This window comes from Staurois parvus, unplaced genomic scaffold (assembly GCF_062004578.1).
Source record: "Staurois parvus isolate SC_StPar_1 unplaced genomic scaffold, SC_StPar_1.0 ptg000175l, whole genome shotgun sequence".
NCBI lineage: Eukaryota > Metazoa > Chordata > Amphibia > Anura > Ranidae > Staurois > Staurois parvus.
In genome coordinates this window covers 5,155,868-5,300,046 of record NW_028317971.1, presented here as the reverse complement: position 1 = coordinate 5,300,046, position 144,179 = coordinate 5,155,868, and positions in this window count along the sequence as shown.

The window sequence follows — 144,179 nt, the reverse complement described above, 5'->3', positions numbered from 1 at the left end:
GCAGTGATTTTAATATTGCTTAAAGTGAAACAATAAAAATGCAACATTTATTTAAATACCATGCTTGGGAGATATCCTTAGCCTGCCTATTGATTGGCACATCTGTATAATGTATACCACCTACTACCACAAAACACTTAACATTTACATAGGAAAATGCTATTTAAATGTCCTGTAACTGACAACTTTGGCTGACTACTTCTCTTTGTTTAGGATTTGGTATGAATGTCAAGGGGGATACCACAAAAAAAAACATTGTGGGGGTCCCCCTCAATTTCCATACCAGATCCTCATCTGAGCATGCAGTGAGTTAATGTGTGCAGTGGTTTAAAGAAGATAGCCATACCTTATTGGTGGAGGGTAGGGTGTGGCAGGGTGGGGTTAAATTAGGGCGGAGGTGGTTTGGTAGGAGGTGGTCTTCCTTACAAAACCAATTGAATCAGGGTCAGTGTTGGATGAGCTTCTACTGCCCCCCCCCTCCCCCCATTGATTTCGGCAATCATTCCCGACTTGCTATTGTTGCCAACTTTCTGTTGGCCCTGAGTGTTAATACATTCTAGTTCTGTTCATGTTGGGTATGAATTGGGCATTTTCGGATGGTTTTGTAATGTCATAGCAGCGGGCAGAGGTCTCAAGGTTTTTGAAGGCGGGGATGGTAAAAGGTTTGGGAGAAAAAGGGTTGGGCCAATCTCAGGTATGGGTGTACCTTCCCTACTAAGTGCGGCAGTAATGGAATGGGGATGTATCGGACGGTAACTTAGTAGGGAGTTGTCCCCGAGTCGGTGTATGTGCGGCTGGGGGCCTTAATATGGAAGCTGCTGGCAGATACAGCCAGTTATTAGTTTGCATGTGCCTTCAAAATCCTAAGATCTATTAGAAGGTGAGCCAGTTATGTTATTTTGTTATGGTTTACATATAATGCTATATAAAAGGTGTACTTTTGTTATGGAAGTTATTAAATTGGCTGCTACAGCCATTTAAATCCAAACAAAGATGTTGGTGTTTATTATTCTAATGGTGGTCTGCAGGGGTACTAAAATTGTGTTGGGTCACGGCAGCCAGGACATACGGCAATACTCCCAGTCATGCACTAGTTCATTGCATTCATTATTTTTTTTATTTTTTTTATGTTTTGGGTTGTTGCAGGGGTCTTCAGGCTCTCTCATGCACATTCATCCAAATTCAGCACCAGTCTGAGTTGCCCAAAAGGTCTGTTACTACCTTGAACTTTCTCATTTGTGTCACCCATTTCCAGACAACAGAATTTCCTGTCTTACCAGTATTTGTCTCCACATTTTTGGTGTTCATCTCTGTATCATATATTTCTAAAATAAAGCCAGATGTCCATTTGATAGTTTTGTGCTATTTCCAACATTCACAATCTTAATATTATACTGTTTCCTAGCAAATCAAAGCAAATTTTATGACTGACCTTGTAGTGTAAGTTGTTGGTTAAAAATAACAGTGTGGAAGATTACGGTCACTGCTGCCTTTTTACTGCTTTTTTGTGGCTTCATTCCAGAGTTTTCACATGACTTCCTGGTTATTTGCCATTATAGCTACACCAGGAGCAGTAACACAGATCACAAGATGGTAAATTTCTGCTTTTGTGGACCCATACGTATAAGGAATGCTTGTTTTTCTGACACACAGGAGTTACAATCTTTTACAAGAACTGAATTTGCCATTTTCCTGAAAGTAGAACCAAAGGAAATATTTTATTGGTTGCATTGATTATAGAAGGCTTGGAATCCATGTCAGATTTTTATCGCTGCCTGTATCTCTGTTAGTCACTTTCTCTATTGTCTTGGTGACCATTCTCACTTAGAGTGAAAGTGCAAGAAAATAACCAAATTAGAGTTGGCACCACAATAGAAATAGAAGGGACATTTTTCAATGGGGACACAAGTTCTGATGATTCTTCTGGAAACCACTGAATTCCCTACCTTTGGAGGGATTTTACCACACTTCCTGTTGTGACTAAGGTACAGAATGTGGAGGTGAATCTCCCCAACAGGACACAGATCCCCCCCAAAAATGCAAAACATGACAGGGTTTCTAAGCCACCCTTACCCTAGCCAAAGTGCCTAAAAATGTCTTTAGTTTTAGTTTTAAGTTCTGTTACTAACCATCAAGCAAAATGCAACCATGTCCAGTCATCATTGCATAGCAAAGTGAGAATTCAGAGCCCTGATCCCAACATCATCGAATTTGTCTGTGATTACATGGAGAGACAAGGATTTGAGGCAGACTACATCCACAAAATATATGTGGCTAGTTCTCCAAGATGTTTGTGTAGCGCTACCCCTTTAGGGCCGCTGAGTATTTTCGGATTCCCTGTCTATCCTGAGCTCAGTTTGGAAACTCAACCCTTTCTGACACTACCTAAACCTTTGACCAGGAGGCCCCCCTCCCTGGCTCGAAACCATAAAAATAGGCTCACGCACAGTTTAGAGTAAACTGATGTTCTGTTTATTTGAAATCAGAATGTGAAGAGTGCAAGCACAACAAATGACATTACTATACGTGCGTAGGATAAAAGTTGAACATGCGAATCAAGTGTTGCAACACAGTACCACTTTGATAAATTTATAAATGTCCTGAAAATCAGAATTTAAACAGCAGTCCCAGCTCTGAGATATTTCTATCCAAGTGAGCTTGAAGGAACTATCAACTCTCAGACTAACTCACACTTGGATTTTCAGTCACTGGGGACTGGGTTTAACTCTGCAAATGGATTCTTTGCTTAGATGTGTCAATGTCCCTTTTGTTTGTTTTCTTTACTTAACACAGAGGTGTCCAATCTTCTGCGCTCTCGATGGGGCCCTAGTTGGTGCAGATAAAGGTTCAGATTTTTCCTGGTGTAAAAGCATGATTTACGCAAGGTAGTGTAGACCTGGAGAAAAAGGAACTTCTCCTTTAAGTGAAGTTGGGTTGTGATGATATCTCTTCAACACAAAGAACAAAGTTTAAGGATTAAACTAAGATTGTAGAAATGTAGTTTTGTCTGCAGGATCCATACAGTATATTGTAGCCAAGTCCTGTGATTAAAATGTTGATAATGCAATTATCATTAGGACACGGCTAGATAGGCTGGACGATCTAGGCCTTAGTGTGAGTAACTTAGAAAAAAAGTGTGCTGAACTGAAAAGAAGGCAACTGAAATTAACAATGTCACTTGCAACTGGTAATGATTTGAGTATGGGGCTCTCTCACCTCGTCTTTAGCCTTAGTAATATGGCAGATAGTCTCTCAGCAGGGGGCTGCATGTTCTCTTGGTTCCTTTGATAGAAAAGCAATGCAGATGACAGTACTTCAATTTTCCTGCCTACAGGATGGTCTGTTCTGCTTATCAGTGATGCCAGCAGTCTGAGATTCCTCCTCAATTCTTCACTCTCAGTGGTCTCTCTCTCTAACAGGTTAGGGTTTCTGGAGCCATCCCACCTCTCCAGAAACGTGAGAGCTTTCTGGAGGAGGGGAGGAGGCCAAGATCTGCATGTTTGATGGACCCTGGCCAAAGCCCTGCCAAGAGGCTGGGCATGGTGACCAGGGTAACCCTCAAATATGACTGAGCCTGGGAGGAGGGGAAGTGTCGAGTGGAAGATGGAGTGAGGAAGGCTGGAGTATGGCATCTGGGAGGGTACCCCCGGGTGCCTACCTAGAGGCCACTGCAGAAAAAAAGAAGACTTCTAATGTGCCACCATCTCCTGGGTAGAACATCCTGAGCAGAAGGGAAGGAGCCAGCCCAGCAAAGGCCTGAAAGCAGCCACCATCCCACTAAGCTGACAGGAAAGGACAGTGTGAGTACTCTTACACGCCCTGGGCTGGATAAGGGGAGAGGGCAGTCAGGTGAATGAACCAACTAGCTTCTCATCCAGGACTGCTTGTGTTAAATTGCAGCTTCTGGGCCCAGGGAATACCCTCAGTGCAGCTGGGTGAAAAGGAGTAATCATCCAGGGTCTGAGGAAGTACACTAGGAAGAGTCTTTGGAGCTCTTCAAGGAAAGAGACTGTTGCTATCCACATTTTTGTACATAGTTACTAACGAGTTTGTCCATAGGTTCTGCAATACCTCAGGACTCCCATGTATCCCTAGACCCCATCCAACTTCCTAACCCCTTAATAAAATCACAAAACCAAGCTCAAGGACTGTTCTTTGACTCCAGTGTGCAAGGTGGCAAATGTGTGTTGCCTGGGCGTGCAGAATTTACGGGGACCCAAAACTCAGCAACTCCTAAGGGGGTAGTGCTATATGTATATATATATATATATATATATATATATATATATGTATATACATTCATTCAGTATGTATATTATATGTGTATATTTATGTTTAAGATTTCCACATAGTGTAAAAATGGCCTTACCTGCAGACTGCAAATAAGTCTTTGGAAGGGAAGTTGTAGCTTCTGCTCCCTCCTCTGCTTCTGAGGATACATCCTCTCTTAGAGGTGTCAAGGAACTAGGTATTTCTAGAAAGAAAGTAAACAAAGAAAACAAAGGAATACATTAAAACCTAACAGCTATTTCAGATAAATATGGATAAAAAAACAAACATAAAAAAAGTACATACTATAGCTAAAAGGTGGAAATAATTTTCAAATTTATCTCCAAACACTACAACCAATTTTGGCCTCTAATACCTGTACATTTGGCTGACTATGCAGGATCCTTTAATAAAGGAGTGAGTTATGTAAAGTTTGGAAGCTAAAGTTCATTTTTCCAGCCACTCTTTCACTGATCTTAGTGGATAGAGTGCTTAAACATTATCAAACAATACAGAATCATCTTGAGAGATGAAGACAGCTCCGAAAATTCACTGAGACAAGTGTACATACTCTTCAGTTTTCTACGTGTTCAAATGTTAAATGTAATCTGCAGCCCTACGTACATTGTTATGGAATTTAAGGATTGAATAGAGGAAGTTAATAACACCTGTTATTTATTCCTGCCGTATGGCCTTCACTTAGAGATTTTTCCTATGTCTTTATGGTCTTGTGGTAAGATTAAACCAAACAGATTCTGCTGTTGATACTTCCACAGGGAACTAGAGCAAAATAAAACTTAAAAAAAATAAACTTTTTTTCTATCTGCATTTGTGTGGCACAGTAATTTGAATTTCGTGTCTGTTAGAAAAATTGGACACAGAAAAGTGATGCAGGGGAATGATGTGTAAAGGAATAAGTGACACAATAAAGGCTCTCACTTTGATGTTCAAAATATGGTTAAGGGTTAGACCCCCATCTAACCCCTAACAATATTTTGAACATCAAAGTGAGAGATCTGAATACACTTTCAATAAAGCCAAACATGGCAGAGGAACATATCTAAATTTGGCTTACACTCACTGTCTTCCTCCTCCTCCCCCTCTTGGGTCAATCGGCTGGACAGTGGCTCTGCCTTTTCTTCAGCCTCTGCTTCCTACTCAGCCTCTTCTTCCTCTGAGGAGCTGGCACCTTCCTGCAGTGAGGTTGAGGGCTATAAGGGACTGTTTCCTCCTTTTTCTCTAAGGAAGAACTGGTGTCTACCTTGGTGGAGCTGCTGGACCCCTACTGCAGCTACTTTTCCTCTGAAGAACAGAGTGGACTCCAGAAGCATGATCATCCTCCACTGCTACCTAAACATCTAGTTTTGGAGATGTTTATGACTGGGTGAAGCTAGGAAGAAACAATTCTTTAAATGTACATTACTAGGTATGCTAGAAGTTTGAAAGCTAAATACATAGGTGGGTTTTCAAGGTATGAAACAGAAATTCAACAAACATTAAAAAATATAATTCAAACAACCACCCTAAAAAAACAGATTTATTTACATGGCAGCTACCTCTGCTGAATATAGCACAGACAAAAAACTAGAGAGAGAGAGAAAGAGATAGAAAGAGAGTGACTGCTGCAGGGGAATGGAAGGAACAATGACAATGGCTGCAGCATGGGAGCCTATGGGTGGCATCACAGTTCCAGAAATTCACAGCCAGTAATGAGCACTCCCTTACATGGGGAAGCTGGATCTGCTGGAACATGTGAAGAGACTGGATAAAAAAAAGGTATACAGTATACACAGATCTTTTTATACATGCTATATAGGATAGCTAGGGAGAGGGGGATGTTTTTAAAAATTAGCCTTTACAACTTAGATAAACTCAGGATACACCACACTTACAATATGTAGGTTCCAGCTCTAATTAAACCTTGCTTTGGAGAATAAAAAAACACAGCTGTAGAGGGTCTAATAGTGTATCTTAAGTATAAGATTTTGTGGAGAATACCTTGTCCACTTAGAGAATTTAACAAGAAACATAGCAGCATAATTTTGAGCCAAAGAAAGAGACATATTCACTTGCAGTCCTGCATAGCTCAGCATAAGGAAGTAAGATATTAAAGCATTATGCACTCTCTTTTAGAATAGGTATTACAAGGATATACATTATTCATGTATATGAAATAGACCCAAACACTGTATAAGAATTTTATTTTTTACAACACACCAAAATATGAAAATGGCACAAATAAATTTAGGAAGTCACAAAAACATTCCAGGGAAACCATGTGAAGACCCATATAAAAACAAGCTTCAAACTATTAACAAGCTTCACACTATAAACTATGTAATAGAAGAACAAACTGGTAAGAAAACTATTACACTTTCATATTAGAAAGTGCTCTAAAAATGCAGGAATTAAAAACAAACAAATAATTAACATTGGTGTATTACCTATCTTGCAAAGAATTTTTGGGTAAAAATATTGCATGAAGTTTGAGATCAAAATATCAAAATATTGCGATTTTTTTTTTAAATGTACATTTTTTTGTCAGTTAATAATTGGTGTCATGCTTGCAAAGATGTATTATTGTAGACATCTACTGCACCTTGTAATGTAGCTTCATCCCTACATCAACATATACATAAAATACAATACATTTACCTTGGGACTTTATTTGAGGTGCATCACAAATAACTAACTATTGTACATGATTACCGATTTATTGATCAATAGATACAAATCTCATTACATATAAAACACAATTAAAATTGATATAGTAAGCTGATTTGTAGGTGTTTTTTTTCACATGTCAGTATGCATTATTCATAGTTAAAATTTTACTATACTTATACATTCCAGGTGTCATTACATAATTGGATTAAAAAATGCATCCGAAAACTCAAAGTGTTTCACGAAACTGTTCACTTCCTCAAGATATCTATAAAATAGAACATTGATTACTGAATATATAATAAACTTGATAATATCACATAGTAAATTAGGCTATTCCAACCCCAAGGGCCACCAAAGGGACCCAATACTTACAAATCAGCTAAAAATTAACCATGGCAACATTTTCGAATGGTGACCGCCAGGGATGTCTGCTCCGGGAGCTGTGAAAGTATGACTTGCAAAGTAAGACCAAAGGGACAAACAGAGGACAGATTCAATGTAGGTAGAATAAAGGCCCATGCAGTCCATGATATCACCCAAAGTAAGTACATTTCCATGAAAAAAACGTAGTGCTATTGCTTGCCTTACTGTCTTGATTCCTCACAGAGATACTGCTGGCCAGTAACTATCTTGATCCAGAGATTAGTTTCACTACAGAAAAGCCAAATGTTTAGTTAATTTTTGCATTGGCTTTTTGGCTGTTTTTTTAGTAAAAACGAATAAATGTATTTGAACCCTTTTATCCCTTGGTTTAGCGCTCCTTCCATTTGTGCATGTTTTTCTTATGGCTTAAATTATGGCAATAAAAACTAGAATAAGTAGACTTATAGAAAAGTGCACAAACCTAATCTAACAGTTTTATTCAGCCCTTGTGTTGGTTTACACCTGCTGTGGTGAAATAGTGGTATGATCGGCAGTTCCCACACTGCCATATATCCAGATCCTTCATGATTCCCAAATGGGTTACTTTAGGGCTTTTAAAATAAAGATTAATTTTGTAGACTTAGCTGAAACATATTATTCCAAAAAAAGCAGTTTTTGAAGGCCTCAAAATTTCTTTTAGGTACCCATGGGTATACAACATTGAGTACACAGATTCGTATTCCCCACATTCATTGACATCTTTCTGTTAAACAGAGATTTAATCTTGCATGATCCCTGGATAAGATTAGAAAAGAGGAGAATTCCTCAACACCCTCATTTCAGTCTCCCAGATGAGTGGAACTTGCATTTTCATAGAAACGTATAAAAGAAAAAAAATTCCCAGTGTGCACTTCCTCTTTTATGGGACTGAAGGGACCTGTACTGCCCTGTGCTACTGTAAAAAAAAAATCAGTAGCCCCTATTTCCGTACACATTTGAAAACTGTGCACATTTAAAAGGGACCACAACTGGCTATGTGTTGCCAAATCACTAGAGCCCCCGCTCTGCTTCTTCTTGGATAGGACAGTGACCCATTGCTGGTAGATAGACGTTTTCACCATATTGTGCCCAACTCTTGTCCTTAGGTCCACCCACAACATCCCTGGCCTTGAGCCTTTATATTCAATAGGAAAAGAATGTCCAAACAAGCAGTATATTTTCTGTGCTTTACTGTAGCTTGTAGACATTTAATATCACATTGACATACTGACAGAACTCTTTGACATATGTTGCCATACACAAGAGCAAACCTTCTGTAGTAGTCAGTCAGGTGAAGAATTCCAGTACATCATTATTAAGCTATCTTTCCTTGGGAGCACCACAGTGTAGCACTACCCCCTTATGAGTTGCTAAAGTTTTGGCTCCCCTTATAGTCTTGCACAACCAGGCCACATGTATTTTTACACTGACTTGCATGCAGGAGTCAGTAACCTGTCCTTGGGCTTATTTTTTGGATTTTTATTAGGGGGATTTCAACTTGGATGGGGTAAGGGGTGTATGGGACACCCAATGGAACTGAGAAACTGAACTTTGTACAAGTAGTCACAGTAAACAGTCTCTTCTTGAGGGCTAGCCAGCATCTTCTGTAGTACCACCCCAGACCCTAGATACTCCTTATCCAGCTGTTCTGGGTGAATCCCTGAGAAGGGGTTCTGGTGTCTGCACATGAATAGTAAAACCATCCTGGGTGGCAGGCTAATCCAGCTTCCCAACACAGTGCTCCCTTCCCCTTATTGGCCCAGGGGGGTGCAAGTCTACTCACTCAGTCCTTCTCCTGTGCTGCTGATGGGTTGGTGGCTGCTACCATGCCTTTTAGCTTGGCTGCTCCTTCCCTGATACACAGGTGGTCCTCACTGTGGGGGCTGGTGAAGGTCTGAGCTTTCCTCCTTCCAAGCTCCACTGCCTGTAGGTGAGCCCCTGTCAGGACCTGGTCTTGAACCCGGGATGCCTACGGTGTCTGGCAGTAACTGTTCTCACTGAGCTACCCGGAATGCTGGACAGCACTGTGCCCGATCCATTGGATAATCTTTCCTTGTTTTCTGCTGAACCTTGAACTCTTTGCTCTTCCCATGAACTTCCTGATTTAAGCCATATCTTTGCACTTCCTTTTTGCCAGATTATTGTGCCTTCTCCAGCCAACATCTTGCTCTTGTCCCTCCTGCTGCCATCAGTGCTTTTGCTAGCAGTCATTACCAACATTTGGCTTGTTCCTTGACCATACTTCTGCCTGATCTCAATCTGCAAATACTTGTCACCGACCTTTGTTTTTTTTACTGACTATGCTTCTGTTTGATCCCTATCTGTTATCTTCACTACTGGATCCTGGCTTGCTCACCTCCTGGTGTGGCAATCCTGAGGACCGTGACCTGGTACTAACACTCAGCAAAACCCATCTCCACCATCAGGAGCTCTGGTGAATACTGCTTAGTGCTTAGAACCCGCAACTCAGGTGAGCCTGCGTCATCTTCCAAGGTGACCTGCTTGTGTACCATCCTGTTGGTTGGTGGGAGCTTTTCCGCTGTTGTAGATACTGGCCCCTTGCCAAGCCTCCTGTTGAGGATTGGCCAAGATCCTTTAAAATTACAGATTAGCCACTTCTCAGATCCACCCACTGCTTCTAGACCTTTCTCCAAGGTTCTAGAGCAGGGGGAAATTCCAGAGGGCTGGTCTGCATAGCCTCTCAGCTCTCACCACAATTTGACCCCCGATAGCTATCACACCCAGGCTGATACTCAACCCTCCTTGCTAAAAATTGGAGTCTAGCTTCCCCTAGCTGACTAGGAGGGTACTACGACAGTGTTGGGCCCAACATCCATGTATACTAGACTCCACAGCATTCCACTTCCATCAAACCAAGATTAACAAGATGCTTTACTGTAACATACCAGTCTGTCTCTATGTCCCATACTTTAGTTCTGCCCAGCCAAGCATGATCCCCGATGTTACTCTCACTCCCAGGTGTACTAGTACTCACTCCACAGAAGAGTAATCCTGGCCTAAAATGCCATTTGAATTCCTGCTCACAGTCACAGTCAGTAGTAGTAGTTGACTACATCCACATGGCTGTGGGGTTTTTGCCATGCCCCATCTCAAAAGTCTCCTCCCCTCCTGGCATTTATATGGCACTAACTTCACCCATTACATCACTACAGAAAGGCTTTGTTTAAAAGAGAATCTAACACCTAGCTAACTGCAACTGCTCAAACACAGTTCCAAATTGGAAATTTACTCACAATATATATTACCCTATGTCACCCCCACATCTGTCTTATGTTCTGGGATTCTGAGTTGTTCACACGTGTAAAAACATAGTCTAGGCATACCTATCAAGCCTAATACAGATACTTTGACAGAAAGAAAAAGACTTGCAAGCTTTTTATGTCAGAAGAAGCATACTATGTCTCCGCTGCAAAAAAGGATTTGTATCTGTCTGCAATTTTTTGACACTCCTGGCATCTGCTGGGTGGCGGGATAAATGAGCTCCTGTGTGCATCATTCTAGTGCAGCCAATTAGGATGGCTGAAGATCCCAAATTCAGGGAGCTCATGGAAACCACATCACTAGAGAGGAAGTGATTATAGTTCTGTTATAAGAGGGCTTTGTGACTTTAGCATACTTGCAATGTATGCTGGATAGAGTTAGCTGTTTACGGATTGATTTACTTGTTACAACTATGCACAGAATCTGACAAGCACAAGGAGTTAGGCAGGTTTTCAGAAAAGAGCCACAAATATTGTAATTAAAACAAATAACCATAGAACGTGTTCATTTCATGCTCCACTGCATGTTGCATTACCCAATCTGTGATAAATTGTGTGTACAAATTTTCATTATGGGAAGCTTTAATTAAAACTAGTGGCTGCAGAATACTTTTACAACAGAAGACACATGAAAACAACGGAAACCTTCAAAACTACAGCAATAGCAGAGACACTGGTGACAACAACCAGTTCTAGAAAAAAAAGAAACTTTGTAGTGAATGTAATAGTTTTTCTAAAGAAACTGACAAATTAATTCCACCATTTATTTTAGAAACAATGCAAATCTTATATCTATCTAAACTGCTTCCCATTGGCCTTTATTTTAAGAATGCGCACTATCTAGGCCACTAAGTATAATGCATTATCCACATACCAAAGAAATATGAACACATTATATGGAGAAATTTTGATTTACAGCAGTGTGTTGCAGTCCATATATCTTTATGAGATTACTCGGAAGTATCCGTGCTTCAGCTACACACAGTCCATCAGTGAAAACTCATAGCACTCTGCCCAGCACTCAGCAGAAGATTAAATTACATCATTCACTGGTTGCTTCTGTTCAGTTTTTGGAATTATTTAATCAGGACTGCAGCCATAAATTACAAGGTAAAAATTAATAGCCAATTAAGGCTCCATGCACACTAGGAGCTTTAAAAAACACAGAAAAAAATGCTGGTTAAAAATGCTGATACTAGCGATTTTTTTGCTGGAGTTTTTCAGTTTTTGTGCCAGAGTTTTGCTGCCATTTAGCAGTGAACAGTGGTTACTAAGTAACGTGCGGCTGCCCGAATCCTTAACAACTGATGACTAATCAGCTGTAAGTGGGATTCCCAGCATGCCCTGTCGATGATGTGAGAAGAGGTGGGGTCACCAGGTGACATCATTGGGTAGTCCCACCCCCTTGGTTTATTTACGAAACAGAACAGTCAGACAGCGGGAGCCAGTGCTGGGTGTGGAGCTTTTTTTTTTCTTTTTTCGGGTCGACGGCAGCATGATTAACTTTGGACATGTTTTTGTTTTTTTAATACAGGACTTGTCAAAAACTGTTTTTGTGTTTTTTCTCTATTTTTGACAGACCCTCCACAACCACCGCCCAGGGCTGTGGGGAAGAGGCCCTTGTCCACAGCAACATGGGGACAACGCCCCCCCCATGTTGAGGGCATCTGGCTTGGTATGGCCAGGAATGGGGGCACTTCCTTGTTCCCCCCCCCCATTTCCTGGCCTGCCAGTCTGCATGTTTGGATAGGGGTCTGGCATGGATGTTGGGGAGACCTCATGCAGTTTTTTTAGACTGTGGTGTGGGGTCCCCTCCAAATCCATACCAGACCTCAGGGTCTGGTGTGGATTTTGGGATGGACCCCACTGAATTTTTTAAAACTTTTTAGCTTTAGATTCCTCTTAAAATCCTTACCTGACCCGAAGGCCTGGTAGATATTGGAGGGGAGCCCACATGCAGTTTTTTTTTTAATTTAATGCTTTCATGACAGCTGACGAGTCATCCTTAACTACCCGATGCTTACCACCTCTTAGCAGCGGTTAGAAGTACGTAGGAGTGATTATTTATTCAGACAGAAAATTGCTCTCAAAAACACAAACCAGAGTATTTTCTTCTGCTCCTAAATGCATGTTATGTGCAATTAAACCATGGCAACATCTAATGTTTGTGTAGTATTATGTTCAGCAGACTGTGTTCTTCTATTGTTGTGGCTTAGATGACATTCAGAGCACATTTTATGCCCAATTCATGCAAAACTCCACGTAATCCCAAAGGGTTCACATACTTTTTCTTGCAACTGTACATTCCAATGGATTTTATGTTTCCCATCAATTGGTACTACTCAGGGAAGCATCAAAAATGTTTGAAAAATACAAAAAAATCTAAAATGTAAAAGCTCAAATATTATGCAACTAATTACTGAGATTCAAAAAGTTGCCATGAATACCAGCAATCAATGCCCATGCCTTTTTCTCAACTCACCAATGATTACAAAAAAGTGGATTAGTGTCCCTCCAAGATGTCCAACAATGTGAAATAGTCATTCCAACAGGACCCAGAAGTGGTGTTTTACACGTTGCTTCCAAGTCATTAACAGGAAGGGGAGATCAGTGAATAGGTGTTTGCTGATCTCCCTCCCTTCTATTGGTGGCACCCATCATGCAGGTCTGCAGAGCCTTGGAAGCATGGCAGGGCACATGGGCGATGTTCAAGTGATCTGAAGACTGCTCAGCTATTGGGTCAGCTGCTCAGCTGTGGGAAGAAGTAGGGGATGAATTCTGGGAAAAGATACATTTTCCAAACTGTATCGATGCCTTAGATGGCAAACATCTTAACTTGCTCAAGCCTTCAAATTTGGGTTCAAGATTTTAGAACTATAAAAAGTTCTTTGCTACAGTACATATGATGCTGTGAAACTCAAATATGCGCTTCCTGGTTGTGGATTTGGAAGTACTTGGAAGTTCCTCTGAATCCCAGGTTTTCCAAAGCTTAAGCATGGGAAAAAGACTGTACAGTGGAGCTCTCAATGTCATGTCAGCAAGACCCCTACCTGGCACATCTGACCAGACCTACTCCTGGTTGCGGCCCTAATCTAGGCATGTACTGTACACCCGGAAAAGTGCATGATGTCACACATGCAACACATGTCGTTCTAGCATGCTGCATTTTTGACAATTTCTTGGGCAGCAAAGGAATGCACTGGCAAAAAAAATACATTAACATTTAGCACACAAGATTCTTTGAGTTTTGTAAACTTACTTCCAACTTGTCAACCTATGGGTGTACGCAGCCAGTGTGCAGATTTCTTTGAAAGTAATAAAGGTCAAGTGTATTGGCAAAATTAATATTTATAATCCATCTTTAATGTCTCATCCCTTATCTTGTTTGCTAATGTTATTAACCACTTGCCTACTGGGCATTTTTTTCTCCCTTCCTGCCCTGACCAATTTTCAGCTTTCAGTGCTCTCCTACTTTGAATGACAATTGCGTGGTCATGCAACGCTGTACCCATACTAAATTTTTATAATTTTTTTGAGACAGATAGAGCTTTCTTTTGGTGGTATTTGATCACCACTGGGGGGTTTTATTTTTTGCTAAACAAACTAAAAAAAGACCAAAAATTTTGAAAAAAAGTTTTTCTTAGTTTCTGTTATAAAGTTTTGTAAATAAGTCATTTTTCTCCTTCAATGATGAACACTGATATGCTGCACTGATGGCCACTGATGAGACTGCACACACTGATGGATGGCATAGATGGGCATGGTTAGGCGGCACTGATTGGCAGCACTAATGGGCACTGATAGGCAGCACTGATGGTCATTGTTTCAACTGATGGGCACTGATTGCCAGTACAGATGGGCACTGATAGGCATTATTGGCCACACTGATGGGGCTAGACTGATCACCAGGACACTGATGATCAGTGCCCTGATGATCAGTGTAGATGTCTCCCTGCAAAATGCTGCTTACTGGCTCTCCTCACGCGCTGTCAGCGTGAGGAGAGACCTGCCGATAACCGGCATTTGCTATTTACCCAGTGATCAGCTGTTATTGGACACAGCTGGTCACAAGGTAAAAGTGGCTGTGATTTTCCCGTTCCTTAGTCATGTGATCAGAAGGACACAGCGATTACAGATTGCTCACAGTGTGCACCCCAGGGGGGTGCGGTTCAGAGAGGACGTCCATGGACGCCCTCCCATAACTAGCCGACCGCACTGTAGCCATCTTTTGGCTATAGAGCGGTCGGAAACTAGTTAAAACTATTGTAATTTTTTGGAGATGTAGAAATACAAACCTACACAAATATGCCCAATATGCCTTCTTTGGAATTAAAACATTCTTATCTAAACACTGGCAATTTTGTTAGAAGTATTTAAATTTATGAATTTTTACTTTTTTTTTTACAAAAAGGTAACATTACAGTAAATTTAAACAAAAAGATTAATGACAAATTGTTACAAATCCTAGTAATAAGGCCTAAGCACACTGGGAATTAAAAGTGTGGTTGTTAGAGCCATTTGCCCTCTATGTTAGCCTATGGGGGGTTATTTACTAAGCCTGCATGATGCAAAATCTGGTGCAGCTCTGCATAGAAACCAATCAGTGTCCATATTTTATTGTCAAAACTTAATTAAACAAGCTGATGTTAGAAGCTGATTGGCTACCATGCACAGCTGCACTTGATTCTGGGTGCTCCAATTTAAGTAAATTCCTCCCTATGTGTCCTTACATACATAAACGTTTACAGATCTTTAGAGGCAGAAAAAAATTATCACTTTTTGTGTTCAGCAGAGGAGCATTTGGGCAGAAAAATTGCCTGACATGCCTAAACACACCTAAACAGGTGCGTTTAGCACTTGAGTGCTCATTCCCTTCAGTAATATAAATAAATAATATTCTGGCCAATTAAATAAATGAACACTAAAACACTCAATGCACCTGATCTTCTCTTTAGGCACATTTTTAATACTGATTTTCTCGTGCCAGGAGAAAGGCATTCAGAATAGCAAAGTAGGTTATGCTGGCTGGAACATTTGTGTTGGGACTGGAACTGTGCAAGCATTAGGGGTTGTATGGGCCAAGGTTGGCGTTTTAAGAACGGAAGTCCCTCCTGACAAGTGAACATGATGGAAGTGGCATGCATGTATGCCATGTAACCATCTGCTTTAATATATTAACGCATATGACATTAAGTGAAAGTTAACTCTAATATCAGATTTGTTAATATAATATAGTAGAACTACTTAAAAACCACACTCACAATGTTAGGCATAAGCAGGCTTAACAGTATATAGAGTGTGTTTGAATGCTGTGGCTCACCACTACCTGCATTGTCAGGCTCACAGTTCAGATGAGTCAGATGATGTCTGGTAAAAGAGCTCTGTCCTACACATTACATCAAAAGGCGACTTCTTCAAAGGGGCCTTTAAAGACATGGGGGATGAGTAGCTGGACTCCAAATAGTAACATATGCTCTTATTTAAAGTATACATCTATTGCTAACAGGCACTTTACAATAAATGCATATACATTTGTTTTTTACTCACCACGTGTTTCTTTGTCAGCCATTGAAAATGATTCCCAACAAAATCACAATATTACAGCATGGGTGTCCTGTATCTTGGCCCAGGCATGAATGATTGCAATAATGGCCTCATGGGTTTTATCTCAGGCAGTCATTGTGGGGATGCTGGGATACTATGTCTGTGTATGCAGCTCAAAGGTATACATCACGGGTGTCAAACTGGCGGCCCTCCAGCTGTTTCCAAACTACCATGAGGCATTGCAAAATTGACAGTTACAAGCATGACTCCCAAAGGCAGAGGCATGATGGGACTTGTAGTTTTGCAACAGCTAGAGGGCCACCAGTTTGACATCCCTGGTCTACATATTTTGTTCCCTATAAAATGTCTGGAAGAAAAACTTAACCAGGCCCTATGTGGAAGTGAATATGCATTTACTCCTTTGTTGCATCTACAGTTGTGTTCAAAATAATAGCGTGTTTAAAAAAAGCGAGTAAAGCTCAAAATCCTTAAAATAGCTTTTATTTTCATACATGCAAAAGCATTGGGAACACTGCACAGTCTATTCCAAATCAAACCATGAAGAAAAATGTTCCAAATGTGTTGTTACTTTACAGAAAGTGAAGAAAAAGGAATATAAGGCCGTTCAAAAAAGTAGCAGTGTCTGCATTTTTCTTTACAAACTCAAACATTTACTGTATAAACTGAAAAATGCTTGAAGATTTAGCTTTCCTGTGAATCACTGAGCTAATAGTTGTATAACTGCTTCACAGTTGTATGGGCCAAGGTTGGCGTTTTAAGAACGGAAGTCCCTCCTGACAAGTGAACATGATGGAAGTGGCATGCATGTATGCCATGTAACCATCTGCTTTAATATATTAACGCATATGACATTAAGTGAAAGTTAACTCTAATATCAGATTTGTTAATATAATATAGTAGAACTACTTAAAAACCACACTCACAATGTTAGGCATAAGCAGGCTTAACAGTATATAGAGTGTGTTTGAATGCTGTGGCTCACCACTACCTGCATTGTCAGGCTCACAGTTCAGATGAGTCAGATGATGTCTGGTAAAAGAGCTCTGTCCTACACATTACATCAAAAGGCGACTTCTTCAAAGGGGCCTTTAAAGACATGGGGGATGAGTAGCTGGACTCCAAATAGTAACATATGCTCTTATTTAAAGTATACATCTATTGCTAACAGGCACTTTACAATAAATGCATATACATTTGTTTTTTACTCACCACGTGTTTCTTTGTCAGCCATTGAAAATGATTCCCAACAAAATCACAATATTACAGCATGGGTGTCCTGTATCTTGGCCCAGGCATGAATGATTGCAATAATGGCCTCATGGGTTTTATCTCAGGCAGTCATTGTGGGGATGCTGGGATACTATGTCTGTGTATGCAGCTCAAAGGTATACATCACGGGTGTCAAACTGGCGGCCCTCCAGCTGTTTCCAAACTACCATGAGGCATTGCAAAATTGACAGTTACAAGCATGACTCCCAAAGGCAGAGGCATGATGGGACTTGTAGTTTTGCAACAGCTAGAGGGCCACCAGTTTGACATCCCTGGTCTACATATTTTGTTCCCTATAAAATGTCTGGAAGAAAAACTTAACCAGGCCCTATGTGGAAGTGAATATGCATTTACTCCTTTGTTGCATCTACAGTTGTGTTCAAAATAATAGCGTGTTTAAAAAAAGCGAGTAAAGCTCAAAATCCTTAAAATAGCTTTTATTTTCATACATGCAAAAGCATTGGGAACACTGCACAGTCTATTCCAAATCAAACCATGAAGAAAAATGTTCCAAATGTGTTGTTACTTTACAGAAAGTGAAGAAAAAGGAATATAAGGCCGTTCAAAAAAGTAGCAGTGTCTGCATTTTTCTTTACAAACTCAAACATTTACTGTATAAACTGAAAAATGCTTGAAGATTTAGCTTTCCTGTGAATCACTGAGCTAATAGTTGTATAACTGCTTCACATCTGTGTTGCATGGAGTTGACCAACTTCTGTTAGTTGTGATCAGGTTTTCCAGCCCAGGACTACATTCCACAATTCCTCTGCATTTCTTGGCTTTACCTAGAAACAGCATTTTTTATGTCACCTCACAAGTTTCCTATTGGATTAAGGTCCAGGGATTGGGCTTTCCACTCCATAATGTTAACCTTGTTGGTCTGAAACCAATATGGTGCTCGCTTTCTGGTGTGTTTGGGGTCGTTTTCTTGTTGAAACACTCATTTCAAGGGCATTTCCTCTTCGGCATAAGGCAACATGATTGATGTATTCAAACTGATCCATAATCCCTGGTATGCGATAAATAAGCCCAGCACCATAGTATGAGATCCCCATATGCTTGCGCCACCATACTTCACTGTCTTCACAATGTACAAAAGTTAACAGGTAACTTTAGACCTTCTTTGATCATCTTGGATCTGAGTCTTTGCCGATCCATTTGAATGGTAGTTTTCCATTTTCTTCCACATCTTTCTTGTTTTGGTTGCCATCTCAAAGCATTTGAGATAATTTTAGCTAAGCAGCCTACCAGTTTCTGCACTTCTTTATATGGTTTTCCCCTCTCCAATCAACTTTTTAATCAAAGTGTTGTGTTCTGAACAGTATCTGGAACAACCCATTTTACTCAGATTTTAAGAGAGAAATGCACTATGCCCAGCATGTACAACATTTGCTGCCTTCATCCTTAAATAGGGGCAAGCTGTTTGACACCTGTTTTTCACAGACTGAATGACCTCACTAATCAAACTCCACACTGCTGTTATTTTGAACGCACCCCTTTCAATTAATGATTCAATTACACAGAATCAGCAGCATTCATGTCATGACTGTTGGGTCTATTACGTTTCTATTACTCTACTACACCTACTAGTAAATTGTTTGCCATGTAGAAATAAATTTTACCAAAAACCGCGATTGATCTGGTTAGCGATGTTGAACTGCTATTATTTTGAACACAACTGTATTTGCAATGCATCTAATCACATTACCTGTGATTAGCTTTGGCCAGATGCTTAAAATCAAGCTTAGATGCAAACTTTTTGAATTACACTAATCACACCTGATCCATATTCAATTAATTACATGTATTTGGCTAAATTAAATTGAAAACTTTAAGCCTGGTAAAAAAAACAGATTAGAATAAAAAAAAAAAAATGCTTTTTTGCCTAGAAAATGGCTAACAGTGATCTCTAAGATTTGTTGTCTTTGGATTTAGTACCCAAGTTTCAGTACAGTTCAGTGAACCTGGCCTGAACCAAACCCAGGTACAATTGTCTCGTCGCTGTTTCAGAGTCTATCACTATACTGTGGACTAACTTCTCAGGCATAGGGTTTGAGATTTGTGGAATGATTTGGTAGAGGTGCATTCCAAGGCCTACCTCACAAATGTTGGTCCCATTTTGGTGCATTTATTTTAGTTTGGGCAAACTATGATGGTTGCCATATTGTTGAAGCAGTAAAGCAGGTATTGAAACCCAGTAGAAAAATGAGCAGTTTTTTGAATAATTATTAAAGTGGTTGTTAATGCAGACAGTTTTTTTTACCTTCTTGCATGAAGGTAAAAAAGCCTTCTGAGTGCACCCCCAGCCCCCCAATACTCCCCTGAGCTCAATCTCTATCCAGCGATGTGCATGAGAGCAGAGGCTCTCAACTGCCTCTCTTATTATTGGCTTATAGACAGCAGCAGGAGCCACTAAACATACAGAACCCATACGAGTGCCCCCATAGCTGTGGTGCTATGGTGGACACTCAGTTGGGGGAGGGGCCAGGATGGCCTGCGGGAGACCCTAGAAGGGGAAGATTGGGGCTACTCTGTGCAAAACCATTGTGAAAAGCAGGTAAGTATAACATGTCTTTATATATATATATATATATATATATATATATATATATATATATATATATACATACACCGTATTTTTCGCTCCATAAGATGCACTTTTTCCCCCCCAAAAAAGGGGGGAAAATGTCAGTGCATCTTATGGAGTGAATGTAAAGCGGCCAGTCCGGTATTTCTCCCGCCACCATGTTGGAATATCGGGCCGGCCGCTCAGCTCTTCTCTTCTGCAGGACCTTACCTGTTCCTCGCTCCAGCGCTGCAGTCTTCCCGCGGCGGCTTCTGTGACAGCCGGGTGCTCACTGCACATGCGCGAGAAGCGTTGCGCTTTGTGAATGGTCCGGCTGTCACGATCACAGGATCGCCACCCTCAACATGCGACAATCGCACGACAGCGACCAACAATACGTCATGCCCGCGGCGTCAGACCCCAGACCTTCTCACCAAACTCGTGACCAAAGGACCGGCCGATCTAAAACCGCGATGTGACGTGCGTAACAATGCCACACCCAGCTGCACCCTACACAGCAATTGTCCAGCTACTGGACTACACTCGGTGCCTGTAGTCTGAATGCGCTTGTTACTGGGTTGGGTTAATTACGCAACTAACCCTTTCACACTGCCACCACCTTCTTTTGTACAGAGAAAAAGGAAACTCTCTTTGTCAAATATACACTATAATGATTGAAATAATGGTCTATATGACGCGGTCCGAAGGCCCGTTATACAGAGATTAAAACAAACAGTAGCGTCTCTTCAAAGGCAAGAATTCGTAAATTGCAATTAAGCGCTTAGAAACAGTTTAACACTTTCAGAAAGAGAGATTTATTACTAAAAGAGTCAAACAGGTGCAATAAAATATTTACAGAAAAAGATATAACTAAGATATATATTTATATATACATAGAAAACAGCACAGCAAAGAGATAACAGGGAGAAGTTAAATGGTTAAGTTACTTGCCATGTTCAGCCTTAAGGTAAGCAGATCCAAGTTGCAGAGCGAAGGGTCTTTGATCTCCTACTGATACGATGTTAAAACTGGGAGATGTGTTTAGCTTACTTTAGGCCTACAGCGTGTGTTTTTTAAAGTCCCCCAGCAAGGGGGGTGGCTCTGAGTAACTGGCCAATTTCTGTTTAAGGAGGGATGTCGGGTGGACTCTGAATTAAAACCAACAGCTTCATAATCCATGATATGAAACATAGGTGACAGCTGACCTGAGGAATGTGCATTTAAATTCTGTCACCTGGCTTGTAGGGTTTATGAGGTTCCAATTTCTTGAGTCCTGGGAACAGCTGCCTTATCTTGGTTAGGAGGTGCGAGCTTACACGGGCTTTGGGACAGAGAGTCTGCTGTCTCTATGGGGGGCTTTGTAATTCTGGGCCCCCTGCTGTTCCAGCCTGCCAGTGACTCTTTTAACACACACATCTGTCCCTGTGCCTCTCAGGAAGGGAGGGGGTAGGGAATGAAGGATTGAGGGAGAAATGTATGCTCTTATCAAATTGGATGTGCCTTGACAAAATGGTGGCACTGCGTCCATATCTGAGCGCAAGATTGCTACACCGGCGTCTTCTGGGACACCTGACAGGTCCCAGAAGGCTCTGGGCCATTCACAAAGCGCAGCACTTCTCGCACATGCGCAGTGGGCACCCGGCTGTCACAGAAGCCGCCGTGGGAAGAAGGAAGGACAACTCCATGGAAGTGGGAGCGGGTACCTGTCAAATTCAGGTACCCGCGCCCCCTCCCCAAAGGTACGCAGTCTGTTAATCTCCTTTACTGTCTGCAGTCTCTGGTCATCCCCTGCACTGTCTGCAGATTGTTAATTTGCACACACTAAAAAGTATTTTTCCTAAGAAATTAATTCAAGATCATGTTGCAAAATGAATACACCCCAATGAAAGTCTTAGGAGCAAAGCTAAATTTTAGACAACAAAATCCTAATTAACAACAATTAAACTACAGGTGTCTAATTATTCATTATACAAGTGTCCAACAGACAGTTGATAATAAAAGGGCGTTACCTAACAAAAAAAACTCCTTCCCATTTCATACTGTCAGCAATGGCACCACATGGAAGAGAAAGTCACAAGGCCTGAGAAAGAAAAAATATTGTTTATACAACAAAGGTGAAGGCTACAAGAAGATCAGCAAAGCTTTACTTATCAGTCAGAATACTGTAGCAAAAGTGATACAAAAATTTAACAAAGATGGAACTGCAACCATCTCAGAGAGACGTCCAGGCCATCTACGGACATTAACACCTTGAAAGGAGCATTTTCTGATGATAAAGATTGAAGAAAATCACTATGCAAGTTCACTGTAGCTAGCTAAAAAAAGTAGAAAGCCAAACTGGGGTGATTGTTTTCTGTGACACAATATGGCGTGCACTGCAGAGGAATGGCATGCATGGGTGTTGTCCATGAAGTAAGTCTTTCCTAAAGCCCATGCACAAAAAAGTCCACCTAGAATTTGCCAAGGCAAATGCTGAAAAAGACTACTGGGACTCTGTACTCTGCAGTGATGAGACCAAGATAAATGCTTTTGGAACTGGTTTCAAAACTGTATGGCATCGCAATGGTGAGGAGTACAAAGAAATATGCATGGTGCCTACAGTGAAACTTGGTTGTGTCCTTCTGTGGGGCTGCATGAGTACTGCTGGTGTTGGGGAGCTGTATTTCATTGATGGTATCATGAATTCACAGATGTGTTGCTCTATATTGAAAGAGAAGACGCTACCATTACTCCATGCCCTTGGTCGTCGTGCACTTTTTCAACATGACAATGATCAAAAACACACTTCTAAGGCAACTGTTGCATGTCCGGAGAAGAACAGGGTGAAAGTGATTGTGTCCAAATATGTCTCCTGATCTGAACCCAATCGAACACCTATGGGGAATTCTGAAGAAACAAGTTGAGCATCTCTCCATCCAGCATCCAGGCCCTAATAGAGGTTGTTTTTGAAGAATGGAAAAAGAAAGATCGATAAGACTTGGTGCTGTCCTTACAAATCATGCAGGTCATACAAAATACTAAATGTAGTAGTTTTTGTTGTGGGAAGTATTCATTTTTGCAACTAATTTGAGAAAATCTTCTCTCCCTGGATCACATTCCGTTTCAGAGAGATACAAAGCAGATCCAAGTGAGTAAAAGCAGCACACGTCCAAAGTAAAAGCGCTGCTAGGTCACATTTTACACATTTAAGTACATAGACCCCTGGAGGACGAAGGGAGAAAATCCTATCCATCCATTACACACACAAGGATCAGCAAGTCCAAGAGACCCCCAGTGGGAGAAGTGTATTATTACAGTTTATCCATCATCATTTTTATACAGGATTACAGTATGAAAATTACTATCTTGTCCACATACGGACACAACAGCAATTTTAGCCTTACTTAACGATTTGGCTAAAAGTGAGGTGAGCACATAAATTATCTATACACATCAAGATCAGAATCACTGAGTGGACTATAATTTATAATTGCTAGAATTGCACGTTTGAATTTTATATTGTATATTGATTATTTATTATATTGGTGTATAAATATGAAGAGATATTTTGAGCACAACTACCTTTTTAGTACAGATTGAAATATTATTTTAAAGATTGGCAAAGGCATATTATTAATTTTGTAGATTGACACAGGTATTATATCACATATTTAATGGTGGTAAAAATAAATTTAGGTTTTATTATGATTAGTTAATATTGGTGGAGCGTGACACTTAATAAATTATATATTAATCACTCTTGCACAGTTTTATGGGTATGTGTATAAAGTGTTGGTGAACCACAACAATAGGAATTAGCACTTATTATTCATAATTAATTAATTTATTTTATTTAATACTACATAATAGCTCACAAGTATACACACATATTATTTATCATGGGAGGGGTGGACTTCAACGGCCAGATGATGAAGCCATACTTAGTTTCTGCTGGTACAAAAAAGTGTCTGTATATTTATTTCAATTGGCTCTGTACAACACTTTGTGCTTTATAAAGCAACTGGCCAAAGTGGATCCTTCCTAAAATTTCATTAAGAGATCATCACAGCCCTTTTGTATCCAGAAGGTGGTGTGGCCCAAACCCCCAAAACAGATGCAATGAGTTGGCCGTATGAGAGGCATTTTACTGATGCCTTTCCTGGTACCCCAACCCAAAAGTCACCCCCAAAAAAGATGTGGTGTTTGTAGCAGACATAGAATTAGGTGTGAGACCCGCCTTTTTGGTCCCTTCTGACCTGGTCTCTGCCTCAAGGATTTCTTCTGTTGCCACCACTGTAGCAATCGTGCACACAGAGGTGGACGTGGTCATCCATGTTGCTACAAACCCTCCATCTTGTATCTCTCTCCTACTCCAAATCCCCCCTCCCTTTCTGTTAAGTGACATGTGGTCTGGATGAGGCAGAGGTCACAGGCAGTCAAGGCTCAGTGGGAGAGCTCCAGGGCTATAAAACCACAACTGAGCTGGTGCCTAGATGTCTGTTAACTTCTCAGTCTGGGATATCATAAAGCCATAAACCAAGTCCTTCACTGAGCTCAAAGACATTCCAGATAAACAGTAAACCAGACATCACATTCAACATCCATTTTCCCCTAGGATTATGAAAGACGTACCTAAAAACCAGGCATATATTCAGACCGGTCACTTTAATACAAGTCGTCTGATATTATATCCCCTATCTGACCTCTACAGGAGAGCAGAAAATTATATCTCCTCAACCATCCCCCACAGGTATGTCACATTATTATACAGGATTTATATTTCATATCTAGACGTTCAGCAGATGCGTCTGCATATAAATCTACTAATGGCAAGGCTGCTAAATGCACCGAGGGTAAGTTATGGGACATGATATAAGCTGTGAGGGATTTTGGGTCTAGCTGGGGTCTCCACCTACACCTCCGTCCCAAAATGAGGCGATTGGTTCTCTGCTTCAAGGAGACACCCTGCTGAAAAGCTGTTATGCTGGGAGCAGAAAGCTAAGCTGAGTTGAGCTAAGTTGAAGATTCTCCTTTTTAACATCGGAACTAACTTTGGGAGATAAGGCACCCTTTTGGCTCAGGAAAATTGATCTGCTTAAACCAGGACTTTTGGCAAGTACTTTACCTCCCTAAATTCCTTTCTGTTATCTCTTTGCTGTGTTATTGCTCTCTGTATATTTATATATATATATATTGGCTACATCTTTTTTTTTCTGTAAATATTTTTATTGCACCCTTTTGACATTTTTAGTAATAAATCTTACTTTCTGAAAGTGTTGAACTGTTTCTAAAGCTCTTTAATGCAAACTAAGAACCCCTGTCTCTGAAGAGCGCTACTGTGTGCGTTTAAACCTCTGTATATCCTGCCTGTGGTGACATTGGTATACAGGCAATTATTCAGCATCATAGTGTTATTGCTGATATTGCAGAGTTTCCTCTTTCTCTGTACAAAAAGGAGGTGGTGGCAGTGTGAAGGGTTAATTGCTTAATTCACCTGACCCAGTAACAATCGCTCCCAGGCTGCAAGTACACAGATTGTGCTCCATTAGCTGGAAAATCTTTGTGCAGGGTGCAGCTGGGCGTGGCATTGTTACGCACGTGACAACACAGTTTTAGATTGGCTAGTCCTTCGGTCACGAGTTTGTGTGAAGGGCTGGGTCTGACGCTGCGTCCGTCTCAACCACAAACTAGTGGAGTATAGGGTACAGCACAGTCTAGGGCACATATTTACACAGGGTTTCGAAAGATGTTAGGTAGTCAGGAAACTGGCTATCACATTTTGAGAGACCCTAACATTCCGAAATGTGCACAGTTTAAAAAAAAAAGTTAAACGTTTAAAAAAAAATAGAAAGTAAAGAGTAAAAAAAAATTTAAAAAAACAAAAATAGTTGTCGTTTTATTGAGTTACTGTTTTATTGTTACTGTTTTACTGTTAACCATTGTTTTTTTCTTTGCCGGAATGCCATCCACCTGCAGCACCAATCTGATTATTCTGACAGCAACAGGGTGTGCCCTCAGAATATATGTCAGTGAGTGCAGGGCTGCTAGATGAGATTTATTATCTGCAGTTAAAACAAAGACCATATATATCCAAGCATGGGTGCCTGGGTGGTCAGTGGGTGGAACGCTCTTATGTTTCAGCATATATTTAAAAACAATTTTTTGACAGATTTCTTCATCCACATTGATCGATGTGAATAGAGGAATCTGAAAACATTTCATGTATGCCCATTAGAAGTGGGTGGACACAGGGCAGTATATTCTATGGTGGGCATACCACACACTTTTTCTGGCAGAGATTTCTTCTCTTTTTTTCATTCAGCCTACAGACATATATGCCCAGTGATGTACTGGTACATTGGTACATCACTGGACTTTGAGTGGTTATACATGGGTGATGTCTGCAGCTGTAGAAATCATCCTGGTATTTATTTTTTTCAGGTGGTGGTCTCTTTTATGTAAAATCAAATCTAGTGGCTAATTAGCTGCAGGATTGCTTTTACAAGCTGCATTCCACGGCTTTCTTTGACAACCCAGTCCCTTTGGGGAACCTGAGAATGCAGCCGGCATATTAGCCAGCTGACCATAGAGCTGATTGGAGAACAGAATGGCTCCAATCATCTCTATAGTCTAATAAACTGGAAGCTATGAGCATTTCAACATTTTGGGTTCACTAGATATAAACAGCATCATTTTTAAATTGGGAAAGCATCTGATCACACCAATCAGATGATTTAAGGGCAGCGGTGATATCTAGAGTCTAATAGACCCCAGATTTCTCAGAAAAGAATACCTGTCACTGCCTATTCCCATTACAGGGGATACTTAAATTCCCTGTGATAACAATAAAAGTGATTTTAAAAAAATTAAAGGAACAGTGTAAAAATATTGCTGCAAATGTCAGATAAAGGGCAGTATTTCTAGCACTAGACCTCCTGTGTAAATCTAAAGTGGTAGCCTAGCCTGTAAATGGTTTTAAAGCGCCATGTATGGATGTTAAAAATGTATGTAGTTTGTTGCCGTTACATGAGGCGTGCGCTGTTTTAAAGTATGTCATGTTTGGCATCTATTTACTTGGCATAACATCACCATTTATATTTTACCAAACAATTGGCTAATATATTGTGTTTTTGTGCATTAAAATTCAAAAAAGTGTATTTATTTTTAAATTTGGGTTTGAAATATCGCTGCACAGGTAGTGTGTGACATAAACTATTGAAACACTCATCATTTTACTCTCTATGGTGTCTGTTTTAAAAAATTATATAGTGTTTGGGGTTTCAAAGTAATTTGCAAGCAAAAACACAGATTTTTTTCATGGGAACAAAACGTGTCAGGAAAGGCTTGGTCTTCAAATGGTTAGAAGAGTGAGTGATGTGTGGCATAAGCTTCTAATGCTGGGCATAAAATGCAAAGATAATAACCCTCCCCAAATTACTATTTTTGAAAAGTAGACACCCCAAACTATTTGCTGGAAGGCATGTTAAGTCAATACAAAATTTTTACCACAAGTTTTTGGAAAATTAAAAAAAAATACCATACATGTAGTATCCCCAAACTCAGGAGAAGTAGCAAAATATATTTAGGGGTGTAATTCCAAATATACCCATGACATGTGTGAGCAATATAACATTTAAATGACAATTTTGTGTAAAAAAAAAAAATATGTCATTTTCCAAAAACTTGAAGCAAAAAAAATCTTCCATGGACTCAGCATGCCTTTCAGCAAATAACTTAGGGTGTCTATATTCTGAAAGGGGTCATATGGGGTTTTTTGTACTTGCATTTTAGCACCTCAAGAAATGTGATCGGCAGAAAGTAAAAGCTCTGTAATTTCCAGTATCTATATACCATAGTTTGTAGACACTATAACTTTCAAACAAACCAATTAATATACACTTATTGGGATTTTTTTTTACCAAAGACATGTAGCATTTTTACCTAAATTTATAATGAAATTTGAGTTTATTGGATATTTCGTATAACAGTAATTAGAAAATATAATTACTTTTAACATTTTTGATATTTTTTGATAATACAATCAAAAAGCTCTATTTGTGTGAAAAAAAATTACATAAATTTAATTTATGTACAGCGTTGCATGACTGTGAAATTGTCAGGTAAACCAGCGCAGTGCCATATAGCAAAAATGGTGTAAATTCCAGTATCTATACCATAGTTTGTAGACGCAATAGCTTTCACATAAACCAATTAATATACACTTATTGGGATTTTATTTTTACCAACGCCATGTAGCACAAAACATTGTGGCCTACATTTATGATAAAATTTGAGTTTATTGAATATTTTTTTATAATAGAAATGAGAAAAAAATTTTTCAAAATTGTGGTCTTTTTTTGTTTATTGCTCAAAAAATAAAAAACCCAGAGGGGATCAAATACCATCAAAAGAAAGCTCTATTTGTGTGAAAAAAGACATACATTTCATTTGGGTATAGCATTGTATGGCCGCAGGATCACCAGTTGAAATAGTGCAGTGTCAAATAGCAAAAAATGGGCTGGTCAGGTAGGGGCGTAAATCTTCCTGAGGGCAAGTGATTAGGATGAGTTGTGGGTGGTGAGGAGGCGGCTGAAGGTTACATTGATGCAGCTAGCATGCATGGATGCTCATAAAATACATTTTTAACATTTTATTGTGTTATCTTCCATGCTGCTGCTTGGTTTATACATAATGGTGATGGAATCTGCTTAATAGTCAAGCTTAACCTCAGAGAACATGATAAAAATCAAACACAATTATGGTGATATATGCCGTGACTTTAACCATCTCCCCTCATTATCAATGTTGTCCATGATTTATTTTATCACCCTATGTAATAATTCACAAGAAGCCTTCCTAACATGTATGCATATGGATTAAACTTTACATAAATATGCATTTTCCAAATTGCATTGTTCCCAAGGTGGAAATAAACATTCTGTATTTGCTTTGTGTAATGTATGATAACACTTTAGTGCTTCCAATCTTTTATCTTTTTAGTACACATTTGCTATACAAATACTACCACATAAAGTTGATGTATGAATTATGCCCTAAATGCACTTCTGCGTGCTTGAAACTGTGACTCATATTTTGTGCTTAATATTGATTTTATATTTTATGCATATGTCTGTATATCTGTTTTTAACCCGAGATGGTTTTTTTTTTTTTTTTTGCTGACTTGCCGAAAAAGAGATACCGCTGTTGCTTTGTTGGGTATTCAGCTACGAATCGAAATTTGGGCAAAATTTTTGTTATTCAGAAATTTAGATATATACAAATCTCCAAACCATAATAGTAACGAATTTCAATTAATCCAAAATAAAATTATAATGAAAACAACAAATTCATTCTTATTCATGTTTCATTCATTTGTCACTTCAGAGGGCTTTTTTTAAGTTTAATAATATGTGTCACATTCTGTATTATTATGATTGTTCAAAGCCAAAATCACAAAACATCAAGTCGCAAGCAAGTGGCAAGGTATCCAAGTTGCATCAAAATTGCAAGAAAGTTGCAAGGTATCCAAGTCGCTTCAAAGTCAAAAGCAAATCGCAATGCAATGCAAGCACAATAAAATAAGCATTTCCCAGTAAAGTATTTATTAACATTTTTAAACTATAACTAAAGGATTTTTTTTAGTTTTGAATAGAGTGGAGAGGGATTAGAACACCTGTCAGGCTTTTAATCCTGTCTGTGCCCCCTTTAGTGTGATTTACCCTCTCTGTTAGTCTTGTTTGTTATTTTCATTGAAAGTGAAAGTAAAAGAAAACTCCAAATGTTGGGTTGTCACCAAAACCAGAATAGAGTGGAAATCTTCTAATGGGAATAGTATTTCTGACGCCCCGGTGAAAGCCAGGGATTTCCCTCACTTTAGAAGGATTTCCTCTCAGTTCTTTTTTTTTTTTAAAAAAAGACAAATCTCCCTAGTGGGACACAGATGGCACAAAAAAATCTTATTTGTATTATAACTCTCCTTTACTGTCCAAAAATGAAAAAAAAAGGTTTGCCTTTAGTTCTACTTGGGCAAAAATAGACTGTGTACTTCACAAGTTGCTTCATTTTTTAAACTCTGGAGCAACTTCATTTTCAAAGTGCTCAGTCTGTGTGCCTTTAGTAAATCCACTCCAATACATTTAGTAAACCCACTTTAACAAAGCATTAGCAGTTTATACCTTTCAATGCAGCAGGCTTCTGCTCTCCCAGTATTGCTTCCCTGAACTTCCAGACTTCACGGAACATGAGAATAGCAATGCATAAACTGAGAGCAGGTTACCTATTTATATAGGTGGCCTATTTTTCCCTGAGGGTACAGCCACATACCAGAAGCTAGAGATGTGCATGATGAAAACATTTGTTTTGTTTTGGATTCAATTGTTAAGTCAATCATTTTGTTTTCAAATTCATATTCAGACTCAGATAATTTTTTTGTTATAATTTATTTTGGGCTCATTGAAATTCAGTACTACTGTGACTCAGAAATTCAGATATATCTAAATCTCAGAATAATGAAAGTGTCATCTGAATTTTGATTTGCAATTAAATGAATCGCAGATGTCTAATATATGTCCTGTTAGGTGGTTCCAGTGTGAACGTTCATAAAGTGTTCTTAAAGCGGAGTTCCACTCACTCTGTAAAAAAATAAAAGTCAGCAGCTACAAAAACTATAGCTGCTGATTTTTAAAAAAACAGCCACTCACCTGTCCCCTGATCCCGCGATGCCCCTGCTGAAGCCCGTTTCACCAGCCGTCCTTTTTTTTTTTTTTTTAAATTTAAATATTTATTACATTTTTCATATTAATACAAAAACCCAAAAAGGGAAATAATTCTCATACAAGTAGACATTTATAACATTTCTACCTTTCCCTTACTAAAAACTCTTTTCCTTCCCGTCCCACTACCCCCCCTTCCCGCCCCTCCTCCCCCCTCCTCCCCCTCTGCAGACTCTAGCCCTTTCTAATCTCTTGAGGCTTATTAATTTTTTGCTAACATCCTAGTTCATATTTTCCTATATTTCTCTTTCAATCCTGCTCTTTCCCACTTTTCCCATCTCCTGGAATAAACTCTCATCCTATCTTCTTGCATATGGTATGATCTTTCCATTCTACCTATCTGGTTTACTCTATTAATCCAGTCTACCTCCTTCGGTACCTCAGCTTTCCGCCAAAACTTGGGTATCAACCCTTTCGCCGCATTCAAGAAGTACCAAATACCTGAATCTTTATATTTATTTACAGATGTCTCCACATTGTGTAGGAGGCACGTCGTTGGGTCTAACCCTATGTCAATTTCAGTTATTTCTTCAATTAATTTGACTATTATCTTCCAAAAAGCCTGGATTTTCGGACATTCCCACCATATGTGAAACACTGTGCCTATCTCTCCACATCCTCTCCAACACATATTTGAGTTTTCCCCATTCATCTTGTGCTCTACACTCGGTGTAATGTGCCATTGTGTCACACACTTATAATTAACCTCAACCTCTCTCATACTAACTTTATCGTGTATCAATCTAAACATCTTTCTCTGTCTATCTTCATCAAACCCAACTCCCATATCTCTTTCCCATTTTGTCATAAAAATTAACTTTGTGTTTGTGTCTAATTCTGTGAGTATTCTATACACTTTTGAGATACCGTGCTTCCCATCCCTTCGTGTCTCTAACAACCTTTCAAACATATTCCACTCCTGTGTTATTCTCAGGGGTTTCGGTAGATTTCCAATAAAACTTTTCAATTGATGATATTTCCACTCATCTATTCTAATAAAAATATCTCCCTTCTCTATTAACTCTTTAAGTGATCTCAATTCTCCCTCCACCAAAACATCTCTCAATTGGGTATCCTCCTTTCTAAATCATCTCCCTGATATCTTATTCTTTCCCGGGGGGAAGTACTCAGTATTTGTGAGAGGCATTGATATAGAATTAAATTCCCATTTCATGTTTTTGTGTAAATTGTCCCATACCCTAAAGACATTTAAAGTGTAGATACTTGTGCTTTCTTTAATTCCCCTGTACTGTGGTGGAACCCATATCATTTGACTCAATCTATTGCCACTAAGATCATTTTCAATTGTTACCCAACTTTTCCCCTTATGGTTAAATGTCCAGTCATATATTCTTGCTAAAACCACTGCTTTATAGTATCTCTTGACATCTGGTAGGCCCAATCCCCCTTTCTCTTTAGTCCTACTCAATGTTTCATATGCTATTCTAGGTTTTTTATTCTTCCATATATATCTTGTTAACATTTTTTTCATTATCTTAAAGAAGGCTTCTGGAATTTTAATTGGTACCATTTGAAATCTATACAGTATTTTAGGCATAATTACCATTTTGACTAGGTTTATGCGTCCTATCCAGGATGGATTTCCTCCTTCTAGTCTTTTTAAATCTTCCCTGATCTCATTTATCAAAGAGATATAGTTTAATCTATACAAATGCTTAGATGAGGCAGTGAGTTTTATTCCTAGGTATTTTATCTCTTTTTCTCTCCATATAAAGGGGAATTCTTTTTGTAGTTTTTCTTTTTCATTCTTTGGTATATTAATATTCAGGATCTCTGTTTTCGTTGGATTAATTTTTTAAATGTGATAGTTCACCGTACTCCTTCAGAATCTTCATTATATTTGGGAGAGTTATTCGGGGATTCCCCACATAGAACAATAAGTCGTCCGCAAAGGCCGCTACTCTATGTTCTATGGATTCTATCTGGATTCCCTTTACCGATCCACTATTTCTTATTATTGACAACAGAGGTTCGAGTGACAATACATATAGCAGAGGGGACAGTGGACAGCCCTGTCTTGTACCATTAGACATTCCGATGGGTTCTGATCTCTCCCCATTTACCGTGATGATTGCAGTAGGCTCCCTATATAATTTACTTATCCACTCTCGCATTCTATCACCTATCCCCAGCACTTTTAAGTTGTCCATCATAAAGCCCCAGTCCACTCTATCAAATGCCTTCTCTGCATCAATTGACAAGAGCACCACCGGGGCTTTCCCTTTTCTACTTTTCTGAATAAGCATCAGGGTTCTCAAGCCGTTATCTCTACCTTCTCTCCCCGGTACAAAGCCCACCTGGTCTCCATGGATCCATTCAGGCATCAGATCCCTCAACCTGTTTGCTAACACCTTTGCATACAGTTTAGTGTCTGTGTTCAATAATGAGATAGGTCTATAGCTGGAGCACTGAGATGGATCTTTTCCCTCTTTGTGAATAAGTACTACATGGGCCTGTAGGGATTCTCTCCTCACTTCCATCCCACCTCCCAGAGCATTCATATATTTCTCCAGCTTGGGTAGCAGTACTTCACTAAATTTCTTATAGTACTTAACTGTATATCCATCCGGGCCTGGGCTTCCCCCCCCCGTGCTTCTTAATGCTATTTTAATTTCTTCCTGGGAGATTTCTGCATCTAGGGAGTTCAACTGTGCTTCACTTAGTTTTGGTAATCCCACATTTTTTAAGTATGTCATCTTTTTTTCATTAATTCCCTCTTGGGCTTCTTTTAGAGGGCCTTGGGGACTAATATTATATAACTTTTTGTAATACTCCGTAAACACTTTAATAATCTCTTTATTTGAGTGGACCAACTCCCCCTTTGAACTTTTTATCTTTTCTATATAGTTCCTATTTTTCTTTTTATTCAAAGCTCTCATTAGATATCTTCCTGGTCTGTCCCCCCATCTATATCTCTCGTTCAAAACCCTGTTGTATACTCTTCTCTTCTCCTCATCCATCAACCTCTCTAGCTCATCTTTTTTATCCAATAACCTCTGTCTCGTATCTTTTGTTATTTTCTTCTTATGGATCTGCTCCAAGTCCAATATTTCTTTTAAGAGCCCACTGACCCTCTCTCTTGTTTCCTTTTTCTTCCTTGCTCCTGCCGCAATCAAGATTCCTCTTATGAATACCTTGTGGCTTTCCCAGACTGTAGCTATCGATACTTCCTCTGTTTCGTTCTCCTTAAAGTATACCTTAATCTCTTTCTCGATTTTCTGAACTACATCCTCATCCAGAAGAAGAACCTCATTTAACCTCCACCCTAATCCTCCCGTCCACCTTCTTCCCCATCCCATTTTCATTACAACAGGAGCATGATCCGAGAACGTCCTTGTCTCTATGTCAATTTTAACCAGATGATCTATAAGTTGATGGTCTATTAAGATGTAATCTAATCTCGAGTATATCTCATGTGCATTAGAGAAGAAGGTATAGTCTCTGTCTTTCATATGCTTTATTCTCCAAGTGTCCACTAGTTGATATTCATGCATCACTTTTTTCAGAGCTCTCAGAGACCTACTCCCCTCTCTTTGCACGGAAGAGGTATTATCCTTTTGTGGGTCCATACAGAAATTTAGGTCTCCAGCTACTATCAAGCGCCCTTTTTTAAATTCCATTAATTTTTTCAGCAGACCCTTCATATACATCTCCGGGTTTTTATTAGGGCGGTATATATTGGCTAAAGTACACTCAATCCCCTGGAGTCTACCTTTTAAGAATAAAAACCTCCCCTCCGGGTCGGTTCTTCTATCCTCCAGCTCAAATCTCATATTCTTTGCCAAACCTATTGCAACCCCTTTTGCTCTTTTAATTGGAGAATCTGCATAGTACCATGTTGGGTAGTGTTTGGATTTCAATTTCCCGTTTGCCTCTATCTCAAAATGCGTCTCCTGTAAAAATACCACTGACGTAGCCCTATGATGTAACTCATTAAACAACCTAAATCTCTTCCCTGGACAACTCAACCCGTTCACATTATAGGTTATAAACTGTATTTCTTCCATCATTCCCAATTAACTCCATCTCTCTTCCAGATTGCCTCTTCCTCTTTATCCCTTCTGTCATGCAGAGTATTGACCCAATACCTCCTCCCCTCCCTCCCTCCCTCCCTCCCACCCAACTCTTGTCCCCTCCCTCCCCCCTTTCCCCCTACCCCTTTTTAGGCTTGTAAAGTGCCTACTAATCATTTGTGGGATCATTCCCACCCTTGATTTAAGACTTTGGGGTTGACCTCCGCCCATGGGCGGCTCACCTCTCCTCCATCCTCCCCAGTTTACCTCTCTCTAAAAATTTGACTCAGAAAAAAGAAGAAATCAGTCCGGAAGAAATACCCTATTTTCAGAAGGGGGTGAGTGGGAGATGAGGAGAATTGAAGGGAGAGAGAAAAAAAAAAAATATTTGAGTCTCTATTTCTCCCCTCCCTCTCTCCCCCGCCCCAAACCCCCCCCCCTCTTTCTCCCCTAACCCGCAGCCAGTCCTCTTTTCTTATGTCTTCTACTTCTCCTTTTTCTTCTTCCCATCCTTCTATTTCCATTCTTTGCAAGTCCAATCTCTCACAAAAGACTCTCAGTTCCTCTGGAAATCTCAGATAGGCTGTAACTCCGTTTCTCCATCCAATTAGGCATTCTGGGGTTCCCCATCTATACTGCACCTTCTGCTTTCTCATTTGTTCCAATAAAGGTCTCAAGGATCTTCTTCTCCATAGGGTCTCTGATGTTAAGTCCGCATAGATTTGGATATCTAAATCTCTATAATTCATTATTGATCTTCCTTTAATCTTCCTCCAAATCTTATCTTTGTCCCCAGATTTTTGAAATTGAACAACTGTGTCCCTCGGTCTCTCCTTCCCCATGATCTGTTTGAACTTTCCTGTTCTGAACACTCCATCCAGATTAATCCCTTCAGATTCCGCTCTATCCATTATGGAGTTTAGAATTTTACTAACTAGTTCATACAGTGATTCCCCTTTTACAGACTCTGGGATTCCTCGTACCCTAAGATTACTCCTTCTTTCTTTATTCTCTTGAACCTCCATCCTATAAAGAAGTTTTTTCTGAATAAAGTCCATATTTATTATCTTCCTTTCTAGTTTAACAATGGTTTGGGCCTGATTTTTAACTTTCTCCTCTGTTTCCTCCACTCTCAGCAACAGGTGCCCCAAATCATTCCGAATAGATGTCATTTCTTGCTTTATAATTTTCTCCAGACTTTTTCTATCATCTCTTTTTTATTTGGTACATGTAGTTCACCCTCAGGTTCGTTTTTCTCCAGCCTTTCCACCGTTTGTTGACTACAGCTGCTATTCATGTCCAGTGATAATCTAGGGTTACTACCCAAACTGATTTCCATTTCACCTTTTTCACTAGCATCTTGGGGCCTTTCTGGAGTACTATTTCCTTGAGTAGTATATTTCTTGATCGTTCCCGTTTGGGACCCTTTGAGCCCTGCTCCTTTAATTCCTTTATTCTTCATGTCCTCTATGGGTCTTGTTTTGTTCTATGACCCCTTATACAAATGTATGTCATATGTCTATGGCTTGTTAACCCAGCCTTGCCTTGCTATTTTTCCTTTTATTTTACTTTTCTGTGTCTCCTTATTCCTCTTCTCTTCTCCACCTCTTCTTGACCCTTGGGAATCCCCCCTCCTCTCCTTCACCTTTTTCCTCCCCTCTGCCACAGGAGATTATAGTACACACACAATATTCCAGTATGTAAAAAGCCCCAGCCGCTCTCACTCACCCTTCTCTTTACTTGTAAGAGGCTCTGGTCATCGGGTAGAGGGATTTTCTCAGTCCTAGGGGGATTCCCCTGGGTCTCCTTTGGCCTTTTGGTCACTTGGGGGTCATCACAAGGCAACAGGATGCTTCTCCTAATTTTCCAGGGTCCAGGGCCAGTCTGCTCGCCGGGGAGCGAGGCCAGGAGTAAGCCGGCACTTCTCTCTCTGCTCGGGATGCCGGCCAGTCTCACCTCCTCCCAGAGATCCTCCGCGGCTAGTCACATGGTCCCGCCGCGTCTCCTCGTCTCCCGGCTGACCAGGCTCCTGCCTCTCTTCACGGGCCACTCACCTCCCCTGCTCTCCGACCTCTCCTCCTCGGCCCACCTAACTCCGGTGAGTCTGCCCCTTCATTTTTTTAGCTTCAGAGGGTCCCTGGGAAGGATGGAAAGCGGAGCCTAGCAGAATGCTAGTACCTCATGCTCTGCTCGGCCGCCATGTTGGGGCTCCTCCCATTTCCCCGCTGATGTCACCAGCCGTCCTGTATTCCAGGCGCCGGCATCTTCAGTGTGGGCACCTGGCTGTGACAGCTTGCGGCTTCACAGCTGGGTGCCCACTGCGGATGCACGAGTAGTGCGGCGCTTCCTGAATGGCCCCATCGTCTCCAGGGACCCACGTGTCCCACAAGACTATGGGGAGGGAGGGTAGGAGGACAACGTCCACTTCCGAGCAGCTAGGCGATCGTAGCGAAAGTGGGAGCGGGTACCTGTCAAATTCACGTAGCCGCTCCACCCCCCCCCCCCACTTCCCAAAGGTGTCAAACCAATCTTTAAAGCAGAACTTCCCATTTTCGGTGGAACTCCGCTTTAATTCCAGATCCATTTTATAGCTATCTTTATCTGTGTAAGATAATTCCAGAACAAAAGAAATAGGTACAAAGTACACTGTTCTACATGCAATAAACACATTTGATAGAATCGATTGTAAATGGTTAGCATGTGGGGGATGAGCAATCAACAGATCATTAGTCCTCTCTTCCACCCCTGGATTACTAACAGACCAGGGGAAGAAGGATAATACACACCTACTCCTGTGCTGCACTATACCCCAGGGCTCTCCACAACTAATGACAAGAGCATGTCTTGCTGTTGTATGTGCCTTCTTCCTGTGTAATGTGTAATCCAGTGCTTTCTGATTGGCTTAAAGCATATCTAAACCAAAAATAATAAAAATGTATGCCATTGCAGCTTGCCAATCCTGAAATGTGGTGATTTGTGTTCACTTTTTTCTTTATTTTCACCTAGTGATCTAGCCAGAAAGTCTAGTATTTTCCAAATTTCTATAACAGACCATTCTGTCCAGAAGAAGTGGAAGTTGGAGTGTTGAGTCGAACCATTTACCACTGACAAGGGTGCATACACTGGTCAGCTCTTAACCTCCCTAGCGGTATGATTATTTCCGATTTTTGGTGCTGAAAGCGGTACCATTATTCTGCATGGAAATATGTAGTTTTTTTATTGTAGGCTGTAATATTTAGGAATAACTCACTGAAATCTGCCCGAACAAGAGTCTATTAAACATCCCGGGTATGATAAAATTTGAAACACAAAATCATAAATTATAATTTAACCTCCTTGGCGGTATTCCCGAGTGTAGCTCGGGGTAACATTTCAGTACCAAAAGCGGTAACCCCGAGCTACACTCGGGCTTACCCTGCGGCACTGCTCCGGCAAGTGTTCTTCACTTACCTTACCCTGCGCTCCCACGATGTGTCCCCTGCAGCGTCCCCGGCCATCTCCTTCGGCCGATGCCGGCATCCGGCTTCTGTGTCCTGTCCCTGTGACGTCGGGACGTACGGGCGCCGCCGCCGCCGCCGGCGGCGGGAAATTTAAAAATTTAAAAAAATGTCATTTTTTTTTTTTTACATTTTACATAGTAAAACATTGCTGTCTCAACCAATTTCACATACATATTGTCCCTAGTGCTTTGTCCTGCGCCCTGCCTGCATTTTGTCTGTTCTTTCTGCCTGGAAACTGAGAAATGTCCACGGCGTCCAAAAAGTGTCCCTTTAGGTCAAAAGCGGTTTAGATCAGCTAGAGAACAGCGATAGTAAATCAGAACCACTTGCAGAATTGAGTGATAATGATTCGTGGGGGAAATTTGTCATCAGACACTGAAAACGATTTTGCGACTGAGCTCAGCAATGTGCGAACTTGGCGTTCTATTTCACATTTCAGTGTTTTTGGTTTGATTATATTATTGAATTAAATTTTTTATTATTTTTATATTATTTTTATGATTATTTATTAAATTATAATTTATGATTTTGTGTTTCAAATTTTATCATACCCGGGATGCTTACTAGACTCTTGTTCGGACAGATTTCAGTGAGTTTTTCCTAAAAATTACAGCCTACAATAAAAAAAATACATATTTCCATGCAAAAAAATGGTACCGCTTTCAGCACCAAAAATCTGAAATAATCATACCGCCAGGGAGGTTAATAAATAATCATAAAAAATAATAATATAATAATATTACATTTAATTCAATAATATAATCAAACCAAAAACACTGAAATTTGAAATAGAGCGCCAAGTTCGCACATTGCTGAGCAAAGTCGCAAAATCGTTTTCAGTGTCTGATGACGAATTTCCCCACGAATCATTATCATTCAATTCTGCAAGTGGTTCTGATTTACTATCGCTGTTCTCTAGCTGGTCTAAAACCGATTTTGACCTAAAGGGACGCTTTTTGGACGCCGTGGACTCTTCTATCTAAATTTTTTTTAAATTCTCAAATTTCCCGCCGCCGGCGGCGCCCGTACCACCTGACATCACAGGGACCGGAACACAGGAGCCGGATGCCGGCATCAGCCAGAGGAGATGGCCGGGGATGCTGCAGGGGACACACCGCGGGAGCGAAGGACAAGGTAAGTGCTGCAGGGACTCCCTATGCAGCACTGCATGGTAAGCCCGAGTGTAGCTCGGGGTTACCACTTTTGGTATAGAAATTTTACCCCGAGCTACACTCGGGAATACCGTTAGGGAGGTTAATTATGAAAAATGTTAATCCCTACAGGAAAAAAAAATCTGTTGCCGTACCTGCTTAAAATGTGTTAGCTAGAGTTCAATTTGTTGGTCAACTCCAGCAAAAGTTGCCAGTGTTTCTAACACTACCCTCTCCACAGGTTGACATTGCTGCTTTCCAAAGGTGACCCATTGTTCCTCTGTAGATTGGAGCCACCCTAACCCAGGAAATATGTTACTGGCTGGATCATGAGGTGAAAATAAAGGAGCAGAGGGGTGGTGATATCAGAATCTCCACCTCATCCAATATGAAAATGTTTTTCATTCACTAAAAAGAAACACAAAGTGTTCTATGAATGGCGAAGCTACCGAGTGAGCAACATGCTGTGGTCAGTGTGTAAAGGGGAAACCACTCATGCAGAACCCAAAAGATCACAGCTCTCACTGTATGTAGTGATTTACACAATTTCCAGTGGCCTTCCAAATATCAGATATGCATGTTACATTGAGCTCAGTTGGCTCAAGTTTTCAAAAAATATAATTCCTGGATTTCAGCTCTAACCACTTCAATAACGGGCACTTTCACCCCATTCCTGCCCAGGCCAATTTTCAGCTTTCAGAGCTGTCAATTTAAAAAACAATTGCACAGTTATGCAACACTGTACCCAAATGACATTTTTATCATTTTTTTCACACAAATAGAGATTTCTTTTGGTGATATTTAATCACCACTGGGTTTTTATTTTTCGGTAAACAAAATGAAACTGAAAATTTGGGGGAAAAAAAGCATTTTTCTTTGTGTCTGTTAAAAAATGTTGTAAATAAATAATCGTTCTTCATAAATTTAGGCAAACATGTATTCTGCTACATTTCTTTGTGAAAATAACCCAAATCAGTGCTTATTATTAGTAAGTAGGAAAGTCACAAACTTTGGTATATATCTGAGAATTGATCAATCCTGGTGTACTGATGGCCTATCTCATTATTGGAGGCCCAAAAATGTTAGGACAGTACAAATACTCCCCAAATGACCCCTTTTTGGAAAGTAGACAGTTCAAGGTATTTAGTAAGAGGCATGGCAAGTTTTGTGAAGTTGTGATTTTTTTTGGAACACGAAATTAAAAAAAAAAGTTAAAAAATTTTTTTTCATACTATCACCAGTGCAGTACATCATATAACTGCTGTGGCAGTGATCAAGGACACTGATGGGTGACAGTATGAAAAAAAATGAAAAATAATAATAATTATAATTACTAATTAATATTTTTTTTTTTTGTTACATTTCTTTCTTTTTTTAACAAATTGTGACCAGAGAGTGGTCACGCTTTTTCTACATAATGTGTAGAAAAAAAATCCTGATCACTTTGAGAGTAGTACAATGTTACTATGGTAACATTGTACTACTCTCAAAGTGATCAGGATTTTTTTTCTACACATTATAATTGCTTGTAGCAGCGAATTTCAATGTTATAAGCAAGCATTTTAATGAAGGAAATTGATTCATTTAGTAAGTATTGTTGTTATTAGCTGTGATTGGCTACAGCTAATCACATGGAACAGATGGGTTGTGATTAGCCCTGTCTGTGCCATGTGATCCCTGTGGCCAATCGTGGCAAACAATACAATTGTACATAGTGAAAGGGATAAAAGGAAGCCATTCACTGTTTACTAGTGTCATGTGATCTGCTGTGATTGGTCACAGCAGTCACATGGTACCAGCAGTGGGCCAGTACAGTGATCTGTCATCAGCTATGTCAGGGGGACACAACAGGTGACAGATAGCACCCGCAGCGTGGCCACATGGCCATCAGCAGGGTGTGTTCTGAGAGGTTGTCATATGACATCTACCCGGAACAAGGAAAGCTGTCATATTACAAAAAGGCAAGCAGGAAATAGTTAAGGCAGCCCATTCATTTTGAATGAACTGTCAATGCATCAGAATGAAACAAACATGCAGCATTTTTTCTTACACAAGACACTACAACTCAGGGTTGTCAATTGTGGTGCACTACAATGCTTTATCGTTAGAGCTGCATTGCCTTGGTGAAATGTAGGGCCATTCATGAATGGTACTGCCGCACACTGATACCCATAGCATGCGTTAATGTTTGTTGTGGTTACCGCATCACATCTGGGGGCATTGTGAAGGTTCACAGAATAAACCCCATTCCCCTCCAAGCAGCATATATTTATTCAACAAACATGGCAAACTAGACTTGAGTGCATCAACCTTGGTCAATAAAAGATGTGAAATACCACCAACAGTGGTTTTTATATTCTATATGCACCCTGTTCTTAAATGTAGTTGCTACCTCCACAATGTACAGAAAGCTATAGGCTGCCTTTGCCATATATATAGTTAATAAGTAAATAACACAAATATTCCAGAATCACTTAACAGATGCCATAAGTGATTGAGTGTTTTTCATTTTAATCAAATTGCTTTTTAACTGAGTGCAGAGTGAATGCAAGCTATTATCTTTGGCCATGATCACTAATGCACTACCCTTCTTAGTTTATGCCCTTTTACTTGATATAAAGTATTCAAATCATATATAAATGCAAACATGCAGGAAAACTGATGTTCTACAAATTAAGCATCCTCATGAAAAGTTATCAAGAAAGTAATTTTATATATCATTTATGCAAGTATGTTGGCCATCATGTATTGAAACTTGCACTAAAATATATCATATTAAAAAAAAAACTTGTACAAAAAAAGCTTTTAATTTAAGAGCTTAAACTTAAATGTTAGTTCATCTTTATGAAAAATGTAAAGGTGAACCAACGATGGACACCCTCCCTTCCCCCTGGTCCCCGCTGTACCTACCTTTGGTGTCTCAGAGCTGTTAGCATACATTTCTTCTGTAAAGTGAACTAAAACTTTAAGTGTATAAACCATGATAAACTAATCAATGATCACCCGATTTTGACTGGTACCAGCTCCCACTTCTGCTGTGATTGCCTAGGCGATTGGATGCAGAAGTTCTCTTCCCCTTTCCCTCCCTGTAGGCTCCACTAGACGCAGTACTGCTAGGACATGCGCAGTGGGCACACGGCTGTGAAGCCGCAAGCTGTCATAGCCGGGTGTTCAGACTTAAGATGCTGGTGTGGGGGAGAGGATGGTCAGTGAAACCAGCTGCAGTGAGTACACCGCTGGATCGAGGGACAGGTGCTCGGCTGTTATTTTTAAAATCGGCAGCTACAGTTTTTGTACCTGATGACTTTTTTTTTACATTTTGATTGGAGTTCGGAGTTCTGTATTAAGTATCCATGCCAGTTCCAGAGGGTTTTACCCCCTTTATGACCAGGCCATTTTTTGCTATTTAGTGTTGCGCTGTTTTCACTAGTAATTGCGCAGTCATGCAATGCTCAACCCAAACAAATAATTTTTATCATTTTTTTCACACTAATAGAGCTTTCTTTTGGTGGTATTTAATAACCACTGGGTTTTAATTTTTTTATTATATAAAGGAAAAAAGACAAAACATTTTTGAAAAAAACTGTATTTTTTATTTTCTGCTATAAAACATAACCAATGAAAAAAATCTAAAAGTCAAATATCTTCATAAATTTAGGCCAAATGTATTCTGCTACATGTCTTTGGTAAAACAAAAAATTCTAATAAGTGTATATATATTGGTTTGCGTAGAAGTTATAATGTCTACAAACTATAGTATATATACTGGAATTTCTATTTATTTTTTTAAAACTATTAATGGCGGTGATCGGAGACTTATAGTGGTACTGTGATAATGCGGTGGCAATCTGACACTAACTGACACTGGGTGGGAACTAACTACTACTGACATCACCCGTGACACTAATAGTGGTCAGTGATAATACTGTACTATACACTGTGCTAATGACACTGATGGGAAGGGGTTAACATCTTGAGTAATCAAGGGGTTAACTGTGTGCCTAACAAGCATTAATGCGTGTATTATGTGCTGCTTTTTACTATATATCCTCCCTCTGTATAGCGCTCTGTGGCAACACATGGCTCTGGGCTGTGATTGGACATAGCCCATCATCAGGTCCCAGCCATGAGTCATTGGTTGGGACCTGCTGACGAACACCTGCTGTGTACAATCATAGCAGAAGTCGGCGAACAGGGACATGCATGCACCGGGTATTAAGAAGGGGCCAGCGATGCATAGGTATGTCACTGTGCCTGTAGGGGCCACCCACCCACAGTACATTGTGGGCAGGCAGTTAGCAAGTTGGTATAAAAACTCTTTATTGAATAGGACTAAAATGTTTAATTTTCTATAATGTAGAGTATAACCTGTAAAGCAGTATAAAATAAAATATGGATGCACCAATCCAAGATAAAATAACATGTGCAGTATGTATCTCAGCTTACTGTTATGATATGTATAACAAGTAAATAAAACATTCATTTTAAAGCTGAAAATCCAGGAATTATATTTTTTTCATATTTACATTGGACCAGTAGGCATGATGTAAATGTCCTTGCCTTACATCCAGAAAGCCACTGGGGATGCTGTAAATCACAGTGATATTCCATGCTACATACAGGGAGAGCTGTGATCATCCTGATTGGATGCAAGTGCCTTCCCCTCTGCACACTGAACACAGGGGTAGCTTGGTTAGCACCTCTGCTATCCATAGAATCCTTTTTTTTTTCCAGTGAATACAAGGCATTCTCTGATTGGACCAGGTGAAGAGGAGAGGCAGTGATGTAACAATCTCCACCCCATCCAATGAGAGAATGCCTTGTGTTCATTGAAAAAATACAAGGTGTTCTATGAATGACAGAAGTGCTGAGTGACTGACCTGCTGTGTTTAGTGTGCAGCGGGAAAGCTGCTCACACAGAACACAGAAGAGTATGGCTATCGATGTATGGAGCGCAAACTTCTACAGTGATTTACAGCATTCCTAGCACCCCTCCAGATATCAGTTTTGATACTTACTGTATGTATAGCAAAAGTATGCAAAAAAAAGAATTTCTGTGGATCAGCTTTAAGCTGCCTATACACACATCGATCTCCCAGCTTGCATGCTGAACTAAAAAAATGGAACAGTTTCCTCCATCCATGCTAAATAGCACAGACGGACAAATCTCTCCTGCCAGCTATTGTATTCTACACTGGCACCCATGGCTGTGGGAATATTTGAACAATGACTGAATCTGCTTGGGTGCAATCACTATTCAACCAACTATTTTCCACCTGGCTTCTTCAACAAAAAATGAATAAATGGTCAACTTTTGCTGAGATTTGTGATGCAGACAGGGGCTCCCATGAGTTAAATGTTGGCCAATTCAGGAAAATCGACCAAAACTGAAGCTGCGTATGGCACCCTTTAGTCTTTTATGAAAACAACACCAAGTAGCAAGTAAAATGGTTTGACAAACTGTTAGACAATCCAGAAAACAACACAGCTGTGCTAAAGTCATCAAATGTCCTACATTTACTTTAGGGTCCTTTCACAGGGGGGCTTCTATTTTTTTCAACAGTTCTGTCATGGTTTTTCCAAGAAAAAATGGATTAGTTCACATCAATTTTTCATCAGTTTACATCCGTTTTTCATCAGTTTACATCTGTTTTTTTACATCCTTTACCAATGCAAAAATTAACCATATGTCTGTTTACATCCGCTTTTTGTCCATTTACATCTGGTTACATCAGTTTTTCATCCGTTTCCATCTTTTTTTTTAACGGAAAAAACTAGGGTTTTCTTCCATTCAAAAAAACAGGTGTTAACTGATGTGAACATTAACCTCCCTAGCAGTCTGATTATGTCCATATTTCTGTGCTCAAAGCGGTACATTTTTTTGCATGGAAATATGTTTTTTTTATTGTTGGCCTGTAATTTTTAGGAATAACTCACTGAAATCTGTCCGAACAAGAGTAATAGTAAACATCCCGAGTAATTTGAAACACAAAATCATCAATTATAATTTAATTATCATAAAAAATAATATAATAATAATAAATTTAATTCAATAATATAATCAAACCAAAAACACTGAAATTTGAAATATAGCGCCAAGTTCACACATCACTGAGCAAAGTCGCAAAATCGTTTTCAGTGTCTGATGACGAATTTCCCCACGAATCATTATCACTCAATTCTGCAAGTTGTTCTGATTTACTATCGCTGTTCTCTAGCTGGTCTAAAACCACTTTTGACCTAAAGGGACGCTTTTTGGACGCCATGGATGTTTCTCAGTTTCCAGGCAGGAAGAACAGTAAAAATGCAGGCGGGGCACAGGACAAAGCACTCGGGACAAATTTTATGTGAAATGGTTTGATACAGTAATGTTTTACTAAGTGATTTTAGTGTATTTAGTGAATGTCACTTTTTGTCATTTTCAAATTTTCCGCCGCTCCATCCCCGGTACATCCCGACGCTCGCAGGGAACGGAACCCAGATGACAAATCCGCCGGAGGACATTGCTGGGGACACTGCAGGAGTGACATCACAGGAGCGCAGGATAAGGTAAGTGAAGAACAGATCCCAGAGCAACGCCGCATGGTAAGCCCGAGTGTAGCTCGGGGTTACCGCTTGTGGTACTGAAACTTTACCCCGAGCTACACTCGGGAATACCGCCAGGGGGGTTAATTAAATAATTAAACAGATGATCATTCATCTACATCCGCTAGTCCATAGACATACATTGGTGTCCGTTTTTCATCCATAAATGGACAGATAAAATACGGACATACTGAACTCCCATTTGTTAGGGACCTTACTCTGTGTTCTTTGTAAATCCCACATCATCCATTGCACACAAGAACTTTTAGTAGGTGCAATTGCAACCAGCTTCTAATCATTCTGTCTTTCCAAACTGTCCTCTGGAGAACTATGATTACTGTAAACTGCCATTGGACCAGCTTATCGCCTTATGGTGTTCATAATGACTTTTTTTCCAGAGATTGGAATTGAGAATCTGTGGACTGCAAAATGGCATACTTGACATTCAATGTTCTCAGAATACTAGGTTGCCAGCATCCAGAGGATTATAAATAGCAGGATGTGCTGGGGTGTGCAAGCACTGCCTGGAAAAAAACAAATACTATTGGCAGGTAGCTGTGTCCACAGCGTAAATTTCTGTTATAAATATTACAGTCTGACTGAAGTGTATCTGTTATCATGACTATGCTCTCGGGAAACCAAACTTTTTTTTTTAAACAAGTGTGCTACATAACAATTCTGTGTATAGTTTGTTGTGGTCCAGCAGGTCTCTCCTGAGTACATATTACATTTGTGGCCACTGATAACATTACAATACCATTTAAATCATTGGAACATTGAAACACTATTTAATAATAGCCCATTTGACTAGGCAAAAGCTGAGCCAGTGTTTTTAGTCTCCTGTCCCTTGCATATCTATTTTGTTAGCTTTCTCTCATTGGACCCTCTTGGCTTGCGAATAGCTTCATGAGTTTACAGTAAGTCACGGCACAAGCTGAGAATGTTGTTTATTATAGAAGTCACTTGATGAAACTTCGAGGATGCTGGTGACTTCAGGCATTCAGCACTTGCATATTGTATTCTTAAATAGGGAATGTAGAATGTAATGGTAGAAACGTATCCCTAAGGCAGTTTACAGTTTTTCAACAATTTGTAAAATGCAAACCTTTTTCACCCAATGTGTTTGTATACCAACTGGGTTTATTTACTGTGCTGTTTTTCAGCTTGCACCTTTTTCCTCTCTGCATTTACACAACTTTTGCTGGTGACAGCTTGATGCCTCTGTTTCACACCAAGCTGGAGATCAGCATTAAGGGCCAGTTTAGGTTAGTTTTACGACCATGAATTGGTGGACTTAACCTCGGTTTTAGGGTTAAAGCACAACTGTATGACTGTATTTAAATATACCCAGTTCCAATCCCACCTGCTTAGACCCCCCAAAACCTACATAAATCTGCTGTCATGTGATCCTCCACAGCACCTCTTCTATTAGCAGCAATTAGCAGTGATTACAAGCTGCTGCAAACAGTAATGGAAAGCTGATCTCTGCTCTCTGTGTTGCTCAGCTAAAAAATCTTGCATGTCTTGATGCCACTCTTGAAGACTTCAGGACCTGTGAGAACTCCAGTAGGGACTTAGCAATGGACTCTTTTGGCAAGCCAGGCAGGCAAATGCTAGGGGGGGGGGGTTAAAGCACCACTTAAGGGTACTTTAACACCCTTGGGTGAGGATGAGGATTGGGTGTTAGTCATATTAAACTAACCTGTAAACTAACCAATTTATTTTTAATCAACTTGTCCTGCATTGTGAGGCCAATCCCTCTGCTGGTCGTTCTACACTGAAAGATACTGGTGAAATGTCGTCAGCAGCAAAAGCTATTTATCCACTCCCAATGGAGGGTGGGGAGTTCATGGAGAGCAATAATATCTAACTAGTGCAAACTAGACCTTGCAAGCAATGTTCAGGGCAGGAGACACTTCTGAGCCTGGTATGTATATTGAGCTCAATACATGCTTTTGTCCACAAAGTCAGAGGAAAGATCAGAGGACAACAAATATATGTGGTTACAGTGCTCCTTCATTACCTGTTAGAAAACATACAGAGTGGACTGATAACTGATCATTAGACATGTGCAATTCGTTTAGTTACAAATAGAAATTTGGACACAATTTTCATTATTTGGAGATATGAATGTATCGGAATCTCTGAATCCCAATAGTAAGGAATTTCAACAAATCTGAAATAAATTATAACGAAAGCAATGTATTAATTTGCTTCATTTGGATGTCATGATGCGATTGTTTGGGCTCTTTGTTAATGTTTGAAGCATCCAAAATAAAGTAACGACATAACAAAGTATACAAATTGATTCGGATCCTTTAATTTTATTCAGATGAAAGCAGCGCAGTAGTCTTTGACTCCTGGATAATCAGCCAATTATTTTTGCATTAACATTTTATTATTATTATTATTATTATTATTATTATACAGGATTTAGATAGCGCCAACGGTTTGCTCAGTGCTTTACATTATATTGGGAGACAATACAGTTACAATACAGTTCAATACAAGAGAGAATTGAGGGCCCTGCTCCTTGGAGCTTACAATCTAGGAGGGAGGGGTGAATGGTACAATAGGTAATAACTGTGGGGGATGGAGTGGTTGGAAGAGTAGAGGATTCCATTATTAGCAGAGGGCGGGATAGGCTTCCCTGAAGAGATAGGTTTTCAGTGATCGCCTAAAAGTAAGTAGAGTAGGCGATAGTCTGATAGATTGGGGTAGGGAGTTCTAGAGGATGGGGGACACCCTTGAAAAGTCTTGGAAACGAGCATGGGAGGAGGAGATAAGGGAGCTAGAGAGTAGGAGGTCTTGCGAGGAGCAGAGAGTATGGTTTGGGTGATATTTAGAGATAAGATCGGTTATGTAAATTGGGGCAGTGTTGTGGATGGTTTTATATGTCATTTTTAGTGTTTTGAATTTTATCCGTTGGGCAACTGGGAGCCAGTGGAGGGATTGGCAGAGAGGGGTGGCAGATACAGAACGGTTAGTAAGGTGGATGAGTCTGGCAGCAGCGTTCATAATAGACTAGAGTGGGGATAACCTGCGATGAGGTAGGCCAATGAGGAGGGAGTTACAGTAGTCAAGGCGTGATATGATAAGGGAGTGAATAAGTAGCTTAGTGATTTCCGGGGTTAAGAATGGTCGTATCATGGAGATGTTGCGGAGGTGAAGTCTACATGATTTTGTCAGCGATTGGATCTGGGGCTAGAAGGACAGATGGGAGTCTAGGGTTACACCTAGTACCCTGGCATGAGGGGATGGACTGATGATTGTGTTACCGATATTTATGGTGAAGTCAATGGAGGTGGCACGGGCATGGGGGAATACTAAGAGCTCAGTTTTGGAAAGGTTGAGTTTGAGGAAGTGGAGTGACATCCAAGGCGATATGTCACTTAGTAGGCTAGCGATGCGAGTGGAGACTGAAGAACATTTTTCATTATAATAAAAAAAATGCATTAATGCACTAAATGGAAACATATTGCAATGAATACAGCAAGGTAAAAATGTGAAATGAGATGATTCCTACTTACTGTGTTTGGGTTGGATGGCGGTGGATCCATTAGAATCTCATAACAGTGAATGAATCCAAAATTAGCTTAGTTCCATTTGTTACTTTCGGATACACGTGACTCCAGTCAATATCATCCAATCAGCTCATTCTTTGTAGGTTGGACTAGCAGGGATGACTCAGAGTGCATACGTAATCTCCCAAAATAACGAATTAACATGTTAAAATGAATATAGTCAATCTTCCAAAATAACTTCAAAAAATACAAATCAATTTGGAACAATGAATATAAGTTAAGTCTGAAAATCAATCATTCTAACATAACGAATATGACAAAACAAAATTATTTACTTAACGGATTAATCTGAAATGAAACACATTTTTTCTTTGGGCACATCACTACTAATCATGGGCACCACATCCATATTGCATATTTATTGATACTTTGTAAAAACCTTACAAATTAAAAAAAACTCCATTGTATTAATTACACATATTTAGCCAAATTTAATCCCATATAATGAGGTCTAACATTATCTCTAGTAGCCTGCCTACAACCATGTAGTTAATAAATTACATAATCTTTTTTATAATAATTGCTGACATGGGTAGAAACCCTTTGGGATTTAGAGGAAGAACTTCCCACATGGATGCAATTTCATGTAATACAATATACTGTAGAAGTGACACATTTTGTTGTGAGCTTCTTCAGAAATAGAAATAATTTTAGACTTGTTTACATTTTAATCTTTTACTCACTAAAATGAGTAAATGTAAAATGTTACAGCTCTAAATTATGTGTAATACGTATAAATATAAGACATTAATTGGGTGCACTTGTATGTTATCATAGGTTATCCTTTTTTTTTTTGCTAAAGCTAATCATTGTATTGTATCACATAAAAGCTGCATTCATGTGAAATTAGGTTCTAGTTTTTGAACTTTAAATATATTATACCCATGCTAGCAATGAATGGAAATAAATATGTGATGTATTAAATGCAATATTTGGTAGTAGGCAGGGGTGGACTGACAACTCATGGGGCCCCCCGGGCAATAGGGGATCATGGGGCCCTTGTGCCCTTGCCCAAACTCAAAAAAGCCTATGAAAAAGGTACCAGGGGCATCTCATGGGGCCCCCTACTGACCCCGGGCCCTCAGGCAGTGCCCGAGTTTCTAAATGGTCAGTCCGCCCCTGGTAGTAGGAAGGCTACTAGGAATAATGTTAGATCTCATTATAAAGATCCTAATTTTGCTTAATATGTACTATATAAATTTGAAAATGTATTAATTAATGCCTGGCACAGAAAAAAAGTAAATATTGTGTGTCTTGTTCATTACCTGTTAGAATAAGTCCCCATTCACACCTGAGAGCTTTGTAGTTTGTAGCTCAAAACTAAAAAATGTTTAACAAGCAAAAACCCTTTGTATTCAATAGCCCATGTTCACATCTTAACATACTGCCACATGTTGCCGAATGTCTGCTGCTCCAAACAGCTACCTTTCAGGCAGAATTGAGCATTTTGGCTCCATAGATTTCAAAGAAAACACCTGAAAACACTGGATTTGAGTATTTTTTTCAGACATTTAGGATATATTAACTGATCTCCTCCCCTAGTGATTTCCATTGGCTAAAACAAAAGGTGTAAATGCAGCCTTAGGGTTAAAATTTGAGAAATGGTGGAGTTCAAGTTGGTATAATTGCACGCTGGACCACATTTTAACCAATTGCCCTCCAGAGGATTTACCCCCCTTCCTGACCAGGTCATTTTTTGTGATACAGTGCTGTGTTACTTTAACTGACAACTGCGTGGTCATGCAACGCTGCACCCAAATAAAAATAACATCCTTTTTTCCCACAAATAGAGATTTCTTTTGGTGATATTTGATTGTCTATTATTATTATTATATAGTATTTATATAGTGCCAAAAGGTTTGCTCAGCGCTGTACAAAATAGAGGGGGGCAGTACATGAGACAATACAGTAACAAAACAATATACGAGGGGTTCGAGGGCCCTGCTCTTTCGAGCTTACAATCTGTGCATTGTTTATTTTTTGTGCTATAAACAAAAAAAGGCCAACAATTTTGAGAAAAAAACAATATTTTTGATTTTTTGCTATTAAACATGTCCAGTAAAAAAAATTTAAAAATCAAATTTCGTCATAAATTTAGGCCAAAATGTATTCTGCTACATGTCTTTGCTAACAAAAAATCCCAATACGTGTAAATGAATTTGTATTTTAGCGGTATAGATACTGGATTTTTTTTTGTTGTTTTTACTAGTAATGGTGGCGATCAGCAACCTATAGCGGGACTGTAGAACTGCAGCGGGCATTCTGACACTGGTGGGAACTGATTGGTGTCACTGACATCCCCAGTGACACCAATACAGTGATCAGTGTTAATAAAAAGCACTGTCACTGTACTAATGGCACTGGGTAGGAAGTGGTTAACATCTGGGGCAATCAAAGGGTTAACTGAGTGCTGTTTTACTATGTTAGGTGTGTGTGTGTGTGTGTGTGTGTGTGTGTGTGTGTGTGTGTGTGTGTGTGTTTCACTGTAAGCACACTGCTGTGTATGGCTCTGCTGTTTTTGGGGTCTAAGTGCCCCCTTAATCAAGGCTAGAAAAAACAAAAGAAGATTTTTATATCAATCTGATATTGGTACAGCATGCCCTCCATGGGGTCATAATTAAAAAAAAATAGTCAATAGTAATAGCAGTGTCAAAATAATTACACAAAAATGAGAACATGATACAAAAATCTTCTTTTGTTCTTTCTAGCCCTGATGAAGGGGGCACTTAGACTCTAAAAACTCCTTGACTACCTTTTGAATTGTACCCCTGACCTTTCATGGAATAAAATTACATCTGGATCTCTTAGCAGTGGTGTGTTATGTCAATTTCAACTCTTGTCATATTTTAAACTAGACCTTTTTAGGGTCTTCTCCGTGCTATAACAAGGTTTTAGTTTTCTTTTGGTTGGTAGGATGATATGAAGATGGCCAAGTTTTAAGGTTTGTCATGCAGAAACAAGACTGGCTAGTCAAGACTGTAGTAAGCCATTTCTGAGTATACTGCTACAGGATAATAAGTTTTAATTTTTATTGTACGGTTAGAAAATAAGTTTTACTTGCATTGCTAGTACATCAGTTACTTGGAGATGTTACTTATAAACAGGTACTTTGTCACTGTAACCAGGTACAATTTTTCCTTTTATTTTCAACTCAGTTGAGTAGTATAAGTAAAAGTTTTTTAGTAATGTTCTTGTACAATGGCCATCAATCTCAGCACTTCTACCATCTGTTAATAGGTGCACTTGCCATTTAGCACAAGCCCTGAAGATAAGCATTAATCTAATCTATCCCTTGGGAATCAAGCAGCAGTAAGCATTAGGCTCATGTTCAATACTGCAAATGAATCTGACTGCATGCTAGTTTTCACTCCCTTCTAATACAGCTAAACAAAGCAGCAGTGTGATGTATACATACAAAATCATCCTTTTTACCCTCTTTTCATTTGCTTGGTAATTACAAAGCATTTTTATCCTTAAGAAGAATCTTTGTCCTGCTGTTGTCCACATTGTGTTAGAATACTAACAGTGCCCAGATGTATTCAATGTTGGACTGAGGCCTGACCTTTATCATTCACAGAACTGAAGAATCTGAACATCTGACATTGAACAACAATTTAGGATCATATGAGGAATAACAAAAGTGGTCATATGATAATAACTGCTTGCATGCATAGATATACAGTAGCTTTTTACAGCTTAATCTTTCATATAAGCCTCTGTTAAATTTTGCCTTCCAGTTTGTGCTTTTATCATGTATTGTTCTGCTGTGATTGTATTGCTTCATGCCTGCCAAAGTCACTCAAAAGCATCCCAAAATGATCCTAAACTCATTGGGAACTAGTGATGGGCCAAACACCTGTTCGGTTCGCGGTCAAACATTTGAACCTAATGAATGTTCGACTTTAAACTTAATGCAAGTCTATGGGAGTCAAATTTGTAAATTCAAAAGTTCCCATTTTGAAGGTTTATATGGAAGTTATTGGCCATAAAAGGGGTATGGGGGCTCGGGTACTGCTCTAAAGGAATTGAATCAGTGAAATTTGTTTTTAAAAAGTACTGTTTTAAAGGGGCAGTCATTTTTCATTGCCTAAAGTACAAGAAAAATTCCTTTAATTATCATGCCTTGGGGATCCCCTTAAACTACCTGCAAAGTTGTACAACTGTACAATGTATAGAACTTGCTGCAGCAGGACTGACATTTTTTTTTAAATTACATTTTTATTTTTATTTACCAGATCCAGGGTAATTTTTTGTAAAAGCCTGGTAGGACTTTTAAGGGGAACACCACCCCCAAAAAATGGGGGGGAAGCATGGGGTCCCCCTACATTTTTACCAGACCATTGATCCAAGCACAGGCATGGTGGGGAGTAATGAGCACCCCCCCCCCACTCAGCAGCTTACCAGGCCATGTGCCCTTGGTATTGGGACGGTGTCCCTATGCCGATGGGGACAAGGGCCTCTTCTTCACAACCCTGGCCCGGTGATTGTGGGGGTCTGCGAGTTGAGGAGCTCATTAGCATCAGGGTGATTCTGCCCTCCCTCGAGAATGAGTAAGGGGTACTCGTACCCCTACCCATTCTTTAACCATTAGCCGCCCAGCCTATAGCCGTTTGGCGGCCGCAAAAATGCTCTAGCTTTCCGGGTGCACGCCATTTGGCGTCCTCCCGCACATGCGCAGTTCACGCTGTTGCAGAGCCGCGCAGCGGCGTGATCTGTCACCAGCCGTGTACCTCGGACACGGCCGATGACAGATCTGAGTACCGGCCCCCGTTGCCGGTACCATGTGACCTGTTGTGACCAATCACAGCAGGTCACATGACAGTTGTATACAATGGATGGCTTCATTCATGCCATCCATTGTACACTAGTGCCTAGCTGGGAATGGTCACAGCAGGTCACATGCACGTGTCATGTGATTAGCTGTGGCCAAATCACAGCTAAGCACAAAAAAAAAAAAAAACCTGAATGAATCGATTTCATTCAGGTAAATGCTTGTGCAAATTGTGTAAAAAAAAAAAAAAATACTGATCACTTCCCCAAAGTAGAACAACGTTACTATGGTAACATTGTACTACATTGGTCATAGTAAAATATGAAAAAAAATCTTTAAAAAAAAATGTAATAAAAAATAAAACAAATAAAAAAATTTAAATTTTTTTTTCATGCTGTCACCAGTCAGTGTCCCTGATCACCGCCATGCCAGTTATATGATGACGCTGTACTGCACTGGTGACAGTATGTAAAAAAAAAATAGTGAAAATAATTTTTTACATTTTTTCATTTTCCGAAAAATTATGGCAAAAAAAATACAACTTCAAAAAACTCGCCATTCCTCTTATGAAGTACGTCGGACTGTCTACTCTGCAAAAAGGGGTAATTTGGGGATATCTGTACTATTCTGACATTCTTGGACCTCAAGAAATTACATTGGCTGTCAGTACTTCAGGATTGATCAATTTTCAGATCTATCCCATAGTTTGTGAACTCTATAACTTTCCTACAAACTAAATAATACATCCTAATTTGGGTTTTTTTTCACCAAAGACATGTAGCAGAATACATCTTGGCCTAAATTTATGAAGAACAATTATTTATTTGTAAACTTTTATAACAGAAACAAAGAAAAACGTGTTTTTTTGTTCAAAATTTTTGGTCTTTTTTTGTTAATTTAGCAAAAAATAAAAACCCCAGCGGTGATTAAATACCACCAAAAGAAAGCTCTAGTTGTGTGAAGAAAATGATAAAATTTTAGTTTGGGTACAGTGTTGTATGACCGCGCAATTGTCATTCAAAGTGTGAGAGCGCTGAAACGTGAAAAATGGCCTGGGCAGGAAGGTGTAAAATTGCCCGGTATTGAAATGGTTAATACTTAAAATGGTGTACATCAACACAATGGCGGTTATCTAGATCTTTTCTACATATATATGAAAATGTAGCTATACGGAAGTACTAAGTGCCTATCTAATTTCTTGAGGCCCAAAACATGTTTTTTTATACAAAGTCGTCAATTTATAAGATATTTCTAACACATAGCATTGACATACTAAGAAATACACCCCAAAATACATTTTGCAACTCCTCCTGAGTATGGCGATACCATGTGTGAGACTTTTTCACATGATGTGCAGTGGGAAACTTTTGCAGATGTTGTTGTGCACTGGGACACTGACAGATGTTGATGGTACACTGGGCTACTATTTCAGATGTTGTGCACTGGGACACTGTAACAGATGCTGATGTGCACTGGGACACTGATGGATGTTGACGGTCCACTGGGACACCAACAGATGTTGATGTTGCAATTGGACAGTGACAGATGTTGATGTTGAAATGGAACACTATTGCAGATGTTGATGGGACACTGGTATACTGTGACAGATGTTTTTGTGCACTGGTAATTTGACAGATGTTGATCGGACACTGGGACAGATGTTTTTGTGCATTGGTACACTGTGACAGATGTTGAAGTTCCACTAGGGACACCGTCTGATGTGAACGATCCACTAGGGACACCGACAGATGTTGATGTTGCAATGTGACACTATTGTAGATGTTGATGTGCACTGGTACACTGACAGATGTTTTTGTGCTCTGGTACACTCTGACAGATGTTGATGGTATAACGGTACACTGTGACAGATGGTTTTGTGCACTATTACACTGTGATAGATGTTCTTGTGCACTGTGGCAGATGTTGATGAGATGCTGAAAATCTGAGACAGATGTTTTTGTGCACTGGTACACTGTGAAAGATGCTGAGGGTACATGCATACGCTGTGACAGATGTTGAGGGTCCACGGGCACACTGACAGATGTTGACGGTAGATTGGCACACTGTGACAGATGTTTTTGTGCACTGGTATACTGTGACAGATGTTGATGGGACACTGAAACAGATGTTGATTTGCTCTTGGACACTAAAATATGGTGATTGGTGTACTGTTTACATATGGCTGAACTGTGTGGGATCTGTGTGTAGCTGCACAGTAAAATCAGCAGCTACACACAGATTCCTGACAGGCTAAAGCAATCCACTCTCCCCTTCCTCACTGAGCTCTCTGTGTGAGAAGGAGAGCCAATACAGAGGCACATTTCCCTGTTTACACTGTGTGATAGCCATGATTGGTCACAGACATCGCATGGTCGGGAGGCCAATCAGTGAGCCCATGTCCCAATCTGAGAGACAGAGCCATAACAGAATCGCACAAGTATGAGAAGTGGGAGGACATATCTATATATCCACTCAGAACTTTGCTTGTCCTACCCATTTATATGCAGTGGCCAGGCGGGAAGTGGTGAAAGGAGCTTCCATAATCCACAGGATCCAGTTAAAGCCTTATATACTCTAAACACCAAAAATTAATTTTATTTCACCTTCCCCTTTGACTGCAATACATTGTCCCAAAGTGACTAAATTTCATCCAAATTTACTGCTTTTCATCACAATTTTGAGGCAATGAAAACTCTTCATTTCATTCATCCCTAATAGAGGGTCTGCAGCTGGTGGTTAATTCGCAAATTTTTGTTTTATAATCTTAACTCACAATAAATAGCAAGCAACTAATGTTATCCACAATATATTTGCAGTAGTGATAATCTTGGAGTCTCAAACAAATGTATCATAGATTTCACTTAATCAAGAACTTTAACAGATCGTGTCAATGGAGCCTCTTGCTACAAGATTTTTCACTCTGACAGTGAGGAGACCAGCAACCATGGAAATATGGCCAACACAGCCAACAGCTGCTTAGAATGAATTTCTGTATTTGTAGCCCTTGGCTCCATTTAACTGAAGTCTCCCATTTAAAGTTCTTTTCTTAAATAGTTTCACATAAAAACTGAATAAAAACTTTAATGTTGTCTAGAAGAGGATTTGGATTCAGAGACACGCCATGCTTTTCAATTGCTTCTCTAAATGTCCTTTTTGAGGCATATTATAAACAAACTGTATGATGTGCCGAGGTGTTAGACTGTGAAAGGTATTGGAGCTTGTCTGGCATTTCTGTGTCTGCTTGTTTTGAAAAAGGAGATTGAATGTCACAAACAGACATAATGAATTCTTAGGAGGTCTCATTGCTAGATGTAAGTTAGCACAGAAATATAATATTTCAAGGTTGAAAGCCTCAAAAACTCATGCAAGAGCTGTTGTTATAATTGCTGATCATATTACTAATTAAAAGCATTATGTATTTTCTAAGCTGGAATCTGTAAGGAGTAATAGATAACTTGTTTGAGAAAAAGCAAAGCACTAATATAAAATATAAACCATTAGGATTAGGGAAACAAGTGCAATCTGGCATAGTTTTGGACAGTTTGTAGGTAATTCTATTAAAAAATGATTTAAAGTAATTCTGTAATAGTTTATAATATGTACAAATAGAGTTTGAAGTAGAGTCTAAGTGACTGTTTCTTCAAAGTATAAACTATGAGCACTGCACACACAGCCAGCAAGAGAGGTGCACAGAGCTGCTGTCAACCACCACTGTGGAGAATAAGAGGAGTGGCTTTTGTGTGTACTGCTCTCTTGCCCTTGTGTGCACCATTTGGAACATTGTATGTACAGTTATAGTAGAGGAATGCGCTCATAGAGGGGACTCCTATGGGACCACGAGATGGCAGCAGAACATGGCGGTGGCCCCTGACGATGTCCTTTGTGTGACGAAATGCGTAGGGTAGAGTTACGACATGTGATGTCATTGCGCAACTCCATGGACCACGGCCATCTTGTTGGTTGGAAACACTATACAAACTTGCAGATTTTTACCTCTGCTATTGTAAGTGCATTACTTGAATAAATTGCATTCTTCATTTAACTACTACACTATGAGCGGTTATACTTTTTCCCTATGTGGTGTTTACTGTGTGGAGAAGTATTTTCCATCCTAGGCCACATTGTTTAACCACCTCCCACCCATATAAGGAAATGATGGGTGCAAGGTGGTTCTCTCGTTCTGGGAGGACGTCATATGACGTATTCCCATTCTAACCATGCATGCACGGCTCTGGGAGCGTGCAGCGTGGTGATCGGCAGTGCACATGTGCATGGCATCCCTCGGATACAGCAGATCACCGATCAATGGAAAGAGCCGAAGATGTCGGCTCGGTCATGTGATCAGCTGTGTCCAATCACAGCTGATCTCATGTAAATAGGGAAATGCCAGTTATCGGCATTTCTCTCCTCACGAGCTGTCATGCTGACAGCTCGAGAGGAGAGGAGAGCCGGTAATCGGCATTCCTCGGAGGGGACATGTACACTGATCATCAGGGCACTGATTCCGTCTATCAGTGCCAGTTAGTGCCGCCTATCAGTGCCACCTATCAATGCCACCTATCAGTGCCATATATGAGTGCTGCCTTTCAGTGCCAACAGTGATGTCTGTCAATGCCCATCAGTGCCATCTACCAGTGCCTCCTCATCAGTGCCCATCAGTGCCACCTATCAGTGCCCATCACTGCAGCTTCTTTAGCGCATATCAGTGAAGGAGAAAAATCACTTATTTACAAAATCTTAAAACAAAAACTAAGAAAAAAACTAATTTTTTTCAAAATTTTCAGTTGTTTTTGGTTTGTTTAGCAAAAAATAAAAAACCCAGAGGTGATTAAATACCACCAAAGGAAAGCTCTATCTGTCTCAAAAAATGAGAAAATTTTCATATGGGTAGTGTTGCATGACCGCGCAATTGTCATTCAAAGTGCGACAGTACTGAAAGCTGAAAATTGGCCTGGGCAGGAAGGGGGTATAAGTGCCCAGTAGGCAAGTGGTTAAAGAGAAGTCCCTATATCATCTGGATTTCTTGGGACATCCATTTGGGAGTCTTGGATTCATCTGCTGGGCTTGATATCTGCTTTGTTTGACCAATCCTTCGGGTGGGCAAACCTTCCAGTAAGAGGCCAAATGATTGGGTGAAAGGTGATTCTCTCCTTCTGGTCTTTGGTTCACTTGGCTCATCACAACTGTAACATGTGGACTTTTATATAGACTTTATTCAATATATTATATTGTTTCACAATCATCCTACTTCTGTGGGGATCTGGACACTATATTTTTTTTGTTAATTATTATTTTAAGCGCTACACTAAGTTTTTTTTAAATTACCAGCACCATGATTACTGGAACTGTTGCTCTGAATTCTTGAAAGCCATTCAATTAAGCTGTTGATGGCCAATGAATGTTAGGTGTATTACCTAATGCAATGTAAAACACAGGAGATTTATTATAATATAACAAAGTAATTTATAAATTTCAATTTGTTTGAGCAAAAATTATATTAAGGCAAAGATACAATACATTGTACTATACATTGCAGGTGTAATACAGAGATTATGTTGGAAGCAGTACCGCTTCTGTTCATTCAAAGACAATGCAGGTCCAGGCTTAAGGATAAAACAATGAATGATATACTAGAGCCCTTCTCTATATCACATAAATATGTTTCTGAGAGCAGAGAGATAAGGGAAAAGTACCTCATGCATCAAAAGAGCGAAGGTCACAGAATGGCACGTATATATTGGTGTCTGTAATAAAGAGTTATGAAAAGAACGCTTCAAGTCTGATTGTATTCCCTGGTCTAAAGACTTTGCAAAGACCAGAAGGAAAAGGAGCAAAAAGAAGGGTATAGACAAGAGAGGGCAAAAAAGGGAAAGATAAGAAAATCTGATTTTAAAAAGGAATAAGGTAAGTCATAAGGGGATGGGTGAGAAGGGTGAGGGGGGAGCTGGAGAAAGGGATCAGCAAAACAGAGGAAAGGGAAAGATAAAAGGGGAGAAGCCCCTCCTAGGGGCTACCAAGAGGAAAGAAAAATTAGAAATCAGGGTTAAGGGTGATTGGAAGATTTCTGCATTCTGGACTCATCAATGGAAGAAAAGTGTAATATGATGTGGAGATGGGGAATAGTCAAGTCATGGCTACAAAACCCAGAGAAATTTGTCACGAGTGTCAAAAATTGCCATCAGCTTCTCATTTATAAGTGTTCCCTGAATTTTGCTTTTTACCTCAAAGAAATTAAATAAATCATTGACTCCCATGCATAAGAAGTTGTCTGCTTAGTAGTTGCAAACATATAGGATATTAGGGTCCTACTGTTACGGGAACCATTCTGTTATGATCCGCCAGGTGGTGCCTCAGGCTGCCAACTGACAGACCTACTCAGAGAGTGGGGTCTAAGCCCGGGCTGTGCTTTCACCAGGGCCCCTGATGGTGGGGATGGACTTGAAACAGTCCCGGGCCAGGTCACGACCTCCGAGTAGGCCCACCAGTGGCTGAGGGGACCTCCGGGGACAGGTACCGGGAGAGCCAGATGTGAAGAGGATGGCGGCCCCAGCAGGTTAGTAATGGATCGTGGGCCCGTGAGGGTAAGCGGGGTACAGAATCGGTGGGCAAAGAGTAGTCGGGTCACACGCAGGATCAGCAGGGTAAGTCAGTCCGTAGAATGGTCAGGGCAATCCGGGTCAATCACAGGAGCAGGCAGAGTAGTCAGGACAATCCGGGTCAATCACAGGAGCAGGCAGCTTAGTCAGGGCAATCCGGGTCAATCACAGGGACAGGCAGCGTAGTCAGCGTCAATCAGGGTCACTAGACGGGTGCAGGAACTCAGAATCACAGAAAGACCTTGCGGCAATCTGTGACAGTGCAGGACATCTTTACATAATGCGCCCTGCACTGTCATTGGCCGGCTAGGACGCGCACCCGGCTGTCATTGAACGCCTGAGGCGCGCCCGCGGCTCCTACTGCGCATGCGCGGCGTCCTGTCAGCCGCAGCTCGCCGGGACCTAGTGCCTGTGTCCCGGCGCGATCTGCCGCCAGTGCGCATGCGCAGGGGACGGCGCCGTGATCCGGGACTACGGGGCCGCGATCCCTGACACATTCACAGGTGGTTTATGTAGAAGTGCCTCCCTGTGATCCTTATGAAGGTTGATCAAAAATGAGGTAATGGTCATGATGTATACTCCATAAATTATGCTCGTAAGGGCAAATCCACCAAATGTGAGTCATAGTACCAGCATCTGGACTGCCCTTGAAGCAGGCTGGAAGATAAGAAGGAATAATTCTCACAAGACATGCAGGGGTACAGTACCAATGTGATAAGACCTAATAGGAACTGTCTACATGTTGTGAGAACTTCTGGAAATTGTGAACCAAATTACATTCCAGTCCTGAGGAGGGAGAAATTTAATAATTATAACTCCAGCAAGCACAGTACATAGAAGTTTGATAGGAAAGGTTACTTGCACTAGTAGAGTACAATAAGAAATCTACACCTTTCATGAAGAGGTTAGATCTACATAGATATTTGGACACTGTCAGTTCTAGTGGGTCTCCTTAATTTCGAATAAATAGAATGAAGCTGTTGTATTTATCAAAAAAGATCTGCTTTTGGGATTTTGTGTGAAGTTTTACGTTGTTGGAAAGTTCAAATCTCTTCAATTGTATTGGTGGGGTATATTCTGCCCAGGTGGAAAAAGAGGGAATCACACAAGATGGAACAGGGGAGGGGGTTTGAGGAAATAAGGCCAGTTGTCACGTTCCTGGTGGTAGACTGAATTGATGAGGTTGGTTCTCTTGTATTCAGGCCAAGCCCCACTGAAGGTGGAACAGATGGTGCTGAATGACAGGAGGAACACAAGTGTCGGCAAGTGTTGACAGCTGAACTTGCAGCAGAAGATGCAAGCTAGAGAGGTCAGGCAGGACATTAAGCAAGACGCAGAGGTGATGCAAGCTGGAACAGCCAAAGTAAAAGGGACAATCTGCATGTACTGCAGGTTCTGGATGTGTGTCGTGTCTAAGGTCTCAGCAGGCTTTAGGCAAGAACACACTGTGATGGCTGGAGCTAATATGAAGGACAACTGATGCAGGCACTGAGAAGTAGTATGAAGTCAGAGACAGGAGCAAGGTCATAGAGGCAGCCAAGGTCAGTGGCAGATGGTGTCAGGGCTCCCGGGTATGACCAGAGGTATGTGACTGACACAGGGAAACGCAGGCTTCAGATAAGTTATAAACAATATAATTTATTAAAGACTAACAATACAAACATAAACGCAGTGCAATACTAAAACATAACACAGTGCAAACGAACCAAACCAAACCACCCACAGATAACAAAACATACAATGCAAGCTTCGTCAGGCAGGCCAGATCATAAACAGGAGGTCAGAACGTATGGGGTAAAGCAGGAGAATGGTCAGACAAAGCCAGGGATCAGAGCAGGAGAATGGTCAGACCAAGCCAGGGATCAGAGCAGGAGAATGGTCAGACAAAGCCAGGGATCAGAGCAGGAGAATGGTCAGACAAAGCCAGGGATCAGAGCAGGAGAATGGTCAGACAAAGCCAGGGATCAGAGCAGGGTCAGCAACGAATCAGACAGGAACAGGGTTGCAGGAACAGGATACAGGGCCCAGGAGAAACACACACCAAGGCAGAGTCTGCAGGTCTGGCCATCCCTTAAATACACCAGAATAGGCAGTTTCAGGTGTTTGGCTGGCTGCAAGGTTGAGTCTCTGATTGCTGGGAGCACCCGCTGGCCAGCCCTGGTACTGCAGCCCATAAGGCAGGTGAGTCCCACCATTGCTGGCCAGTCCATTCCTGACAGATGGGCAACAAGGTACAGAAGCGTAAGCAGAAGCATGGTCAGAAACAGAGTCAAGGTCAGGAACAGATGGGTAGAGGTACAAGCAGAATCCCGGATCAGGTCAGTAATAAGCCAGGTCATTAGCGGAAATCAGATACAGGGTACACTCAGAACACAGGAGAAGCTGAAGACCTGTCATCCGCATTGACAGTGAGAAAGAGCATCCCTTAAATAGCCAGTTTGGCGCCAACAAGAACTGTGGACACGTTCCAACGTGCTCACACATGTGTGTGTGCTTATGCTTAATTATATGAGCGATGCCATGCACGTGTGCACATCTATACACCAGACACCTTACTGGAATTCCCTTACAAGCCAAGTATAACTATAAGTTTGTAAAGCTTTGCCAATCAGCTCTTCATAAATAAGAAATCAGGGTTCAAGCAAACGTCATTTTTATACTGACAAAAAAGGATAGGGGGCGTTGTATTCAGACTGTCTGCATGACGTAGAACAGCCATCGGGAGTATGTTCATTTTAATTAAAGCTTCCTGCTTAATTCACGAACAAGAGAAATATTTTGTGCAGTAAGAGGAAAAAGACTAGATGTATAATGTGATGTCTAGTATATTAACCACACAAGTAAAGTCCTTTAAGTCCAAAGGTGGTTAAAGGATAATCCAACAATGTTTGACTTAGTGGCAGCATATTTCAAAAGAGCTAGAAGAGACTGTGTGAACCATAAAAGAGAGAGAAGCAGCACAATAAAAGCAAATAATGTATTTCCACAAAATTGGCAACTCACAATAGTAGTAGTCAAATGAGCGCTTATCAATGTAGTGTCAACCGCTGTGCAACTCCTGGATGGTCCCGCTGCAGGCAGGTCTCCAAGGCATTGTCCTTGGCTGTGCTGGTGGTTCCCAGTACTTCTTGGTCGGTGTGGATCCACAGGGCAGGCAATAGATTGCTGGTGCCATGTAGGTCTCCTGCAGATCTTTCAGTATATCTGCATGCCTGTACAGGATGTACAAGCAAGCAGATATACTGACAGGAAGATTATATGAAGTACCAGGGCACTCCAGAGCACCATGGTAGTTCAATGAAAACTACAAGCCGACAGCTGGTAAGGCTGTCGAGACTTGTAGTGCATTCATTCACAGAACTCTGTGAATGAATGATGCAGCCGTGTGGGCGGAGCCCCACATGGGCATGCTGTTTTCAAATCTGGGGGAGCGTCTGCAGCATTAGGAACATGTTACATGTTCCACACTTAAATATGGGTGGAACATGTAACATGTTCCCAAAGGTGAACTTATCCTTTAATGGAATGTTGAAACCACTGCCTGAAATAATACACCAAATTGAAATGTTGACAAAAGTTCCCCCACCTTGTGGAAAAACTATATCTGTTTATCAATAGGCCAGTTAATGTTGATCAATGTGATTGGTCTCAATCCCAATAAACTTTTAAGGAAAAGAAAGCAACCATCTTGGTCAACCATCTTAGCAAGCATTTGAAACAGCATATGTCTGGATAATAAAATGAAAACTCCTCAGGTTTTGGAGATATTGTTTATAGCGTGATACACCGTTGTGAATGTCTTGTTGGTAAGTTTCGGGATGAAATCTGAACTATTCTATTAACTTTTTAACTGTCATTTTTTAAAAGTAGCACAGCTGTGTGGAGCTCTGCCTACACAGCCACGCCATTCATTCAGTTTCCTCTGAATGAATAAACTACAAGTACCATCATTCATTCAGCAGACCTACCTGTAGTTTGAATGAACTGTGGTCATGCTTTCTAGGCTTCTGTTTTAAAAAATCATCAATGCACTTTTTATTCCTACAATGTGCACTTATAATTTTTTTATGTGAAGGTGAATTTAGCCTTTAACATATAAATAGCTGCTCTAACAAAAGCTTCCTAAGCTATTTTCTAAGCTAAATTATATCAAGACTTTATCTTAGATGTACTAGTCACTGCAGCCGGCTGTGTAGTTTAAATGTAAAATTATATGATTGTTAGCATACGATACAAGGGTAACAGTACAGGCAAAAATTTGTAGACAATGGAAGATGTGAACCAAGATGGTTCTTTTGAATCCATTTAAATTATAGCCTTAAACAATTCTATTACAAGGGTCTTTTTAATGTAGTAATTAGCATTTTAAACCACTTATTAGCTATCACTCTTAATGAATTTATTTTCTTTTAGCTTGCTTGATAGCTCCTAATTGGATTAAAGGAAATATTGGTAACAAAGTCAAAATACCAGTAAATCCTGAACATTTGCATTCATTAAGTCCTTCAAGATATATAATTATAATTCCATGTGTTTAAAACCCTTGGAAGCCTTAGGCAAAATTAATGTCCTACAGTCCACTTACAATAATTTACAAAGACCTTTTTTTACTACATATGTAAAACGTAGACAGCCCAGGCACCTGTCAGTCAATCTTTTACAAAATCTGTATAAAACTATAACTATTCAGTGAGCTAGGTCAGCAGTAAGAACATGTGTGCGGCATAAGATGACACATCACTTTGAGGCAAAAGGCCTTTTATTCCCCAGTGCAGAGAAAAAAAAAGTACAATTTTGTTGGCCAATTTGCTGCAGTAGTCATTTTTTTAACTTCCTCTGCATTGCAGTAGAGATATTGAGTGTTTTCTCTTGAGTTAACATGACTGTTTATAAAATGAATCTACGTAGTATGGTGTAATGTGTGATTGATTAAGAGGTTCAAACACACTTATGCAGTGTTTAAGTGTTTTGCCCCTGCAGCTCTATCACTACACAATAAAGCATGTGCAAAACTTCCTAATTCTATACATGTACATTCAGTGGCGGACTGACAACTCATGGGGCCCCTGGGCAATAGGGGATCATGGGGCCCCTGTGTCCTTGCCCACACTCAAAAAAGCCTATAAAAAAGGTACCAGGGGCATTTCATGGGGCCCCCTACTGACCCGGGCCCTCGGGCAGTGTCTGAGTGCTCGAATGGTCAGTCCGCCCCTGTGTGCATTGCAATTTAAAAAAAATTAGTTGAACGCATCTAGGTAACAAAACACACAAAAGGGCTTCAATATCCCTTATTGGTAGAGCTTGTGTTCTTTGCCAGAAGTTCATATGCATCATGCATTTTGACAAACAGCTACATTGTTCTTGTATTGTATTTCTTATATGTGCATGATGCTCATGTTGATACATACTGTAATGTGCATGCTCATCTATGATAATATAACAGACATGCTGTCATTGAGCCATGCAAGGCATCCATAGATTGGCATGGTCTAGCCTGCAGACTTCTGTTTGTGAAACTCTTACCTGATTGCTACAGTGTTCTGCTGGATCTATGACTCCATTTCACATGTGGTGTTTGGCTGTTCACTTATGGGCATCACCTGCTATACTGTGGGTTTAAATCCTTTTCCTTTCTATTCTATCTGGGTCATCTCCCTGTTTGATTGCCTATTTATACACATGCTCAGTAGAGCACTCCTTGCCTGAGCAACTTCATAGTTCTCTGAGAGCCTTTCTGTGCAGGCAATAGGGGATCATAGAGCCCCTGTGTCCTCGCCCACACTCAAACCACACTCAAAAAAGCCTATGAAAGGTACCAGGGGCATCTCATGGGGCCCCCTACTGACCCCAGGCCCTTGGGCACTGCCCAAGTACGTGAAAGGTCAGTCCACCCCTGTTTCTGTGTACTAATGTGTATCCTGTCTGACTACCCATGTACTGATCTCGGCTTTGTCTATGGTCTATGCTTGCCTGCCACCTGCCGTGACCTCAGCTTGTTTGCTGGTTTTCCCTTCTGTCTCCTGCTGTTGTAGTCTACACTCACTTAGTGGTTTCTGCATTCTAGCTGGGCGTACCTTGGGGCCTGGTTCCAGCTTGCTGCAAGGCCATCTCCACCATCAGGGTCCCTAGTAAAGAAGCAGACTGGGGCTTAGACTCCACGCCCTGAGGAACCCCAAGTTGGCAAACTTAAAATATAAGAGTATTAGTTATGCAATGTCTCCTTTTTTGGCCACAAGATAGAGATATGGAGATGTTGACCTTTCATTCCTGAAAATTCAGAGACACAAAGGACACACTGGGAAGTAAAGTTTGTCAGCAGCATCAGGACACTGTATTTCTAACAGTTGGACTGCACTTCCCAGAAGTTTCGGAGCACAAGCATGGTTACAGGGGACAGGGTTTGGAGAGGAGGGTCCTGGGATTCGCCATCACAAAGAGAGCCATGCTACCCAACACCACCAAAGAGAGGATGTGCGGTGGGGAGAGATTACTGTCTGGCACTGCACTGCCAAGGGAAGCTGAAGGACAGAGTTGCTGTCAGTAAACATCCCTTACTGTGTCAGTTGGAGATGCAGGTGCCATGCGTTTCCTTCACCTATGGAGTGGTGGATGCACATCTCACGTTTTGCTCTGGTTTCTTTATTACAACTGTTTTTATACTTTTGTAATGTGATTTTTGATGTTTACTTTTATCTCGATTGTAAGAGATTGTTCAATCTATGAGTTTTGTGATTATTAATTGCTAATTACCTCACTCCAGCTTGCATACACCTGTGTCTGATATCTTCTATTTAAATTGTCTGCTGGGGGGTGGTAGTAAGTCATGAGCAAGGCCGTTATGGTAGAAATGTGTTGACTGTTTGTGCTGTATACACCAATGTCTTAATAATGCTGATGGCCTGCTGCACTTGACTGTGATGCCGGTGATCTTCCTTTTTTCAGTTCTTCAGCTTCACAATCCATGCCAGAGCACCAGCCATTCAGCCGTGGATGTTTAATATAGGAGGTAGAAGTGCTGCTTTTTGTTTCTAGGTGGAGATACAATGTTTATATTATCTTTTTTTTTCTTTTTTGCATATGTATGTATGTATGAATGCATGTATGTGTTTTTGCAAATGTTTTTAGAATATGTCACAATTGATGTCATGAAAGTTATATGTTTAGTTTTGCAGGAGAGTGTAGAGAAGACAATATCTGAGTTGCATAAAAAAAGATTTTAAGAGGGGTTAGACCAGGGGTGGGCAAACTTTTTGACTTGAGGGCCGCAATGGGTTCATATATTGGACCCGGGGGCCGGACCAAGAGTAGATGAATGATGTGTATGTGTCATCCATAGTAAGTATAGTAATATTCCCCCATAGTAAGCAAAGTAATTAATCCCCCATATAGTAATTCATCCCCCATATAGTAATTCATCCCCCATAGTAATTCATCCCCCAAGTAATTCATCCCCCATAGTAATTCATCCCCCATATAGTAATTCATCCCCCATAGTAATTCATCCCCCATAGTAATTAATCCCCCATATAGTAATTCTTCCCCCATAGTAATTCATCCCCCATAGAAATTCATCCCCCATAGTAATTCATCCCCCATATAGTAATTCATCCCCCATAGTAATTCATCCCCCATAGTAATTCATCCCCCATATAGTAATTCATCCCCCATAGTAATTCATCCCCCATAGTAATTCATCCCCCATATAGTAATTCATCCCCCATAGTAATTCATCCCCCATATAGTAATTCACCCCCCCTATAGTAATTCATCCCCCCTATAGTAATTCATTTCCCATATTAATTCATCCCCCATATTAAGTCCCCAAGTCCCCCCTGTGTCAATTCACTTACCTTTGCCCCGCGCGTTCCTCTCGTCGTGTTCCCGCGCCGTTCCGGTCTTCAGGGCGGACTGTGAGAGGAGCCTAGCTCCCCTCACGTTCGTCACGCTGCCCCGCCTACATACATCCTGACAGCCATCCTGACAGTATCACGCTCTGCGGGCCGGATTAAAAGGTCCGCCGGGCCGGATTAAAAGGTCCGCCGGGCCGTATACGGCCCGCGGGCCGTAGTTTGCCCATTGCTGGGTTAGACCCTCTGCTGAGTTCTGTTTTGAACTAGTTACCATTGATGCTGAGACAGAAATTGAAGATACATTCACATTTTTTATACTTTTAATCAGTACAAGAAGTGTAAATATTTAAATAAGAACACCTGTTCCCAGGAATACTGGGAGGGGAATTCCTATCTTCTTGAAAGAGAACTTGTCCCAGTGGTACCCAAGTGTAAAAAACAAATTTGACAGGTATTTTAACCTTGTTCTAGCCAAAACTAAATGTTTTGACTACATTGAAGATTTGATGCTGGCTTTTAAACCATCAAGTGTTTTTAGTGCTTTATAGAAACATAGAAGAGTGACAGCAGAAAAATACCAAATGCTCTATGGAGTCTGCTTCTCTTTGTTTTTATTTATTTATTTTTAACTTTTTTGAGTATAGATCCGTGTTTATTCTAAGAATAAAATGAGGGCCAGTTCACACCAGACCACTGTGCAAAAAAAAACATATTCTGTATGTGTTTCCTGCACCGCATTCAAAATGCATTGCACTTGTGATCTGCAGCATGTGTCAGTGTTAACTTATAGATACCCCAAATGCAGCTCACAGTAGTACTATGTGATCTGGTTGCTGTGTGTTTTTTTAAAGTAGCACATACACTACTTTTGGTGCAATCCAGAGTGTTTTCAGCCCTTACAAATACCTGGGCTGAAATCACACTGCACCCAGATTACATGTGGATCGCATAGGAACACACAGAGCATTCCTGTGTGATTCATAATATGGACCAGTCATCATTAGTTCATGCTTTATGTTGTTTTATGTACTGTATGTATTAATGCTCCTCCCAGGGTGTAGGAGGGGAGCTATGCTTTGGGTTGCAACTTGCAATCTTGGCTCATAATGGTTTGCTTGTTGCTTTGCAAAATCAAAGAACTTGATTGAAGTTACTGCTACAGCTTGTACTGTATCCATTTAAAGAACCCTATCGCAACCCCCAAATCTTTTTCCCCTCTGTAGTTTTGTTCAACATTGTACCCCCAGTATTGTACTCTTATCATAGAATTCATTTTCCCTAAATGCATTATTTTGCATTTAGAAAGGTTGAACTGCAGACCAATCTTCCAGCAATGCCAGATCATGTTCCATCTTACAAACACCTCCAGGAATACCAACCGTATTGCATACCTTTGTATCATAGGTAAAAAATGGTGGTATATATACTGGAATTTTTTTTTTGTTATAATAGTAATGGCAGCGATCAGCGACTTATAGCGGGACTACGGTGGTTATTCTGACACTGGGTGGGAACTGACTAACTGCCACTGACATCCCCAGTGACATTAATACAGTGATCAGAGCTAATAAAAAGCACTGACACTGTACTAATGACACTGGGCAGGAAGGGGTTAACATCTGGGGCTCTCAAAGGGTTAACTGTGTGCTGTTTAACATTATGTGCTGTGTGTGTTTTACTAGGGAGACATGCTGCTTTGTATATATCTGCTGTGAAATACAAAGCAGCATGTCCTTGCTGGCAGGAGAGAGACCTGTTATTTGCAAACAGGTCTCTCCCCTGTCAGCTCTCCCTAACATTTGCTGGGTGCTGACGGGGAATCTCTGGCCGGGACCCGGTAATTGACATCCCTAGCCGCCAATGGCAGTGCGGGTAAGGCGGTGAATGTGCACGCGTGCCCCCTACCCAATAATGCAAATCATGTGTGTATATATACGTGATTTTGCACAACCCTGCCGTCCTGTAGCAGCACTTCTACTATGGTGCGGCAAGCAAGTGGTTAAAACAACATAAATACCACAGTGCTTCTTCAGTGTACTTTGCCTCATCCAATGTTGTAAAATGCCTGGTTGATCCTGCCTGCTCCTGTGTCCCCCTGTGTGTACTGACCATAGTAATCAGGGCTGCTGATCCATCTGTGTTCTTAGAGTCTCTCCCCGTCCATCCCTGCCTGTTACTTCTGTATGCGAGAGATGATCTCCCCTCCCCCCTCCCTCCTCTCCTCTCCCTCTCCCTCTCCCTCTCTTCTCCCTCTCCTCTCCCTCTCTTCTCCCTCTCCTCTCCTCTCCCTCTCTTCTCCCTCTCCTCTCCTCTCCCTCTCCTCTCCCTCTCCCTTTCCCTCTCCCAAAAGCCAAAAACAGCAGCTGTAAGAACGTCAAGTGTGCATGAGGGCAAAATCTGACTTTACGACCACTCTAAGCCTTCATGCACACTTGACATTTTTGCAGTTGCTGTTTTTGGCGTTTGACGTTTTTTCTACAGCTAGTAAGCCCCCCAGCATGTTATCCTATGTGTCCATGCACACATAGACTGTAATCAAAGTTTTTTGGCTGGAAAAAACCCCCCAGAACTAGTGGGTTTCTAGAGGAGTTTTTTAGCAGTATAAATGCTGAAATGCTGAAAAACGTGGACAAATGCCACAAACCAGTGTTTTTGGATGTTTTTTTAACAAAAAAAAATTTTTGGTACCAAAAATATATTTTTTTGGTCTAAATAATGCAAACGTGGGAACGCGCGGCTAGACGCTAATGCAAGAATGCTAAAAAATCTGGAAAACTCATGTTTTTAATGTGACTTTACACAGCTAATGTTACCAGCATTATCAAAATGTCATGTTTGCATGAGAGCTAAAGCTTGCATTGCCAAATAGATGGGCTAGATGTATGTATTTCAATCAGAATGGTTTTTACTTAACCAGTTGGTCACATAAGACCAATGATTGCGATAACAATGAGTTCAGTATAGGTGGTCTATTTTTAGCTGGTATCCATAGTATTGAGTTCATCTTTATTGGGTGACAGGATGTTGTCTCAATAGATATTCATAGGAGCAGTTTCTTTTTAAGGTGCAAAAAGTTAATTGTGCAGAATAATAGTATGCCATTATGTTGGGCATTTCTGCTTCATTTGTTTTGCTGTATAGACTGTTTGTCTATGGATTATATGCCACCTTCCTTCCTACATACTTTTCAAATAGACACTTTGAATATACCGAATGTATCTTGTGTTAATCATCACTGATAAGCAATGTGGTAAAGTCCTGCATAAGTAAAATAATTCTTATAGCATATTCATTTTAATAGAATTCATTCTTTTGAATCAGGAAAGTGGGGAGCCAGGCGATCTCTGTTGAAAGCTTCTAATTATGGAAGTGTAGTTTGCTTTGTATACATTTGAAAGGTGAGATTGATGCCTAAATAAAGCATTGTAGTTGTAGACCATTTGAATTCAGAGGTAGATTTTATGGAAGTAATAACATTTTATTGAATGTTGATATTAAGGGTTTGACATCTGGCTTTATTTAATGCTAATGTTCTCAAATTGCAGCTTTTGAATATGGTACCTGTTTTTTAAAGCATATTTGCCATCATTTATTTTCCACTACATCCACCCTTTCAAAAAAAAGAGTTGCCAGCATCTGACTTTGTTCTTGTTTCTGTTATTTTAACTGCATCAATAAAACAGAAAATGTCATATTATCCACAAATATTTACTCATTAACATTAACAATCTAAAGCTGATCATACAGTGTTAGGTTTTTTTTGCTTTCTTATTCATTCAGCCTGTGGGCTTAATAAAAAAAGAATTAAAAAAAAAAAAAGATTCTTCCATCTACACAAACAAGGTGGATGGAGGAATTCCACTCTCCAGAACATTGTTTTCTAACAGCTACATCTGCCATTGTCGAAATATACAGACCAGCGGCTACAGCCACTAATTGAGAAAAATTTCCCTACATATCTCTTTGACAGAAGTCAATCAAACGATCAACTTCTGGCAAGCAGGGTCAGCCACACACTAAATTTCGATCAGTGTATGGCCAGCTTTAGATGCCAAATAATTTCCTGTATAGACTCGCCCTGCTCTTTTTCCACTTTGTCCACTAAATTGCTGCCTACTTACCACACAGTCAAAAATGATTCCCCTGATAACTTAAAATGTCTAGGAGAATGTGCCTGGATTATTTAACCACTTGGAAGATTTACCCCCCTTCAGGACCAGTCCATTTTTTACTATTCGGCACTGCGCTATTTCAGCTGGTAATTGCACAGTCATGCAATGCTGTACCCAAAAAAAATTGATGTCCTTTTTTCACACAAATAGAGCTTTCTTTTGGTGGTATTTAACCACTTCAAGTCCAGACACTTTTACCCCCTTCCTGTCCAGGCCAATTTTCAGCTTTCAGTGCTATCACACTTTGAATGACAATTGCGCGGCCATGAAACACTGTATCCATATGAATTTTTTAGCATTTTTTTGAGACAGATAAAGCTTTATTTTGGTGGTATTTATTCACCGCTGGGATTTTTATTTCTTTTGCTATATAAATGAAAAAGTCCAAAAATTTTGAAAAAAGTGTTTCTTAGAAAATTTAGCACATAAATAATATTTCATCATAAATCTTGGCCAAAATTTATTCAGTTATCTTTTTAGTAAAAAAAAATAAATAACCCAAATTAGTTTATAACCAAAAATGATAATTTAAAAAAAAAATTTTTTAAATTTTTATTACATTTTTTTAGAATATTATTTATTTTTTTACATACTGTCACCCTAGCAGTACAGTGTCATGGTGAAACTGTACTACTTGTGGGGGGTGATGAAGATTTTTTTTTTTTACACTGATTGCTTTTACGCCCATAAAGGCTGTAAAAGCAATAATTTCTCCTTCTCTTTGGCTGCGTTCTTGCAGCCATTGAGAAATACTGTGTGATCTGTGATTGGTCACATCTTGTCACATGGTACAAGGCTTTTGTGAATAGCCTTGTGCCATGTGACATCTGTGATCATTCACAGATTTCACACGTAGTACAGGAAGTGACATCTTGCTTACTACTCTGCATGTGATCACTGATTGGCCAATCAGTGATCACATGATCGGGACCTCGCACAGAGGTCCCGTATGACGATCAGTGTCCGGAGGACAGAGCGCATACCAGATCGCGCTCCCAGGGAGCACGCACAAGCAGGGGGCGGGGAGGCCATTTATAAACGGCCACCCGCCCCTGCACTGCCACCATCCGGCTGTTTATATACAACGGCCTGACGGGAGGTGGTAAATCACCAATTTTTTTTTATTTTTTGTGATATAAACTAAAAAAGACCAACACTTTTGAAAAACTATATTTTTTTAATTTCAGTTATAAAAAATGTATACTAAACTCAAAGTTAGTAATTCAATTTAGACCAACATGTATTCTGCTATATGGCTTTGGTAGAAAAAAAATCCCAATACATGTATATTAATTGGCTTTTACTTTCTCACTATCTCACTTTCTCCTATCACGTTTCTTGAGGTGCTAAAATGCCAGAGCAGCACAACCCCCCCCCCCCCCCGATGACCCTTTTTTCTAAAGTAGACACCCTAACGAATTAGCTGAGAGGCATGCTGAGTTTATGGAACATTTTATTTTTGGGAAAATGACACTTTTTTTAATTTGTTTTTTTTTTATACAAAGTTGTCACTTAAATGATATATTGTTCATGCATGCCATGGTTATATGTGGAATAATGCCCTAAAATACATTCTGCTACTTCTCCCGAGTATGGGGATACCACATGTGAGAGACATTTTGTCAGCTTAGCCACATACATCCCCCCAAAATCCAATGACCACCTCCAGGCTTTCAAAGGGCATGTTTCCTCATATCGCCTCCTCACTATCACAGTTTCGGAGGCCCTAAAATTCCAGGATAGTACAAACACTCCCCTGACGTTTGTGGTGATACCTCACATGCATTGGGCAATCTCTGTTTACATACCGACACAGAATCAACATTTGGGTTTGTCTTTGCACAGGAGCATTGGAAGGGGGGAGGGGCAGGGTGATTTTATTATTTATTTATTTTTTATTTAAATTTTTTATTTTTTTATTTTTTTATACACTGTCCTTTTTTTATCACTTTTATTATCACAGGGAATTTAACTATCCACTGTGATAGCAATAGGCAATGACAGGTACTCTTTTCTGAGAAATCTGAAGGTCTGTTAGACTCCACTTCCATAAAACATCTGATCACACCAAGATCGATGTGATCAGATGCTTTTGCTTTCCCAATTTAAAAATGGCGCTGTTAATATCTGGCAAAATGGTGAAATGCTCTCAGCGTCCAGTTTCTTAGACCATAGAGATGATTGGAGCCATTCTGGTCTCCGATAAACTCTATGGTCAGCCAGCATAACTTCCGGATGCATTCTCAGGTACCCCGGTGGGACAGGAGAGCCTAGGAAAACTGTGGAAGGCGGTGGGAGGGGGAGGGATGTCCCTTCCTGCTGCTTGTAAAAATGATCCAGCAGCTAATTTGCCACTACGATTTCTTTTACATGAAAGCCAACTACCAGCTGCAAAAACAATACCAGGATGATCCCTGTAGCTGCAGGCATCACCCGGTATAACCACTCAAAGTCTAGTGATGTACCAGTTAGGCATATATGTAACAGCAGAAAACATGGGCATATGATGAATTGGGTCTGTGGACCAATATGACCATAATTCATTCTTTTTTGTAAAGCCCATATTGAGGATTAGGTCCAAAAAAGTTTTAATTCGGAAACTGTGATAGGTTTCCATGCACATTGTCTGGCATGAGCTGAATTTGGGTGGGCGGCGATGTATTGTTGTGCGTATAAATTGCTTTGGCCCACAATCAATTGATACTAATCTTTCGTGAAAAACAGTGGAGGGGCTAAATGCTAGTGCTGGCAGCGAACAGAGCTGATCCTGCTAACTGTGTTATTGGGGACATTACATAAAGGAGGCACTAGCATAGTTCTGTTCATGATCAATGTATTGATCCATATATACACTATACTAGTAATAGCGGTGATCAGAGACCTATAGCATGAGTGTGTGGGCAATCTAACGCTAGCTGACCATGGCTGGGAGGGGCGCTAACAGACCCTGATGCTATCTGACGTTGCTAGTGGCAGTAATACAGTGATCAGTGAAAAATTCTATATACTGACATTGTACAAATGGCACTGGCTGAGTGATGGGTGATCAAAAAGTTAATAGGGCCAATCAAAGAGTTAAATGTGCTAATCTAACGTGCGTGATTACGTTGCTTTGCCCAGAGCCGTCGCTCACCCTCACATTGTCTAAAACAAAGAAAAATTACAAAAATTTCTTTCAATTTTTTTAAACATTTTTTTATTTTTTAAATACTTTCATCAGAGTTCTGCAATGTTACCATAATAATGTTGTACTACTCTGGTGGGGTGATCGGGGATTTTTTTTTTACACTTTGCATTTCATGAGCAATGAAGATCGTTGCTCTGCAATGCAAAGCTTGCTTTGAACTGTCATGCTAAGTTAATGAAAGTTCAATATAATAGTAATCTGTGATTGGCTCCAGCTGGTCACATGGTACAGGGTGCTGTGATTGGCTTCATGTTTCATCTGAGAGCTGTGGACCAATCACAGCTCTCAGGGAACAGAAGTAAAGCTTTTATAAATCAGATTGATTCATAAAAGCTTTGTTGTCATTGTGATTATGTAGTGATCACGTTATCACTGGCTCCCGATTACCAGGATTTTAATTCTGCTGTGTCCGGTTGACACAGCAGATGTGGGAGGGTAGGGAAGCGACTCCTGTGTTGGCAAAAGACCAGCAATGTCCTGTAGCTGCTGCTTGTCCGCAGTACATTGGTTAACATCTGGGGTGATCAAAGGGTTAACTGTGTGCTGTTTTACTGTGTGCTGACAGGGGAGAAATCAGTATTGTTTACATACAGACCTCTCCCACGTCAGTGATACTCGGTGATCGCCGGGTGCTGGTGGGGAATCACTGGCCGGGACCCGGTGATTGACAGCTGTAACCGCCAATGGAAATGCAACGTGATTTTGTACAACTGTGCCACCCTGTAGCAGTATTTCTGCTAAAGGGCGGTGGGCAAGCAGTAAAAGAAAATGAAGAGTCACTTCTCTAACCGATGCACTTTTGGACATACATGTAGTCCAAAACCTCAAGGTTGATGAATAACATAATTCAGTTGTATAATAAGACTTATTCATGAAGTATCCCAACAAACAATAATTAATTCAAAGTATTGTGACCCAGAGGTGCCAGTAATGAAAATCTCTTAACTGAGCTAACCGCAGTAAACCAAAATTGTATTGTTTGATTTGGATTGGGCAGTTTATATATTGCCAAGTTCTCTTTATTATCTTACTCTTTACTATTTTACTCAACTGTCCAGTAGAGTAAAATACTACTGCTAATGGGGGAAAATTCTTCGGCTGCTTGGAGAGTATTTTTTTAAAAAGAGCTTCTGTTCTTCATATCTGATGGACTACATAAAGGAAAGTGTATCTCTTTATTTCAATGCAATCTTGCTTTTTCTCTTTCAGGAAATAAACTTAATATAGATGAGATGCATTTTCTTGCCCTCTTGGAAGAACGACCACATGCAGAAATTCTTTTAAGGACATTTTAAGTGTTACTAAACCCATGACTCCACATTCGCTATATCCAGTCTTCCACAGCACACAAAACATGGAAATGCAATAATTTTAGTAAATATTAACCGCTAAATACCTTTTCTCATCAGCACTGTATAGCAATCTTCTATCACTGTCCAGCAGAACATTGGTTAAAGCTTGTAGGAGTAGTTTTCAATCTGCTCTGGCTGTCCTATGAGACTGCATGATCCCTGAGCCTCTGTCTGAGCAGTGCTGATTGGCCCTGTGCTGATCACATGCACCCTCCTCCAAAAAAAAAAAACTCTCTAGCAATACACACCAAACTGAGCATGTGCAGTGTGCCTCCTATGGATCTGTACTATCAGCAGAAGGATTGGGGACTGTGGAATAAGGGAAGGATCAGAGAAGACAGGATCAAATAGCCTTTTAACAAAAAGTAGAGTATTAACCCCTTAGGTTCCACAGTAAGTATAACAAGCATGCTTTACTACATATATGATTTTACTGTTGTAGGTTTAGTAACACTTTAGGTGAAATTTTTATGTGCTTTTAATGTTTCAGCCAAAAAAAGTTTGCATGTTTAGGGTCTCATTATAAGAGAACCATTATTTAATTGATTGATTATCCATCAGTATCACTTTATGGTAATATGTTTATATGTTATTTAAAGTGGAACTCAAGCTATTTTTTTCTAATTATGGAATGGATTGGAAAGGTATAAAAATCTTTGTTAGGTTTCATTGCTGTGTATGGTCCTTTTAGTGGGATTAACCCTCAATTTCTGTCTGATAGACTGTGGTGCCACTGGGCACATGCACAGTACAGGGTACATTCCTAATATCATGCTAAGACTGGGGTCAGGTGCCAGGACACTGCAACGTCAGTGCACAGTTGCAGGAGTTGCATCACTGGTGTCTGCCCAATGGCAGAGCTAGAAGACACAAAACATGGAAGAAGAACAGCAGAAGATGTCAGCAATGACAATGGAATGATAAGGGTGAGCCTGGATGTTACACCACTGGAGGAGGGCACACTAGAAATTGCACATAAAGACAAGACCGCACACTAAATGGGTACATTTCTTCTTTAGGTACATATGATGGTTTCATTCTTACTTAAAAAAAATATTAAAAAAAAGATGTGCCTTATCTTTAAAAAAATGGATTAATGGAAATGTTTCTTTTTGTCAAGTCTAGCTATTACAGGCTATACTATTTTATGCTATAATTTGTTATATCACTTGTGTTCTGGATTCTATCATAGGTTTCTCCAGATGCCCTGACCTGTTTGTAGGTTACTATTCTCACTAAACCCTGCTTGACCTGTCATTGGCTAGTTAACAGATCGTGTTTCTGAAATATCAGTACTTTGCTTTGGCTGTCTACCTTCATACCAACTGTCACTAGTGTGGGAAGCCTGAGGGTTGCAACCTTGGAGCATTAGACAGAAGAATCCATACTGACTTGTGGGTTCCTGGTAAAGATCAGACACTACCCACTGGTGACACAGAGGGACCATGCACACCATTGACAGATGTGCGTCATACATTTAACTGCTGGCTTGAAGAGACACATACTGCTTATAAATTTGTATATGATATTAATATATTTATATTACAGTACACTCTGAATAAGACTTTTCCTCTGGGTTTTTTGTACTATACCTCCGTTTTATGATCTGACAGTTACCTTCAATATGTTACTCCTCTGTGCTTTGTGTCCCAAATTCAATTTTTATTCATTCAGAACACAATTAAACAATGACAGCTGCACATCTTCTATTAAATCTCCTGGGTATGTGCATTGCTGATTGACTTTTATATTATCTCAGGTTTGGTCTATAAAGTAGTTTGTTTTGTTTCTCCTCTTAGTGGTGTTATAATAATATTATATCAACCAGCCATTTTTTATTCAGTCTTGATTTGGCCCTATCTCCCCTATTCCTTTTATTTGTACAAACTTGGTCAGACATTTATTATTTCCTATTTACAACTCATAGAGAGAGGATTATGTATGAAAATTGGGCAAAAATAGCAAATAAATTTAGTTTTTTTCAGTATACCTTTGAATGAGAATCATTTTTTTTATTTCATCTGAACTGGTCAGATTGTAATCTGGGATACATGCACCACTAGCTAAGAACCTGTGACTTACACTACCATTTTGCTGTGAACAGATGATATATGGTATATCCATTGCTTTACAAAATAAAAGGCATGGATTTCCTTACAGGATGAGAACTGTTGGAATTAATGTCCATATAACATTGTAACAGATATTGTTGGGTCAATGTATATTCCAATAAAGTATTGTGCAGTTGGTGATCATTTCTATTGACCCAGCAGCTTTACATGTATTTGCTAAAAACAATCCAGAGCAATGAGCAAATAAAGTCACTCCCAAAGGGGCTGATGGAAATAACCCAGGTCTCTTTTACCTGTTCAGATGCTGCCAGGCCCAGGTAGCATCCCCAGAACACATAGACAGATTTATTGCAGTAACTGAACAGGAAAGAGGGACAAGGGTGCAGTATATTCCAAAACAGTGAGTGCAGGAGGACAGATTTTCAAGCAAATATGCTTTAGCAGCAGCCTTAAATATTTCTGGAGGTAGAGGGGACAGCCAGTCTGTCTGAGACTGTAAAAGCAGTAACAGTCTTTGTATAATCCTTTGGTATCTAACCCCCAAAGCACAGTCAGTCTTGGACAAAAAGACTCTACTCACAATGTCCAAGGATTGCTGTCACCAAATAGCTTCCATGCAACACTCTTCAGTCAAAGGTGGGTCCTTCTCCAGCCCAGCTTCCTAAGGTAGTGTCCACCAGAAAATGTCTCTATTTTTAGGTTCCTTCAAGTCCTCAGCCAAGCACATGTTGAGGCCTAGCAGCTCCTCTGTAATATAGCTACCTCCCATGACAAAGGCCCAGGCCGAGAGCTGAAAAGCCTTGCCAAATATGTATCTTCTCCACCAGCCATCTTCTAATCTTCACCTCTAGGGACTGGTTGAGGTCAGATAAATATTTATAACCCAGTGGCTGATCCTTCTACTCTACTCGAAGCTGCTTCCAGAGGCAGGCAGGAGCAACCAACCATGTGACGTAGGGATAGACCTGACCAAACCTTAAAAATAAATTGCTTTAACCTGTCTGGAGTAGGTTGCTATATATATATATATATATATATATATATAATGCAATGCAATAACTAGAAAAGCTACAATTTCTGGGGAAATTGTGTGAAGTGTTCTTGCCTCCACCAGTAGTCTACAACTGGAGTCAGTGGAGTGGCTTGTCACTCTGCTGCCTGCTCACACACCTGGGTTCCTATGGTTACTCATTCTACAGCAAGGGCAGAGAAGAGCGGTAAAAACAAACTGCTCCAACTTGCTTACTTCACTGGCGGTTGCCATCTTCAAATGGTTGTAGTTTAAAAATTATGAATTCTACACCAAAGAGCTTTGTATTGTGAGAATCACAAGACACAGACCAACATTTTGATGCATAGTATGTCTCTGAAATATTAAAAATGAAGGCACAGTCGCAGTTCAGAAATTGCCCTTCAAATTTGAGGTGGCTAGAGTGGAGTTTCAATGAATGTCAATGGGCAATAGAGTTGCAAACAAATGGTCATATTGTGAAAACTATTAGGACTATAGCTGTGGACATTTTTAGTGGCAGCAGGGATAGCTGAACATTTTGATATAAGATTTGTGTAGGTGGGCTTGAAAATGAGGGAGTGGTGGCAGTTTAGAAATCATGTCCTGATTTTTCAGCTCACACTCTAGCTTTTGTCAGCTCCCACTCTAGTTTTGAACATTTCGCCATTCATTCCTATGGGACCAATTTCACCACAAAAACGCCGATATTTCGTGAACCATTCAGCGAAACGTTCCACAAAGTAATAGCACACCAATCGGGAACAATCCGCAAGTATATTACTGTCTATGTAGTGTAAAAACTGTGGGAGGAGTTAGGGTGGTAAATTTGACTATAATAATAAGAATATATATGTGAGATAACAGTAAGTGGTCTTGCCATGCAAGAACACTTAACTAGCATAATGTTACTTTTAAGTGGAAATATCAACAAAGAGTGATACATTTGTTTTCATTGCAGATGCTGGTAGGTTTTGAGTGAGAACCAATGTTAAAGCCTGCATTTTTTTGTTTCAGATAGAGAATGGATTATACCCCTTTAATGTTGATTTATTGTCGGTGTCATATCAGGGAGGTTCACTTTCTGTCCCAGAGACAGTATTAAATAGGAGGAGGAACTTGCCTTCTTTGACATTTGTCACTAGAAGAAGTGTATTGGATTCTGCAGTTTAATATTGCCCATTTTAAGGGAAACAGGATAGGGATAGTCAAAGGGCATGGGGAGCTACATACTGCCAGAGGGAACATGTACTAATGACAAAAATTTAAAAAAAAATAAATAAATAAATATCATTCAGCAGGAAGCAACAATTTTAAAAGAGCTTAAAGTGATTCTAAAGGTTAGAATAAAAAATGTTATAGTTATCCACTCTTTGAAAAGGTTTTGCACAGAGCAGCCCTGGTGCTCTTCTTTTTGGGTCCCCAACTGTCAGTCCTGACCCTTCCCTCCTGCTGATTGCCCCCAAACACAAGCCTCTTCCTATGGGTGTACTCAAGCAGGCTTGCTCCCAAGCCCAGCACCTGTGAATGGACATTTTTCATTTGCACACAGAGCCTGGCTCGACCCTGCTCCTGCTCTCTCCTCATTGGCTTACTGGCTGTGACTGATAGCAATAGGAGCCAATGACTGTATGAGCTAATGAGGTTAGAGAGACCCGGGGGAGCTGCAGCTCTCATGCACATCGCTGGATCGAGATCGAACATAAGGAAGTATAGGGGGGACAGAGGGGGGAGACGCACCCAGAAGGTTTTCTATCTATATACTATTGTCAGTGCATACACCCCCAAACCCAACCCCCTGCTTATATAAATGTTAAGTAAAAATAAAACTGTCCCAAACAGTCCCTGCTTTACCAAATCTTCAAAATGAACCACCAGTACTCATGTGTATTCATCCAATTTTATAATCATATTAGTGCACCAAAACATGCCACTGTGTAATAGTTCACAATCTTTAATAGTCCTTTAAACTGTCTTGTGTGAAATCTTGAATATCTACACCACCACCATGTAGTTTACAGCAATAGTGAAATCTTTCACCTTCAATGCCCCTTTTGGGTGTTGCTCACCTCTGTTGGTGGACTTCACTCTCCCTTAGATTACCATTCCAACTCATTAGAAACACAAAGGAATCATAATGCTTTTTCTGTTTTTAACAACAATTTGTTAACTTACAAAGAAATTTACTCGCATTAAACAGCTGAATAGCATTTCACAGCATGAGACTTAAATAAATCATGAATCCTCACCATATACAGAGAAACATGCAACTCCTGTAGCAAAATCCTACTGGGGGGTATTTCCACACAGCGGGATGACACTCAGCCCACAAACTCCACCGTATGTGTTCTGTCCACCTGGGCTTCATGAGAGGGTCATCAAATCAGCATGTGGCGTACCAGACCCTTATCCAAGCACAGAGTCTTGCTGGCCAGGAATGGGGGGATTAGTGAATGTGTGCCTCCTAAACCATATCAGAAAACATGCCCTCAACATTCGGCAGGGTGTCTTGCCAGAGGGGGTTGCCATTGCAAAGTACCTTGTCCCTATGTCGAAGAGGACAAGTGCCTAATCCTCACATCCCTGGCCAGGTGGATGTGGGGGTCTGTGGGGGATATTCACCTTCCACATGAATATGTAAGAGGTGCATCGTTCCCCTGGATACTCATTCACAGAAAAATAAGACAATATATAAACACACACACACGCACACACACACACGTGCATACACACACACACACACACACACACGTGCATACACACACACACACACACACACACACACACACACACATATATATATACACACACACACCATACATAAGACCTTTTGTTAAAAGCTAACAATATGTCATGTTGACCAACAAAAAATTCCTCATGTTGTTCAAAAATAATGTCCTATAATGTCCAAAAATGATGTCCAAAGATGTCCAAAAAATAATGTCCCACAAAGTAAATGTTCCACAACAATCCTCTCCTTCCCATCTTCTCACCTCAAATTACAGCAAAGATTCAATGCTGTCATTCATAGGGTGTTTGCTAGGACACCTGTCTCTGCCAGCTTACTAGCAACCAAGGGCGTATCCCTTGAAATGATCACTTTAAAAAAATAAGTAAAATATGTATATATATATATATATATATATATATATATATATACAGTTGCAAGAAATAGTATGTGAATCCCTTGGGATTACGTGGAGTTTTGCATGAATTGGGCATAAAATGTGCTCTGAACGTCATCTAAGTCACAACAATAGAAGAACACAGTCTGCTGAACATAATACTACACAAACATTAGATGTTGCCATGGTTTAATTGCACATAACATGTAAACATTCACAGTGCAGGGAGGAAAAAGTATGTGAACCTTTGGACTTAATAACTGGTTGACCCTCCTTTGGCAGCAATAACCTCAACCAAACGTTTCCTGTAGTTGCAGATCAGACCTGCACAACGATCTGGAGTAATTTTGGACCACTCCTCTTCACAAAACTGTTTCAGTGTAGCAATATTCTTGGGATATCTGGTGTGAATTGCTCTCTTAAGGTCATGCCACAGCATTTCAATTGGGTTGAGGTCAGGACTCTGACTGGGCCACTCCAGAAGGCGTATTCTGTGCTGTTGCAGCCATTGTTTTGTTGAATTACTTGTATGCTTTGGGTCATTGTCCTGTTGCATCACCCATCCTCTGCGGAGCTTCAGTTGGCGGACAGATGGTCGTACGTTTTCCTGCAAAATGTCTTGATAAACTCTGGAATTCATTTTCCCATCAATGACAACAATCCGTCTAGGCCCTGAGGCAGCAAAGCAGCCCCAAACCATGATGCTCCCTCTGCCATGTTTCACAGTGGGGATGAAGTTTTGATGTTGGTGTGCTGTGCCTTTTTTTCTCCACACATAGTGTTGTGTGTTCTTCCCAAACAACTCAATCTTGGTTTCATCTGTCCACAGTATATTTTGCCAGTAGTGCTGTGGAACATCCAGGTGCTCTTTTGCAAACTTCAAACGTGCTGCAATATTCTTTTTGGACAGCAATGGCTTCCTCCGTGGTGTCCTTCCATGTACTCCATTCTTGTTTAATGTTTTCCTTATTGTAGATGTGTCAACAAAAATGTTAGCATGTGCCAGAGATTTCTGTAGGTCTTTAGCTGACACTCTGGGATTGTTCTTTACCTCATGCAGCATTCTGCGCTGTGCTCTTGCGGTCATTTTTACAGGACGACCATGCCTAGGGAGAGTAGCAACAGTGCTAAACTTTCTCCATTTGTAGACAGTCTGTCTTACCGTGGACACATGAACATCAAGGCTTTTGGAGATACTTTTGTAACCCTTTCCAGCTTCATGCAAGTCAACAATTCTTGATCGTAGGTCTTCTGAGAGCTCTTTTCTGCAAAGCATGGTTCACATCAGACAGTGCTTCTTGAAACCAGTAAACCCAAAACAGGTGTGTGTTTTTTAAGGGCAGGACAGCTGTCAGCAACACATCCAATATAATCACACTGATTGGAGTCAAGGTTGGCTCACTCCTGGCTCTAATTAGCTCTGGGAGAAGTCATTAAGCTAGGGCCTCACATACTTTTTCCTCCCTGCACTGTGAATGTTTACATGTTATGTGCAATTAAACCATGGCAACATCTAATGTTTGTGTAGTATTATGTTCAGCAGACTGTGTTCTTCTATTGTTGTGACTTAGATGACGTTCAGAGCACATTTTATGCCCAATTCATGCAAAACTCCACATAATCCCAAGGGGTTCACATACTTTTTCTTGCAACTGTATATACTGTATACCATAGTTTGTGGACCCTATAATTTTCACACAGACTAATTTGAGTTTGGGTTTCACACTGATTTGTGTTATTTTTACCAAAGAAATGTAGCAGAATACATTTTGGCCTAAATTTATGAAGAAATATTATATATTTGCAAAACTCTATGACAGAAACTACAAAAAATGTGTATTTTTTAAAAATGTTTATATTTTTTGTTTATATAGCAAAAAGTAAAAAACCAAGTGGTGATTAAATACCACCAAAAGAAGTCTATATTTGTTTGAAAAAAAAAAGATACAAATTTAATTTGGGTACAGTGTGCTTGAGAACAAAGGAAGTCCAATCGGCTGCAGTCCAAACAATCCACTTTATTGAACCAAGATAAAACCAATACAGGCAGTGGAAATACAGTGGGGGAGTGGCAGGTAAACGTGTTTCATGCTAAAGACAACGCGTATTCATAACCAGTGGTAAACATATATGGTTAAATAACTTGTCTAGAGTACAGAAAGTATTATGAAACAAAAAAGCAGAAACTCCGTGCATAGGAGTCCCAAATCCAAACTGTCAGAAACAATGATATAGTTCAATGTTATAAGTCCACATAGCACTAGGGCAAGCTCTTGAAGCTGTAGCAGTCTCTGAGTAAAGCAAATAAAGAAAAATTTGCCTCTAAGTGCAGTATTGAAGGACGTTCATTACTCAACAATTAAAAGCCACTCACATGATAGAAGTGTAAAAGAAGCTCATCAGTGAAATAAAGGTTGAGGGCGGTAGGCCCTCCATCTGAGACACATGCTGGTTGGCTTCCACCATCTCCAGTCTCCCTCAGAGCTAGTCACAGCTTCCTTCAGCAGGGATATGGACATTATCCTTCAACCTTTATTTCACTGATGAGCTTCTTTCACACTTCTTTCATGTGAGTGGCTTTTAATTGTTGAGTAATAAACGTCCCTCGATACTGCACTTAGAGGTGCCTTTTTTCTTTATTTGCAGAAAGTATTATATACATATATATATATATATATATATATATATAAAACAATTGTAATCAATGACCTCTACAGGTCAGAGGTATGAACACCACACATTTCTTCCAAGTGATTTACAGCTGTTGAACTTGGTCCCCATGACAGCCCGCCAGCTTACATTTTCAGAAGGAGAGCTCAGAAAAAAGAACCTCTATTGGTTTTCTCATAGCACTTTTCCCTTAAAACCTGCTCAATACATTTCTTTTTTATTTATTTTGAATGTCAAGCATACTGCAGTAAAACCGTTGCGTCACCCTGTATTTTTTTTTCACGTATAGCTATATTAATCAAGTCTTGTCATTCTTCTCTATTTAAATATTTCAATATTGAATTAAAATTAAATTGTTTCATAAAGAGTAAACCTTAAGGGTGAGCTAGTTCTACCCCCATACTGCAAGTTGATGAACCATTTAGCATCCATTTATATGAATTAACTACATGCCTCATATTAGCAGTGTTTTGGCAAATTCTATGAAATTAATTTTAATCATGGCAAATTCTTGGAAAAACAAGGCTATTTCTGATGAATAGAAAATATTACACATACAGAGAATTTAGCAAGCTCATATTCACTGTAGCATAGAAGAATTTACAAAATACTAGCAAGCTTTCTGCTACTTGATTGCATTCGCTGATTTGACTTTTCACCGTCTTCCTTTTAAATGCTTTTATCTACTGCAGGTAATGTAGCAGACTTCAAAAAGCACATGTAGTGCTCAGCAATTACATTAAACTGCTGCAAATGCAACCCAAGAAATGTAATGTTGTCAGCTCAAGGCTTGAATGTCACTAGTGAGTAGGAAATTATACAATTCTGAATTAGATAACTTTACAGAAGGAAAAAAAATCCCTTCTTGGGACTTTTATCTTCAGTGAGTATTAATTAATATTCCTTGTACTAAACATTCTCACTGTTATATATAAGCCCATGCAGTAATCCTGTTTCTAATGTATGTGCCACCTGGGGCACATTCCAAAGTCATTAGCTTATATTGAGATTATACATCACGAAGTCATGCGAGTAGCTCTTCAAGCTGAGCTCTGTCAGGGAAGCTGTTCTACCTGCTTGTTGGATTCTAAGAATGTGAATTTGTTTACTGCAGGGAACTTTTTCCAACTTCTCCTCTTACTGTCCAGTACAGTAATGCAGTTAAATATTGTACTGCTTTCAGTACATCATAGTTGCGTGCAGATATCTCCTACATTGTTTTGAATTCATTTTTTAGCCCTGGTTCACATATGTGCGGGTGGTGCCGCTGCGGAACCGCACAAAAATCCATGCAGCTGCACCACCCGCACAGAAGAATGCGGACCCGCATTAATTTTAATGGTACGCCGCCTGCACTAGAAATCGCAACTGCAGTGGGAACTGAGGTTCCCGTGAGGGCTGTGGTTTTCAAAGAAGTGCAGAGACTTCTTCCCTGTGTGTCCCGGGGCACAGCAGTCCATTCTCGTGCCCGCGCAAAATGCAGACCGCAGGAACGCACAAATGTGAACCAGGGCTAATACTGTATTGTAGTATTGCATCATGGTATACCTCAGCACGTACATGGTGCTCAGCTCTCTTGATATGATTCAACCATTAAATAGATTTTTTCACTATCTTTACACCCTGGGCAGTAAGTATGCAGATATCTTAAATAACATAAAAATACCTCAACACACAATCCAGCTAGTAAGCACAAAAAGGCCTACTAAAAGGATAAATTAAATACAGTGTACCCTTCCCTTATTCACAAACTTCCCCAAAACGCATATAAACACTTTAAACCCCAAAAAGTGTATTAATCTTATGAAGTATACTACCTAAAGGATAAGTTAACCTTTTGGACAAAAATAATAATTGCACATTTTTTTCCACGTAAAAAAATGTGCATTATTTTTGTCCAAAGGAGCCTGGAAAGCATTGCACCAGCGTTCAATACATTGCTGATGCCATGCAGGTCTCCTGCAGACCTGTCAGAATATCTGCTTGCCATACGGGATGTACGAGCAAGCAGATATTCTGACAGGCAGCTTCAATGAACTACCATGGCGCACCACGGCGCTGTGGCAGTTGATTTAAAATCTCAAGCAGAACTCTGTGAATGATTGACGCAGCCATGTGGGCGGAGCCACGCACACCCACGCTGTTTTCAGATCTGACAGATAGTACGGGGAAACTTCTCTTCGAACTATCTGTAAGGGGGGGGGGGGTGCGGCTATGGGACTAAAAACGGGTGGAACATGTTCCCAACGGTGAACGTATCCTTTAAAGACAAAATCAAAGTGTATTCTGACATGAACATTGGTGTCTTTTGTGTTTTTCTTTTAGTACATTATCCAGCAACAAATCTTGTACTTTACATTTTTTGCAGGGTTTTTCTGTAAAAAAGACTGATTACTGCTGCTGTCTGTATTTGTACAGGGTGGCTGGTCTGGTAGACACTACCTTTCTTTTTTGTATAGGCATTTAGTTGTGGGAGGTCCTGCTGGGTCCTTCAAAAGCTCCAATCTCTGCACAGACATATGCAACACATTGATGATGTACTTGCTACTTGTGCAAGGCAATATATTGGCTTGCAATGGCATTTGGTGCAAACAGATTGGATTTATATCCTTTGCGGCTACTGATGAATGTATTTAAATGAAAGTTTTTGTGCTCAGAGTTCAGCTTTAATGCGTTCCTGCCTGGTCTATAGCAAAGTTTGATGGTCGAGCGGGACATTCCTCCTTCTGAGTGGGCTTCATATGACATCCTTTCAGAAGGTGCCACTCATGCAGCCATGGGGCCACGCAGCAGTGCCATCTGTCATTGGCTGTGTCCACCAGACACAGGGGATGACTGATCACTACACCGACCTGCTGCCAGTGTCATGTGATTGCTGTGACCAATCACAGCAGATCACATGACAATACTAAACAATGGATGACTTCCTTTCATGCCATCTATTGTATACAATTGTGTTGTTAGTTGTGATTGGTCACAGTGATCACATGGTACAGACAGACCCAATCACAGACCATCTGTACCATGTGATTAACTTTTGCCAATGACAGTTAATCACAACAAAAGACACTGAATGAATCTGTTTCATTCAGTAAAAATGGTTTCTTATATCAATGAAATACATTGGTATAAGCATTCATAATCTGTGTAAAAAAAAATCCTGATCATTTCTGCAGAGTAGTACAATGTTACTAGGGTAACACTGTATTGTTCAGGTCACAGTGTGTTAGAAAAAATCAAAACAAATAGAAAAAAAGTTGTAATAAAAAAAAGATTAAAAATGTAAAATTCTTCTTATTTTTTTTTTTACATACTGTCACCAGTCAATGTCCTTGATCACCACCATGCCAGTTATATGATAACACTGTATTGGACTGGTGACAATATGTTAAAAAAACCTTTTTTTTTTATTTCTTCATTTTCCAAAAAATTGTGACAAAAAAAATACAACTTCAAAAAATTCTCCATGTCTCATGTCTCTTACTAAAATGCATGTCTATTTTCCAAAAAGCTGTCATTTGGGGGGTGTTTGTACTATCCTGGCATTTTCAGGCCTCAAGAAATGAGATCCGGTTTGATCGATTTTCAAATATATACCATAGTTTGTGGACTCCATAACATTCCTGCCGACTAAATAATATAGACTGATTTGGGTTATCTTTACCAAAGAAATGTGGCAGAATATATTTTGGTCTAAATTTATGAACAAAGGTTATTTATTTGCAAAATTTTATAAAAGAAACAAAGAAAAATTAGTTTGTTTGTTTTTCCAAAATTGTCGGTCTTTTTTTTTGTTTATTTAGCAAAAAAATAAAAAAAGTAATTTGTGATTAAATATCACCAAAAAGCTCTATTCGTGTGAAAAAAAATTATAAAAATGTTATATGGGTACAGTGTTGCATGACCACACAATTGTAATTCAAAGTGTGAAGGGAATCTCAGTTGTAGGACAGAAAACAGAGGGGATTTAAAATCCCCGCCACTTTCTTTTCCCTCCTTGCAGTGATGACAGTTTAGGCTAGATGGCATTTGATTGGTCAGCACTGTCCATGTGATGGTGCTGACCGATCAAAAGTCCTCCAGCCCTAACTGTCATTGCAAGGAAAGAAAAGAAATTGGCGGAAATTTCAAATTCCTGCTGCTTTCTCTCCTCTCTTACCACTGAGACTCAGAATGGGATGCCTGCAGAGAGGTTTCCCGCACCGCTCCTGTGTGAACTCGGACTATAACAAGCCTGGGTTTATGCAGGAGCAGTTGGGAAACCTCATGCCATTTGGACAGGAATCACATTTCTGTTAAAATCGCATGCTATTCTTTGCTGTGCAATGTGCGGCCATTAACGCAAATCACAAAGTAAAGTTACTCAGTATCAGCGAATTCATGACCAAAAGCATCGGTACTTTTACTTGCCAAAAAAAAAATCTGTATTGATTCATCCTTAGTAAAAAGTAAGTAAAAACACAACAGTTTTTGACAAGTCCTTTTTTTAAAAACAAAAAAATGTCCCCCGAAGTAGATCCAATGTCAAATACAATGAATGCCAGCTGCTGACTTGGTGAAAAAAAAGGAGCTGCACACCTGACAAAGGCTCCCGCTGTCTGAGAGTTCTTAAATAGCTATTAAGGGGTGAGGCCACCAAATTACATCACTGGGTGACTCGCCCCCCTTGTGATGCCATTGACCCAGCATACCCCTGATCCATGACTTTACAAGAGGGAGGGGTCACCCAGTGACGTTATTGGGTAGCCTTCCCCCTTTATTTAAGAACTGTCAGAAGGTGGAGGGTCAATGGGTGGCGTTCATTGTGATTGCGTTGGATCTTTGACGGGACTTTTTTTATTTAACTTTTTACAATTTTTTAGTGAATGAGTAGGAGTACTGTGTACAGTGTCTATGAAGTTTATACTAGCACATAAGAACATTAACTTGCAGGTGTTTTTTTTTCTTGCTAAGAACTTTACTACCATTTTAAAAACCGTTTTTCCAGGACCTTTAAGAAATGGAGCTTGTCAGAAGACTAGTTAAAGTAGAGTTAAGTTTCTTATGTTGCAAAACAGTCCTCTGGCGCTCAATGAGGGCCCTGGGCTGCTTGTTTAATGAAAATAGTGTCATCTTTAACCACTTGCCGCCCAGCCACTGTAGATATACGGTGGCAGGGCGGCACTCACAGGCAAAACCATGTTTTAAAACATGTTTTAAAACATGTGTTTTGTAAACAAATAGGGGGCGCACGTGAGGCGCGCCGCCGCCCTATCTGTCCCGCCAATCACCGCCACAGATGTGAGTCGCCGGGTCACAGCCGTTCTTTAGCAGCTGTTTCCCGGCTATCGGCGGCAAACAGTGACAGACAGCACAGCTGCAGTAGCTGTGCTGTCTGTCACTTCCCTGTCAGCTCGAGGATGAGCTGATTGAGAAAGAACAGTTTCTCTTTCTCAATCAGCCTTGTCCCGCCCAGTACACACCCCTGCCCCCTAGTAAACCACTCCCCTCACTCCTATAACCCTTCCCTGCAAAATAAAGTTAACCCCTTCCTCCCCATTGCCATTAGTACAGTGTCAGTGTTTTTTTTTTTTTTGCACTGATCACTGTATTAGTGTTTTTGGGGATGTCAGTGACCCCAAGTCAGTACCGCCCAATGTCAGAATGTCTGCCACAGTCCCGCAGTAAGTCGCTGCCATAAGTCCCTGATCGCCGCCATAATTCGCTGATCGCCGCCATTATTAGTATAAAAAAAAACCTAAAAATCCCAGTATCTTTCCCACCATTTGTAAACGCTATAACTTTCACGTAAACCAATTAATTTACACGTATTGGTTTTTTTTTTTTGCAAAGACACGTCGCAGAATGCATTTTTGCAGAAATTTATGACTAAATTTGTTTTTTGCATTTTTTTTTTACTGGACATGTTTTATAGCAAAAAGTCCAAAATATAGTTTTTTTTTCCTCAAAATTGTCAGCTTTTTTTTTTATAGCGCAAAAAATAAAAACCGCACGGGTGATAAAATACCACCGAAAGAAAGCTCAATTTGTGGGGGAAAAAAGGATGTAAATTTCATTTATGTACCGTATTGCATGACCGCGCAATTGTCCGTTAAACTAGCGCAGCGCTGTATAGCAGAAAAATGGCGTAAATTGCAGTATTTATACCATAGTTTGTAGACGCTATAACTTCCACACAAAGCAATCAATATACACTTATTGGGATTTTTTTTACCAAAAACATGTAGCAGAATACATTTTGGCCTAAATTTATAACCAACTTTGAGTTTACTATATATTTTTTATAGCTGAAAGTAAAAAATATTGTTTTTCTTCAAAATGTTTGGCCTTTTTTTGTTTATAGCGTGAAAAATAAAAAGCGCACAGGTGATCAAATTACACCGAAAGAAAGCTCTATTTATGTGAATAAAAGGACGTAAAATGAATTTGGGTGCAGCATTGCATGACCGCGCAATTATCAGTTGAATTAGTGCAGGGCCGAGTAGCAAAAAGAGGCCTGGTCATTAAGGGGGGTAAATCCTCTGGAGCTCAAGTGGTTAAGGTCATGAAGTTGATATGATGCTAAATATTCATACTCAAATTAAGTCAGAACTGAGATATTTCATGGTTGTAATACAATGATTATTCTTGTTTTCCATAAGTGCCTGGACCACTAGAGTGATATTTGCCTTGGGCCTACTTAAATCATAAAGTGGCCCTGATTATATCGCTTGTATTCAGATGTTCCTTAGCAAATACATCGATAGTACTGGTTATGCAATTATAAAGTGTGAAGGTAAAACCTAATATCTATTTGTAGTTTTTGAGTATTTCCACTTACTGAGATGTTTTTCATGTTTTTACCCACTTCTTATTTTTCCCAACTGTTGACTGTGAATGTCCTTTAAAAAAGTCAACATCGGTTGATCATGGTGTGTGATCATTACAAATAGTGCAACCTAAGTCCCATGAATTTTCTGTGCTTGCTGTTTGTTGTTCCTTTGATTGAGTTTGTGGTGTTTTTTCTTTTTTATTGCCAATAAATTCAAGGTAAAAAGACATATAGAAATTGTATCACCGTTACAATTGCTCCATTGATACCTTTATCTAATTACATTCTGTAAGATTTTACTTACTAAACTGCTCACTTTTAGATGGGCTATAAATTGAACCAACTAAATGGTGCAAAATGCACAGCTAGAAATATATTAACAGTGATGCTAACTTTTCTAATAAGTCAAATAGTTTGTAAAGCTGGGGATTTTAAAGCATTTTTTTTCAGAGGAAAAAAAGAGCTTACAGAACTGGAATTCAGCTTTCTTGGTGTGCGGAGGTACACCGATCTGTATCACAATCACTGGAAAAGGGATAGTAACAAATAAATAGAATATATTTGTTTTGTCTTTATCGTGGAACATCATTTTTTAGTGGTGTGACAACAATACTTAGCAACATAATGGAAGCAGTAGCTGTGAAGAACTGAACATGCTAGTTGAGAGATTGTGTTATACCTATGAACTATAAATATATACAATATCTTGTCAGTGCCGACTAAAACTAAAATATACTTTTTGAGTAGAGTTTGTATTTCTGTTTCTTGTGATAAGAAATGTAATTGGTCATTTCCATATTTGGTCAATGGTCAAAGTCACCTGGGAGAACCTGTCCCATTGTTTATACCCAGCTATTACCTTCTGGAGCTGTCATTTGTTAGTGAGCAGTGTTGGAGAAAGGATTGTGTTGGCAGTGTGCGGGTTTTTTATATTTTTCAGGTCGGTAGATGTCGTTCATCATGATTGACATGGATATGCATTGCTGAGCAATGTGATTAATAGTAGATTTACATTATGGGACTTGTTTTTTTGTTTTATTGTATTTAAGAACTTGTCAAAAACTGAGCATGTGTTTTGTACTTACTTTTCACTTATTTTGTGAATGAGTATGGGTACTATATAACCATTACTCATTCACATGGGATGGGTATAGTTTCTGGGTGTTCTCTTATTGTTAAAGGGGGCTACCAGATTTTGGTAAGCCCCCCATTCTGAAACTCCTACAACTACTAGATCAGGACTGAAAAGAAGGGGCCCTTATCCTCTTCAACAAGGTACCCCCACATGTTGAGGGCAAGTAACAGGTCATATACAGGAGGTGAGAGTATATATGTATGTTGGTGGAGGAAGTTCACATGAGGGTGTTTATGAGCACATAGTATTGAAGTGGAGGATCACCATATATGAAATGAAAGAAGGATTATCCTACATTATAAGGACTGATGGTTTTTAATGTTGGACTCCAATTTTATTTTATTTTGTTATGTTATATATTTTATATGGTACACAGTGATATTGGTTTGTTAGCATCACATTACACGGCACTTTTGATTTCAATTTTTACTGTATTTGGGAATGCATATAGTGTCAGCAGCAATATACTGTGTGATATAATAAGTTGTATTAATTGTGGCGAAGTACACTGGACTCAGTGATATCACCAAAGCTTACTCCAAATCTCCTGAGACTATCAGTCAGAGGCAGCAGTGCAGAAATACAGCTACAAGACTAAGGGCTCAGGAATAAAAAGAAGAAAACTTCTATTTTTCAGGAGTAATTTAAGAAAAAAATTAATATTCCAGGGAACTGGTTATGGTCACATTTCTAAATGTTCCCTATAACATATCATTTGTTTTCTTTTTGTACTCAGGATGACTTAAACCATAGCAATCGGCATTACACATATACAGAATGTGTTCAATGTGCATAGTTTAATGCATTACCATAAATTCCACTGTTGATTACTACAAGTTGGACATAGGGCTAACAAATAAATTATCTTAGAAAAAAGCTATTATTTTGACATTGTTGACAAACTATTTTTAGTTTACAAAATTAATACAAATACAGCACTGGAAAATACTCATAATCAAGCTGCTCATAGGCTGTACAATCTCTGTACAGTCTCCTTTAGAATGACAAAAACTATGCAATAGGAGGACACACCCAAACAATTTATTCCATTTGTATCAATTTGGCAGGCTTTTTCAGTACATAGTTGATGGAGGATGTAAAATAGATTGTATAATTGGATTGCAAAGCGTATGGTCACCTTTAAAGCCTCTGTCTCAAATTCATGATGGGTTTTTCCCCCACTGCCTACTGTGGCTTCCCTTTCCCTCCAAGTCAATAAAGCTCTGAAGTACCAACAGTGTCTTCTCTTTAACATTAGGCCAATAACACAGATTTGAGTAAATAAAAAAATCACAAAATATGCATTCTGTAGACCGATGAAAGTTGCAATTCTAAAAACAGTCCTCTGTTTTTATTTAAAAAAAATCATTATTGTTTAAAATCTCAGAGTTTTGGCATTTTTGTGCACTTTACATTCATTTATTACTGTAATGTGATCATACATTAAATATATTTAACTATTCTAGAACATCATTTGTACACAGCCCAACATACAAATCTCCAGTGATTAAATCTTTCTGCGTGCTTGAAACCCCTCATTTAGATTGTAATATGTTAAAGTACCAAAGCAAAACTGTACTATATAGTAAACAAAATGCTTTATCCTACAATACATGGACTGCCAAGGGAAGATAACAATAACCCAAAGTAAAAAGCATGAATGAGACATTAAAGAGGAACTTCACTTCCCTCTTTGCATTTTTTTTTGCCCTTCTTACCTTGAGATTTGAATGGTCCTTAACCAGTGACCACCCAGCCAATAACAAAATAATGGCCAAGCAGGACTCTCATTGACCTCATTATTACTATGGTAACATTATACTATTATGGTCACAGTGTGTTATGAAAAAACACCTTGTCCTTGATCATCTTACTTCTAAGGTTCAAGGCCCTACATTATGTGAATTTGAGTTTAGATAGAGGGAAAGGTCTCAAAATGGGGTCATGTTTAAAGATGGACCAATGCTTAAACAAAATACCTTCCATGGATTTAAAGTGTGAATGAAACTGTGTGATTAACTTGACTTTTTTTTAACATTCCTTCCAGCACATGCATGGTATGCATCTTCTATCACTTTTCTAGAGTAACAATTTGTTCAAAGGGGTCACTCTGTTTAGTGTAGTCCTAATTTCTAGTATAGCTTTTTTTTACACAGTCTGGCTCTTTACGCAAACTGACTCTTAGGTATATTCTTCTTCCATAGAGGGTAGTGACAGCTAGTGGCATAAAGGCAAGAATTTCCTAACATGGGTTTGAAGTGGTTGGTAGGAATCATATTCCTACTGCAGGAACACAGAACCATATCCAGAAATACCAAAGAATCCTTGTTTGTGACATGTGTAAAAGAAAAACTGTACGTATTAATATTGCAATGTTCAACAAAAGGAATGATGGATGGTGGTGGCCCATTTCAAAAGATGACTGTGTGATCTATATATCTACCAAAATAGATGTTTTGCCTGGTGAAAAAATTGTTATTGTATATGGTGGTGCTGCTCCCACAAACGCATGGCTAGATAAGCATGACAGTGCATGAAATTCACACCCATCGCAGTCCCTTTGGTTTGTAAATAGTAAGTGTCCTCAAAAACAAAGTAGCTGTGTGTCAGACAGAATTCTATAAATTTCAACATACTCTTAGCTTATTTATAATGTAAATCTGTTTTAGAAAATAAGAAATCTTAGAGTGCTTGAAGACCAATTTGTCAGGATTGAAGTGTGGAGTGAGCTTGATTTTGAGACATTTGAGAATCCTGGTGTTTCGGTAACGTCTCCAACTTTGATAGTCAATTCTATTTGATTTATGTTACTTGAGTCTTGAAGGCTAAGATTGTTATGCAATGTTTGTGGTTATGGTTAATGAGTTAATAAAAGTTCAAGGCAAAGTAAGATTTAAATTCCTATAAAGGACCGTAGTGCAAACCTTTGCACATTTGTACGTCTGTTGCTTTTCTATTTTTTTGTTGTTGTTTATATTAAGCATTTTTGAGTGGAATGATAGTGAGTAAATACAATCCTGTGTTTTAGTAATTGTGTAAAACTTGAGAATGCGTTGAATCAATTCTTTGCACTCTGTGCATGTGCATTGAAATACATTTAATTGCCTTTGTATAATGTTACATTTGTTATTATTAATATTCTAAAATGATAACAATTCTATATAAGTTCTAAAACTTTACAACCAGCATAACATATGCAGATAAATTCAGACTGTGTATAACAAAGTATGGTAGGGCATTAAACACCTTCACACTTTTGGGCTTAGTAACACTCTGCTATACAACCATTAACATACTATATACAACATACAGTACATTTGATGTTTTTTTTTTATTTTTGACCCACCACAGCAAAAGTAAACTGTGCTGAATATACTGTAAAATAGAAGGGGCAGAAGATAATAATTCAGGTGCAAGTGTGAAGCTTATTAATTGCACCAAAATATTAACACTATTTTACTTGCCACTGCTTCACTAATTTCAGCTATTAGCTCTCTTTAGGTTAAAAATGTAAAGGATGTAAAAGCAAGCGGAAATTTGTGTCACATAGGTCAAGGCACTCTAAATTCACTTGTTAGTGATGGAGGGTTAATCACAGCAAGATTATTGACAATGAAGTGTAAATGGACCTTAATGACACTCCCATTAACAAAATGGTATTTTTATACACACTGTTTAAACATAAGTATAGTTGTGTGTCACTTTCGAGCAGTGCTAGATTTTGATTGGTTGCTGTGGTTTGCTACAGTATTTATTAGCAGAATAAATAAATAAAAATAAAAACAGTAAAAGTTATATACAATAGGAATGTATGTGTTTTTACAATATATGCACTTTTTTCTTTTGCCTGATTCTAGCAAAAACTTTGAGTGGAGAGGGGTAAAGATGACATTGCTGTTTTTTAATCTCAATTGTAAATTTTGTTTTTTTAAGGCAAGCCATTTTTCTAAATAAGATTTCTTAATTACGTGACAGGTCCCAGAAGACTACAGGTGGCCATTCACAAAGTGCAGCACTTCTCCCACATGCGCAGTGGGCACCCGGCTGTGAAGCTGCAAGCTGTCACATCCGGGTGCCCACACTGAAGATGCAAGCGATGGGGAGAGAAGACGGCCGGTGAAAGCAGGACACTGCTGAACCGAGGAACAGGTAGGACCGAGGAGCAGGTTCTTCTGCACAGTAGAGCCGAGTGACCAGCCCAGTATTCTAACACGGTGGTGGCAGGAATACTTGTCTATATTTGCTCCATAAGACACACGGACATTTTCCACCATTTTTTTGGGGGAAAAAAGTGCATCTTATGGAGCGAAATATACAGTACTTCTGAGTCACCACTTGCCGGCCACCTACAGTACTGCGGACTGATAGCAGCTACAGGCAGTGCAATCTGCTAACAACCCCCTTCCCCCTCAGCAACTGCTGTGCGGATCCTGGTAACCTGGTAATCTGGACCTGGTGATCATGTGATTGCTGTGTGATTACATGATTACAATGTTAGCAAGGCTGTTTTGAATCAATCAGATTCATAACAGCTTTGCTTCTCTTCCTAGTGAGCTGTGATTGGCTCACAGCTCTCACATGTTACATGGGCCAATCACAACACCTTGTACCATGTGATTAGTTGTAGCCAATCACAGATCATTAGTATTTTGAACTGTCTTGAACTTAACCCATTCATGACAGTTCAAAGCAAGCATTGCATTGCAGGAGCAATAATCTTTATTGCTCCTGCAATGCAAAGTGTAAAAAAAATCCCTGATCACCCCCAGAGTAGTACAATGTTACTATGGTAACATTGAACTACCCTGATGAAGTTTTTTTTTTTAAATAGTAAAAAAAAAATGTTAAATAATTTAAATATTGAGAAACTTTTTTTTTTTAATTTTTGAAGTTTTTTTTCCTACTAGCTTACCGCTCGCCCGCCCACAATGTGTGGGTGAGCAACAGCTCTGGGCAAAACTAATATACTATTATGTTGCTTTTTATTTCTGGGTTTGAGCACGCATGGCTGAGCCCCCTGCTTCACCTCCTGATGGTCCAGGGAGGGAAGAGAGAACACCACACTGTGAGTAAAAGCACTACATTTTACACAGATGTTAGATTAGCAATTTAACACTTTGATTGTCCCTATTAACCCTTTGATCACCCCATCACTCAGCCAATGCCATTAATGTAGTGTCAATATATAGAATTTTCACCGATCACTGTATTACTGCCACTAGCAATATCAGATAGCGTCAGGGTCAGTTAGCACCCCTCCCAGCCAGGGTTAGCAAGCATTAGATTGCCTGCACACTATTGCACTCGCATTTATCACTGCCATTACTAGTATAATGTTTGAATGGATCAATATATTGATCAATAACAGAACTATACTAGTGCCCCCTTTGTATAGCGTCCCCAAAAACACAGTGTAAGCAGCATCAGACCCATTTGCTGCCAGCACTAGTGTTTAGCTGTTTTTCACTGAAGATTTTTTGAATTGATTGTGGGCCAAAGCAATTTATACAGACAACAATACATCGCCGCCCACCCAAATTAAGCTCTTTCCAGACAATTCACATGGAAACCTATCATGGTTTCCAAATTTAAAAAAACTTTTGAGCCTAACATCCAACATGGGCATCACAAAAAAGAATGAATTGTGGTCATATTGGTCTACATACCCGATTTATTATATGTCAATGTTCTCTGCTGTTACATACTCATCATACAGTATGTCAATGTTCTCTGCTGTTACAAACTGTATATGCCCAACAAGGACCAACAATGTACTGGTACGTTGCTGGACTTTGAGTAATTATACCAGGATGATGCCCGTACAGGCATCATCCTGGTATAATTTTATTTAGCTGCCGGTTGGCTTTCATGTAAAAGGATTCCTGGTGGCTGATTAGCCATGGGATCGCTTTTACAAGCAGTAGGAAGGGACATCCCCCCTCCTGCTGCCTTCTACAGCTTTCTTGGCTCTCCTGTCCCATCGGCTGACCACAGAGCTGAACAGAGACCGGAATGGCTTAAATCATCTCTGTGGTTTAAGAAACTGGAAGCAATGAGCATTTCATCATTTCGGTTTTGCCAGATATAAATAGCACCATTTTGAAATTGTAAAAGCATCTGATCACACTGTTCTTGATGCTTTAAGGGCAGAGTAGAGATCTAGAGTCTAATAGATCCCAGATTTCTCAGAAAAGAGTACCTATCACTGCCTATGCTATAACAGGGTATATTTACATTCCCTGTGATAACAATAAAAGTGCTTAAAAAATGAAAGGGACAATGTAAAAATTAAAACAAAATGCTAAATAAATTTTAAAAAAATAATCGCTGCACAAATGCTATGTGACATAAAACATTGCAATACCCACCATTTTATTCTCTAGGCCTCTTTTAAAAATATATAATATTTGGTGGTTCAAAGTAATTTTCCAAGAAAAAAATTGTTTTTTCATGCAAACAAAAGTTTTTTTATGTAAACAAAAATAAACAATGAACTCCCTTATATCAAGCCATACATGGATCAAAATTTAGCCAGTTCAGCAGGGACTGGCCAAATTTTGATCCATGTATGGCCACTGTGGTTGCTTTAGCTATTAAATACTGTTTAACCAGCTGTTTGAAAAAAAGTCACTTGATCAATACTGCAGGCTATACAGTAGATTGCTGCAACGATCAGTGTATTCTGACGGCAGGGAAGTCACCCGCTGGTTGAATGAAAAAAAAAATGACTCATCTATGGCCAGTCTTACTTTCCTTGACTAAATCAAATCCTTTTTCACTTGTGACTCACTTGCTCCCCCTCCTAGACACTGCAGATGACACTTGTCTTTCAACCATGTACTATATACATTAAAACCTACATATATATACAGTGCTCCTGTAATTTGAATAAATTGAAAAAAATATTTGAAAATAATTAATAACAGTAGTATTATTGATTTAAAAATATATACAGTCAATATAGTCAATATAGTAAAAGTGTATAAAGATTATTTGTTTATATTAAATTAAAATATCAAAATCTACCAAATAGAAGCCTTAATTTTCCTGAAAAAAAATGTGTGAAAATGATTTTATTATGCAAAACATCAAGAGAGTATTTGTTAAATAATTTATATATATATATCAAAACAGCAAGATTTTCCCCAGTCACCACATTCCTGAGAGCATTTTTGTGAAATAAAAAGAGTTTACTGACAGACCAAGCTGTTGTTTGTTTTGATGCAATTGATTACGTATCTCACAACTGAATTGTTAAGAAACGTTGAGAATTTGTTTTTTACTGAGCAATGATTTAAAGGTCTGCAACATTCCATTTGGAATCCTGGAGAGACTAAAAAGATCTAGCGCCCAAGAATTGGTAAGTTAAAGTGCATAAAATGTGTAGATAAATGATTCCTGTGAATTTAGCTGCTGTGGATTAAAGTGCTATATAATCAAAACACTGATTACAAAAGCTAATTTCATAAATAACCACTGCTCTAAACTTTCATACACGTTCATACACAAAATATAAAACATGATCATAACTGACATGCTAAGCCAATACAAAATAACAATAAAATACACACTTCCTGAAGATGTCCAATCAAGATGAAACAGGTCAAGGTCAGGTCTACGAGCTGACATCACTTCCGGAGACATCATATCCTCCTGTTGGAGCATATACCGTTTCTTACAATGCACATGCGTGGCCCTCTTTTCCTCCCTATGCAAGCCATACATACCCAGTGGCGGTTCTTACAGGCACCTACAAATGAGTGTGAATTGTTTACAATACTTTAGTGTTTCCTAATAAAATTGAACAGTTTTACGCTTTGAGATCCTCCCTTGTATTTTATTTGCATGCATGACAATACACCATTTGAGAAGGACCCATAGGAACAAGCCATTTGAGACTAAGGGGTATATCCCCAAATACAAGCGCTACTGACCTGACTAGCAATAGTAGGTCAACAACATGTGGTGAGTGTCTGTCTGTTTGGGAACACTGGAGGCACTGATAAGTGGAGTACCTGTTTTGTTTACACCTGCACATTATTATCTGAAACTTGGATTTATTCCCTGTTTATATGACTACTTAATCTTTATTGTTATTTTGTATTGCTTTAGCATGTCAGTTATGGATGTTTTATATTGGGTTTATGAAGGTTTGAGCAGCATGGTTTATTTATGAAATTAGCTTTTGTACTCAGCATTTGAAATCCTGCTTTTAACCGCCTCCCGCCTGCCATGTATGGAAATGATGGACGGGCAGCAGTTCTCTCAGTTTGTAGGAAGTCAAATTATGTCCTCCCACTCTAACCGTGCATGCGCAGCCGCAGAAGAGTGCCGCACGGCGATCACTGGTGATCTGTGTCCCTTGGACTCAGATCATCATCGATTGTGGTAAAGAGCCATAGGCTGCGGTTCTTTACAATGTGACAGGCTGTGTGCAATCACAGCCTGTCACAAATGTAAACACAGAGCAGTAACTCACTGTTACCAGCTTCCTCTCCTTACACACAGATCTTGTGTGAGGAGACGAATCTTCTAACAGTGAGTTGCCGTTTTTAAGTGCATACACACATTACAGCCCCTTTCACAGTGCCCATCAGTGTACCTGTCATCCATCAATGTACCTATTGCCCATCAGTGTACCTGTTGCCCATCAGTGTACCTGTCACCCATCAGTGCCAATCAGTGTACTCATCACCCATCAGTACATCTGTCGCCCATCAGTGCCCATCAGCAGTGCACCTGTCACCCATCAGTGCCCATCAGTGCACCTGTCGCCTATCAGTGCCCATCAATGTACCCGTCGCCCGACCAGCAGTGCACCTGTCCTCCGACCAGCAGTGCACCTGTCCCCAGCGGTGTACCCGTCGCCCATCAGTGTGCCCGTTGCCCATCAGTGTACCTGTTGCCCATCAGTGCTCATTAGCAGTGCATCTGTCTCCCATCAGTGATCATCAGCAGTGCACCTGGATGAATCCCTTGTCCACTTCACTGGCCAGCTAGGAATTAAGCAATATATATTACAAGTAAGAGGGTGACATATGGAGTAAAGCTCTACAAGGTTTGTGAAAGAGCCATGGGATATTTATATGCATTCTGAGTATATGAAGGCAAAGATTCCCAGCTCCAGCCCCCTGAGTTCCCAACCTACATTGAAACAAGTAGAAAAATTGTCTGGGATCAGGCTTACCCACTTTTCCAAAAAGGCTATCACATTTACATGGATAATTTCTATACCAGTCTGCCCCTTTTCCAACACCTGCACTGTGAGAAAACATTGGCCTGTGGTACCTCCCGAAAAAAACAGGAAGGGCTTCCCACAATCTTTAGTGAATACCAGGCTACAAAGGGGGGATCAGAAAGCCTAAGAAAAGATGAAGTGCTGGCCCTGAAGTGGAAGGATAAGAGAGATGTTTACGTCCTGTCCACTATCCACATCGACACCTCGGTGGAAATTACTGTAAGACACGGTCCAATTCAAAAGCCTGTGGCCATCCAAGATTATGATCTAAATATGGGGGGCTGGATTTCAAAGGTCCCCTTTCTAGTATAAAAATTTGCAATCTATTTTATTCATTTGTCTATATATAATGCGTATGTCACCTACACCAAATCCACAGAAAGAACCACTGCCTTCCTCAAATTTATAGATAAAGTTGTCACATTCCTTATCTATCAGCAAGGATCCCCCCCCAGAAAGCATTTGTTCTGATTCTGTGAGCAGCCTTCATGAGCGCCACTTCCCTGAGAGCATTCCACCAACAGAAGCAGGTCAAAGACACCAAAAAAGATGTTGGGTATGCAGCAGAGGAGGAGATAGAAGACACACAAGTTTTCACTGTCACCAGTGTCCCTCCCAACCAGGCCTGTGCATCGGAGACTGCTGCCGACGTTTTCATACGTTACTAAAATATTAGCCTATATTTCAAACTGTGTGCCATTTCCCTGTTTCATTATCTGCTGATCATTTGCCTGCTGCCTCAACCAACCATGCCACTGCCTTTTACCTTAACCGACCCCGGCCTGTTTATCGACTATGCCTTTGCCTGCTGTTTGCAATGCTTATCCACCATGTTTCTGCCTACCACCTGAACTGACCCTGGCCTGTTTATTGACTATGCTTCTGCCTGCTGTCTGGATTATCAACCACATGTATGCCTTCATCCTGGACTGATCTCGACCTGGTAATCGACCATGTTTTTTGCCTGCCGCTTGAATTGATATTTTGCCCTGTTACTGTAGTAGTAGGATTCAAGATAACACAGAGGTCTCACATATGTGAGGGGCTTCAGAGGAGAGTTCTGAGTACAGAAAAACAGTTTTTGGTTTTCTCCGGGTTTTGTAATTCCCAGAACAGGGTCTGTTTGTCTGAAGGCTTCGAAGAGATTGGGTGGGACGAAGTCTCTACCCCTGTGCTCTGGTTCTACCTGACCGAGGCCCTAAGCCTGATGTTCCTGCCTGCTATCTGGACCAATGCTTTGGCTGTGCTGACCATATCTCTGCCTACTGTCTGTACTGACCTAGGACCTTTCATGGGCCATGTTCCTGCTTGCTGCCTGGACAAAAACTTTGGTTTTGCTGACCACATCTCTGCCTGCTGCCTGTAATAACCCAGGACATTTTATGTGTTACACTTGTTGCAATGCTGGGTACAAGATCTGTACAGACATTGAAAAGGTCTTGCATATGTGCATTTTCCTAAAACCTGTGGAAAAAAAATACATGTTCAAAAGACTCATTATGCCTCACAGAATATATGTTGGGGTGTTTGCTTCTCAAAATGGAGTCATTTTGTGGGTAATTCCAATGTTCTGGTGCTCCAGGGCCTTCAAAAATGTAATAGGTAGTCAGGAAATTAAATGTGTAATTTATACCCCTTGGTCACCTGATGGTGCTCCTTGCATGTTGGGCCTCTCTATGTGGCTAGGCTGTGAAAAAGTCTCAAACTTGTGGTATCCCCATACTTAGCAGAATTTGTTTTGGGGGTGTAGTTGCAAGTATGCATATACTGTGTGGGAGAAATAACCTTTTAATATAACAATTTTGTTGAACAAAAAAAAATAATCTTCATTTTCAATAGAATTGTGAGAAAAAAATTACAACTTCAAAAAACTCTCTATGCCTCTGACTAAATACCTTGGACTGTCTACTTTCAAAAAAGGGGTCATTGGGGGGGTATTTGTACTGTACCGGCTTGTTAGTGTCTCAAGAAATGAGATAGGACATCGGTACATCAAGTATGATCAGGTATGATCAATTTTCAATGACTGGTACCATAGCTTGTAGACTCTATTGCTTTCACAAAGACTAAATAATATACACAGATTTAAGTTATTTTTACCAAAGAAATGTAGCTGTATAAATTTTGGCCAAAATTTATGAATAAAAATTACTTATTTGAAAAATGTTACAACAGAAACAAAGAAAAATGTGTTTCTTCATTTATACTGCAAAAATGAAAAACCCAGTGCTGATTAAATACCACTAAAAGAGAGCTCTATTTGTGTGAAAAAAAGGACAAAACTTTCATATGGGTACAGTGTTGCATGACTGAGTAATTGTCAGCCGAAGTTTGACAGTGCTGAAAGCTGAAAATTGGTCTGGGCAGGAAGGGGATATAAGTGCCCAGTAGGCAAATGGTTAAAAGAGAAGTGCAGGAATGTAAAATATACAAATAATCATACTCACCTAGATAGCTGCAGTATTGCTCCAATCTACACCGAGAACCGAACTGTCACTCTGTGCTCTGCCCTTCCAGTGCTCACTGAAACACTAGGCTGGAGAGCAAGCGGGAGCTGCTAGCTCAGCCTCTCATCAACGTGCTTAGAGACTGAACCAGCTGCTGGTCAGGCACCTGAGTGGATCTTTACATTATTTTCATGATCCCTGCAGACCTTGGTCTGGCTCTGTGACAAAAGGCAAACAGCAGAATTTGACCCACTCTCCAGTGAATCTGGGTCATGTGAGTGCAGAACTAAGTGCACTCCTGTGACCCATAGGAAAAGTATGGCCCAAAGAGCTCTCCTTTAATGTTTGGTCAGTCTAAAGAAGTTAAATATGCTTTAAGGTCTGACCCTTGAGTACAGAGACATTCATCTACTTACTATCATGAAGTTTACTAAAAGGATCCAGAAAGCATGATAAAATTTGCACTGACATCAGATGTCTCCCTCATGATATCCTTACTCTATACACCAACCATATAATAAGGTTTCACCAATTACATTGTGTTATTGTGGAGACTCAAGTCTCACTTCCAGATAGGCAATCTCATTGATGCAAGGACAAAATCCTGCCTTCCTTTTGCAATCCTACAAGAACAATACAAGCTGTCCTCGTGGGCTCTATTCAACTACCCTCAAATCAAGCATTTTGCAGTTTATCATACCCTGACTAACATCCACACTCCTTTTGAAAAGCATTGCATTGTGGGAGCAACTGGCAGGGTTTTGTCTAAGGATGTCAAAAGGTTACTTCTTCATGTTCTTCAAGTTCAGCAGATTCATGATCATCTCACATTGATGGCAGATGCATGGACCAACATTATATGATTTAGAGGAGAAGTCAAGCTCATGGAAGCCCTTACAAGAATGCATAACATTCTTGCAGATTTTGAATGGGTTTGGGATCCCTGGGTCGACCTAGATACCTCTCTATAGAGACTGTCAAGCATATTGCAAGGAGCATATTATTAAACCTTTAGATACATGACATGTATACCATGACTGAATGAATGAATGAATGAATGTATACATTCCCTCTACTTATCTCCTGCCACTAAGCCCCATTCCATGTCATTTAGCTGTTAAATACAGTACCACTTATGTATTGTCAAGATAGCCTTAGATCCATGTGTTTCCTGCTATGATTGGTCATTGCTTCAGTTATTCTGTATATTACAGGATCTACTTATCCACATTGTTTTACCTATGCACAATTCTGCTGGTACAGTAATATTATTGTTGATTCTGTAAACTCTGTTCATTATCTTGACAATAAAAGTTGTGTGGATTTAAAAAACAAAAAAGTACTACGGCCCTACTGTCCACTGAGGTTCATACACTTGGGGTACGGTAAACTTAATCTTGAACTGGAAAGCTCAGATGACCATGTAAATTCATGCTTGTGCATAAAAACCTGTCCAGGTCAATTATTTATTTATTTATGGTACTTATATAGCGCCGTCAATTTACGAAGCGCTTTATACATATATATTGTACATTCACATCAGTCCCTAACTCTCAAGGGGTGTACAATCTAAGGTCCTTAACTTACATTCATACATACACATATTAGGGCCAATTTAGACAGGATCCAATTAACCTATCAGCATGTCTTTGGAGTGTGGGAGGAAACCGGAGTACCCGGCGGAAACCCTTGCAGGCACAGGGAGAACATGCAAACTCCAGGCAGGTGGTGCCGTGGCTGGGATTCGAACCAACGACCCTAGTATTGCCAGGCGGAAGTGCTAACCATTTAGCCACTGTGCTGCCCTATAAGATTAAATTTTTTTTTCAATTTCTTTACAGTTTTTTAAATGCTCTGTTCTGCTGAAATTGACCCAAGGATTCCAATTACTTCCTACTTCCTCTCATTTTCAGTACTAGTGTTGTAATAAGACAAACATTGCTTGAAACAACAATAATCACAAAAAAGGGAACGGCTTCAGGTAACTCCAAAAAAGATATAGATTCATTATTAAGACAAGGAATTTATGTACTTGATGGCTTATTAAGGAAATGAGCTGATCAAAGGCATAATACAGGACTGTTCACCTACAGCTAACAACCTAGTGGCCTGGGACAACCAATAAAAAGTTTCCTGTAAGTTACCTGAAAAAGAAGAGACAGCAGAGATCCCTATTCTGGTAAATGCTATGGTATTCCTTTTGAAGACTAATATTTTTAAATGACATTGCTGAATCAGTAATGTAAAGCAAAGGAGGCTGTAATAGTATAAAGTATTGGTCAGAACAAACTCCTAATTGTCTGCAATTTATCAATAATGTTTTTCTGGACTCATTGCAGACTACATAATTAATATAAGGTACTGAAGAGTTGTGCCTCTGTGTTTGAAATCTGTTTATTATAGTGTTTATTTTTTTGCCAATGCCAATATAAGTGCTATGGGGATGTGTAGGGTAAGGTGATATTGTCTTCTTAGGTTTCTTTTTATAATCAACATTATCTATATTTTGGCAGTGCACAGTTGACTTTACTGTGTTGGTGGTGATGTGTAGTCTTAACTAAGCTATTTAACTTTAAAGTATTTTTTTCTGACTACAAATTATGCCTTTAACCTTTCCTTCTTTTTTTGGCATATTATTGTTGGACACATGTTTAAATTAAATTAAATAGGCGAACCCTTGATTTATGAATATAATACTCATACATAGTATATCGCCTATGGAAACAGTGAGTCAATCACATGGGCAAGAAATTATTATTATTATTATTATTATAATTCAGTATTTATAAAGCGCCAACAGTTCGCTCATCGCTGTACATTACAATGGGGGACAATACATGAGACAGTACAATAACAATACAATGCGATACAAGAGGGGTTCGATGCCTCTGCTCCTTGGAGCTTACAATCTAGGAGGGAGGGGATAGTGGTACGAGAAGAAAAGCTGTGGGGGATGGAGTGGTAGGAAGAGTGGAGGAGATCGGCAATTAGCAGAGGGCGGGGTAGGCTTCCCTGAAGAGGTGGGTTTTCAGGGTGCACCTAAAGGAGAGGAGAGTAGGTGATAGTCTGATGGATTGGGGTAGGGAGCTCCAGAGGGTGGGTGATGCCCTGGAGAAGTCCTGGAGGCGGGCATGGGAGGAGGAGACCAGGGAACTAGAGAGAAAGAGGTCTTGTGAGGAGCGGAGAGTGCGTTTTGGGTGGTATTTGGATATTAGGTCAGTGATGTAGTTTGGGACAGAGTTATGGACAGCTTTGTACGCCAGTGTTAGCATTTTGAATTTGATCCGTTGGGCAATCGGAAGCCAGTGGAGGGATTGGCAGAGGGGGGTGGCAGAAACAGAGCGATTGGTAAGGTGGATGAGTCTGGCCGACGGATTCAGGATCAACTGAAGCGGGGATAGCCTGAGGTGAGGCAGGCCAGTGAGGAGGGAGTTGAAGTAATCGAGTCATGATATGATGAGGGAGTGGATGAGTTGCTTAGTAGTTTCTGGGGTTAGGAATGGGCATATTTTGGCGATGTTGCGGAGGCGGAGTCTGCATGAGTTTGTTAGCGATTGGACTTGGGGCTGGAAGGATAAATTGGAGTCTAGAATGATAGTGGTACTGTTGGACATGATGGAGAAGTCAGTGGGGGGGCACAGGCTGGGGGGAACACTAAGAACTCGGTTTTGGAGAGGTTCAGTTTAAGGAAGTGGAGCGACATCCAATCTGATATGTCGTTCAGTAGACTAGTGATTTGGGTGGAGACTGAAGGGGTGAGGCGAGGGGTCGGGAGATAGATTTGCATGTCATCAGCATAGAGGTGGTAGTTGAAGCCGTGAGAGTGTATCAGTTGGCCAAGGGAGGAGGTGTAGATGGAGAAGAGAAGGGGCCCGAGGACAGAGCCTTGAGGGACCCCAACAGAGAGGCGGAGTGAGTGGGAGGTGGTAGCGTTATAGGTAACGCTGAAGAAATGATATTTTCAGAGGCCTTTTCAGAGGCGTACAACCTTCGTAGTGTTACCTTAGTAGCCATAATTGCAGGAAATCCATTTTTTTTTCAGTGTTTGAAAATCAAATAGATTCAAATAGAAAATCAATTTTTATTAACATTACACATTAGTTCAGATAGCAGACAAATGCTATATATGCTTTCTTTTACAGCCTGAGTTTACCACTTTGCCTCTCACACCTGTTCGGCCCCCATGGACTTATTTTTTCAGCAATATTTTGTCATTTCTAAAGATAACAAGGTAATACATATTTTATTTGACAAACAAGGATTTCTTTCCATGATACTGTCTTGCAACATTTTTTTTTGTAATCCTTAAACAATATAATTCAACAAAACTAAACAAAATGCACAATTTATTTTTTTGACCAGTGTTAGTATAAAAATAGTGTCACTGCAGATAAAAAATGCACAATCTATTCAGTAATTTGTCCTGTTTAAAATTACAGAAAAAAAATGATAATTCTGGTGCAAAGGATTGCAAAGCTATTTACAAATGATTTGTTTTCCAATTTTGTGTTTTTTTTAAATGAAAAACATGTAAATATATAATAAAACAATACAAAAGTAACATTATGTTACTTTGTATCTTTCTATATTGGTGTCTTGAACCATCTGATTCAGACTGCTTTTTTGACAGCAGACACCTTTTCTGAGTACATTGCAATCCTGGATTTGATTAATCAAAGCTTACAATTGCTGTGTATACTAGGGGAGGGGGCCTGCAGCAAGGCAGAGGCACTGGACATGCTACACATGTTCTGTGGATAATGATGAGGGTTTTTTTTGGGCATGTCTACTACATCCAAAGTCTTAAACTAATTAATCTGCTGATATTTTGCCTTCCCTGGTTCCTCTTTTTTTCACCCCATTAATAAAATTACAGGAAAATGACCTTTCTACTGTATTTTCATTACATACTTTATTTTACACCTGGGGATGTTATTACTGGGACTTTTTGATTGTCTATGCAATGCAGGTAAGTCATGCCTGGAGGTACGGTAAATAGCTATCAGAAAACATCACAACACCCTACCTCAGTATTCCTCTCAGGAGTCCTGATGCATACAGTAGGCTGGCTCTTGGTAGGAGTTATGATAATATTTAAATACCTTGATGGGTGGCAGTCAGTCTGAAGGGGTGGACATTCCTAGGCAGGCTGCATTCATATACAGACTTCTCTAGGTAATGCCCAAATATGATGCTGAAACTTCATGTTTGAAAGAACTGAAGTCCAATGAATTAAAGGGGTGAGGCAAGGACAGAAGGACTTGAGAAGAAAAGGCTAGATGATACTGGATGTCCCCCAGCCATGAAATGAAGCAGGATCTATGAAACTTGCTGCAGCTTTTCATGCACATTGTAAGAAGCTCAAAGTGTGCAGTAAAATCAGAGTAAGCATTTTCAGTACAAGAGAGGAGCCTGTAGAACAATGTAAAACTGAAAGTTAAAGTGTTTAGCTTTAAATTTGTAATGTTTTAATATGAATTTTTGATACATTTTACATGCATTTTCGTAATGCATTTCCAGCATGTGAAAGGTTATTTAGCGGAAAGGTTTTGGGATATTCACTGTGGGTGAACTGTACAATAATGTCTTATCAGATACTTTTTAGATATGATGTTGAATAAAGGAACATTGATTTTACTTTCTTGTGTACCGAGCTTCTGCACCCAGAAAGTACATTTTCACATTTTCTTTTATTTAGTTTTAAAGTGATTCTAAAGGCTTATTTTTTTAAAAGAAAAAAATAACAAACATGCCTATACTTACCTGCTGTGTGCAGTGGTTTTGCACAGAGTGGCCCAGATCCTCTTCTTCTCGGGTCCCTCGCCAGTGATCCTGTTCCCTCCCACCTGTCTGGTGCCCCCACAGTTTGCTATGGGAGCACCCAGTGCTTAGTGTGTCCATTCATACAGCTCGGCCCTGCCCCTCTCTCTTCTCATTGGCTCACTGGCTGTGATTGTGGCTGTTTCAGCCAATGAGAAGAGGGAGTCCAAAGATAGCTGAGACTCCAGTGCACATTGCTGGATCAAGAGGGGGCTTAGGAGAGTATTAGGGGGGGTTTGAGGGGATGCTGCACAGAGAAGGTTTTTTTACCTTCATGCATAGAATGCACGGAAGGTAAAAAACCTTGAGCCTTTAGAACCACTTTTAGCTCCATTCACTAAAATGCATGTAAAATGCTGGTATGGTAAGTGCCCACAGCTCTTTAGATTGGCTGCACTTTGCTCAAGGAAGACTGCAGGAGCTTAGTAAAATAATGTAAAAGCTCTGGAAAGCCCCCCTTCCCCCCAGCACTATGTAGCAGGGTACATAAGGGATCCAGCTTCCCAGCTGCTTTACCATTCACTTAAATAAACAACATTTCCTTTAAGGCATTTAATATACCAAATTGCCTTGAAAATGCCTGTTTATCATTCTGAGAGGAAAAACAAAGGCTTTAAATAGGCTTTAAGGCTGATGTATTTACACAGTGCCTTTATTTTCTTTAATAGTATATAACATTCCTTTATGTTTACAGTGCATTAGACCAGATTGTGGCATTGCACTGGAGTGTGACATATCTCTTATTGTAAATAGCTAAAATATGTTCTTCAATAAGTACGGAAAATGGGCTTCTGATGGTACAAATATAGCTCAAATTATGCAGCATTTCCATGTAGAATATTAATGAAGACATAAACGTATTTCCTGAGTTTGTTCTGATGCTTTCCTAAGTAGATTTCATATCAATACTGTTCGGATCTTTCTCTTGGGCCTTCTTAAAGTTCAACAGAATGGCAAACATATTGGTCTGTTGTTTAAGGTGGCCCATATGTATAATAAAAAACAGATGGAGTATAAAAGAGAGCCTGTCCCCATTTCACACATGCTGGAGAAACAGCTTGTGGAAGTTGTGTGTGAAGTTTATCTGATGGTTTTCTTTAAGTCTGAAAGCAGATATCTTAAATAACATCTCTCCAGTGAAAACATACTAATGTCTTCTGAATTATGCACAATTCAAAGACGTTCTGTGAAAAGTATATTTGTTTTCCTTGAACAATATAAAATGTATAATATATGAAACCTTTACAAAAAGTTCATCATTTGACCATAAAAAATAAATGCACATTATTTTGCAGGTAAAAAAATGTGCATTTATTATTTTTGGTTGCTGGAGCCTGTAAACCATTGCACCAGTGATCAGCAGATAGCTGGTGCCAGGCAGGTTTCCTACAGATCTATCAGTATATATGCCTGCCCTTACGGGATGTACGGACAAGCAGATATACTGATAGGAAGGCTCAATGACTACCACAACGCCGTTAGGGCTGCCAGTGCCACTGCTGTCAGAACACTGTGAATGAATGATGAGGTCATGTGGGCGGAGCCCTGCATGACTGTGCCCTATTCAAAAAGTGACAGCTTGTACAGGGAATTTTACCCTGTGCTACTATTGGAAAGGGGGGGGGGGGAATCAGGTGGCGGCTGCAGCATTGGGAACATGTTACATGTTCCACTCTAAAAACAGGTGGAACATGTTCCCAAAGGTGAGCTTATTCTTTAAGATTTACTAATATTATATAATAAATGGTGTACTCGTATTCTCTTCTGGCATATGAAAAAACTGGCATGACCAGGGGCGGATTGCCCATTTGAAAACTCAGTCACTGCCCGAGGGCTCGGGGTCAGTAGGGGTCCCCATGAGATGCCCCTGGTACCTTTTTCCATAGGCTTTTTTGAGTTTGGGCAAGGACACAGGGGCCCCATGATCCCCTATTGCCCGGGGGCCCCATGAGTTGTCAGTCCACCCCTGGGCATGACTATTTATATATTTACTTGTTTATACCATCATTAAGTCCCCTAGAAGGGGATCCATTTTGGGCGAGTCTTGGATAGTTATTAGTGATGCTGGATGAGATTAGTAAATTAAATATGCGTAGATCACAACTGAAGTCCTGTATGTGGTTCAAAACCATAGAAGAACAAGATGAAAACTTTAGTTTAAACTATTCTGCTTTACAAACAATCACAAGTGACAGTAGACACTTCAACACTGACCACAAGCATAAGAGACTATTACACCACTTACCATCAATGTAAGGAAGCACTTAACCCCCAACCACTAACATAAGATGGTGCTACTCTACTGACCACCATCATAAGGAGATACTACACCAATGACCACAAATGTAGGGGCCTCTACATAACTGGCCACCAACATAAGGGGTACTACATCATTGCATAACAACAAAAGAGGGCTTCACAGTGACCACCAATGTAGGGGGCACTTCTCCACTGGCTACAAGTCCTGAGGGACTCTACACTGACCACTTGCCACCTTACAAACCCTAGACATGCTCCTAATTGCTGCACTTAGTAGGCTGTGCTATATGCTTCATAATCTGGATCACTGTAAAATGCAAATGTAAATTGTGCTGTAAGCCTTAAACCCTGAAATCATGGAGAGGATGAAAGCTGCGTACATTGATACAGTGCAGTGTAGATTCAGCCATATTCTACTTTGGCTTTAAGCAAGGCATAAGATTGTGAGTACATTTAAAAAAAGACACACTGGAAATCAAAAAAGCATTTGCACCACTTTTTGAATTTGTACCTTTAAAAACTTTTGCACTAAATTCAGTTTTGCTGTCAGGTTTGGAAGCTTTACTGTAACCTACAACAAATAGTACTTAATAGTTCACGTTTATAAAGTGGCACTATGGCTGCACCAGATTAAAAAAAGATTTACCTCCAATTTGTAGATAATGAAAACTATAAGCAATTAAGACAAACTCTAAGTTGGTATACAGAGACAGGCAGAGTACCTGTCTCTGTAGACAATATAGCGTATAGAGACAGGCGCTCTGTCTATCAGTGGTTGTCAAGAAAACTTTCAACTTCACAGCTGACAGACTTCTAGCAATCAGTGATGGTGACAACAAGCAGAGCCTGATGGGGAATCTAAGAAACTAGGTCGACTTTAGATCAGGTCCTCTCTCTGCTGGCAGGCTGTCTACTGGCTATAGAATCTGCCACTGCCACAAGTCATAAACCTAGACACCCAGATCAAATGGCTTTTATTTGTTACATAGTTTTAATAAACCCCTTGTTCATGTTTACATTTTAAGTGTGTTTTCAGGTTCTCCCATCCCATTAAGGATCAGCTGCCTCACATTCCCTTCCCATCACCAGCCAGTGAGGCAGCTGATCAAACAGATTTGTATTTGATTGGCTGCTTTGGAGGGCAGAGGAGAGATCAGGGGTCTAATAGACCCCAGATCTCCCACTCAAGAGTCTCTGTTAATGCCAAACCTATCAGAATACAATTAGATAGCAATAAAGTTAGATAAAAAAATTGAAGAAAAAGTGCCTTCAAATAAATAATAACTAAATAAATACAGTAGATAATACCATTAAAAAAAAAAGCACCCCCGTCCCGCTATGCTGTTTCAGAGAACATTAATGCAGCAGGTGTGAAGAGGTTAATACAGGGCTGACTGAGCCTAACAAGCAACTTCAGCCCTTTTAAAACTCACTTTTACAAGCCATTCTGAAAATTGAAAGTGCCCAATTTTCATGCTGAACTTGACAGATTTTCAGACACTTAAACTGTTACATGTTGCGTGTCCGTAAGATTTTGTAACATTAAGACCAGTCATGTGTTTACTCAGATGAAAAAGTGGTAATTTTACAACTTCTGTGGGTGTACAGACCTAAATAATCTTGAAGCTATTTTTGATAGTTGTCTAGTTTTATAAGCAGAAAACCTAAATACTTGGCATAGTGCTATATTTTTACAACCAAATGCTGTTAATACAGAGTAATTTGACACTCTGAGCTGTGGTCATTATTAGAGCAAAGCAACAGGATAACATTATATATAATGTGATTTTATATAACGAGTGTAAATTCATGCAGTAGCAAAATTAAATAGCTCTGTGGAATAAATGTTTGCTAATGAGCTATTTTAGAGAAAAATGTTCTATCACATGCTGGCAGCATGAAAGCCATATGTTAAATGGATCATGCAGGCATGGAAGCTAAGCGCTACCACACAAAGGTCATAAAGGTCAACATTTACACTTTTTGGTTTCAGCTACAATTCTGCATACTGCATTGCTGAAAACCAAGCTTCATTATCCATTGCACAAAAAAATAGTTATATAAAAAAATTACAAAGCTGTTTGGGTTAAACAGTTCTATTAGAAAAGATCTGTGATTAGAGCATCAGTGAAAGGAAGATGTTGTAATATATAAACATAGAACCATAATAATTGTAAATGTGTGCATTTATGTTATTAAAATAACAATAGAAAGACCAAACTCCTTGTGGCCTATTTAGAAATGTGAATAATGTGGGCAGCACAGTGGCTAAATGGTTATCTCTTCTACCTGGCTGCACTAGGGTTATTGTTTTGAATCCTAACCACAGCAAAACCTGCCTGTAGTTTGCATGTTCTCCCTGTGCCTGCGTTGGTTTCCTTCCACACTCCAAAGACATGCTGTTAGGTTAATTGGCTCCTGTTAATATTGGCCCTAATATATGAACATGAGTTAGGGACCTTGGATTGTACACTCCTTGAAGGTTAGGGACTGATGTGAATGTACAATATATACTGTATGTAAAGTGCTGTGTGAATTGGTGGTGCTATAGAAGTAAGTGAAATAAATAAGAAACCGCGCTCAACATTGTCTCTATTTAATATCTTTTTTCCACCTTTACCTATTCACAAGACACAGACTTACTGGTTAAATGGACCTTCAGATTCTAAAAGTTCTAATAACCCTTTATATCACCCTTGACAATGGATCACCATTTTAAAGAAATCTGCTTTCGAAGACTTCAGGAATCCTGCTTGTTACTACAACCCCTGGCAAAAAGTATGGAAACACCACTCTTGGAAAATGTTCATTCAATTGTTTAATTGTGTAGAAAAAAAACAATCACAGACATGCCTCAAAACTATTTTAATTTAACATTACAACCATCTGGCTAAGAAACACTTAAAAAAAAAAAAAAAAAAAGAAAACTGTTGTCAATTGCAACTGTTTTTGCAGATCAAGCAGATAAAAAAATATGAAATCACTCAATTCTGTGGAAAATATTATGGAATCGCCATGTAGAATTGTTATTATTAAAATCTGTATTTAAGTGCCCCATCTTTTGAGGAACAAAATAGGCATAAAAACATGATTTATTTTCTATCAAAATCCAATGTATAAAACAACATTCTATTTCACATCAACAGTACTAAAGCGTGTAAAAAATGAAAAGTTTACAATATCAAGGAATGGCAAATCTCTTCTCATGTGATCCAAATTCTTTGTAAACGTTAGGCTCATTCTTATCGGGTTGGGTTCAACGTGTTTCATGGACTTAATCCACTTCTTCAGGAGCCATCACCATATAGACATTTGACTACTAATAAAAGAACAAATACAAACAATCAAAAAACATATTTATGGCATAATTCTGGCACAATAGAGCATCATATGGCAGGTGCACCAGGGAGGGAAGAAAAGGAGGAAAAAGGCAGAAACCCCTGGAAGCCCAAAGGGGAAAAAAAAGGATACGAGCCAGATAATATACACATAGATCAAGACCTTTGAATGAAACATTACCTCCAAAAATAGATGGCTTCAAATATGCTGAGTAAATAGTATTGAGACCCTCTAATCATAAACTTATATCGGCCTCTATTCGTATACTTCTCATACTGCTAAAAAATTCCTCCTAAATGGTAAATATATCATTTAAAGCCAACCATTATATTAATGGAGTATGGGGGGCTGGGCAACATAGAAAATGTATCCAGCACCCACCTCAACACCTGTATCCATTTCATGGCAACACGCCTAAAGTCAGCTTATCAGAACAGATTATATGCCCATGGCTGGCTTATGAGCAAAGCTAAAAGCTTTCTGTGTGATAGTACACATGGTAAAATACTTTAATAATAATTTACTCCATCCTTAACACGAAAACCATTTTTGCCTAAGACAGGATACACCATGGGAATTACCGTCATCGGCCAGGAACACTAGTCTTAGTGTCAAAGGGACTCCAAAGAAACTTTACAAGTACAGCTGAACAATGCAGTAGATTTTCACCTTGTACTTTGCAGTTCTAAAACAAACATCTGCATCAGATTACAGCTGCTAATTAGTCTGCAGTTAAAAAAGAGTGCATGCACACCTCGGTGAGCTGTTGCACCAAGCTGATTGACATGAATCATGGCTCCAACACAAGAGATGTCAGTTGAAACAAAATAGAGGATTATAAAACTTCTTCAAGAAGGTAAATTATCACAGAATGTTGCAAAACCTGTTGGTTGTTCCCAGTCAGCTGTGTCTAAAATCTGGACCAAATCAAATGGGAAGGTTGGAAAAGGGAAGCATACTGGTAGACCAAGGAAGACATCAAAGCATCAGGATAGAAAACTTATAGCAATATGCCTTGAAAACAGAAAATGCACAACAAAACAAACGAGGAACAAATGGGAAGAAACTGGAGTCAATGTCTGTGACAGAACTGTAAGACATCACCTAAAAGAAATGGGATTTACATACAGAAAAGCCAAACGAAAACCATCATCAACACCTAAATAGAAAAAATAAAGGTTACAGTGGGCTAAAGAAAAGCAATCATGGAATGTGGATGACTGGATGAAAATGATATTCAGTGATGAATCACAAATCTGCATTGGACAGGATGATGATGCTGGAACTTGTGTTTGGTGCCGTTCCAATGAAATGTATAAAGATGATTGCCTGAAGAAAACATGCTAATTTCCACAGTCATTGATGATATGGGGTTGCATGTCAGGTAAAGGTATGGGGGAGATGACAGTCATTAACTCTTCAATAAAGGCACAAGTTTATATTGAGATTTTGGATGCTTTTCTTATCCATGATTAGAAAGGATGTTTGGTGATGATGACATAATTTTTCAGGATGAAAATGCATCTTGCCATAGGGCAAAAGCCCTGAAGACTTTCCTTCAAGAAAGACATGCAATGTTAATGGCATGGCCTGCAAATAGTCCGGACTTAAATCCAATTTAAAATCTATGTTGGAAATGAAAGAAAATGGTCCATGACAAGGCTCCAACCTGCAAAGCTGATCTGGCAACTGCAATAAGAGAAATTTGGGAGCCAGATTGATGAAGAATACTGTTTGTCGGTAGTTATATCCATGCCTCAGAGAATTCAAGCTGTTATAAAAACTAGAGATAGTGCAACAAAGTACTAGTGACGTACTGTAGTGTTTTTTCATGATTCCATAAAATTTTCCTTAGAACTGAGTGATTCCATTTGTTTTCCTCTTTTTGATGTGCAAAAACAGTTGCAACTGACTACAGATTTATTTTTTCTTTTTTTATGTATTTCTTAACCTCCCTAGCGGTCTGATTATGTCCCTATTTCTGTGCTCAAAGCGGTACATTTTTTTGCATGGAAATATTTTTTTTTTTTATTGTAGGCCTGTAATTTTAGGAATAACACACTGAAATCTGTCCGAACAAGAGTCTAGTAAACATCCCGGGTAGGATAAAACTATAATTTAATAAATAATCATAAAAAATAATAATATAATAAAATAAATTTAATTCAATAATATAATCAAACCAAAAACACTGACATTTGAAATATAGTGCCACACCACTGAGCAAAGTCGCAAAATCGTTTTCAGTGTTTGATGAGGAATTCCCCCACGAATCATTATCACTCAATTCTGCAAGTGGTTCTGATTTACTATCGCTGTTCTCTAGCTGATCTAAAACTGCTTTTGACCTAAAGGGACGCTTTTTGGACGCCATGGACGTTTCTCAGTTTCCAGGCAGAAAGAACAGTAAAAATGCAGGCAGGGCACAGGACAAAGCACTCGGGACAAAATGTATGTGAAATGCTTTGATACAGTAATGTTATACTATGTGATTTTAGTGAATGTCACTTTTTGTCATTTTCAAATTTCCCGCCATTCCGTCCCCGTACGTCTCGACGCTCGCAGGGGACGGAACCCAGGTGACAGATGCCGGCATCTGCTGGATTACATTGCTGGGGACACTGCAGGAGGGACATCGCGGGAGCGCAGGACAAGGTAAGTGATCGAGCGATCGCAGAGCAGCTCCGCATGGTAAGCTCGAGTGTAGCTCGGGGTTACCGCTTGTGGTACTGAAACTTTTTATAATAATACTGAATAATCACAATAAATCCCAAATTTCTGTATAAGCACACTTCACCCCTACCCTTAGAGGTGTACAAATATAAACAATAATATGCTCAGTGATAAAAATAATTATAATAATAGACCTTTTCTCTAATCTGTGAATAAAATAAAGTCCCAAAGATAAATCAAAAAATCTTGCAAAAATCATATATCCCTTTGAAAAATAAATAAATAAATCAATCCAAGTGTCCAAAATTTGGTTCAAATCCTCAGCCTCTTGCAGCAACTTGATTTACCTCAAAAACAAAAACATAAGACCCACATAGTGCATTATCCTTAATAAATAGAAATTGCATAAAGATCATCCAGTGATATTTCACCCAAGAGAAAAAAGTGTAAACATAAAAATATACAAACACATGTGCAAATACACAATGTGTAGTGAAAAGCCGTGCAAGTGAATCACTCTTTTTGTGCTCAAAACACACACCACAGAGTACACTTCTACTAAAGTAAGGAGTAAATACCCTTACCAAGATTTAAAATAACTTTTGCCTTAGTAACAATCATCAAGAAGACTGTATGATGGGATGAGTTTTTTTCTGCCAGTATCCTCAAATTTCACTTTAACCTCATAGCACCATGTGGATCCATCCACACTAGTGTTTCAGACCAGTCTCTGCCATATCCGCCATCCAGATACCCAAATATGGAACAAAAAATAGTGTAATACCGCCACACACTAAAATTCAAAAGCTTTAATGGTACTGCTTACAGTGTTAAAATCTTGCTTATCGCATGACATATATGGAAAACCTTTTTGCCATCACCAATCCAGGAGAGTCCAAACCGCCTGTGACAGTCAATATTTCCCTCTCCAAGAAGTGGAGCGGCGGCCATCTTGGAGAGGGGAATATTGACTGTTACAGGCGGTTTGGACTCTCCTGGATTGGTGATGGCAAAAAGGTTTTCCATATATGTCATGCGATAAGCAAGATTTTAACACTGTAAGCAGTACCATTAAAGCTTTTGAATTTTAGTGTGTGGCGGTATTACACAATTTTTTGTTCCATATTTGGGTATCTGGATGGCGGATATGGCGGAGACTGGTCTGAAACACTAGTGTGGATGGATCCACATGGTGCTATGAGGTTAAAGTGAAATTTGAGGATACTGGCAGAAAAAAACTCATCCCATCATACAGTCTTCTTGATGATTGTTACTAAGGCAAAAGTTATTTTAAATCTTGGTAAGGGTATTTACTCCTTACTTTAGTAGAAGTGTACTCTGTGGTGTGTGTTTTGAGCACAAAAAGAGTGATTCACTTGCACGGCTTTTCACTACACATTGTGTATTTGCACATGTGTTTGTATATTTTTATGTTTACACTTTTTTCACTTGGGTGAAATATCACTGGATGATCTTTATGCAATTTCTATTTATTAAGGATAATGCACTATGTGGGTCTTATGTTTTTGTTTTTGAGGTAAATCAAGTTGCTGCAAGAGGCTGAGGATTTGAACCAAATTTTGGACACTTGGATTGATTTATTTATTTATTTTTCAAAGGGATATATGATTTTTGCAAGATTTTTTGATTTATCTTTGGGACTTTATTTTATTCACAGATTAGAGAAAAGGTCTATTATTATAATTATTTTTATCACTGAGCATATTATTGTTTATATTGGTACTGAAACTTTACCCCGAGCTACACTTGGGAATACCGCCAGAGAGGTTAAAACCAGAAGGTTGGAATGTTGTATGAAAATAGTTTTGAGGCATGTCTGTGATTAGTTTTTTTCTACACAATTAAACAGTTGAATGAACATTTTCCATGAGTGCTGATTCCATACTTTTTGCCAGGGGTTGTACTAAAAGTCTACTTTGAGTTAGTTTGATCTTCAGAATATAAAAGGTGTAATAGCACTGTCAATCATCCTTACCAATCAAGAGAAGCTGCTTTCCAAGCCCCTGGTATTTCTGCTCATTACTTTTGAACCTCTGCTTGTGTTAGGAATGGACTCAGCACTGGTGGTGGGACTCGCCTGCCGTGTGGGCTGCAGTACCAGAGCTGACCAGCGGGTGCTCTCAGCACTGGTGGTGGGACTCACCTGCCGTATGTATATATATATATATATATATATACATATATTATTAGCCACCCAGATATATATATAAACGCACAGTGAGCAAACCAACCTTCCAGATATATATATATATAAACGCACAGTGAGCAAACCAACCTTCCAGATAGAGATATATATATATATATATATATATATATATATATATATATATATATATATATATAAACGCACAGTGAGCAAACCAACCTTCCACTAATCTTTAGGAGGTGCAGGAACACAGGCGTAGTCAGGGCTGGAGAGGTGGAACGGTCAGGCCGGCCGTAGGGTTCTGTAATGACCGTTTGGTACCTCTAGCAGTCCTCAGGGCAGGATTCCCCAGGGCGCGGAGTCTAAGCCCCAGTCTGCCTTTTCACCAGAGCCCCTGATGGTGGGGATGGACTTGGCGCAGGACTGAGACCAGGTCGCGGCCCCTGAGTGCACCTGCTAGTGGTAGAGGGATCCGCCAGAGGTATGTGCAGGTACGGCTGGATCCGTGCAGGATGGATGGATGGCAGAGTAGTTAGCGTGGTCAGACAAGCCGGGTCGGTAACGGTGGAGGCAGATCAGTACAGAGCAGCAGGCAAAGAGTAAACGGGTCACAAGCCAAGGTACAGCAACAGGAGGTCAAACAGCATAGGAGTAGGCAGAAGAATAGTCAGGGATGAGCCAGTAGTCAGAACAGGAGACGGTCAACAGAGATCAGGATCAAGCCGGGTCAGCAACGAAGCAGGAACACAGGATACAGGTACAGAGGCTCATGGGAAAACACACACCAAGGCCCAGAGCACAGGCCTGGTCATGCCTTATATACACCTTTCTGTAATCAGCCCCAGGTTTGGCTGATTGTGAGCTTCTGGCTGCTAAGAGCACCCGCTGGTCAGCTCTGGTACTGCAGCCCACACGGCAGGTGAGTCCCACCACCAGTGCTGAGAGCACCCGCTGGTCAGCTCTGGTACTGCAGCCCACACGGCAGGCGAGTCCCACCACCAGTGCTGAGTCCATTCCTAACAGCTTGCTACATGGTAAAACTTCAGATTATAGAAAGGTCTTCCTATGAAAAGGTCATCCACCACATGCTTACCATTTAAGTTCTATTTAGTTAAAATCAAACAGTTTTAAAACAGCCTACTTGAAATCAAATGTTTATTTCCTCCACTGATAGCCTTGCAGTCACACAGTACTCTGGAGTGGAGGAAAAAGCTGCAGTGATATGTGCTAGGCCATTCACTACTGACTTGTCCTACATGATTTGAAGGATAAATTTGCCTGAGAAAGGTTCTCTTTAATTGGAGTCATCTTTGCATGCTGCTACAAGCGCTAGACCATTGATCCTAGGCACAATTTGATACTAATGTGTTATTTTGGATTTACTTAACTGGATTTTATTGGGAACTGGAGTGAATTTACTTGGGGGCAGCACAGTGGCTAAATGGTTAGCACTTACGCATGACAGCACTAGCGTCATTGGTTTGAATCCCAATCTCAGCACCACCTGCCTGGATTTACTCCGGGTACTCCAGTTTTCTCCCACAGTCCAAAGACATGCTGTTAGGTTACTTGAATCCTGTATAAATTGGCCCTAGTATGTGTAAGTATGAATGTGAGTTAGAGACCTTAGATTATACGCTCCTTGAGGGTTAGGGACTGATGTGATGTACATTATATATGTATATGCAAAGCACTGCATAAATTGATGGAGCTATATAGGTACCTGTAATAAATAAATACTAAAACTGGAGAGTGCAAAGTTCAGTGTAGATCTGCATAGAAACCAATCAGCATGCAGGTTTTATTGTCAAAGCTTAATTGAACCAGCTGAAGTTTGAAGCTGATTGGTTACCATGCACAGCTGTGCAACATTTTGCACTCTCCAGTTTTAGTAAATCAACTCCAATGTGTTCAACTCTAAAAATATAATTTTTTCTAAAAATAGGGACTTCTGGCAAAAATGACAGTGGCCATTACTAAATAGCATATGCTTTCATATGTTTTTTTTAAAAGATTAGCAAATGTGTACTAAATACACGAGTGTACAGAAATGTATGGAAGAAAATGTATTCTTCAACAACACTGCAATAATGAGGTACCCATTATGAAAAGAATACTTTTATAATATAAAATTGACATATTGTTTAAAGTGATGATCTATTGAAATATAAAAAATGTAACAAACCAATTTTACCTATTTTCCTTGCATTGGAACAAAAAGTAATTCAACAAACACCTTGAAAAATGTATCTCTGCTCACCCCTCCACAATGTTTTACTCACTGGCAGAACAGCCACATAAAGCTTCATTCTGATTTAAGACCTGCTCCACTAGGACATATTAAGGATAAAGAGGGGTCACGCACATGCTTAAATGTGGTTCCTACCACATGTACCAGGTTGTTAGAGGCATAGGGATCCCATTGATCATAATGTTGACAGTCTGAAATTGCTTTGGGTTAGTTTACATGCTAATATTTCTTTCTGGAGTTTTCCTGTAATAGTGATTAAAATAAAAAGTGTGTGAATTAAAAAATATTTCCAATTTGTGGGTTTTAGCTGCTAGTCCCAAAAATAAGAAGAGCAAAATGTAAGAACTGCCATCAACTTCCCCAGTTTACCTTGAAATACTTTTTCTCCTCCCACAGTCTATAGAAAAAAATTATAGACTACCTGACTTCTAACCTAAAGTACCTCTATGTACCAACTTCTGTTGTACAAACATTGGATTGGGAGTTCCTCTAGGTGAGGGTAAATCTGTAAGCTTTGCAAATTAATTATATAAAAATAATGTCTATCAAAGTTATAAGAAAAAAAATAAAATGTTGACAATAACAGCCAAAAGATGTAATGTAAGTATAAGTTCACCTTTCATAACATGTTACATGTTACACCCATATTCCGGGAGTAAAATGTAATATGTTATGAAATTACCCCTGCCCCCCCATGTTTTGACAGCTAGGGGGGATCTTCATACCACGCTAGCTGTCAAAATAAAAAAAATGTGGTCGTGTGGGTCTCCGCCCACCCTGCCGCTTCACTCATTCACAGTATTCTGTGACTGAGAATATTGGCTGTCAGCTTGTATTCCTCAATGAACCACCACAGCACTGTCAGTATCAGCTTGCCCGTATGAGGTAAGAGCACACAGATACACTGACAGGTCTGCAGAAGACCTGCATGGCATTAGCAATCTGCTGCTCATGGGTGCAAAGCTTTACATGCTCTTACAAATAAAAAATAATACATGCACATTTTGTTTTACTGCAAAAAATGTGCATTTATTGTTTTTTGTTGAAATTTAAACTTATCCTTTAAGGTATTATGTGAATAAATACGACATGCCAAGGCACAGTATGTGCCAATAGAAGAACTACTAGTGAGAAAGGTAAGTCATGTTACTAGCAGAAATGGACCACGGGCACAGGTTAGTTACAATTGCAGACCCAATTCTTGAATTTTTAAAAAAATATTTTTGCCTAAACTTGTGTGCTTAGATCACTTAAGTGTACTTATAGAATGTTAAATTGTTGAAATTAGTTGTGCAGATTATGTAACAGAAATATACTGTACATACTATAAATAAAAAATGTTGCTGCTACAAGGGAGACTTGGCTACAAGTCATACTTTGGGCATCACACACTGCAGATCCCAACCCTTTTCTGATTCTGTTACATTTGCATTACTTAACCATTAGCCGCCCGGCCTATAGCCATTTGGCGGCCGCAAAAATGCATTAGCTTTCTGGGGTGTACGCCATTTGGCGTCCTCCCACACATGCGCAGTTCGCGCGGTTGCAGAGCCGCGCAGCGGTGAAATATGTCACCTGTCGTGTACCTCGGACACGGCCGATGACAGATCTGAGTACCGGCCCCTGTTGGCGGTACCATGTGACCTGCTGTGACCAATCACAGCAGGTCACATGACAGTTGTATACAATGGATGGCTTCATTCATGCCATCCATTGTATAATAGTGTCTAGCTGTGAATGGTCACAGCAGGTCACATGCGATTAGCTGTGGCCAAATCACAGCTAAGCACAAAAAAAAAAAAAACCTGAATGAATCAATGTCATTCAGGTAAAATGCTTGCTTATAGCAAAGTAATTCTTTGCTATAAGCAAATTGTGTAAAAAAAAAAAAAAAAAATACTGATCACTTCCCCAAAGTAGTACAATGTTACTATGGTAACATTGTACTACTTTGGTCGTAGTAAAATATGAAAAAAAATCTTAAAACATTTTTTAAATGTAATAAAAAATTAAAAATAATAAAAAATAACAAAATAAAAATATTTTTTTTCATACTGTCACCAGTCAGTGTCCCTGTTCACCGCCATGCCAGTTATATGATGATGCTGTACTGCACTGGTGACAGTATGTAAAAAATAGTGAAAATTATTTTTTTAATTTTTTTTATTTTCCGAAAAATTATGACAAAAAAAATACAACTTCAAAAAACTCGCCATTCCTCTTATGAAGTACTGTCTACTTTAAAAAAAGGGGTCATTTGGGGGATATCTGTACTGTTCTGACTTTCTTGGACCTCAAGAAATTAGATTGGCTGTCTACTTCAGGATTGATCAATTTTCAGATCTATATCATAGTTTGTGAACTCTATAACTTTCCTACAAACTAAATAATACATCCTAATTTGGGTTATTTTCACCAAAGACATGTAGCAGAATACATCTTGGCCTAAACGTATGAAGAACAATTATTTATTTGTAAACTTTTATAACAGAAACAAAGAAAAATGTGTGGTTTTTTTCGAAATTTTTGGACTTTTTTTGTTAATTTAGCAAAAAATAAAAACCCCAGCAGTGATTAAATACCACCAAAAGAAAGCTCTAGTTGTGTGAAGAAAATGATAAAATTTTAGTTTGGGTACAATGTTGTATGACCGCGCAATTGTCATTCAAAGTGTGAGAGCGCTGAAACCTGAAAAATGGCCTGGGCAGGAAGGTGTAAAATTGCCTGGTATTGAAATGGTTAATAAGTTCTGCTTTTTTCTCACACATAGTTTATTCAAAAAGTAGAAGGCACATGTACCAATTATGCAGAACCACATTGTGGACATTGTAGACTCATTGGGGTTGATTTGTTAAAGGCAAATAGGCTGTTCACTCTGGAAAGGAATTTCCCCTTAGCTTAGTAAATGCGGTCGAAATTCACTTTACAAAGATACCCAATCATGTGCAAGGAAAAAAAAACATTACTTCTGCTTGCACATGATTGGATGAAGGAACCACCTCCTACTGTATGCTAAGATAAAGTAAAATTCCCATGAAAAGCCTATCTGACTTTCGTAAATTAACCCCATTGGCGAATATGACTTTACTATAACAGGCATCTACTCTGAAGCTAAATTAGGTCATCATTAACTTTAATTTAACAAGTTCCCCTTCATATAATTCAATATTTGAAATAATATCACTACACTAGACTTCACTTTAATTTCAATTTGCTTTAGTAAATTACGTAAATGTTACATACTAGGTTTAATGTGCCATAGTAGTGCAAAGGAGAAGACACCACTTTTATTTACATTGCACCTGACTTTAAACCCAAAATCAAAAATGTATTATATTGCAGCTTAGCAATTTTTAGCAGATTTGAATACAATAACAAACTTAAGCGGACCTCCAGACAATACTTTATAATCAGTTACAGCAAACAGTTTTTTTCTTTTGGGATAAAGATTTTACATGGATAAATAAAAGCTGAGCATTGTAAGCACCCCTGTCAGTGGTACATTGATTATTTCATCCATGTAAACTGATACATTTTGCTGAAGAGCCTGTGCTTCTGATAACACTGTTCAACAAATTTTTATTTTTTGCCAGTTTTGGAAACAAAAGGATCCATTTCTTAATGAATTTCACATTCTGAGTTCAAATATAACAATGAAATTTGTCAATTGGCTCTAGTTTTTCTGTAAACGGAAAGTTTTCTACTATAGGCGTAATGACTACATAATGCACAATAATTATATAGATAGATGTCTTTCCACAAATATAAAGCAAGTGATATTGACTACATAACAAAGCCTAAATGGCATAATATATTGCATAGGATTACCAAGAAAAATTATAGCCATAAGCTAAGTTGAATCATTTTAATACTTAGGATTCTCACTAGTTTTGTCTTCAGTTTGTGTCGGTTTTGCTTCTCTTGGCTTTTCTCTTGTATTCGAGGAAAGGGCTATCTCTTACAACTGCACGTGACTACACGCTTCAGGTTCTTCCTCACTTGACTCAACCACGAAGGATTCTGGTGCTTTAGGAATTGGTAGCCTCTCTCCATGAGGAACTGGACGTATTGCCGATGGAATATTTGGATAGTGGACAGATAACTTTTTCTTCTTATTTAGCCCTTTTACAATTGGAGGCACCATACAAAAGTAACAATTACTAACATGATCTGTTGGCTCTCTCCAAATCATTGGCACAGCGAAAGGCATAGATGCCTTTTTTCCATTCAACCATTGCTCCAGTGCCATCCCACAAGAATTGCAGCATATATGTGGTGCCCAGCTCTTGTCCTGGTCTCCTATCTTGCAGCCAAAATACAAGTTGTAGGCTTTCTTAATCATTCCTGTTATCCTCCTTTTTTGTGAGATAAAAGTTATTTCACCGCAGATATAGCAGAAATTATCTGCTTTATTCACACAAGTTCGAGGCATTACTGAGTAGCCTATATAAGCATAAAACGAAATGTAAAGACGCTGTCCAACTACAATCAGCTACAGATACTGCAGCTTTTATGCAGTGAAGTGATGCAATTAATGGCTAATATTGCATCATCTCAGTATACATGCAATTTTCTATTGGTCACCAGTATCAATTGCGCAATATGCAGCTGAAGTTGCATCATAATTTTGAATGGCTTACGTCATTAGATGGGTGAATATATCATGGAAACTAGAGCCAATCAACATTTTTTAGGGTCATTTTCGTTTTCAGCACCCCAAAATTATGTAAGATTAGCTAATTTTATGCCCAAAACTTTTTACCTGTTGAACAGTGAATCAGCAGATTTACTGTCTGAATAACTGGATGAAAATAGAAGAAAGAAAGCCTAAAAATGAAACTTATGCAGCCATCACATCTAAGAATTGGTAAGCTGCAATATAATAAATGTTTGCTTTTTGGTTTAATACTGCTTTGAGGTAAGAAAACAGTTACCTTTACAACCAATTTAACTTGGAGATACACAAAAAACAGACCTTTTTCACCACGTGCGCAGAAATTTGGGGCCTATTTTCAAACATGTACACTTCAGTTTGGTTAAATAATAAACAAAAAATTGTTTTAAAATTGGTAAATGGGTCTTTCATTTTAATAGGTTAATGTAACTGTGTTTGACTTAGGAACCATTGACCTAAAATGAACTAATTCATTTGTGCATACACATGGCACTCATTCTTTGTAATGAACCAACTTGTCATTTTGTAGAGCTTAAATAATATAGAAAATATGTAAATGAAATCCCTGTTTATAGCCATAACTGAACTCCTTCAGGCTGTGCTGGAAATAGAAATCCCAGTTGCTGGAATACAAAGTGCCATTCCTCTTTTAGAATCCCACAATATATAATGCAGCTTGTGACAGTTTCAGAAAAGTGCCATGCCAACTAATGAGCATTAAATTACCTTTAGGAATGAAATCAGAAGTAAAATGATTGTTTCATTAAATCTTGGGGAAAGTCATTTTACCCCAGCATCTGTTATTTTAAATACATTACATACTGTATGTTTATGGTAAACTATATTTAGCACAATTCAACTATCTAGAAAAAAATGTATGCAAAAGCAAGTATCTCAAGAACAATCACAAAAGTGATTGTAAAGGTTTCCGATTTTTTTTAAAATAACAAACATGTCATACTTACCTGCTCTGTGCAATGGTTTTGCACAGAGCAGCCTCGATTCTCCTCTTCTTGGGCCCCCCCCCCCCACTGTTGTTCCAGGCCCCCTCCCAGGGTCTTGTGCACATCACTGGATACATGCATATATACTAATTGTGAATCTGTTGCCCCAAAAACATGACCATGATTTTGTCCATCTCTCTCTCTCTCTCTCTCTCTCTTTGTGTATATGTATATGTGTATATATATATATATATATATATATATGTGTGTGTGTATATATATATATGTATGTAGAGGTGGACAAACTTATGGGATCACCAGGTAAAAGAACTAAATCGTTACCTGATAAAGTGTTAGACCACCTTTGACATTCAAGGCTGCTGCCTGACTTCTCCTGTAAATTGACAAATATAAGTCTTGGATGGTGGATAATGGAATCTGATATCAGTTTTCATGCAAAAATCTTTCCAGTTTTTGCAGAGATGCCGGAAGCGGAAATTGAGCCTGAACCTTGTTCTCCAAAATTGACCACAGTGGCTCTATGATATTGAGGTCTGGCGACTGTGGCGCCTATAGAAGATACAAGACTTTCTCTGCATGCTCATCAAACCACAATTTGACACCACCAGCTGAGTGAATCAGAGCATTATCTTCTCTGTAAATGGTGCTAACTTTGTGAAACAATGTCTGCACCATGGGGTGTAAATGGACGACCAAAAATTGTACATAGTCCGTGGCAGTGACTCTACCTTTCAAGGTGATGATGCGGCCTGCAGAATACAAAGATATGGCTGCCCAAACCATGGTTGCGCCAACACCTTGCTTTACCGCTGACACAAGACAGTCCTGGTCATATGTTTGGGACTGTGTTCACCACACATAAACATATCCTGTGGTTGGGAACAGTGTGAAGCTTGATTTATCAGGCCATATTACAGTCTTCCATTGCTCAATAGTCCACGATTTATGGGTGTTGCACCACTCTCTCTCCTTCTGAACATTAATATTGGTCACTAGTGGTTTGGCAATTGTAGCTCACCCGTGAATGTTTTGCTTATGTAGTTCCTTCCGAAACAGTTTTTGTGGACACAAGCTTTGGAAGACTGAGATTGAGCTCTGCAGTCACTTTTGCAGTAGTTGTTTTCTTATTCTGGGTCACAGTCCTGCTCAATGTCCTTTGGTCTCTTTCGGTCAGTTGACCATTGCTTATCAGATGACATTTTCCAAGAAACTGTATATGCTGTCATAAGCTTTGATCCTGTACCTCACAACATGGCAGCTAAATTGACAACTTCACTCACAGAGGCACCAGCTAAGCGAGCACCAACAATCTGCCCTCTTTGAAGCTCAGTAAGCCCTGACATGACTTCATATTACTAGCAACGCATGAAGTAATTGACGAAAGTAAAACTTTCCACCTGTTAGCTAGCTTTCTCATCACATAGCGGAAGCAAAAGAATGTTACACCACTCACACTATCAACGCAAAACATGTTGTCACTTTCACACCTAGTTTCCATATTTTGTTCCAACCCCTGTACTGTATATACAGTATATTATTCAATCAGGTATTGCTACGTAAATAAATTTGAATTGGTTGTGCATGAGTTATTTAATTTGCCACATGGTTATGTATTTTTTTTTTTAATAATTACGTTGTTTATAATAAAAGCAATGGGACTACTCACAATCTAAAACATTCATGGATAGGGTTATCATTTTGGCACCTCCCAATCCATTAGGGAAAAGGCACTGGGAGAAATTAGAGTGCAAATAATACAAAGAATTAGTACACATGTAAAAAGTAGCAAAAGTTATTATATGAAGACATACCCCTTACCTGACCTAACCTAACAGAAAATTTACCAGGGGCAAAAAAACTTTAATATTTACATGATAATCTACAAACATATTAATCAGTCATAAACTACCCATAAAAAAGGCATACATGTTAAAAGTGATTATTAATATGAAATCAAAACTAAAAACAAGCTTGTTGAAGAAGATGTCTTTATCTTAACCACTTCTTGATTGCGCTATAGCCTAATGACGGCTGCTGTGCGGTTGTCCATCAGTTGGCATCATATGATATTCTCCCAGAACGCGCCCCCAGTGGTGCACACCCAGCACTCTCTGTGATCACTGTGTCCTTTGGTCACAGATGATAACATGACATGGTAAAGGGCCAATCACAGTGGCCTTTTACCACACAATCAGCAGTGTCCAATAACAGCTGATCACCATGTAAATATATTTGCCAGTTATTAGCAGTACTTTCCTCATGTTGTCACAGTGCTGCCAATTTGTGCCCATCAGTGCCTCCAGTCAGTGCCATCAGTCAGTGCTGCCAGTCAGTGCCACCAGTCAGTGCCCTTCAGTGCTGCCTATCAATGCCCATCATTGCAGCCTATCAGTGCAGCCTCATCAGTACTTCCTCATCAATGCCCACCAGTGCCGCCTCATCACTGCTGCTTCATCAGTGCAGCCTATCAGTGTTCATCAGTGCTGCTTATCAGTGCCACCTCATCAGTACCTATCAGTGCCAATCAGTGTAGCCTTATCAACACGTATCAGTGAAGGAGAAAAATTACCTGTTTGTAAAATTTTATGATAGAAACAAAGAAAAACTTCAAATAATTTTCATTTATAGTGCAAAAAATAAACCCAGTGCTGATTGAATACCACCAAAAGAAAGCTCTATTTGTGTGAATAAATTATAAAATGTTATATGTGTACAGTGTTGCATGACCACGCAATTGTCATTCAAAGTGCGACAGCAATGAAAGCTGAAAATTGGCCAGGACAGGAAGGAGGTAAAAGTGCCAAGTAGGCAAGTGGTTAAACCTCCCCCTTAAATCAATATTAAAGTCGGAGTGAAAATTGCTATGCTTCCTTTCTATAATATATTTTCACTGTCTATATTTTCTTGCAACCAGTCACATCACTGATTGAAAAACGGCCAAAGAGATTAAAAATCAAATTTATTTCACCATACAAAACAGAGCTTCTCCTGCACTTGATTGGATGTCTAAATGAACACAGGTTCACAGTACTTCACCACACTTCACTCTTTACTAAATCATCACCAGTGCATCACATAAATAAGATTTCACATATGTCAAAAAAGGTTCAACTGCTTTTAGCAAAAAAAAAAAAAAATTAAAAAAAAAAAAGGTAAGCATAATTATCACAGTATCACAGTAACCACATGTACCAAAGCCTTTAAGTATGATAAATATATATATATACATATATATATATATATATATATATATATATATAAATTATATTGTAGGTGGATGCTAAGAGAATACTTACTTTAATTACTTTACTTAGAGTCCTAATCAAAAGAAAATAATATGACATGTAAAATTGCATGAAACAAGACTTCTTTTTAGGCTGAATTTTAATGAAGTTTCAGTTACAAAAGATATTTTGCATGCAAATAGGTGTTGATTTTTTTTTTTCATCAGAAGGACTGGGAAATATACCCTGGCTTGTAATTTAAAAACAAAGTCTCTTTAATGTAAAAAGCTAGGGACATTAAAAAGCCATTAATCATTCCTCAGTATTCTGCTGCATTTTAATTACAACTTACAGTAACCGATTCAGTTCACAAGGGTTGGCATTGCTTGTATAGTGAAAGCTAAGACAATGCTCACAAAAGTTGCATTATGGAGTACTCCCCTGAGAAAAGCTCATCCCGCTGTTTTCAGGTAGAAGCCAAAAATTTACATTTTTTATACAATTGAAGAGGCAATGATGGCATACTTACAAGCAAATGTTATTCATCATGCCAGGTCATTTTTGTTAAACTAAGCTATCCTTACATTTCTCTACACTCTCCTGTCATATTAATGTGTTTATATGCTAATCAGCAAAAATACAACCAAATTGCAGTTTTATTCCACATGCTACATGTTATTAGTGGAACACTCTATGCAGACACAGACGTTTTCTATTTAAACTGCTCCAGGGGCCACAGTCTACCTGCTTTTTGCAATTTTCATTCTGTCATTCAATTTTTTGCAGCTGGCTCTTCTTCTCTTTAACATCATTACCATTATTTTCTGATCTGCTCTGGTTCCAGCACACTGAAAATGAAAAGTGTGTTTCCTTTCTCCAAGCATCATATCTCTGATTCATTGAGGGTTATTTACTAAAACTGGAGAGTGCAACATTTGGTACAGTTCTACATAGAAACCAGTCAGCTTCAAGGTTTTATTGTTAAGGACTATTTGAACAAGTGGAAGTTAGAAGCTGATTGGCTGCCGTGGAAAGCTGCACCAGATTTTTAGTGCACCAGTTTAGTACATTATCCCCACTGGTGTTGATTTACTAAAACCGGAGAGTGCAAAATCTGGTGCAGCTGCGCACGGTAGCCAATCAGCTTCTAACGTCAGCTTGTTCAAATAAGCTTTGCCAAAAAAAAATAGAAGCTGATTGGTTTCTATGCAGAGCTGCAACATATTTTGCACTCTCCAGTTTTAGCAAATCAACGCCCCTGTTTCCTCACTGCTTCCCCACTAGTGGCAAAGCACAGAATCATGCAACAAGATGTTACAGTCCTCACCAGAAACACTGTTAAAATAGAGATACAGAGAAAATAGGATTAGCACAGAAATACACAATATGGCCAAAAGTATTTGGATGCCTGCTTTTACAGCACAGGAACTTTAATGGCACTCCAATCTTAGTCCATATGGTTCAATATTGAGTTGGCCCAACGTTTGCAGCTATAACAGTTTGGGAACGTTGGCTGTTTGTTGTCCTCTCTGTGACCATTCTTCCAGAAGCGCATTTGTGAAGTCAGGCACTGATGTCAGACTAGAAGGCCTGGCTGGAAGTCTCCACTCTAATTCATCCCAAAGGTGTTTTGTTGGGTTGAGATCAGGACTCTGTGCAGGCCAGTCAAGTTCCTCCACCCCAAACTTACTCATCCATGTCTTTATGGACCTTGATCTGTGCACTGGCGCGCACTCATGTTGGAACAGGAAGGGGCCATCCCCAAACTATTCCCACAAAGTTGGAAGCATGAAATTGTCCAAAACATATTGGTATGCTGATGCCTTATGATTTCTCTTCACTGGAACTAAGGGGCCTAGCCCAACTCCTGAAAGATAACCCCACACCATAATCCCCCCTCCACCAAACTTTACACTAGGTACAATGCAGTCAGGCAAGTACTGTTCTCCTGACAACCGCCAAACCCAGACACATCCAACAGATTGCCAGACAAGTGTGACTTGTCACTACAGAAAACATGTCTTAACTGCTCTACAGTTTAGTAGCGGCATGCTTTACACCACTGCATCTGATTCTTTACATTACACTCAGTGATGTAAGGCTTGGATGAAGCTGCTCAGCCATGGAAACCCATTCTATGAAGCTCTCTACCCACTGTTGTTGTGCTAATCTGAAGGCCACATGAAGTTTGGAGGTCCTTAGCTATTGATTCTGCAGACAGTTGCCAACTTATGTGTGCTTCAGCATGCGCTGACCCTGCTCTGTCATTTTACGTGGTATATCACTTTGTAGCTGAGTTGCTGTTGTTCCCAGTTGCTTCCACTTTGTTATAATACCACTAACAGTTGAGTGTGGAAAATTTAGTAGCAAGGAAATTTCACAGATGGACTTGTTGCACAGGGGGCAACCTATCACGGTACCACGCTTGAATTCACTGAGCTCCTGAGAGCGACCCATTCTTTCACAAATGTTTGTAGAAGCAGTCTGCATGCCTAGGTGCTTGATTTTATACCCCTGTGGCCATGGAGGTGATTGGAACACTTGAATCCAATGATTTGGAGGGGCGTCCCAATACTTTTGGCAATATAGTGTACGTTTTTTTAACATTTCAAAGAAAATCTTAGATTTTAGACAATCATATGAAACAGCATTCAGTATTTGTGCCTGCTGTACCATGTACTTGTATGAAAAATTATCCTGTTCTCTTTGTATTGCTTCCTTTCTGTGAAATCCCTGGTGTTCCTGCCATTCCCAATGCATTCCTATTAAAAACTGAATACACTAGGCAGGAGAGCACAGTTTGGTCAGTGTTGTAGCTGTGCTGGGAGCTAATCCAATGATCAGGCTTGTGCTGACATGCCCCCCCCTGCACAGCCTTTCACTAGGAAGCTCAGTGTACTAATGTTTTTCCTCCCTCAGATCTTATGCAGTTAAGACCAGAGTTTATGTGATCACTTATAAAAAAATGGGAAAAGGTATTTATATTTTTTTTATATGTGTACACAAATGTTTTGCCTTCAAACTGAATGGGTTGATTTACAAGGTGAGGGTTTGCATACATTTCAAGGTCTGTGGAAGGTGTGTCTGTCCAATATGACTGCTAGACAGGAGTCTGTGCTGAAGGCAGAGCTCTGTCCGTGATTTGAATCAAAAAGGTTCACAGGAAAAGCATACCTTAACTTCAGGAAGACTGGTTTGCTTTAACAGTCTCTGTGAGTAGTTACTAGAATCTGTAGTTCTATCACTGTTTATGAATAAGGTCTGTTGGGGCTTATAGTTCTGTATTGGCTGTGTGTTATACTGTCTGAGTCTGTAGTTCCATATTGACTCTTGTCGCTACTATCTGGACCGTGGAGCTGGTACTGCTTAAAGAATTGTGTAGGACTTGGGACTGTCCTCATTACACAGAATGGAACTGTCACTGGCATTGTACTGTTGGGTTATACCTCCAGTTCTCTATTGTCTGAATTTTTGAACTTTGCCCTGCGTTTGTTATTTCCACCTGCACCATCCTGGTCCTATCTGCCCTATTGTGTGTCAACGCTTCTTTAATAAACACTTCGTACATCAGGTCCTGTGTATTTAGCCTCCATGCTCTGCACAGCCATTCACTGGGAAGATCAGTGTCCTGCTATTTTTCCTCCCCCAGCTCTATTACAGCTGAGAACAGAGGGTATGTGATCACGTATAAAAGGGGGGGGGGGGGTAAAAGGCATGTATCTTTTTTTTTTATTTATGTATACTCAGATGTTTTGTCTTTCATTCCTATTTTAAACTGAATGGATTGTTTTACAAGGTAAGGGTTCTCATACAGTTTAACCGCTTGCTGCCTGCCCACAGTAGTTGTACTGTAAGCAGATGGCAGCTGCAGGCCGGGCAATGTACCTGTACATCATGATCTTTCTTCCGGACACAGTAAGAGTTTGGCAGCTGATTTCAGCCAATGATTTTGGCTGAAGTCAGCTGATCAGCTGTGGCCAATAACACAGACAGTCATGTGTTTACAAAACACAGAATTCTGTGTACAGGGAACAGAGATCTGGCTGTTTATTCTCCCTGTGAAGCAGGGAGAATAAACAGCCATACAGTAAAGTAAAAAGCAGTACACATTACACAGTGTTAGGCACACAGTTAACCCTTTGATTGCCCCTAGATGTTAAACCCCCACCCAGCCAGTGACATTAGTAGGGTGACAGTGCACAATATTAGCACTGATCACTGTATTAGTGTCACTATTGATGTCATTGTCAGTCAGTTAGTGTACTTCCCAGCCAGTGTCAGCTATCGCCAGATAGCCTGCCACACTCAACACAGTCCCACGCTAGGTCACTGATCACAGCCATTACTAGTATCAAAGTATCACTAGTAGTATTACTAGTGTCAAAGCTGTGTAAATTCCAATATAAATACCATAGTTTGTAGGCACTATAGGAATTCTTTGTAGGAAGAATTGGAAGGTAAGTGTTCTGAAAATTGAGAGCACTGCACACATGTATCTAAAGGCAATATCTGTTCTCCATACAAAACATATCCTTTTTTTCAAATACTGCAAACTGTTCTAAATATGGCTAAAAGATGGTGATAGCATAAAAAATATTTTTTTTCCAGCAAGGACACTTGATGACTGTTTTGGCATTCTCTGATTACATGGAACACATCCATAATGCTGTCTTTTGGAAAGTGCATCTGCCTCTGAGCAGCTCTATTATAGACAGGCTATAATGCATGCATTTTATTCCCCAACATTTTCTTGAGATTTAAAGTGTAATATTTGAAAAAGAATGAGGTGTCTAGATTTCTGAATAAAAATAATCTGTACACTGTATAATATGTGACCAAAAAAAATATGGCAATAATAACCCTAGAAAATTTGAAATGAGGAATAGAATGTTTTGAGATTGAGTATAGTAAAACTTGACAACTTTACAGGTGTTCATTATGATGAATTGTGTCTCAGGAGATTTTAGAGGCTTTAAACATACAGCACTAAACATACTTGCAGTAAAACTAGCAAGAAATATATACACATCCCAGTCCTATGATAATCCTCTCTTTCCTGTTTCCATTCCATAGAACTATTGAATTTAATTAGCTCTCTTATGTTTTGGGGCAGAATTTACTATTTCCAAATGAAATGAAGACTTTGTTATGATCTTTCGTGCCTGAGCCAAGACTATTTTTTATCTACAGATATCTTTGAAATTCAAAAGATGCACCCCAAGCGCTGAGTTGAGCTCATGCGACCATTCAGGGAACAGCAGAGACTGCAGTGGAACTAGATTTCCTATGATACATTGGCTTAGTGAATCTTCCAATTGGATTTAAACCCAAACTGAAGTGCAGCACTCATAAAACAAAAACAAAACTGATAACAGTCTAGAATGTGTATCTATAATAGAATGTCCATGCAAACAAAAAAGCTCACTATGAATTAAAGATGAATTAATCTATGGTGTAAAAAACTCCCCCAAGTGAAAAAACAATGCACTCTTTGCTCCTACTCCAGTGTCCAAATCAAAAGGCTTACTGGAACGTTATGACCCTTATACAGTGCTTGAAAGTGATTAGCTCAGATCCTGGGTATATGATGTCACCATTTCACTCCAACATACACTGGTCAAAAAAATTAAAGGAACACTTTGAAAACACATCAGATCTCATTAGGGAAAAATATCATGCTGGATATCTACTGTATACTGATATGGACTGGGTAATGTGTTGGGATGCCCCATCGTTTGATGGGCATGAAAATTATCAGCCTACAGAGTACTGAATTCAAAAACACCCCGAAAATCAAAGTGAATAAAATGATGCAGAAAGCTAGTCCTTTTTAGTGAAAGTTGCAGCAACTAAAAATGGTACCCAGTAGTTTGTATAGCCCCCATGTGCTCGTATGCATGCCTGACAATGTCAGGGAATGCTCCTAATGAGACGACGGATAGTATCCTGGGGTATTTCCTCCCAGATCTAGACCAGGGCATCACTGAACTTCTGGAAAGTCTGAGGTGCAACCTGGCGGCGGCGGATGGACTGAAACGTGATATCCCAGAGGTGTTTTATTGGATTTAGGTCAGGCGAGCGTGGGGATCATTCAATGGTATCAATTCCTTCATCCTCCAGGAACTGCCTACATACTCTTGTCACATGAGGCCAGGTATTGTCATGCACCAGGAGGAAACCAGGACCCACTGCACCAGCGTAGGGTCTTACAATGGGTCCAAGGATTTCATCCCGATAGCTAATGGCAGTCAGGATGTCATTGTCTAGTCTGTAGAGGTCTGTGTGCCCCTCCATGGATATGCCTCCCCAGACCATCACTGACCCACCTTTCACATCTGTCACATGTGCTCAGGGTAAACCTGCTCTCATCTGTGAAAAGCACAGCGCGCCAGTGTCAGACCTGCTAATTCTGGTGTTCAATTGCAAGTGCCAGTGGAGCTCTATGGTGCAAGGCAGTGAGCACAGGGCCCAATTGTGGATGTTGGGCCCTCAGGACACTCTCATGAAGTCTGTTTCTGATTGTTTGGTCAGAGACATTCATACCAGTGGCCTGCTGGAGGTCATTTTGTAAATCTCTGGCAGTACTTATCATGTTCCTCCTTGCACAAAGGAGTAGATACCAGTCTTGCTGATGGGTTAAGGACCTTCTATGGCCCTGTCCAGCTCTCCTAGGGTAACTGCCTGTCTCCTGGAATCTCCTCCATGCTCTTGAGACTGTGCTGGGAGACACAGCAAAGCTTCTGGTAATGGCACGTATTGATGTGCCATCCTGGAGGAGGTGGCCTGCCTGTGCAACCTCTGTAGGGTCCAGGTATCACTTCATGCTACCAGTAGTGACACTGACCCTAGACAAATGCAAAACTAGTGAAAAACAGTCAGAAAAGATGAGTAGGGGAAAAAAGTCAGTGGCCTCCACCTGTAAAATCATTCCTTTTTTTTGGGGGGGGGGGGTGTTATCTCATTGTTGCCCATTTAGTGCACCTGTTGTTAATTTCATTAACACCAAAGCAGCTGAAACTGATTAACAAATCCCTCTGCTACTTTACTGACCAGATCAATATCCCAGAAGTTTAATAGACTTGATGTTATACTCTGATTAAAAAGTGTTCCTTTAATATTTTTGTGCAGTGTATATATAGACAGCCACTCAGAGAAATGTGCATGGAAAAAATGGAAACGCTGCACATACTGTAAAATGAATGGCAACCAATATCTATTAAAAACAATGCTACTCACAAGTGTGAAAACAAAGACAGCACTATACAAGTCAAAATCCCAAAGGGAATATGTAGATAGCTTTTGGATTGCGTGATGACGCCACAAGCGCCTTACATGTTTCGGCAAAAAAATATGCCTACATTTAACTATAGACGTGCAAGATCAGTTAATGATAATCTAATTCAAAGTGAATTTAAAGGCGTAAAGATTCATGCAAATACCCAGGCATATTCACTTGTGGTGGGTACAAGCACTGCCAGCATATGAATATTAAAACATCAATTAGAATACCCAGTGGTGAGAAATACACACCAAGACATTACAACAACTGTAAAACCCTTGGCATAGTATATCTATTAAGCAATGATTGTAATAGCTTCTATGCTGGCAAAACTAAAATGCCACTTTGGGAAAGGGCATACAGACAAATACTTAGTATGAAGACATGTAATGTAGAATTATCACAAGGACGACAGAATAAAAATGCTCATGGGGGCATCTTTCCACAAATACAGTTTCTAATACTGGATAGAATCCACCCACCTCCCCGTGGGGGAGATTGGAACAGAAGTCTCCTGCAGTGTGAGTTTAGGAGGATTCACAGATTAAATGCCAATGTATCCCCTGGTTTCAATGAAGTTGTATCTTTCAGACCTTTTTTGGAAAGCTTTCTCTCAGGAGAGTGGGGAGAATAATAATCAAAACGATATTAGTAATTACATATTTAGATGTTTTGTAAAAATGAGACATATTACTTCCTTTATTCTTCTATACATAGATTATCACTATACAGTATGTACCCACCCACTCTCCAAATTATGCTTTTTTCCTGTCTCTGTTTATACAGTATTTCAATCATTTCCATGCTTATTTATTATATTGTGAAATGTCGATGCTGTCTCATTTTAGTCTCAGGGTTAGGTTTTTCTGTGGGAACTGTCTTCCTTCTCTTTTGCTACCCGGCGCACCAAGGCCGCAATTGTGGGCTATTTGCCTGCAATTGGTGGCCATTGTTGCCTATCTGTAGCATGTCTTTATGCCATCTTAAACCAAAACTTTTTTCTGTTTTTTTTTGTTTGTGCTCTAGTGTGGCTTAGATGTGCACCAGTGGGCTGTCAGGTTGTGACCTTGTCATGCCAATGACACGTGATATTATTGCACTGGGCAGCAAGGCTGCACTGCATGCTCCCAGACAAGGGGGCTTCCTCAATCTGGCATGGTTGGCGATTGGTAGTCCAATCCCCTCAGGCTCTCCCCCAATCTTATTGGTCTATGTTGATCCAGTCTAGACCAGATGTAAACACTATCTCTGTCTGAACCAGGTACTTGTGGCTTTTCTCAACTGTTGGATCGTAGATGTAATCTCTAAATATATGTGTGAATTGTCTTATTCTCTTATAGATCTCAAACGCATTGACTCCTGCTGTCTTCCTCCTGGGTAAATGCACCTCTCCTACCTCCACTCCTAACTCAAACTCGCTTTCACTCCTGTTATATTCAGAAAAAATGGTGTATTTATATTTGTGTGTATGTTGAGCAGTCCTCACCTTCAGTTGCACCCAGTTTACGACTGTAGCCTGGTTCCTATGAGACATCCCCCACTATTCATGTGAGCCTTATCAGCTTCTAATTGGGGTGGAGTTGAATGCTCATTTGAGCATCTCCCTATAAATTCAGATCAGCTCATGGGGGAGATCTCTGATGGGGGGCACAGTCTCTGATGGGGGTGCTGCTTCTGACGGAGTGCGGCTTCGAAAGAGTGCGAAGCAGTTAAACACAGCAGTTGAACTAAAGCAGGAGAAAGACACAACAACAGCAAGAAACTCTACTGCATGCTGGACAGACTGCAAGCAAACACCCTGGGAAACATCTCTTACATGCCTGAGTCCCACTCTGTGTACCTTTATATAATACACTCCTCTTCATACTACTATCCTCTGTTCCCAAATCCCATTTCTTTACCCCTCTGCTCCACCCCAAAACTTGCACATCTCCCCCTCATTGCTATCATCTCCCTACTACTGCTCTCATCACCCCTAAAATGCCTCTTCTACTCCTCATTTTCCTCTCCTCCATTCCCAAAATCCATTCACTATATCCCTCTGCTCCTCCTAAACATTTGTATATTGTGTCCTCACTGCTTCCTTCGCCCCTCTATGGCACCCACCACCTCCTCCTATTATTCCACTCTCCCACTGACCCGAACACCTCCACTAGGAGTTTCTCACGCTCCTGCACATCCCGCTCCCATGCCACCTTTCTCACCCTTCTCCTCCTCCTAGCCGCGGGAGACATCTCCCCGAATCCTGGCCCTCCACCACCTCCCTTACCCGCACAACACCCTCCCGCCTCCATGTCCTACCGCAACCCCCGCAACCTAGTATCTGTCCCCCTGCTCCCTAAAATCTCCCCCCCCGTTTTCATGTGCACTCCTGAACGCCCGATCGGTGTGCAACAAGCTTACCGCCATCCACGACCTCTTTGTTTCCCGCTCCCTCAACCTCCTGGCGATCACGGAAACCTGGATCCAGCCCACTGACTCTACCTCCCCTGCTGCACTCTCCTATGGAGGTCTCACCTGGACCCACTCACCCAGACCTAACGGTCGTAAAGGTGGTGGGGTTGGTCTGCTCCTGTCACCGCAGAGCACCTTCCGAGTCCTCCCAAACCCCCCCTCCCTATCCTTCTCCTCCTTCGAGGCCCACTGCGTCCGACTATTCTCCCCAACCCCCCTGAAGATTGCTGTGATATACCGGCCTCCTGGATCCATACCCCGCTTCCTGGAAGACTTCTCCTCCTGGCTACCCTTCTTCCTCTCCTCTGAGCTACCCACCATCATTCTTGGGGATTTCAACATCCTTGTCAACCTTGACAACCCGGACACAGCCCGTCTCCTCCACTTAACCTCCTCCTTTGCACTTGCACAGTGCATACAATCCACCACCCACTCCGACGGTAATATCCTTGATCTTGTCTTCTCCAACCGCTGCGCTCCCCACAACCTCACTAACACCCCCTTCCCTCTCTCTGACCACAACCTGATCACCTTCTCTATCTCCTCGTCCTCCAACGCCTACCCCTCCAAATGTCACACTACTACCGGCCGTAACCTCCGCAACCTTAACCCTGCCCCCCTCCACTCTGCAGCTGATCAACTCCACGACCACATCCTCCCCCTGTCCTGCCCCGACTTGGCTATGACTGCCTACAACAACGCGCTGTCAGCAGCCCTTGACTCACTAGCGCCTTTAACCACACGCAACATCAGACTCCGACCGCTCCAGCCCTGGCAGACTGATCACACCAAAACCCTCAAACGACGCAGTCGTGCCCTGGAGCGACTATGGCGCAAAACAAAATCCCAACAAGCTTTCACCTGCTACAAATCTGCCTTCCGCACCTACACCTCCTCCCTCCACGCAGCCAAACAAGCTTACTTCCTGACCCTCATCAAGGCCCTCTCCTCCAATCCTTGCCGACTCTTCTCCACCTTCAACTCTCTACTCTCTCCACCCCCACCTCCACCCAG